We start from the raw sequence: 144,179 nt of genomic DNA, 5'->3' as shown, positions 1-144,179 counted from the left end.
CTGAAATGGCTGTGCAACCAAAATACATTTTGAATGATCTTGAAAACGTTGCTATGTACACTGAAGGGTAGAAAACAAGTTAGAAATATTTGAACATGTTTTGGTACCTTGTGAAATGATTTTATTTATCCATGTAAATGTGATACTTAAAACTTCATCAACTGATATCGACTTTGAGAAAAATAATGGACATTGCTATGGAGTTTTTAAAAGTATTATTGAATTTTCACAGGTTTGCAATGCTTCAAATTGCTGTATATATATATATATCGTTAACAACCCCATATATATGTCTCAAGTCGAAACATATATAGGGGAAACGGGCAATCGGTTTTTAGAACGCAGTTCGCAGTTCGCAATTGAATAGTGAACTGCGTTCTATAGAACGCAGTTCGCAATTCAAAATTTAGTGCGATTGAATAGTGAACTGCGTTCTATCTAGAACGCAGTTCGCAATTCAAAATTTAGAATTCATATTTGGGGCCCGCTTGCCTTATATGCAATTGAATAGTGAACTGCGTTCTATAGAACGCAGTTCGCAATTCAAAATTTAGTGCGATTGAATAGTGAACTGTGTTCTATCTAGAACGCAGTTCGCAATTCAAAATTTAGAATTCATATTTGGGGCCTGCTTGCCTTATATGCAATTGAATAGTGAACTGCGTTCTATAGAACGCAGTTCGCAATTCAAAATTTAGTGCGATTGAATAGTGAACTGCGTTCTATCTAGAACGCAGTTCGCAATTCAAAATTTAGAATTCATATTTGGGGCCTGCTTGCCTTATATGCAATTGAATAGTGAACTGCGTTCTATAGAACGCAGTTCGCAATTCAAAATTTAGTGCAATTGAATAGTGAACTGCGTTCTATCTAGAACGCAGTTCGCAATTCAAAATTTAGAATTCATATTTGGGGCCCGCTTGCCTTATATGCAATTGAATAGTGAACTGCGTTCTATAGAACGCAGTTCGCAATTCAAAATTTAGTGCGATTGAATAGTGAACTGCGTTCTATCTAGAACGCACTTCGCAATTCAAAATTTAGAATTCATATTTGGGGCCTGCTTGCCTTATATGCAATTGAATAGTGAACTGCGTTCTATCTAGAACGCAGTTCGCAATTCAAAATTTAGTGCGATTGAATAGTGAACTGCGTTCTATCTAGAACGCAGTTCGCAATTCAAAATTTAGAATTCATACTTGGGGCCCGCTTGCCTTATATGCAATTGAATAGTGAACTGCGTTCTATCTAGAACGCAGTTCGCAATTCAAAATTTAGAATTCATACTTGGGGCCCGCTTGCCTTATATGCAATTGAATAGTGAACTGCGTTCTATCTAGAACGCAGTTCGCAATTCAAAATTTAGAATTCATACTTGGGGCCCGCTTGCCTTATATGCAATTGAATAGAGAACGCAGTTCGCAATTCAAAATTTAGTGCGATTGAATAGTGAACTGCGTTCTATCTAGAACGCAGTTCGCAATTCAAAATTTAGAATTCATATTTGGGGCCCGCTTGCCTTATATGCAATTGAATAGTGAACTGCGTTCTATAGAACGCAGTTCGCAATTCAAAATTTAGTGCGATTGAATAGTGAACTGCGTTTTATCTAGAACGCAGTTCGCAATTCAAAATTTAGAATTCATATTTGGGCCCGCTTGCCTTATATGCAATTGAATAGGGAACTGCGTTCTATAGAACGCAGTTCGCAATTCAAAATTTAGAATTCATATTTGGGGCCCGCTTGCCTTATATGCAATTGAATAGTGAACTGCGTTCTATAGAACGCAGTTCGCAATTCAAAATTTAGAATTCATATTCGGGGCCCGCTTGCCTTATATGCAATTGAATAGTGAACTGCGTTCTATCTAGAACGCAGTTCGCAATTCAAAATTTAGAATTCATATTTGGGGCCCGATTGCCTTATATGCAATTGAATAGTGAACTGCGTTCTATCTAGAACGCAGTTCGCAATTCAAAATTTAGAATTCATATTTTGGGCCCGAAATTTTCAGGGGCATCTACTAGTGGTATTTCACTACCACTGTTAAAAAATGGTGATGCAGCTTTCTCTAGTTTTTAGCTCACCGAGACGAAGTCGGGGGGAGCTTATGCTATACCCCCGGCGTCGGCGTCCTGACCTGGTTAAAGTTTTTGTTGCAGGTCCTCTATCTATATAAGTTATTACTTGTCCTATCTTCACCAAACTTGCATGGATGATGCATCTGGACCTACTTGTGGACTTGAAAGACTTGGATGCTGAATCTGGATCCTAAATTTCAGATGCTGAAGGAGGTTAGGGTTTTTGGAGCAGGTTTAAGTTTTTGTTGCAGGTGCCCTTTGATAGCAATATCTAAGTTACTCCTGGTCCTAACTTGACCAAACTTGCATGGATGGTGTGTCTTTTGATACTGATCCACCAGGCAGACTTGAGTGCTGAATCTGAGCTATAGGTTTCGGATGCTGGAGGAGGTTAAGGTTTTAAGAGCTGGTTAAAGTTTTTGTTGCAGGTGCCCTTTGAGAGCAATATCTAAGTTACTGCTGGTCCGTACTTAACCAAAATTGCATGGATGGTGTGTCTTATGATACAGATGCACAAGACAAGCTTGAATGCTGAATCTGAGCTATAGGTTTCGGATGCTGGAGGTGGTTAAGGTTTTAAGAGCTGATTAAAGTTTTTGTTGCAGGTGCCCTCTGATGATAATATCTTATTTACTACTGGTCCTTACTTCACCAAACTTGTATGGTTGGTGCGTCTTATGATACTGATGCACCTGACAGGCTTGAATGCTGAATCTGAGCCATAGGTTTCGGATGCTGGAGGAGGTTAAGGTTTTTGGAGCTGGTTAAAGTTTTTTGAGTAGGTGCCCTCTAATGATTATATCTTAGCTACTCCTTGGTCCAAACTTCATCAAACTTGTGTGGATGGTGCGTCTTATTATACTGATGCACCTGAACGGCTTGAATGATGAATCTGAGCCATAGGTTTCGGATGCTGGAGGAGGTTAAGGTTTTAAGACCTGGTCAAAGTTTTTGAAACAGGTGCCCTTTGATGATGATATCTTAGTTATTACTTGTCCTAACTTCACCAGATGGTGCGTTTTATTATATTGATGCACCTGACAGGCTTGAATGCTGATTTTGATCCATAGGTTTCGGATGCTGGATAAGGTTAAGTTTTTTTTAACAGGTCACATGTTACATAGATATTAGTACTATTTCAAACTTTCATAGGTGATTAAACTGTAATATGAATGAATCGCAGAGGAAGCTTCGGATGCAGAGCTTGATCTCCATTATCAAGGATGATAAAAAAATATTTTAGTTATTACAGGTCCTTACTTCACCAAACTTGAATGGATGGTGTGTCTTATGATACAGATGCACATGATAGGCATGGATGCTGAATCTCAGCCATAGGTTGCGGATGCTGGAGGTGGTTAAGGTTTTAATTGGTGGTGCCCTCTGATGATGATATTTTAGTTATAACTGGTCCTAACTTCACCAAACTTGCATGGGTGATGCGTCTTATGATACTGATGCACCTGACAGGCTTGAATGCTAAATCTGAGCCATTGGTTACGGATGCAGGATGAGGTTTAGATTTTTGGAACAGGTCACATGTTTTATAGATGATAGCTTGCAAAGTTGATTTAACTATATTATAAATGAAACGCAGAGGTTGCTTCAGATGCAGAGCCTGATCTCCATTATCAAGGATGCTAAAGAAATCTCCTACCTCACTTAAACCTGCTTGATGTGGTTGTTGTTAAATGATATAACATGATTCCTATAATAAAGTATTGTATGATATGAAACACTATTGTTTAATATGATACAATATAATATCATATGTTATATTGTAAAAAGTTATATGATACGATTTGATATGTATCATTTTTTTTTATATTTTATGATATGATATTGTATCATGATACTGTTCTGTATAGTATTGTATATAATGATACAATATTATATGATATTATATTGTATCTATAATATTGTATCATATAATATAATATAATATGATATTGGTTTCTGTAATATACAATTATATCACATGAAATTGTATTATATGATATTGTTATATTATATTTTATCGTATCATACGATATTGTACAATATGATATTGGTTTATATGATATATAATTGTATCATATGATACAATATGTATTATATAAATAGTGCCTGTTTGGGAGGGTAACAGTTGAAATTGACACCCCTTCTAAAAACCATTGTCAACCGACGCGAAGCGAATTTCAACTGTTATCCTCCCAAACAGGCACTATTTATTTTGTTATACTGAATGTCTTAATTTTAAAGAAAACCTAACTGCTTTTACATAGGAATAACGTGAATTCTACGGCGACCCCTACACGCATAATTTTCGCGCATGTAACAATTTTTAATGTTACCCGTTGGTAAGTGCGTTGCTAACGCTGAGGGTAATAGAACGGATTATGAACTGCGTCTAAACCAATCAGATTTCAGTAATTAAAATGAAAGTATAACAAAATATAATATCATATGATATTTGCATATCCATTATTCTTCCCACTGAAAGCCCATACGGAGGAGTTTCATTCATTGCTCTATAATAGCAATTACTTTGTCTGTTTGCGCAATTGCCCCCTGAGACTTTCAGGTAGCAAATTCTCGACAAATAAGTTATGATTCTTAATCATATATATAGTGAATATTTCTGTGGTGGTTAATATAAATTATCTAAAGTTTAAAATAAAATACAAGGTATTTCACTTTTATTCATATTTCATTTTAATCAATTACAAAGGTTATTTTTTATTGTATAATAAAAATGTGCCTAAATAAAACGAAAGTGTTTGATTTTTATATTTAAATGTACAAAATTCAACGTATAAGGAAAGATAACTCTTCCTAACTATACCATGATTTATGTACCTTACTGTTGGCGTACTATGATGCCATAAAGGTGTGACGTCATATACTTTTAAATGACGTTATAGATTTAAACCACTATATAGATACATCGTGTGTTTTTCTCCCACTCCCTAAAATTGATGTATTTAAAACATGTCTTATATTAACATTTTAAAAGAATTACTGTTATAACATACCATTGATTTTGTTGACAAATCTATGTGAAGAAAAATAATACATTACAGTCTGAACGTTAATTTTTTATGCAATAGCTAGACTAGCGCATCATGGAAAATATGCCAGCAGAGCAGTTGCTATTCATAACGCCATGTTCACTAAATAATCGTTCTTTATTACTTATATTTGCATTTTACCACTCGCAAATACCCTGCATATGAATTCTAAATTTTGAATTGCGAACTGCGTTCTATAGAAAGCAGTTCACTATTCAATTGCATATAAGGCAAGCGGGCCCCAAATATGAATTCTAAATTTTGAATTGCGAACTGCGTTCTATAGAACGCAGTTCACTATTCAATCGCACTAAATTTTGAATTGCGAACTGTGTTCTATAGAACGCAGTTCACTATTCAATTGCATATAAGGCAAGCGGGCCCCAAATATAAATTCTAAATTTTGAATTGCGAACTGCGTTCTATAGAACGCAGTTCACTATTCAATTGCATATAAGGCAAGCGGGCCCCAAATATGAATTCTAAATTTTGAATTGCGAACTGCATTCTATAGAACGCAGTTCACTATTCAATTGCATATAAGGCAAGCGGGCCCCAAATAAGAATTCTAAATTTTGAATTGCGAACTGCGTTCTATAGAACGCAGTTCACTATTCAATTGCATATAAGGCAAGCGGGCCCCAAATATGAATTCTAAATTTTGAATTGCGAACTAGAACGCAGTTCACTATTCAATTGCATATAAGGCAAGCGGGCCCCAAATATGAATTCTAAATTTTGAATTGCGAACTGCGTTCTAGATAGAACGCAGTTCACTATTCAATCGCACAAAATTTTGAATTGCGAACTGCGTTCTATAGAACGCAGTTCACTATTCAATTGCGAACTGCGAACTGCGCTAAATTTTGAATTGCGAACTGCCTTCTAGATAGAACGCAGTTCACTATTCAATCGCACTAAATTTTGAAATGCGAACTGCGTTCTATAGAACGCAGTTCACTATTCAATTGCATATAAGGCAAGCGGGCCCCAAATATGAATTCTAAATTTTGAATTGCAAACTGCGTTCTAGATAGAACGCAGTTAACTATTCAATCGCACAAAATTTTGAATTGCGAATTGTGTTCTATAGAACGCAGTTCACTATTCAATTGCGAACTGCGAACTGCGAACTGCGTTCTAAAAACCGATTGCCGGGGAAACGAGCGTGAATATAAAATGCTGGTACTAGACAGATCATAATTAAAAAAACACACCTTGTTTGGATTCAGCTCTCCGATTCGTTCTGTCCTTAAGATCAAAATATATTAATTGATTTCAGAGTGTCTTTTTGGTGCAAGATCCATTATTTCTCCTTCTTAATGACTATAAAGGAATTATACTGAAAACAAAACATTTTCTTAACATTCTATTTGAAAAGTATTCCGGATATATACCTATGATCAATTTAATATCATTTTAAAGAAAATGTCAGGAATATTCTATATGCTGTTTAAAAAGACTGCAGGCATCCTGGATATATTTTATTTGCCAACAGCGGAAAAAAACAAACAAACAAACAAACAAACAAAATATTTGCAGCTGGTTTCCTTTTCATTTCATTGAAGAGGGCAGTTCAAAACACGACTTTTCACCGTGTTTATCTTAAAATTAAGACCCGGTACACCTTATAAAAGCAAGCTATTTGTTATGAAGTTTAACTAAAAGAATTTATATCTCAGATTTTTAAAACTTGTTGGCTTTCATTTACCAGATTTTGACTTTAACTGTTCTGCACTAAGGCCGATGAAGGGCTTAACGGCTACATATATATATATGAAACTCGGAGTCTCCAGTTTAATGGTTTAGACGTATCGAAAATTTAGTTAAGGTATTCGATGTATAATGACCACATTTTGTACCTTATAAATGAATGGTGCGATATTCTTAATCATGATATCATTTTAAAGGTGTTATCAAATAAAAATACTCCACCAAAGGAATTTTCAAAATAATAATTATGATCCAACTAATTACACCTTGAATTTTGTATTGAAGTCTATGGGCAACATATGTTTTAATAAGATATTGTAAAAAGTAACTTAGATTTCGTGAAATTCTCTCGGTTAATACATGCATAAACTTTCTCTTTATCAAAATATGAATTAAAATGAATCATTTACCGCAGATATTTTGACGAAATTAAAATTTTCTTTTTTTCAACGAGAGGAGATCAATCTTTAAAAAATTTAAGGTGCAAAATGACCGGCTTCTTATATGTTGTCAGTCATGTGAATTTGGTTCATTTCACTTTCATTGTTATCTAGCAATACATATTTAACTGGTTCAAAACGATTCAAAATTGTTCAATATCCCTTCATTATACATTGAATACCTTAAGTTTAGTTTCATGGTCATGTTGTAAAAATTGCATTTTCTGCCACCTGGTAAACTCAAAATCAACAAACAAAATGACAATATTATATTAATAATTTTCTTAAACATTGTTTTTGAAAATTTTAAAAATTAATATGTATAGTGTTGGTCAAAGCAAATGTACACAGAGATCCACGATGTTCGAGAGCGCTCTTTCAAGTGAACAAGTGAGTACATGAATGGGTATCTTAATCAAATAACACAACGGCACACAAACAACGGTTTGTATTAACTTTATTCATTTATTTGTCAACATCTAAATTTTTTCACCCTATTTGTAGTCGAATTGATGGCAAAGTATATGGTGGCATAGATCTGCCACCACTTGTCAGATAATTATGTCGACTTGTCAGATCTTGATGTCGACTTGTCAGATAATTATGTTTACTTGTCAGTTCTTTAAGTCGACTTGTCACTTATACACGTGTTTAAGAATTCAACACTTTAACCTTTCCACGCCCAATTTGTGCCATCCATTTGAAATAATATTTTCTGAGAAGTCGACATAAGGATCTGACAAGTCGACATAATCATCTTTTAAGTCGATACAATTATTTGACTTGTCGACATAATTTTTTGACAATACGACATAACATCTGACAAGTCAACATCATTATCTGACAAGTCGACTTACAATATGAATGATAATTTTCTTTAAACTAGTGGCCATATTATTTTTTCTGTCAGATAATTATGTTAACTTGTCAGATCATGATGTCGACTTGACAGATAATTATGTAAACTTGTCAGATATTTATGTCGACTTATATGATATTATGATGACAAGTAAATGGCAGTTAGTGGCACTAACACACTTTGACAACAAAATATTGAGTTTCTAGTCACTATGGTTATTTTCTGACAAGTCAACATAAAGATCTGACAAGTTGACATAAATATCTGACAAGTCGACATTATCATATGAGAATTTAACATAATTATCTGACAAGTGGTGGCAGATCTATGCCACCATAAAAGTAAGATAGTAAGGAAGGTTTATTACTACAACTATTCGGGAAGTTACATGCCGTTTTTTGCCGGACAGAAATGGATAAAAGCGTCGACGTAAGGTCACTGCCGTAGTTGACCTTGTTATACATCATTATCTTCATTTTCTGTTAGAAGAAGTAAATTTGCCTACACGAAATTTAAAAAGCATGTCATATGGATTCTTTTCGAATCGATTGAATGTGGATGAATATATAAATATGCTGTTAAAGGGTACGGCTAGGGTATTGGAAATAACACAATCTCTGATAACAAAGCTTTTAATCATTTCAAACTCTTTTACAAAAATAGGCATTTCTCTCTTAGATAATTACTTTGAAAATTGAAATAGCATGGGGCTACAACATGAGGCACATTTCTCTGTATCTAATAACATGTCCCACCTGTGTTAAATAGGGAAAGAAAACGCAAGAAAAAGCATAAAAAGACGACTTTACTAGAAATATATTACATGACATGTGGTATACTAGTTTCATATTGGAAATAAGCCATTCAGCTCCCAAAGGTTACCAATGAGTCGTAATAACGGAACGAAATCAAATTAATTGAACGTAACAAAATGTCCGACCACCAATACAAGGAAATCCGGACGTCATTGAGTGTATTCCCGTGACACGGGAGATTATTGAAGATAAGCATTTCCATCACAACACGATCTAACCAAGATATATACGGCATTCTAGCAAACCAATTATGTAGCCAGTACACACTCTCAACATGCACAGAGCAACCAAGGATCAAACATGTCTAAATGAGGCTATATAAGGGCCTTGCTCATCATCTAAAGCAATGACTTTGCAATACATAATATCATTGTTTGAGCTCGTTCGAAGACAGTTATTTGAACATTATTTGGTAGATCGTTACTCTGCACACAAATTCTCCACCATTCGTCCAGCGCCCCCTATCGGCAATCACCTAGCACTTAAAGTCACTATTGGAATGTTACCAAAATGAACGCGTTTTACGCCCTCCTTCTTAACAAGTGTATCGTAAATTGCCGTGTCAACTGTTTCTGAAAGAAATAGCAAACAAAGTCTAAATAACATATTTAATATGTAAATTTAATTCATGATGCAAAATCGGCATAAAATGCATTTTCTTTAATATGCATGTACACGTATCAATTACTTTTTCAAAGCGCAATAATACCGAGATGTAGCACACTTCACTTAGAGAGATAACATTTTATTATTGCCCTAGTCGATAATCAGTATTTCAAATCGCTATGCTCCATGATAAATATGTCTTCCAATTACATGTATACATACTTATATTTAATGTGACACTTAGTTATATTAAAATATAGTGCATCAAGCGCAAAATATATTCCAAAGGATGATATACATACATTTAGTTCAAATACGACTGATAATTTTCAGCGTGAAACACAAAGCACCAATACGAAACACACAGTTAATTGATGTGATTCACTGAATGAAAGCCAGTTGTACACGACAAAGTCAACATCTAAGTGTTATTTAGTGTGCCCTATGAGAGTTTGTCAATATCAACAGAGGAAACGACGTGGTCAGGAATCAACTGTACTACCACATCTAGTAGAGGTTTGCAGTGAAAGCATTCGGATACAAAAAGCTATAATTGTGGAAACAGTGAGAGACATAAAATGGAAGATGTTTAAAGCAGAACATTAGCAAAGCGTTCTGAAAGCTCACATCTAAACATATTTTCTAATCAGACTTGATTTAACGATACAAGTAATGTATTTACATGCACAAAGCATACGCGTTACAAACAGTGAAACTGAACAAGAGTCTATATATAGCGCTTACGTAATTTAGTTAGTTATACACAGTGAAACTGACCTATGGTTTTACCACAGGGGTCTCAAGTGCTGGGATTAGCTTGTGAATGGTACCAGATTGTAATCGTTCTTACAAGTACTTGAAAATCGCCACGTCTTGAAATCTGCGAGTATTAGAATTGCATTTTTTCATTTATAGATATAAAGGACGATTTCAAGCAAGGATTCCGTTAAAGAGGAATTTAAAAGCTGAGTTATTCATACTCCTAGTACACAAAAAACAATGAAAAAATCGTTTGCTGAGTACGCTGTACTCATAAATATTCAGCACTAGTTCTCCGCCCCTTCTTGTGATTGACAGGTGACGAGCTGGCGTCATCCACCGATTCGGTGGTCGTGTACTGGGAACACCCGTTTCCATGGTGTTTGTCTGTCAGTGCGTAAGTATTAGAGCTATTTCGGAATAATGTGACAGGAAGCCTACCAGGTTTGGATCTGTCCTTGAACTTTGCGCATAATCTGCAGGGACAGCAGCAAAACAGTTTGACAAATCCATGTCTGAACCTAAAAGTAGAGAATAAAAGACGAAACCATAAAATGCCCTAAGACTTGATATGGATATTACCATTTTCATCTTCCATATCAAGATCAAATGTGCACTTTATGACAAAAACTATTCAATTCACCTAAAAAAATAAAGTGGCTCGTACCTAGAATTCATCCAACAGTAGATGATCGGATTGTACATAGAGTTGCTCATAGCCATCCAGTAAATGACGTTATAAACATTCTGCATGTGTTTCCAGTTGTTGATCTCCGGTTTGGTAGCAGCCAACACAAAGTAGAGATGATACGGCAACCAGCAGACAGCAAACGTGACCACGACTACTATCATCATCTTGACTACCTGCTCGGAGTAAAACCAATTCATAGCTTACACATTACTGTGGTTTCATTTATATTAGTCAGCATTTATTTTCGTGGGTTTATTGACAATTTGTTTAAATGATACGTGAATTTGTGGCCAGTTTTTCTATCAATGAATGTGTTATTAGATATACATGTAGCACTATGTACAATGTACATGAACTTCGATGATCAACAACAAAATCCACGAAAAATTGGAATTCAACGAATTAACTACAATAGTTTGCCCAACATGTTCAGAGATATTATAATATTTTACCATATGATATACCGAGTATTTTACCCACTGAACATTATATTTTTCCCAGATTTTCGGGAAAAAAAACTTATTATCAGTTACGTTACTTTATCATTATTCACCAAAACATATCGCCTGTTTTAATCTATAAAAAGGTTCAAAGTTGATAATAGCAAAAGATCGTTTCATGAATTAGAACTTTGACCACTTCATATTCTAAAATTATTTCTTAATAGGCTTGGTTCAAGTATGTATAATTATAAATGTTCCTACATCAATAAAATAAGAAGATTAAATAAGAAATAACACTTGATTGATTGGTATCTGTATTCATTTTCAAACATCTATTGGTCATTAAAACCAATGAAGAACACACACACACACACACGCGCGCGCGCGCGCGCGCGCGTGTGTGCGTGTGCGTGTGCGTGTGTGTGTGTGTGTGTGTGTGTTCTTCATTGGTTTTAATTACCAATAGATGTTTGAAAATGAATACAGATACCAATCAATCAAGTGTTATTTCTTATTTAATCTTCTTATTTTATTGATGTAGGAACATATATATATATATATATATATATATATATATATATATATATATATATATATATATATATATATATATATATATATATATATATATATATATATACATATATATACATATATATATATATATATATATATATATATATATATATATATATATATATATATATATATATATATATATATACACACACACACACCCTAGCCAATGTCGCGAGTTAATTTACGTAACCTCTTCCTGGGTATGTGTAAGAGTCTTTTCCTGTAGGAATAAATAATTTTCATATAGGATATGTAGAGTTATCGGTACTTCCAACGGTAATTTATCTAGTGGGGTAAATTAAATTTCCTTCACAAAGGAAATCTACATTTTCTGCATTAACTTCCTGTAGAAATACTTTAACCTTATAAGATTTATATTTGCTATGAGATAGATAGAGAAAATATTCAACGATTTTTTATATATCCCACAGGAATATTTTTCTCCTTTAAGAATAATTATCTTGATTTCCATCGATTATTAATATTTAAAGGATAATATCTTTGTCAGGCGACACACACTAGATAAAAATGTTTATATATTCTCTAAACAATTATCTATCATTCGACATAGACGGATTTCTATGGAAAATGTGCCCTAAGCGAGTGCAAAAATGTCAATTCAATTATCCGGCTCAGTGATACCTGTATAAATTTATAACTCTAAACACACGAGAAACTACATGTCAAAAAACAATTACCCAAAAGTATGCGCGAATAAGTTGGACTGATGTAAAAAGAGCATCGAATCAATACGTATTTTCCCTATAATTTAAAAGCATCTTCATTGTCGTGAAGCCTGTCATTTTATCTGTAAAATTGCCCTGAATCCAACAAACACCAATTGCATTATCACAAGATCCGGTTTCATTAAATGAAAATACCGATGACTATTTAAAAAAGATGCCTGGCAACAAAATTGGTTAATGTTAAAGTGTACTTGGACTTGATTCAAATTACCTTCCTAGAACATTTGGTATTACAGAGAAAAGCGACACTGGGCCTACATGTCCGAGTAGAAAAGTTGAAAGTCTTGGATATTTTTGAAAATTGCGAATAATCTTTTATCACTTAATTTCTGTATAACGATTCGATACAGTTTGTTTGTTATCAGATCTAAAATTGAATTTTAAGATTTTAAGATGAGAAAAAAAAATATTATTCCCCTGTTCGCGACCATCCTTCATTTAGAAAGTGAAATTGTGTTCTGTAATCTGCTTTTTTAAAAATAGTAAATCCACGTATTAATCTGTGCAAGTTATTTCCGAGAGAGTGACACTGCTGCTTTAAGCCTTATCAGTCTCAGACGAACGTTAATCTTCTTTGTGGATACAATGCCGATACAGTGTCAGCCAAGAACAGGAAGCGGCCTGTCATCATGCGACACTAAACAGAAACACAACATCGGCGGTTAGAGCCCGGATGTCACCTAGATCGCTTCATTTGCATCATATTAAAGCACGGTTTCAGTGAGCGAATAAACAAGAGTTTTAGACAACAAAACAAAATAAGTAAGTCACTATCGAATCCTTACATGTATCGAATCCTGTGGTAGTGCCATATTAGTATCTGTTTATTCAAATGCTTTCTATACAGGTTATGCGGGAACAAAGACCGCAAACATCGCAGATATTAAATTGCTTTAGTTCTCTTCTGCATTTATTGTACATGTACCTTCATAGCACGTATTGTTTTTTATATTGGAATATATACTATTAAAAATATTTTATTATATCTCGAATATTCGTATAATGCCGTTGTTGCCATGCAGTACGTTACAAAAATAGAAGAGCCATTTTTCCTATATATGTATATAAAGATACATACGACAGCTTGACGTATGTCCGTGTGTTTCGTGTTTTGAATATAGGGAAAAGTTTCGATCAATATTACAAAATGTTCATCGCAAAGTAAACATTTAAGGTGGTATGGGAATAGATGTGCTCAATGAACTAACAAAACTCTGCTAAATATTACGTTTGAAGACATTATAAGAGGGTTTGAAGGTCAAGGCCATTTTAAGAAAGTGTAGACCTTCTTTAAAAAAAGAAGAAGCTAAAATATATAAATATGTAGAAAAATACCCAAATATGAATTTATCCTTTACTAAATAATTGTTCATAGCGAAACAAACCATATCTTAAAATTTTATGTAGATCTTATGGTTAATTTGTTGACCATCCGGCCTCCATAAACTGGTTTAAATTTTATATATATATATATATATATATATATATATATATATATATATATATATATATATATATATATATATATATATATATATATATATATATATATATTAATCTGAGAGCAGATACGTACATGACGTGCTGCGCATGTTAACGTTAATTAATTAAGCAATGAATATAAATATAAGCATTAAATGCTTATTTTTGTCTGTCGTAAGTCCTATAACACGACACGCAGTATGATGATTTGTCTGCACCGTTTGGTGTGTTACATATGAACGACGACACCCAAAAATAAGCATTCAATGCCTATATTTACATTCATACTGATTGTCAATTTTTATGAAATATTTGCATATCTTCCCTTTAAAGCCATTATATACGCGCTTAGTCAGGGATATGAAACATACATGTACATTGTACATGTAACAGCCATATTTACATGTTATTTAGTTCGCTTCCGCGACTAAAAATATAGTCGCAGAAACTTTTTCAAAAAGAAATCTTTTTTATTGACGAATAGATATGATTTACCGATTGTTCTCCATTCGTAAATATCAAATTGGTATGTGAGTTTTAATGTTTCATTTGATCCTTCAATAAAAAAAAATGTACTAAAAACGCGTGATGAGTTATTTTGTGCTTATTGATCATGAATTACTAAGTGTGTTCAAAAGAAATTGAACGTCGCAGATTTCCAATGCAAACATAATGGGAAATATACACTGAATGTTAATATTAATATAAATAATAATGTTTTTGATTAATAGCTTTTCATTTTATCGTCCTAAATAGTCTTAATGTGTTGACCTAAATATAAAATTAGAATCGTATGTTTAATTTTAGACGGGTTTATTCCAAACAATGGTATGTATTTCCTAGTCGTAAATAAATAAATGAGAAAGATTTACACAAATAATATTTGCATGAAGGTTATATCTTAACAAAGAGTAATTAAATTTGGAAAGTAGTTTTCAATTTTTATTAAATAAAGAATATCAATTATCAATCGTCATTCTTGATTTGGATTTCCTGTCCAATTATTACTAGTATCGAGATTTATTAAGTTGAAAATTGCATGCAAAATTAACTTAAAATAGTTTTGCCATGCCTATTCTAGATGATGATACAAAAGATTAAAAAGGGCGGATACCTCCGGTCGTTAAGACGAGTGCAACCAACCATTCAGAGGAGATTCACATTACTTTGCTTAAAAAATCTCAAGACTTTCAGGAAAAAACTATCAATTGAATTGAATTATTTATGCATTTTACTTGCACCATAAGAAAGTTTTAAATAGTTTAGATAAAACATCACAGCGGATGAGATTTGCGTTTGGTGGGTTATGAAGACATGAACACAAGTCTGTCTGATGAAAAACATTCACATTTTTCTTCTTGCATTTATTTGAAAATTGGCCATAAAAATAGAGAAAATATTTTTTTTCTTATCAGTTTTTTTATTCGCAAAAGACAAATAATGTTGATGAATTGGGGAAAATTGTCGAAATTACAGAGAATGAACTGTTGAATAAAAGCAAAAACTACATGACAATTTCAAGTTTAAAAAATTGCTTAATTTATTTAGAGTAAATTTAAACAACAGAACAGATCTGTTGAGAACATATCCCGCTCAAGTTACGTACAATTTCATTAACTTTGAAGATACGCCAATGAAATATAAAGAATCTTTTAACAAATTGCATTAGTAGTATCACACGTGGAATTTGTTTCATCACAGCAGACAGATAAGCCTTCCACTCTTGAAGAAAGATTTCTTTAACAGTTTAACAGTTGGGGGAACAGCGGACCCGTTGTCTCGTGTGGTGTTATGCAGGCGGCATTTCGCCTATATTTAGGATTTCATGTTCTAGTAAAATAGGAAATCACTGCAATGATTTCGACAAAATGAGATAAGATCTAAACATATTGAACATGATTTCAAGAACTTAATGGGCAAACATAAATGTTACCGTTTTACGCAATTGAGCGCCTTAATGTAATAGTATCTGTCGTTTCTCTATTGTAGATTCTCAAAATCAAATTTTTCTTAATCAATTTTGGTGCCAAATTCTTCCGCTGCTTGCACCAACTGATATTTGTCAATCTCTATTAAACGTTCGAAGAGGCTGTAAACAGAACTTCAAAGATAATTTTGTAAATCTGAGAGGGTAACTTCTTTTTAAATGATGGTATTGTAGAATGATTGTAATTTTTACATTCATTAGGTGAGCCACCATTACGTGAACACTCATTAAATGCAGACCCCAGCGTACGAGGAATCGATTTCTGGATTTTGGTTTCTTTCCAGTTCACCTAAGAAAATCATATTAAAAACAAATGTTGACATAGATAAAGTTTTCTCTGTTTTTATTTCAATGGTTTAGAAAGTGCTTATAGAAAACACATTAAGTTAGAATTTAGACTGAAGGAGAAAACGATAAGAGGGGATTGGATTCGTGTGATGAACATTGGTTCTAATCACACAGACCCACAAATCGCAACCTAACCGACCATATCTGATCAAAACTCGAGCATATCTTATGCAAAACGAATTCTCAAAAAAGTGAGGATATTAACAATACTGTGTTATCTTGGAAGCATCCTTGAATTCCTGAGCAGTGATATTCCGTCAGATATCCCGACAGATATCCCGTCAGATATTCCGTCAGATATCCCGACAGATTACGAGCTCTTCCTTATCAACTCTTCCTTTCCTATTTATACATGTACGTAAACTTTGTACATACCATATGCTTCCTTTACAAGTACATGACCTGCATATTGTTTCAACAAATACTTTAATTTGATTTGAAAAGAAATCTAGCATCTAACGTTATTTATGTATACATTTTCTGATTAAGACCGAGCGACTTCGCATACCGTTATAGCTATTTTCTTTCCGTCGGAAATCTAATCATGTTGGACCCAAGGCTGAGATACATTTATATGGAATTTCTATAGAGTCCGTGGTCAACTTAGAAGGCTTTTTCTCCTTTCAGTGCCATCAATCATTGTTTAGAAATGCCATAAATGTACAGATCGACTTTATTACACAAGCAAAATACGAAAAAGGCCTCACCCCGGGATAGTTTATGTCTTTTTATTGAAATCCATAATGGTTGCCCTTTTCATCTGTGAATATAAACATAGTCTTTGGGTATCTAAGAAGATGACGCGTCCTCTAGTTTTTAGAGACAGAAGAGTTAAGCTCTTAAGGGCGAGACTTGAACTTCATTAGTATTAAAGTACAAGGAAGGATAGAAGCCGCACGTATTATTTTATTTTCACTGCGGATTTTATTTTGTACATAATGCAATCTGCACCGGGACTGTTCTTGATGACCGAAGCAGAGAATCTCTTGAGACTTTTAGGTTTCATCAAAATAAACAAGATAAACTGTTAAAATTGAGCAAACGCTAAAACATAAGCAAGGCAAGTGCTTCAATGCAATTAATTTCTAAGCAGTCACCTCTGATGAAGGTTGTCTGAATCCTTGCTGAATTATCCACTTCTATTCTTCATTGTTTGTAAATAATCACTTTCCAAAGATTCTGCATTTCAAAGTAGAGAGAGAGAGAGAAAGAAAGAGAGAGAGAGAGAGAGAGAGAGAGAGAGAGAGAATCCTCCAACCGACTAGTCTACTAGTCTTCAAAGTTAAAACAAGATCAAAGCTTATAAACCTTACCAGATAAAGCCTCTTAAAAATATGAATGACTTAATATTGAGTTTCGTTTTTTTTTTTTTTTTACCTTGTCTTGTGATGTGTATTAGTAACAGACTTTTTCTCCTTAATGGACTATTGTTTGGGTATCAGAAACACAGCAATTGCTGTTTGATAGTTCCTCGAACGAATCGTGTGCCTCATGCATGTTTGGTGCGATTTAAACTTCTTGTATACAAAATAGAATCAAACAATCTGATTTAAGTGATCGATCAGACCAAACTTCAAAAAAACCTAAGAATATGACGCTCAAATAACTTCCGGCGGATGTATGTTGTAGACTTGCATCGGTATCTTTCGATTCCCTAAACTTCGGAACCTTAATTCTATCTATCAATGTCTATGAGGAAATGATGACGACTGATATCCAAAACACATATTACTTCGGTGTTTTAGTGTCTTTTTGGGTGGAAGTAGTAATGTTAGGAATAACAAGCTGATGCCCGTCCATTGCCACGTGACTTACCCGTCTTTTGGAGCGGATTCTTTCGTACTGGACAGGGGTGTTCTCCCCGATGGCCCGGCTCCCCCACAACTCGAACCCGACCCTGGCGTAAGTCACCGTTAAGGTCACCAAGGGCAACACGTACGTCACGATTAGAATCAGCAAGTTATACCTGAAGATAGAGGTCATGTAAAAGATTAGCAATCTCCATCAAAGAAAATAGTTCTTACCAACTCCACATATGATGTCTTGCAGCAGTAAGCTTTATCGAAAGAGTTTTAACTAAACGCTTTATAACGAAAACTAGAAGTTATCGCGGACAGATTGTTGGCACAATGTCGCGTTCCTTACACTTTTGCTCGAACTTTTTTCGGAATATGTACACTTCGTACCGCCAAACCATTCTTATCCACGAGAGTTTTATTTCCTTAAAAAGATAAAATTGTGTTACGAGTTTGAGCAGCTACTGTACATACCTAAGTTCTGTTCGTTAAGTTGTTAAGAGAATGCTTGAAACTAACCTGGAAGAGTTAGTTGCTGAATGACTTCTTATATATGACGTTAGTATCACATTTCTTTATGTTTTTGGTTTGATTGATTGTTTGTTTGATTGAAATCATTTCACTGTAAGTGTTCAATTTGTCGTTTGAATCGGTGACATCGTGACCGCCAATACACGCCTTGTATCATTGCACTCATACCAATAGCTAGCATACACCTTTGTGTAATATTGCACACCGTATATGCATTTAATATTGGCCCGGGGGTTACTCTTTGAACAAACCTTAAATCTACACCTTACATATAAGCTTTTATCTTAATGTTGGTGCGTTTGTTGTAGTGGTTATTTAAGTTGATATGAATGCACATTCGAGTTTTTCCCTGTTATTTCAGAGTTCAGTGGTAATGGTTCTCGGTTTCTATTGTTCCACTTATTGCTGAAAACATACTATAATAAGATGAGGGGACTTTCCACCCTTTACTGCATTTAAGTATTTCATTTACACAAACATATCAGTTCATAAACAAATTAAGACGCAAAGATTTCCTAAATAGAGTTTTGAAAAAAGATGCTGTTAAGGGATATCCAAGAAGACATCAACATACAGACTCAAATCCAGTCTCATAAAATATTTCAAAAATTTTCGTTCCAAAAACATTCCCTGTGCTGTAGAGTGACGACGTTGCACATAGCGTATTATGCAGTAGATCAAGCAAAACGAAGCAACTGTTAGGAGACCGATAATAATTACCACTTATTGGGATTTATTATCGCCTATTTGCCTTTCTTACAAGGGTCTACAATATGATGCAAACATTATGCACTCTATAGGAACTATAAACGTGTTCGATGTGCTCGTGAAGTATGGCAACCCTCTCTATGCAAAATAATTCGGATTATTTTGCAATTGAAAAAAAATATTTCACTGTTGAGTTTAGTTTCTTAATTCCTCCTTATAATATTTTTATAGTGCAGGTTTCAAGATTTGACTGCCACATGGGTATATACATATTCTACAAGTAGTCATATATACCCATATGGCAAATTGAGGACCGATCGATTTAGACATTCATATACTTTTATGAATTTATGTCAGCTATGAATTGAAATTTTAATACACCCATCATCATATTTTAAAGTGTTTTTATTTAAATTAAACTTCTTATGTCAGGGGCGTGACCCTTCTTTTGAAAACCATTGGAAGTCATTTATCCTGGAATGCTGTTTATTAAATGGTATACTAAGAAAAAGCTTTGAAGACAGCAATGAACATGAAAACATAACATCTTGAAAAATGTCGAAAACAACAGAACTTTAATTATGATCAGAAGGCAGAGTTAAGACTTTAATTTTATCATAAGAGCCCTTTGTATAAATTTTTCATACAGTATACACAACCATCTTGATTGACATTAATAAAAAAAAAATTTTTACATACTAGCACGCACATCAATGATTATTCGTCATTTTAAATACTACTGATTTATATGATAGAAATTGTTGTTATTTCATGTAAAAATAAAGACGATATCAAGAGCCAAGAAACGTATGGAAAATCGGGTTAAGTCACATTTTGGCTCTGGTTAATAAATCATGGATTCCGGAAATTCACCCCCATTAGAAACACCCAGATCAGAATTTTCATTTAAGAATTTTGTTTTTGAGTTGTATCATTATTTATTCTTTTTTGATTTTGTCTTTCAAAACGTGGGTGTCAAATTTGGTAGAGTCGCGGACGCTTTATTCCAAGTTCCGGGAAAATAAGGAAAATCATGATGTAAAAAAATTATTGTATGTCACAAAATAAATGATGATTCCAGTACATATTGGAAGAAATAACCCAATTACGTGCATGTTTAAGAAAGTCGGTAATTTTTTCTTCTGTTTAAAAACCCATCACAGATTTTTGTGTGTGCATAAAAACCTATCATATTACAACAACGTTTGAAATGAGATTCTGATGTTGTTAAATATTGATCCTCCATAACTGGTTACCGACCAGGAATCCTTAATTATTGTGTAAACAGATACGAAATGTGCAGCGCAAATAGAAAACTGCACGGCTTAGTTTTTTCTTCGAGATTTATTTCAAAGACTGTGGCACTAATTAGAGTTATTAGTAAACAGATTCCGGAATAATACGAGGAACAAGTTACGTTAACACGCACAGACCGTATTCTACAATCAAAGGAACCTGCAACGGTCATTAGGCAGAATTTTCTTCGGTTTCAAAGACTAAAATTCGACTTAATTCGGGTCCGTGGCGTGTTCGAAGACAATGAGGTAGTGCTAAGAAACAAGAACAAAAATGCTTCTTTGTGCACAGAACCTAATTAAAATCTTCCTGGAACGAGCCCGCTCAGATCTAAGAGGCGAAGAAAAACAGCAACAAAATGTTGACTTTCTTATCCGAACTATTATAAAGCCATTAACCGCCGATCAGATAACAAATGGCAAAGTGATAGTATAGAAATTTGGTGAGTGGATAATGGCATGGACTTAATAAGTAGACAGCTTCTAATCTCTCTAATATGAAGACTGCATGGGGGACACTTTCTATAACAAAATTCTATATTGTTTTATCTAAAACGAGTTTCAATGTTTTAATTCAATCACGTTCATTTGTATCGAATTTTACAAATACATGTTCAGACAAAGTTCTTGCAAAAGATACATTCCTCCTCTCAACATGGCAGAATAAATACAAAAGCTTCATTTTTTTTTTACGGCTATCAGCTTTAATAACTACAATAAAAGTAGTGTTTCTTGTGGTTCGATTCCGAAATTTGTATCATACTTTTTTAATATATTTTATAGATAACTCTAATATTTTGAAATTGATGGGTTTTAAAAATAACAGATGTAAAAATTTCCCTAGTCGCTTCAATTCAAAAGCCCATTTAGTTTGACGCATATCGCGGTATTTGAATTGATATCAATGTGGATAAATATCTATATCGTTCGTCATAACAAAAGTTCCAAATTTTGCGAAGATAATATGTGCCATATGTTGGAACGAGATCGGCCTGTAGTTTCTGTTATGTCACTCCGATATTTTATTCCTGAGAGTTAGGAAAACAGATAACTCTTACAAATTGGACAACCCATTAGACATTTAAAGGAATTAGACAACCCATTAGACATTTCAAGGAATTAAACAACCAATTAAACATTTTAAGGAATTAGTTCATGGTCTCCTTTCATTCAGGTTTGCCAGCTGTTTGTATCATCAGTTACAATTAAGATTTTCCCATTATTTTTTTTAGAAGTAGACGGTTTATTGTGAGCTCGATGATTGGACCTGATGGCGAACGATTAGCAACGGTAGCGAGCCGAGCGGATAATGTTTGGTCTCTTTACGATTCCCTGTTTTAGCAAATACTAAAAAACAAATACCCCAGAGCCAACGGCCAATATTGAAGACTTGTGTCTTCTGAATGTGTGTGACGCTTCTAATCTCGGGGCTTCAGCTTCCATTAGGGTGCGGAATTAGACGTTCTTCTCGCTAATCACGTTACGTCAATGAATATTCATAACGGTCATAAAGGGACGGAACTTTAAACTGTTTATGTATCTGATGTTTTGCAATTAGGAATATATAATCCTGGCATGTGTATATTTCTGAGATTGCTTGCATAATTGTTTATTTTCATTATGTTCGGAATGCAAATCATAAAGGAGCTAGCTAAAATTCCAGCCTCACAACAAAGAGGCTGATTACGGTTTATTATAAGTTTATGGTGCATATCTAAGACCATGTTATGGTTAATAAGCTGCTTTATTTACCAAAAACTATCTCCCAGATTTTGTTTGTTTTCGATTCTTCTGATGAACGCCGTCTCGGATCGACTTTAAGCCGTTCACCTTGAGGAGTCTTACTCAGAGCTGCTCAAATTGCTTTATCTACACATTGTACGTGATGAAAGTTTCATTAACTGACGCCTTTCTATTTTGATAAAATTTGAAAAAACAATCCTTAAAAAACATTCTCCAAGATTAGTAAAATGAACGAACCCGAAGTCTAACTCTTGAGACCAATCCAAGAGACAGATGACCCTGTCGTGGTATTTCTCAGTTTTTCCGTAGATGAGGTTTGGGATGGCCAGTACAATGGAGACCTGCCAGATTACAACAATGGCTAGAACCACGCGCACCGTCAGGCGCGGTCTCAGGGGGTGGATGATGGCCAGGTACCTGCAAGAAGAAAAACACACCTGTCTATTAGCTCAGATATCCATAAAATACTTTACATGTATATCTCAAGTTTTAAAATTATCATCAATCATTGATGATAATTTAAGATACTGTTCCATAAAAAGTTAACTTCTTTCTACAAATATGTTTTTTTCCCAATTTGTTGAAACTATAAAACAACAAGGATAATGAATATTTTTTCTCATTGTTCGTGAGCTTTTAAATTAGGTGCGGCAAACCATTTCCAGACTATTTAGAACTATATTATTGGTTGACCTTTGTTATGAATTATAAGAATGTGAGTACTTCCGAGATTACATAATTTGTCGGAAATGCAAAAAGTACATGCAATCTGACTGCCTCGAGACTTTGATGACGAAGGAACTGACGTCAGTTTTATTAAGTTCCACGAGTGTCCTTCAGGAGCAACTCAAGGTCGGGATTGTATGAGGAAACAACCTTATTGCCTGTTTTGCCAAGTATTGATTAATTTTAAAGCGTGAGATAATTTGAAATGATTGAAAATTTGTTCTTCTTATTCCGTGACGAAATCTTAATGCGTACTCGTACAGTGTATATGCAACAAATTGTATTGATAGATACTCAATATATCGTTGTTCAAATTCCTTTAAATGTACAAGAATAAGATATTTCTTTTCAGTCTTTAAGGACTTTATCGATATCAATTATTAACCTCTAAACAATCTATAGTTTTTGTACAATTGCACAATGTTCATTTATTATTCAATTATTAGTGAACTTTTCCTTCTTATTGTTCAGCTATTTAGAAAACATGCTTCGTCTAAATGATAAAAGAAAGTTAACTTATAAACTTATATATAATCCTATCAGTAGATTTTAATAACGTAATTATAATGAATGATGAATTAATTAAAGATTTACTGCTCCATGTTATTTATTTAAACAGCAAACAACTATACGGTGTTTTTATTAACAAACGATGTCAACAAAGATATCCTATATCCTTGTTTAAAATCCATTTTAATTCTTCTGTCTCTTAAATATCACTAAGAAGTGATTGTTTGTAAAACACATTTCCGTTCATTATAACAAGTTTTGTAACAATGACAGGTGCTTCTAATTACCAGTCTACTTCATGTTATACATTTAAGAGGAATAAATTTCTTCAAGGCAATTGATTGAAACTAGTTTAACAGCCTTTACTTTTTCCCGAAGAGATAAATTACTATGATAAAGTAGCTAACTAAAATACCGACTTTTGCCAACTGCTACGTGTAAATTTAACTCTTGTTTTAGCAAGGTTCTTTCGATCGCGGGATGATGAAACAATGTTTCTTCACTTCTCTCCCGTGAGGGGATTCGTTTTTCAGGGGCACGGTGAACTCACTTTTAGATAACAGATAAGATATTACATCTAAAATGAAATGCCAGATAGCCGTGTCGGAAATTTGAGGAAAAAAAAATTCTTATACCAAAGCCAGGCACGGAGAATCACATTAAAGATATCAGACGTCTTTGGAATGGCCTTCGTACGATTTTCACCATGCAACTGGCACCACATTTTCCTTCACATTTTGATTAAAATAAACTAAGGACAGAATAAAATCTCAATATTGTGTATAAAATAAGAGGGGAATGGTCGACCTTAATGGTGTGAGTAAATTGAGAAAAACGACCTGAAAAAGGTTCAAAACATCTCCATGCGTATATACATGTATCATGCATAGAAATTTAGTAGAGTAAATAAAGTCAGATGCCTCCTTTTGATTAATTTATTAGGATGCGACGCACTCTAAGAAACCACTAATAGGCCATAATATCTGTCCCCTTAACGACTGATCCACGTGTCGGCCTCCCCTACCGCCACTATTCACCGACCATTCCCCGCGCAAGGATCACAACACGTCCCTGGTCATGGAGTCATTAGTAAGCTGGAACTAATTCACTCTGTCCCGGTCAACGCTCGAGAGTGCATCCTCATGCATATGTAATGGTCTTTTATTTTGTGTCTAATAGAGCCGACACTCCTCTTTAGATGTCGTAGACCGATTAAAGGGGGGTAGTGCGGACAATGACGACACCGAGAGAACGCTGAAGCTGAGGGGGTCATTCTACGATTGATTGAGCGGCGAGAGTAAGAGAGATTCCTGTAGAGTGTTTACATCAGTGTGCAATTGCCATGCCATTCAACTTAACAGATACATTCAAAAAACTCCATCTTATTTACATCTACAAAAAGTTTCCGATTCTTTAAATTCTTAATAAAACATCCTGCATCTTATGCTCATGCATCTTATTTTCAAGAACAAAAGGTGTTTTTTGTTTTTTATTTACGATCTTGAAAATTTAAATTCATGACATTTTCAAATGTGTTTCAAATCTTTTATTCAAGTACCATCTTGATCAAGTATCGCAAAAATTGATATACAAATAAATGCAACAGTTTTTTAAAAAAAAAATTCAACCTAAAGAGTTATCAAAATATTTTTTTTTAATCTCCGACATCATCTCTCCATACACTTACCGAAAAATTCCAAGAACATTTATTTTGTATTGCTATGGTTCGTAGGTTTAATGAAATATAAGCTATTTAGTTAAAATTACGTACAATAGCTGTCCTAAAATTACAACTCATTGATGTTTCAAATTCCTGTTGCTTTACAAAGATGGATAAAAATTTGTTTATTTTCATAGCAACATCTCTATATTTAATACCAATGTTCAAATGTATAACGTCTACATTTGATTTCACAGCTATACTGCAGTAGTCAAATATTCAAACTCTCTCATATCTATGTTTCTAAACATGATAAACAGTTTTGGCTTCTTTCTTCAAACAGGAAATCGTGCTTTCCTTTTTGAAAAAGTAAAAATACATATGTACATAAATATTTTCAGATTTGTTTTAATTCTATAGAAAAAAAAAACTTTTGTTGAGATAAAAGGCTAAATGAAATTCGGGATAATAGTTCCAAGAAATCGCTCAGGCGACGCGTGCACTAATGAGACACGCGCCGCCACGTCAGGGCCTGGTAGCGAGGAAAAGGGCCCGGTGGCTCCCTGACTCAAACAAACCGTGAAGCGATCTAATTTCTGCAATTGTGTGCACTTTTTCGATAAACATGAGGTTTTCATCGCTTTCCTGATTTTTTGGGAGGGTGAAGGTTGCAGGAAGATTTCGGTTTACAAATTGTTTTACAATTTGTACAGACTTTTTGTTTCAATACACCGCGATTTAATTAATGCAATGATGTGCTGCATGTGCGGTTAAGCTGATGGTGCTGCTAACAATGGATGGGTGTATCCTGAAGCATATCAGACCAACACGTTTCTTCTGCAAAGACTTATGGCAACGCCGCCACCAACTTTCCTTATCTTATTGTCAGCCTCAAAGCTGAGGTTATACTTAAAAACTATGTCCTTGTCTTTTGGGGTATCAAGTTGTAAACAAAAGTTTTTCTAAAATTTAAACGTTATTTTTACGTTTATAATTATACCAACGTTTACATAAATATCATCAGCAATACTTCTGTTAAAATCTATTAATAACTTTTCAATCATTTTAATTTAAATCTCATATAAAACATCTAGCTAGGTCCGACGCAAAAACATTTCTTTTTCATTATTAAAGGATGACAGGTACCCGATAGGTCATAACAAATGGCGAACAAACCGTGACCATGTCTAGCAGAATATTTGAGGTTTAATTATTGAAAATTACCTCGCCATTTTTATTTTACCTAAAAACAAGCATATAATCCTAATGAAACAATATTGCATAGGTACCTTACCCATTGAAAAAAGTACATATGCATTTGTCCCTTAATACGTTATGAAATCTAAATCGTACACCATTTCTACACCGATATCATCCGAAACAACATAATACAGGCAATTATACTGCAACATTTGTAATTAAAACAAACTTTAGGGTTCCGACTTCTACTACATTATAAAAAAATCAAGTTTTGTCTGTCCAAATGATGCAATTCCATTAATTAACGATTACTTGCTAAAGCGTTATACATTTTCCATTTTAAACTAAACTTGAATCACTACAAATAAATAGATGTCATTAAATATATGTAAAAATGTATATAAGAAGTATCTATTTTCCATTTTAAACTACACTTGAATCATTACAAATAAATAGATGCCATTAAATATATGTAAAAATGTATATAAGAAGTATCCATATCTCGAAATCGGGTAAATATTTTTGGTGAGCTGGGCTTACAACTTAAACTGGCATCACTTATACTTTACCCTATTTTATTCTCAAAATTGACAAAAAAGACTTTTGACTGTTCTTGATTTCAGCGGTAAAATAAAGATTAGACATAAGAAATTATCGACATTTAATTAATGAGTGCATAGAGAACAAGGTGCTCTTTACATTAATTACTGACACAAGTGTAATTTTCTTATATTAATTCTCTACTATTGAAACCTGACAAGTAATCATAAGGCGCTCTTCGATATGATTTTGAACCGTCTGCTTAGAAATGTTTCTTTTGGCATTTTGCACCCACTGCTACAAGGTATTAAGAGAGAATTCCAAGAGAATGTAATTCCACAGAAAGCTGTTAATATCTATAGGTTGTAATGATATTCTTATGTTGTAGACGGCAACATGCATATCAGTATCTTCCAAACTTGAATATTTTTTTAGTTTTTTGTGCTAGTTGGTATGTTAGAGTCTCATGCTATGACGAGCTTTCAAAGATCCTATTTAGTTTCGCTTCTATTGTCTGTTAGGGTATTGACGATAATAATCATTATATCAGTAAATCCTGTATTCTCTGGAGTAATCAAGCAAACAAATATTAATAAGAATTAATATTAAGAATAAACTAGAAAAAGGTCTGATCTATAGAGAGATGGTATTATGGCATAATACCTTGCTTTATTTGAAATAATTAGCTCCGAATACCCATGATCAATGTTTCAAATCTATCAAAGGCAACTCTTACGACCACTGACCGAGTTAATTATTTTACACACAGATCAGAGGAACTCTTCAATCAAGAAACAATGTATCAAGAATGACATATGTTTCACCCAGAGCCCAAATTTGTGAATTCTTAATATATACGGGTTATACAAATTCAATAGAGCAGCGACATCTCTTCATCTTTTGAGCAATTAATGTCACAGTGATATGAATGCTTCCTTTTTGGCTTTGGGTGAAAGTGTTCGATTTGACGCGATCAATACAGAAAACTTTATGATAGAAACCTATAAAACTTCACAGATATAGTTCAGACAAACAACTTGTTAAACGCCTTGCTCTTTATTTCCATACAGTTCGACTCTATCTTTTTAGTGATTTGTTTATTTATTGTATGGTGGATCTACGAGCAGCCTTTTTATGTTGCGTTCTAAATAATTTCCATCATAGCCGTGATTTACGCTACTTAAACATACGGGAACCTCATCACTGCCACGGTTCTCTCATTGGTGCCGTGTACACGGAATTCTCAGACATCGCAAACCTCGTCATTAGCCGTATAATGTCCAGGATTTCATTCTCCTCTAACACAAATATATGAGTTTTTCCCAATGAATTATTATATAATAAAACGCTTGTATGATACCGAATCAAGAGCAATTTCTGTACAAATTGTCTGTATTTTTAGTATTTCAATTTTACGTTTTCTTAAATGTTTAGAAAAAGATATCAATATGCTAAAACTGGAATTTCAAAACATATGAAATGTCAGCAAAAAATAAACATAACCAAATAAAAAAAAAACGGGCGCGATCTCGATCTCTCCATATATTGATATATAGAATTGGTTGATCGATAAATATTTGATTATTTCGTCACTTTTTTGAGTTTATAGACATCAGTTAATGGCAAGTCTTCATCATCAGTACATGTAAATATATTCAGGGTTATTTTTTGTCTAGATGGTCATTGAATGACCCTTAAAACAAAGTACAGAGAGATTTCGAGTTCTACCCTGATGAGCGATGCTGAACAAGGATTTCCGTGCTTACATAAGAGTATTCAAATTATCCGATATCAGAGACAGCAACCTGTATAGGCGCCACTTTGCGGCGAATGGATGTTGATGTGCGAGAAAGCAACAGTTCCTGTCAGTAAACCAAATAACATCGACCATTGCTAATTAATTAGGTAATTAATATGGATTCATTGGGTGCCAAATTATTACTCAGATATGAATAGAGAAGGACAAAGATGTGCAAAATTACATAGAAAATCAGGTTCTCTCTTCGACGTTGATCATTAACAATGTCGAGGGCATTTCTATCAAAATGAAATCGTCAATTTTCTCCCATAGATGGAAATGGTAATATACTGTTATAGTGATTGGTCGCCTTGTGTTAGATTGGTTTCAATTCGAATTGAAATTGCTGAATTGAAGCATGGGCGTGCTAAATATTTTTGCTAGGTTACCAATGGTTTTTATTATGAATAATTTAAAGAGACGTTATTCCAATATTTACATGATTAAAAATGGAATAGTATCTTTAAAAGTGAAAACCAATGTACCAGATTTCTAAAGTCTCTCGAGGAATCTTATAAATTGGATATGGGATTTAAAGACATTATATATTCATAGCCGCAGCATTTGAAGTCATATTTTCTAATTGTACTTTACATTGAACAGGCTATTGCCATTTTTTTCAAACCAAATTAACTTGAGTTATATTAATCCCGGAAATATCATGGTGTCCTGTTTGAAGCACAATTCAGACAGTTTGATTAAAAAAACAACTTTGGGACGGGTTATTACATTAGCCAACTAATCGGTACGTAATCGCCATCTTTGGTGCACCAGCTGCTTATAGAACTAAATACGACATTGGTCAACCCCAGGGGATACAATTAGTATAGCAAAGCCAACGTAATTGTCCATACATTATAGCACCGGAAGATAACGTTCCGGAACGACTTCTACGAGTTTTTGACATCTATCGTTTTCATCTATTATATCAAAACCATTTTATCTATATGTCGTATATATTTAAATCAAACAAAAGCCTTATATGTATATTTCGACATTTTTCGTTTTGATCTATTATATCAAAACCATTTTATCTATATATCGTATTTATCAAATCAAACAAATGTCTTATTTGTATCTGATTTGTGTTAAGTTTTATTTCAAGGATTCAAACCTGCTTTAAAACTTTTTAAAAAGTGTAAAAGTATATAAAAGTCGAACGGGTGAAAAATAAATTGAATTTCTGTGGATCTAGCCAAACACTTTTTAAATTCTGAGAGTGCTGCAACTTATCTATATTTTATACTTAACTGCGATAGAATCTACCAGGATGCATACTTATCTTCAAAGTTGCATAATGTGTTTTTCCGATTCCTTTGAATCTGTGCGATTTCTATTTTATTGGCGGCATTTTAATGACTTTTCTAATTTCATAAATTTGATCATTTTGCTTGAATTTTTGTGTACTTATAAATCGAGATGTCTTTCACGGCTTACTTATTTTGATAAAATGTGAGCTAAGAGTTCGAATCCTGTTTTATGCTAGTTTTTAAAATAAAAATAATATGAATTTATTGCAAACCAAAATAGGAAAAGATGGAAAAGAACTCACCTGTCAATCGCTATGGACATAAAGGTCAGTACACTGGCTGCCAGAGTGCTAACATTAATAAAGTTGGAGAATTTACAGTAGATCTCGCCGTACCACCAGTCCTGATAGATCAGAAAAGTGGACACAAACGCCGTGTTAAACAGCGATATCAGCGTGTCCGCCACCGCCAGATTGACCAGGAAGTAGTTCGTGAATGTCCGCATCCGCTTGTGGGCCATGACAATCCATATCACCGCAAGGTTGCCACCGGCCGCCACCACAATCATCACCACATACATTGTGATAAACAATACTTGCTGCCACACTGGCATCGGAATAAACATTTCACTTGGTCCAGCTTTTGTTGAATTGTTCCCCTCCATTTTGAGAATTTTGTTTCTGAATGTTTCCCGTTCTTTCCAAATATGTTAAGGTTTACTTTTTAAGACAGTGACACAATGTTCTAGGAACATTAGAATCAACGACAACGTTTTCATTTTCAATCCGAGTACACACCAAAGTATACATCTTCAAAGCAGTTAACGGGGATTAAAGCGCCACAGGTTACATCTGTTATATCACCTCGTGCAAAAGATAGCTGTAAACGACGGCGCGTCCGTACTCCGACGATGAATGAGCAGCGCTTTTCTTCTCATTGGTTGATATTGAGGCTGACCGCGTGCGCAAACGGTTTCTGTATCAAACCTTTGTTAACGATCCATCGCAATCACTTAGAATCTTACGTTAATACATTCACAACAAAAAGACGTCTGATTAACCACGCAGAGGCCAAAGTGAAACCTTCACGACATTTGTATCGTAAGATTTACACACATCTGACAGTAGAGTTTATGAAATCGTGCTTATGTTTCGCTTACCTATCTCGGAACTGAAATGTTGCGTTTAAATCCTAATTGAAATTCGAATAATTCGAAAATGGTAAAAGGGACCATATTTGGTAGTTAAAGATCCAAATGTAAAGAAAGACATACCGGGTGAATTCATAAGTAGACTGCGTGTCATATATATATATATGCCTAATCCACTAAAAAGTCACTTTACTCGTCGTATTGGGTGAAAATACGCCCCTGTTCGTCAATCAATACACAACATGCTTTTTCCCCTATTGTTTGGATCCGTTAACAAGCATGCATGAACTTTTATGTTAACCTGCTGGTCTCGTTATGAACAACTACATGTAATACATCTTAATAAATATTCACATGACAATGTACCATCCCCCAGCGTATCACCAGAGCATGATTTATGATGCAAATTTTTTCCATCACTCGAAAACAGTTCATAGTTAGTTTGTGTGTCTATATTGTATGCTCTTTGGTACTTGCAATTTCAATACTGGTGCTAATATGTCGTCCTTCCCTCTTCCTTCCAATCTAAAGCATGAAATGATAAAGTAAGACAAAAAAGTGGAGGTCTGTGTTTTAATCTTTTTTTCTCTTTCTCATAGGCCTGTATAACAGAGCCTAATGAGATATAAACTAAGTGACACACGGCCGAGACGGGCACCTGTCGCTTGCTATATATTACTTTGGCTGAGATGTCGCCTAAACGCAGTTTATACAGAGACTAAAGGTTTTCCTGTACCAAGTATACAACTGATATATTTTACACCGTATGCATAAAAAAGCTTAAGAAAAATTTGTCTCAAGATAAAATGTAAAATGAGTAACAATTATATGTATGAATTAAATTGAAAGAAAATATATAGAGCTCTTTGCCTATAAACCCCCGTTGCAATATAGATCTCGCTAACTCTTTAAATTCCCTAATCGATACCAAATCATGTTTTATAGGCGGGGCGCATTGAACGCCAGAAACGTGCTCAAAACGATGTTTTAGAGCTCTCCGAAAAGGAGCATGAAATTAGATTAATCGTAATCAGCGAAAGGAATTCATCCACAAAGTTAACTTTTAAATTAATAGCATGCCATTGCGGTAATGGAGGATTATTATCAAGTATTCAGAACAGGAATGGTCAGACTTAAAACAAACTATTAGTCTTGAATTAGTATTTTTTTTTTGTCGAAACAATTTTCAAAGAACGCTTTATCCATACATGCAGTTCTGTTTGCGTGCAAAACAGAGTGTTTGACTGTATTTTAACTCTCAGATAAATTGCAATTTCCAAATAAACGGTTCGTTATGATTCATGTAAATTGCCTCATTTTACTATGATTACAATTTTTTTTGCCCAAAACCACTTTAATTAAAAAAATAACTTTATTTTTTTGGACAATTCTTGATATGATGATGTTATGAAAATTTTACGAAAAACAATTTCAGATCGGAAAACGGAGAAAACAAAGACACCGCAAAGGCACCGCTAAGCGGAGAATCCCCTCGCGACATGGATTTTTGTAGGAGGGAAAGTATGGAACGCCATAGCTGCCTTATGTGATCTTTTCATGAGATGATGGTGCTTAACTATATTGCAGGCACGTAGCATCAGAGGGCCACCTTTTTCTCGCAGCAACCATTTTTCTTCAATTTACATATAACAATTTGAATTATCATGGAGTTGCGCCCCCCCCCTCCCACTTTTTGGGGAGTATGTAAAAAATTGAAATGAAAATAAGGAAATTAAGAGAGAAATTGAAGTTTTAGATATACTACTTCCCCCGCTTTTTTATGTGATGGTGCTTTTTCATATGAAGGCGTTTTATTATATAATGGTGCTTTTTTATGTGATGGTGGTTTTTACATGAAGATGCTTTATTAAACCTTGATTTAAAATAAAATCTAAAAAATAATCAAGTTGTTGATTTGAACTGCATACGGTAGTGATTTACTTCAAGTCACACAAAAAATTACCGGAAATGTCTATTGTCAAGTCGAACATAGAATTTCTGTTTTTACGATGATTTAAAAATAAAAATATTTAATCTATTGACTTGACAATCAGAAGAGTTTGTCTGTTTTACCATGCCGCAGAAGTGTACAAAGTTTGATGAACATTAATGGGAGGGTTTTCTTCGAATTTTGCTAAAATACTGAAAGTGGACACACATACATAAAATGTACATACACATATATGCACATCAGCGATGTTATATCCACCACCCTCGCAACAAGTTGCACGTGGGGATGATAACTTCAATTGAAGTGTAACTTTCTATAATAATAATCGGAAAATGTTTCCATTCATTGAATATTCTGTAGTCCTTTTTCCGTGTTCTGTTGTCACTCATAGATAACACTTAACAGTGTCGCAACACTGCAATTGTCTGTCAATTCCGGGGGTAACACAACCGATTGAATGTCATTTGAAAAGATTGTTTCATAACGCTTCCTTGCATATAAATATAATATTCTTCCCTCGGCTTTTTAATTGATTTACTTGACATTCTACATGGTAAAAAAAATCATGCAGATATAATCATGTACTTCGGTGGAATGAATATCATCAAAAGATCAGAAGCGACGACGGATAGACGACAGTCACGTGGGCGGTGTCCCTCCGTTGGTAATGCAAGATATGTCATGGAAATGGTGAACTTCTCTACAACAACGCTATTGTCTTTCCTAGATAAGACGATAAAAAACCTACAATTGTTCATCTGAAATGCCGCGCCTAATAATCGTAGTATTTTGATACGACCATGCAGACAATTTTCAATTTCAATTTTTTCTGATTAATTTCAAATACCTGGCGTAGGGAACGGAACAACGTAAGAAATGACACGCTTTTAACGGCAAAGTCATACCATTGTTTCGATGTAGCATAATCCAACGGGTGTCTAACGTGAAGGATCAAGGTTTCACTTACAAAATTGCAAAGTCAAGAGAAAATATATGATGTCTTTATTTGCAAAAAAAAAAAAAAAACCCAAAGGCACATTAGAATTGCCCGCTTGAAGCTCATATACATGTAATTATTAAATATCGGTCATTTTCAAGTTTAAACACTGGCAATTTTATACTTTTTGTCTCAACATTTTTACCGACAATCATGAAGGTTAATTCTTGCTCATTCTCCGGTAAACTTTATTCAATTGCTTTATAAATTACGGCAAATTGCAAAAGAATACTCCTACAACATTTTTGATGAATGTAATTGGATCAAAATGTGTTGCTGAATAAAGGTTGTACACCTTCACAATCTAACAACCACAGATGATGAGAAATTTACGTATAAACAAAATCCATGTACTTTGAAATCTATAGAGCCTGCATCTTCCGCCAATTTGGTCTGTTTAATATCGACCGGAAGTTGTCACAGTTTGATTTATGCATATCCAAAGGTATTTTTATCTGAACATTAAAACTGGTTATCTAGGAATGTTTACTGTTTATCAAAATTCATTAAAATAAAAACTTCATTGTATCATTAAAAATAAACTGTTTCAAACTTTAATCACTTAATTCCTGTGTAGGAAGAATTTTGACCCGTGATGAAAATTTAAGTATAGGATTTTTTAAAGGATTGAGACCTAAGGTAGACTACATTAAGTCCGTTAAAAATTACGCTGCATCGGGGAATTTTTAACATGATATCCGTTACAAATTCAATACAAGTACACAATATATATGAATTACTATTTACAATTCTGGTCGATTTATTAATGCTACTATTTCATGTGTTTACTTTAGCTCAACATTTATGAATAGATGATTTTAATTTTCAAATTAACAGTCTGTGATAAAAAACTAGTTCGAGTTAAGGTTTATGGTTTGATAATAGTTTCATATCTGTTTGAAACCAGTTCGATGGTTTGAACGCTTAGCACTAAATGGAAAATTAGTTTAGAAAAATCATTGCACTCGCATACCTACTGGATTTGCTCTTGGAATTCGAAGAAGATAATCTTTGGACTCATCTGCATTTGCATGAATGTCTTTATTCTCTAGTAAACAGTGCAGACAATTTTTTTCTGGCAAATCTCACATATTAGGGTATTCTGCGAACTTATGGCACAATTGGCTTTTAACACCACATAAATATTGCTGCTATGAAAAACTATTAATATTCATTTTTCTACACGTATATCAATAGAGATCATTTGGTTCACTCAAAGGTTTGAAACAAGTTAAAAATGATACTGGTTTCAATTGAAATATGCACCAATTACGTGGTCTTAGCTCAAAAGCCAGACAAATCTTGTTGATTTCAAAGAGCCGTGGTTGAGTGGCCAGCAATGAAATAGACAGGCGATCTTATTACATGCATTACAATGTGTACTAAAATAAAATGTTAGGAGCAGATTTTTCAATGCATGAATTCTTTTTTTTTATCAACCACTTTAAAAAATTTTCCTTTGACTGTTGTAAATTGCAAAGGATATTTCTCAGTGTTAGTATTAATGGAATCGCTCCATCTCTTCCACATTATTATTTTGGTCAGTACTATATGTACTATCATAGATCCTTTGAGACACATATGTTTAACGTTAGGACGATACCCATTTGCTTTAATTGCTGAGTTCAACCTTTGACACATGTGCCACACCTGAGTATCAACAACTTAAAGCCAATAAATACAAAAACTAGTTTTAGTTTCAAACTAGTTCAAAACCAGTTTTGCAAATAAATGAAAAGTTTGCAAAACCAAATTAAAACCTAAACTAGTTTTTGATCAATGAATTCGCCCATGATTTATAGACCTCTTTTACCGGGTGTTGCTAAAACGCGGAACGGAAAACGGAACAGAAAGCGGAACGGAAAGGAAAACGGAAAATATCATGTCACGTTTATCGCTTTAAAAGGGTATAGACTGGCCAAGAACGATTTACTTTGTATCAATTATTCATATCTAATGATTGATTATCAAAATGTTGCTGCCTTATAGATATTCTAATGAATGTCGATCAAATATAGCATTGTATTCATTTGGCTTTAATTGAGTCCGAAACGAAAAAAAATCAAATTTATACGAATTGTGAAACATTATCATGATTGAAAGAGCAAAATAGCTATAACTTTTTACTTATTTTTCATATATGGTATTGCTGGCATATCAGCGTAACGTACGCAGTTAGTGAAAGAGTTTAATGAGTATTTTTATATTTATACTTACATCAATATTGATTTTTCGGTGCTCTATACGATCTTAAATCATACAGACGATACAGTATCATTGAGATGGAAAAAAACCCGAACGACTGACGACATTTAAAATACATTAAACATTAAAATACCCGGTACTTAGTGAAACTATCATTTTAGCAATGTAATTTTGTTTACGTTTGCATTTCTTGGCAGTTGTTTATTCCTGCAGCTATATACATATGATCCGAATAGAGAGCTCTAGACGTTGCCTGGTTTGATTTTCCGATTATAAATTGGGACTATAGTCTGTCGATCCCAAAATATTCATGCAGCACATTTGGACGATTTAAAAAAAAAACACACCTGTAAAAGATGCAATTGAAATAGATCAAACGGGAAATATCCAACAAAACTTCATTGACACATTATCATTTTTTTTAATTGGAAAAATTCACAGGATCGAAAACAGATTTCTTATACGGAGATTTATAATGGAAAATGTTGACATGTTTTCTTCATTTGTAAGTTACTCAGAAGACCTTGCACAATTTTTCAACGTTATCACCCGGGTCCGTTGAAATTCAAAACACCGTAGACTTCTTTATGTTCAGCCGTGTATTAAAATCAGCTGATAAGCTAGAAGAGGACGTTTTTAATCAAGAATAATGAGAATTGTGAATGCTTCTGAAAGAGAATCGCTTGAACCCTGAGGTATATATGAATATCGAGTGAAATAATTATTCTTGAATAAATAATCTAATATTGCTTAACTTAAAAAAAAAATTAAAAATTACATTAAGTATATCGTTTTAGCATGATTAACAAATCTATGAAGTAAGGAACATTAGATAAAATTTTCCGTTTTCCGTCCCATTCCGCTTTCCGTTCCGTTTTCCATTCCGCGTTTTAGCAACACTCCCTAATACCGACGTTGCCGTTGAATTGTATAATCTTCTGGTTTTGTTTCCTTTTAGAAATTCATGTCTTGATCTTTCAGTCCTGTGAGAAAAACCTTGATAATCTTTTAACTACAACTAACTGATAAAGGTCCATTTCCTGATCTTTCATGATAAACCTCAGCACCAGACAATCTTTTTATGAACTTTTAATGCGTCCTACCAATTCTCATCCAAATCATTTCCAATGCGATGACCACTCTACTTACGTTCATTAATTTGACTGACACGCCGACTTCAGGGTGATCACGGAAGATCGCAGAATGTCTAGAAACTCTTGTCTTTAATTAGTAATGTCGTGTTTATATCAAGATAGATGGAACTTTAGCAAATAAAAAGTATTTTTATTTTGCAGGAGCTTTTATCAACGACAGATTCGGGGGGGGGGGGGGGGGGGGGGGGGGCAAGCAAAAGATACATTGCAATGTTATCAATCTGAGAGTATTTTCCTATAACAACGAGTAAGCCCGATATGTTATGACGGAATTCTTATTCTATTTCCTTTAAATGTATCAATTTTTTAAATCTGAATCATATATGATGTAAGGACCTTTAAGGAGGAGTTCTTTGTATCTTATTTTAATGAATCGTTTATGTTAACTTTTCCCTTGCATGCAGGATCTAAGGGGGGGGGGGGGGGTGTCTGAACCTCAAACATCAAACCTGACCCCCCCCCCCCCCCAGGAAAATTCAATTCAAACATATTAAATTTCCACAGTAAAATTACCGAAAATAGTCTTCGGAACACCCCCTCTCTGTTGGCAAACGCAATTATCCCTAGGACCCCGCTACCCCCCCCCCCCCCACACCCCCGCGGTTAAATGTCTGGATCCGAGCATGCCTTATCAAAATAATTACAATTTAGACACATTTCTTCACTGTTTCTTCATGAAAAGGGTTGTCAAATATATTCATGTTAAAACGCATTTTATCACACTGGAATATCTTTTTTGTACTGCCTCAATACAAAATACTCTTAAATTTAAACCAATGCAAAAATGAATAAAAAACTTAAAACCGTCAGAGTTCTAGGGAAAAACAACAATGGTCTACAAATCAGAAGAAAACGTCATACTAATTTTGTAGATAAAAAAACAATTGCAAAGACTTTGCTAAAAATATTACAAGGAACTTCATTTGAGAATATACTGAATAATCATCAAGTATATACAGTTTCAAATTGGATATGACAGGCCAGAAAATGCACGTGATGTGAATGAAATTGTAAATCTAGTTTTGTAAGACAAGTCGAAAAGGAAATAATTTCCCTAATATGTTTTGAAATATTAAACGGAAGGACAGTGAAGCAATTAGAAGAGAAAAAAGGAATTGGGTTGACTGTGACGAGTCTTGACAAAAGGATTTTCAAAGAAACTAAATAGAGTTGAGAGGCGCAAATAATTATATTTGAACCAACAGAGCCCTTCACCAAAGAATGCTTTGTCGATTTTGATTGAGATAACCCATGTAAGATGTCAACAAATCTAGAAAGTCTATGGACTGTCAGAAGGTAGACAAAATTAGACAACATTTGCAACATTTGTTTTTAAAAAAGGGCCTTCCTTTCAACTCAGCTCAAGTGAGCTAAAATTTAACTCCGATAAAATCAGATTCTATATTTATACTGGTACTTTAAAATGTGGCTCAATAGAACCATTATAACAAAACCTTGGACTTTCGGTTGGTCGTAGCTATCTATTTCTTGCGTCAAAACAAGTTAAAAATGACGCGGTTTCAAGCGAAATATGCACCGTTTGCTTCGTCTTGGCTTAAAAGCCAGAAAAATCTTGTTGATTTCAAAGATCATTTACGTTCAATACGTCACATTGCTAATTGAAATAACTACCCTAAGTCCAAGCTCTTGTTAAAATGGTAAATGGTTCTATTTTGAATTGCGTTCCGTGAGTTACTTTCATTTATCACCAAAATGGTGTGAGCCAACTTAACTTAATCGTACATGTACAGTAATGCACAAAGAATAATGAACATAGATGTCAAGGGATGATCTGACGTTCATTGCAGACAATGGCGTTCTCATTCAGGGTAAACAGTTAACGGATACACTTGATTTTCCCTCTTGGGAAATACATACTGAATAAGCAAGCTGTGTTTCAAAATAACAGCCAGGAAACTAGCTGGCGATGAAATCATGACATATGTAACGTAATCACGATAGTGTTAATTAATCTGTACCCTGTATCATTCGAAATCAACAAGTGTTTCTGCTGATTTAGATATAACTAAAACCAAAGGATTGACATCATAAGTTGTTATATCATGTCTCCATTAAAATCTAAATATTAGAAATTTCTTGAATATTTTGATTTTTCACGTCAAACTATGATTTTACTCTGATTACTTCTGATTATCTGAAATATCAACGGATACAAAAGCAGAACTTCCTTGCAGAAACCAATAGGTGATGGTTCTTTTGGAATATTGACCCCTCGGTTGTACATTTTTATATATTTTTTAGCTCATTTGCTTCAACCTTCTCATGTGCAGACAATTTAGCAGTATTTATATGGACACACTTTATTCTGTCAAGATGAAGGTACTGGCGGCCGTTATCTCCTGAGGTCCTATAAAACGGCAATGAAGCTCAATAATGAAAAATAAAAAGCGAGGATTAGAGGCGCAACTACCGGCGTAATAAAGCCTACATGAATCAGTGTTAAAAAAAACGTTTTATGCAGCGACCCATTTTTGTGAAGGATTCATGTACCTTTATCATTACGGTTTGTCCGTTCGTCTGTTTGACAAGGAAACAATTTCTTATAGCACTTTACAGATACTTAAGCAAATACGTACATATATGACTGTGTTTTATCTTTATATTTATGTATTTAGAGAACAATTTAGTTATGTAGGTATATTGTTAAATGACGGAGCTACAACAAATCAGTATCAACCAAGCTGCTAAGTTATTTTGTTGTTGCAAAATTTTGCCATTTTTAGATCTTTGTTTATGATGTAGCAACGGAATATTATTTGAACGTCCACCTTTAGTTTTTTTTTTTTTTTTAAATATATTCACTATGCATTTATAAAAGTATTAAAATTGAATTCGTTCATAAATATGCATACATTATTTTCGTATATTAATTAAAGTGAGTTTTCATAATTTTGACACGTAATACAGCGCTAATGGCTGGATAGCTATAATAATATATAGTTTCTAACTGAAAGCAAAATTCATTTATGAATATTAGTTCAGGGGCAAGTGTATATCATATATAATGTGTACCATATATCTTTCACTTGTCAGATGTTGTGGTGTCTTTCTATAACGGATTCTTTCACCCTGTGTTAAGGACGTCCGGTAAGGAACAGTAAGTACAATAGACAGGCGCCTTAAGCTTGTGCTCAGGTGTTCGGAAACTCTCTGTCCTTATCTCCTTTTTGTGCCCAGTCTCGGATAAAATCCCAATTCCCCAGTAGCTATTCAGTGATACACTGATTATAAAGAAAGACATCGTGTCGAGGATAATTAATATACGAACCCGAACGTTTCCCGCACTCTCTCACCTCTTCAAGAAAAGAAAACCTACTTTAACCTTTTGGATTTCTGTTTCTACGGCCAGAAAATTAAGAATTAATGTAAAACATTGGCACAATTCTACGGAAGCTTTATTGGAGATTCACTCGTACTTTGATAGTTATTAATAGTTATGGAGCATATCAGCGTGATTTTGCAAACTTCTTCGTATTTACTGCGTGATTTATTTGTCTGCATCAAAGATGAGTAGGTATACCAATGTAATGTTCACAAGATAAGAAGCTTTTGTGTGTAGCTAGGTATTGATTCGGATTATTTCTCGCCGCGCTGGTTATAATTATACACGCATCCCCTAGTTAGAAGAAGAGCGTACTTTACACCTATTACGTCGGATGATGAAGGTCTTTTGCATTAGAATTACTTATACACATCCTATCGTGATTTTTCACTTCCTTTGTTTCTGCACTCTGATTTTGTGATCGCAAAGTGCTTCAATTATTTCCAAGAAGAATTCCATAAAATCAACTTTCTTCATTAAGTAAAGAGGAAGAGTAAATAGAACAGCCCATCACAACATGGTTCTAAATTAAAGAAGCCCAAACGTTTTGTCATAATTGATCTTGAGTGCCTTTACACTATTTTTTCTGGGTACAATCAAATTTAAACATTGGAGTCAGTGGTCCGTTACCCCCTCATCGAGTTATTCCTTCATGCCCTAGAGTTCAAGAAACTTTGAAAACTGAGTGCGTGTTAATCGCATAACAGGCAAGAATTTCTGTCAATGCGTGGGCGATGTGGTGTGATTACGTTGGGGCAAGGATAGTTAATTCCCCCTTCATCACTCCCCACCCCTAACCACCCCCCCTCAACTATACCTCTCTTGACAGCACTGCTTCACTTGTGAGCATTAAGGCCATATCCAATCAAGGAATCCTCTTCCCTTTGATCATTACAGATAAATAATGATAAATAAATTAAACGCATAATTGAAAACGGTTTACCAGGAACAAATGTTACAACAAGCTTGAAACCAGGCAAAACAAACGTGAACATAATCTACTTTTGTTTTCTTAGGAAATAAATTGCACTCTTTTAGATGCTTCAGGAGGGACCATTTCTGTAAATTACAAATCCTAACTCAAATTTTGATTCTTATAACAGTTTTTCTCACTATCCATATTAGAATTTTAGCTTCTCATTGATTTACTTCATAAAACCATAATTGAGGTCATTTTAGGCAGTTTCGGTTTTAGAGTGAATGTGAGTAAACTCTCCATTTTTTTTAAAATGTCTATAGTCTATGTGTTTTAAAGTTTAAACATATCCGTATTGCGTATCAGTTCGCCTATTCAAATGCAACTGATACAATCTGTGCAAATTCAGAATATACAATTGGCTTAAAGTCGTGCAAAACTTCGTTGATCTACTATTACAATGTATAATTAATAATTTAAAACTGAGAAATAGAATTTAATTTAAAACCAATGTCTTACATTGGACAATTGGACTGGGGTGTTTCCTAGTACCTAAAAAACATATATTCCTTTGTGTAGCACTTCAGCTCCCGTTCACCCCGTAACGGCTGAATAAAGAATTAAAGTAAAAAAAGTGCAAGATAATGGTACATAAATGACACAAGGAACTGCCAACTGGCGCCATGTAGCTTTCCCTTTATATAATCTTCGCAAATTGCTATTTCGAGATGCCAAAAACTTCCTAGATCTTGTGTTGAATGGGAACTCAGGCGATGAAATACATGTCACAGAGTGTCTGATTCAATTCCTTAACCCGGAAAGACAAATTTAAAAGAAAAAATAACACAAATTTACGAACAAGAATAAGCCCCGATCAGCCCTGGCTTATACGAATGATGGCTTTGAATTCATGATTAGGGATTTGCTGCTTTGTGGTGATGCTCAAAAATATAAAACATTTATCTTTTGGGGAGAACAAGTGTCTTATTCAGCAGCTAACAGGCGAGCAATATAGGCTGAGATTTTAGACCACAGTCCTTCACATAAAGGGCCACGTTTATATTTTTCTTCAGATATCATATAAGTTATATCCTAAAACCTAAGTAATAATTCATATAGGATTCACGGGCAGTTATAAAATGAAATGCATTACGAATTATTTTAATTGTTGCTCAATATTGTTTCTCAATTGGAATTTCATTTGGATTTTAATCTGATTGAAACAAGATTCACAGGAAAATGATATTTGTACTTCTAAGGTAGGAATTTATATCAGATAACTGAATTCCAAGAAAAAAAACTCATCTTGCTTCTAAGAATACTGACTTTATGTTGTCTAGTTAACCTACATAAAGGTTGTGTGATGAACATATGTTAGGTAATTTCAAATTATTCTGGCATGGTTATATATTTGTCCCATTAAATGAAGGTTAATTAAAAGTTCTGTCTATGTAGGCCTTTTTAACATATTCTTACTGGCGATTTCTAGATCTAGCCGAGAAGACGGAAGTATTTGAGAGATAGCAACCGTATTTATATTGCGGTAGCTACAATGGGTGCTAATTAGAAGAAGCACAGAACCTGCATACAAGTCATTAAGTGGATGCAAGGTGTGTATAATAAGACATAGCTATCTGTATAATTAAGTTCGCAACGAGCAAAAAGCAGCGGAACGTCTCTGCAACAGTTAAGATCTTATCAAGAAGTTCAATCGAACTCGACTTCGTAGCATCGTTTGATACGTACATCCCTTCAATATTGACGAAATGTTGTTGTAATTTGTAACCTAACAAACCTTACATCTTCTTGAATAAAGAAGCAGGTGCTTTTCATAATCACCCGTAGACAAGTGTAAACATACTGTTACCTCATACCGCGAATAACAGCTAACAATATTTAAGAATTCCCCGTCCAGCATATGGAACATAACACACACAACGGATTCATGCTTTGATAGTTTTAAATCTTCCTTCATCGAATGACACCGATCGCTCAGAGAGAATCATATTTCATCCATGAATTATGTTTCTGTAATTTTACAAATTGATGCTTAAGTATTTACAGAAACAGAAGGAATACTATGTTTGCTTGGTCTAGTTAGATACAGAGATTGCACGCCAGCAGCTTTTCGTTTTAAATGAAACGGCATCAACATTTATGGATAAATTTAATATGTTTTGAACTATTTAAAGATTGCACGAATAGTTCATAGAAAAATACATTAAACATTGTATGATATGTGTGTTGTTATACAAAACAAGACACAATACAGTTTTCACGACACCCTTCGTTTTATCATTCATTATTTCCTTACGATATACATGTACATGACATTAAAAAGCAAAGTTATAAACCTAAATCGTTGTACCCAATAAGTGAACTTTCTTCGCTGTAGGCTTGTATTCATAATAAGAGTTAACGCTATAATAGTGTTTTTCTGTATTGTACAACTGAATTTATTTTTTTAATCATCATCTATTTATATTTTTATTACATTATATTCGGACTCTTGATTATGTACAGAGTTAAATAAAATTTGAAGTCAAATTTAACACTCCGTTAATTAACAGTGATTAATTTTGATTTATAACTATTCGGTTTTTTTTTTAAATTGTCTTCTTCATCACCGAGCGGAGACAGGTAGCCGACATAACGGTCATCAAGAATGGTCCCACCACAAAAGTCTTCAGTTCGTCGTTTTTATTAACGCAAATTATTGCGGCGTTTATTTTATCATTTATGATTTTGCTATCTAAGTAACGAGTGGAAATCTTATGAGTTTGTCACTGAAGGCGTCAGTATTCTAACGCGTTAGTGTATTCTTGATTAAAGCACTTGTTGCACAAAGTTCTGTTTTTGTTGTTTTCGAACACACAGATGGTTCTGAAGAAGAGTAGGAGACTTTCATCTGAAGATACAGCTGTGCATGTATACTTTCTATGGCGGATAGAACCAATTTCTTTTAAATGAAATAGAGTAGACTTAAAAATCATATATCTAAAATGTATCCTTTAGCTGATTGTGGATTGAAATGGACCCCTTTGCCCAAAATCATGTATTTGTAAATTTCGTCATATCATATTTTTTCTTTCAAGAGTGCTGGCAAACATGTATTAAAGTATATTTTCTTGTCTTAACTACTTTTTGACTATTTTTGATCTGATAGGATACATTGTATCAGGTCATTCCGAATATTTGCGTTGTTGTTGAAAGTCCAAAAATAAACCACGTGACCAATTCAATGCGGGGGTTTATAAGAGGTTTTTAGGTGACGTCATTGATTTAATCATTTGGTACTTATACATAAATGTAAATTTTTTATATCTTTGAAACGTGATTAATTTCAATTGAGTAATTTGAAGAAAATTGATATCTTTTAATGTAAGTTAAGATCGAATTATCTTAATTAAGCCATACATATATCAACACCTTTAATCTTCAGGGCAAGAATTTATATTTGTTATCGAAGATAGTCAATATTCAGTGTGTCAGATTTTGTTCACATTGTAACTTAAGTTTGTTAATTGCATTTAGTGCTAATAAGAATGTAGTGATCTTGAGAAGATTTTGGGGAGATTCTCAGTCTATCATACAAACGAACCTTCTGTTTTGATTTTCAAGAGAGTCGAATTGACTCTCCAGAAGAAACTTGCTTGCTGAATTGAAATTCTTGAAGGTATTTGTTTGAAGTGAAACTATTTACGATAAAACATGACCAAATTATAGACAGTGTTCCACGCTTGAGGGACAACCATATGGAAATACATTAACGCATTGTAAGATTGGAGTCAGACTCCACACGACATCACAGAACAGATAGATTTGTTGATTCCTCGTGCTTATTAGAGTTCCTTTAGCGTTATTAAGCTTGGTCTTTGGAGATAACAACGGGTCACAGATATCCATCCTTCGGTTCGTTGTATTGTTAAGGAGAATTCTTACCAATGATAGCAGGTACTATTGTTGACTCCTGTTAAACGAAAACAAACTGGGATTGGCAATCGTCGGTTTGTTTTAAGCTAAAGAAATATCTGATCAGTATGAATAAAATAAAAAAAAATGTAATTGGCTTCTTCGTTCAAATAAAACAAAATGCAAAAAGTAGACGTTCTTGATTGAATTATGACTTTTTGTCACGATCAACAAAGCAGCAAGCGCAATTCCAATAAGCACCACTTAATTCAAATTGTTCTGATCAAAATCATTCGTCGTTTAAGGCTGATTATTGTGAATTTCTGTGTGTGATTGCATCCGATAGGAAGCCACAACACAATTCTGAAGGATCAATAGACGCGGGAGATTTACTGTAAGCTAGGGTACTACCAACGGCCAGCTCCGACAAAATCCGGCGAGGAATCGCGGAAGGATGGAGGAACCCGACCTCGAAAAAGAGCCATAAGCTACAAAAATGTAGCGCCGTGTCAAGCATTGTCATATCAAGTTCTAAGGGCAAGGAAGAGCGGAAACGTTCACATCAGCAGTAATGACAACTGGCATTGATGAAATGACCGGTAAACTGGTTCTCGGTCAGCCGGAATGTAGGTAACCTCATTCAACCCCTCTGCACGCGAGGTTTCCGCGTTATGTTTATTCTCCCTGAGGTCGTAAAATGTTAGAACGGCATGATCTGTAAACGCAATCACAATAAAGTATAATGCTTTTTATGCCTTTTCTATTCAATTTTTGATATATGTTAAATGGACATGAAACCACCGCACTTGGCGGCCATTAGCCAATTCGTCTTCAAGTTGGTCGAATACTAACTAAACTCAAATTTTACGGCTAATTAAGGACATTAAAAGGCAAACCTTTGACTAAATTAGTACACCAGCGTACAGAAATAATGTATTGTGAAAATTATTCTGTCAGAGAGTAAAAAGGGAATACTCTTAAATTATATGTTTTATGCATCTGTCATCCTGTTTTTAGAAAAAAATGTTTTGTTTATATAGCTAGATGTGATAAATGTTGGCATAATAGAATACTTATGTAACAAACAATTGACATTGCAGTCAGTATGCTACTGATATGTAATATTATTGATGGATATCGTATTGATCTTTATTTAAATATATTTCCCCAGAAATTAACCAAACAATAACACAGTACGATCTATGAAGCAACAATTCATAAATACGTTAAAACCATTTCTGGCCAAAGAGTGATTTACAAAGAATTTATTGATGAATCAAAGGGAGAAATCTACTTACGTTCAGAATCTAGAAACAGTTCCAATTAGGATTCAGGCATTTGTAAGATATTGGTGACACATTCTTCCGATATTGGCTGATAAATACATCTGGTCCCCTACAGACAATAGTGACAGTTATGTTCACTAAAACAGATACATGCTTCCTTAATATATTCTTGCTGCGACTGATCAAAGTTCCATGAGACTGATTGACAACATATTTTGACGTCTTTTGTTAAAAATAATGTTTTTGCTGCTTAATGAAATTTATAATCACTATCAACCAATATCAATTAAGTGAAAACTGAATTTATCTGAGACTACTGTAATAGTTATTCAGTAACATTTGATCAACGATACATAAACTAAAATATCTGAGATAACATAATTTTTTATTTAGAATCATATCTTAATTTCAATTTCAACTTTAGAAAATTTAATTCTGGATATGATGGGATTTTTCTCAGACAGCACAACTGATATGATACTGGATATAGGAATGCACCACCGGTGCGTTTTACCCGCTATCCGACAAATCTTCAGTTTGTTTCAAAATATTAAATAAGACTAGTGTCTAATACACGATATGAGAGACGACTACAAGTATGATTCTTGATATCAAAACATGATAACTGGTCTTGTTGCCAAGAGCATTAATTTAGCTTACGCAGAAAGGCAGTAAGGGGAATATGCGGCCATCTTGTACATTTGAGGATCATTTCTTGAACTGACTTGTTGCTGCCCAAAACTGTTGTCAAAAGATAAAAATATAACGGTCTTACTCTTTGTTTTGTACGCTAATACGCATACAAGAACATAACAATGCCTTTTTTAATCACTGAGAACTGTGCAGCTACAGACTTCAATTCAAACTTTAAAAATCTAAAAAAAAAGTAGGTCATTGTTTTCTACTCTACAACAATTTGTTGAGATAATGGTCTTAGCTTGCTTATTTAAGTTGTATCTTTCAACAGTTTTGGTCAGTTTGGGGCAGAAAGAAGCCAATTCAAGAAATGTTTACATTTTGATCATCAAATATACAAGATGGCCATACATCTCCCAAGAATATAGAAAATAGATGTCACCCAGTACAGTATAGTGTAATAGCTGAATGTTTCTGTAATAGCTGAATGATGCTGTTAGGAAAAAATGAAAAGCCTCTCTCAAGGAAGTAACGGTGATGATGCTAAATAATTAAATAAGAATCCTTATGCCTGACACTACCCATGTACAGATGTCAAGTACCAGTAAGCAGTTTTTCAGTTATCATTTTTTTGTGGTGCTAACGAATGATTTTTAGCCGGGCTCTGCTGAAAGCAGAGTCCTTAATCGCCAATGTTACTATAAATAGCACAAGTAAACAAAAAACCAAACAGCGTCAAGGTAAAGCTTCCGCTATACCAAATAGTTACACAAAGAGCCACGTTTTGTCAAAAGTGTTGGCATTTTGTTTCTTTTTTAAATTTTCGAATGAATTGTCTATCTTTTTTAGTTTTCTTATTAATAACGTGTTTTTAAAACATTACTATGCATTTTGGACACATACAATGCGCATGAATTTCCATGAACTACTTTGCTGCGCGATGAAGAAATGGGGATTGAATATATAATACTTGTTGCAAAATTCAAGGCAGCAACTGTTGAACTTTTTAACTTCTACTAGACAGACGTATTTTTTGTTTATAGCCGCTTACAAAATTTGGTTGCTCTCTGATGCTATGCCGACATTAAAAGCATGAGAGAGAGAGAGGTAGAGAGAGAGAGAGAGAGAGAGAGAGAGAGAGAGATTTTCAGTATTTACTACACATTATGCATAAAGACACACCAAAAGAGCCCGGCTTTCAGTACTTTAGTACTTTGATTATATTATAGTCAGTAGTGCAGTCTAAAGCCTTGTGTTGAATGAGTGATGTCTCAGATACCATATATTTCATCATTCATTATTACTAAAATATTTGTTTGATATCTCTTGTCATATCAGAAATGTCTGGTATCTATCATCACCACTGTTACGTTGTTCAATTTGGCAACAGTTGTACTGTTTTATGACTAGTATTACATCAGCGCACTGTCTCATGACTTACATCACATCAGTGGTGATATCTGATATCTAGTACTAAACTGCTAATGATAACTAATGTCTAGTATCACATCAATGGTGATATCTGATATCTAGTATTATAGTACATCAATGGTGATATTTAGTATCTAGTAGTGATTACTATATCTAGCATTACATCAATGGTTGTATCTAATATCTAGTATTTTGATGATTATATCTAGCATTACATACGATAAATCATCTCGTCCGCGCAGCTGTCTGATCTGTAGTATGATTATATGTTTAGTGGTTGATATCTGATATCATTTAGGCTGTCTGATATCTTGTATCACTTTTCAACATAGCAACAGGATATATTGAAAATATTGTAGGCATGATTACACTTACACTCGAGCCCGCGTTTGAAGCATGAAGAGTTATAAGCATTTCGTCACATGGCATCAAAATTCTAGAATTCTGTATTTACCAAAGGATAATATTTGATATCAGTATACATTACCACTTATGATAATACTTGGTATTAATATCACTACTTTAATTGATATTGATATATCAATATTGATATCATGTATATTTGATATCGTAAATATTACTACTCGTAATAAACTTGATAACATTGTAAACCACCACTGCATAAAAATGTTGGATATCAGCGGATATTACCTATTATGGTGCATAAACAGTAAACACTTCCTCAATCAAAGCTCTTTGACATTTGTGTTTTTTTATAAGTAGTCTTCGAGATTTGTTCTCATTAAGTATCAGGATTTGGCTTTCTTGGTTTGTCTAGTTTTAGTTTAGTCTTTAAAATTTTTATATTTTAGAGTGTGAATATGTATTTTCTCAGACTTTTGTTGTTCTAGTTCAGTCTTTAGTTTCGGAATTGAAGACTTAATTCTTTGAGATATGTGGACATATAGTTCAGCCTTTGAAAGCTGAATACTCTCTAATTCAGCCTTTGAGAAGTTTGGACAAATCGTCAAAACCTGTTTAGTTATCGTTAAGTGTTTGAGATTTGTATACATATAGTTCTAGATCCTTACAATTTCTTTGTTTACTTAGTTTTGGTTAAGTTTCTCGGGTTTGTGAAGTTTCACATTAATGACTGAATTTTTGCTTGGTTATTCTTCCTAGAATGAAATTTGTAAGGATGTACACTGATATTCAAACTTAGCTGTTTAAATCTATCAGCATCATCTCTTTATCAACGTGTGAGATCTAGGTTAAAGTGGCATTAGAAATTTAAAAAAAAACACCTCAGAAATTTTTACTAGAATTTTTTCTACTTTTAATTTTTTACAATTTCCAACTCTTAAAAATTTTGGTTTTATATACTCAATATCACATTAAGTTACTCAGGACTCTTTGCCACTTTGTAAGAAACCCTTGCAAATTTTAGACTCGTGAATCTATGATATTTTCTTAAAAGAAACTAAAGTGCATGTATCTTATCTTAACGTACATATTTTTTTTTAAATAAAAACCTAGCACTATTGCGCATTCAAAAAATCCATACACTTTTAACAGTTTGACATGCTTGTAAGTCGAAGTAACGAACAGCATTAGGTAAATGATGCAAGAAAGTATTCAAGCAAAATTTACTTCATTTATGAACTTTAAGTAAAACTGAGATATATGTAGCATTCTATGAATATAATCACACACTGGGATAGGAAATTCCTGTATACTGTTCCGATTTAAACTGCTCTCCAGGTGTATAGCTTAAGCAAGGGAATTAAAATCTACAATGATAGGAAAGTATTTTTACTCCTGCACAAATTGTGATTGCCGAAACATATCGCCATGCTGTTTCCTTCGTTTTTCTTTTTTACACATTAGTAACTATTCAGATAAACCATTCCATTAATTTGTAAAACCCAGATCATCTCCCTCGTTTAGATAAATGTTGTTTATTTTGTTATGCAAGATTCAATAAAGATTTTAACCAATGCGATCTGCGTTTCTCGCGGTAGATAAATGTAAGTTTCCGACAAAGAAGCAACGGTTGTTGTAAGATATAAGACGTGGCTTTGAAACATCCGGGTAATCGCCCCCTCACCCCCAGGGATCAAACCCCGAGTTGATTTGCGCACCTGTTTTTCTGATACCGAAATTTGTTTTTTTTATGAAAAATATGCACACCTAAAACATTACGCGAATAAATCATTCTAAGACACAGTTATTTTATCGACGTTTAAGCTTTTATTTATTCGATTTATAAAATAGGTTGCGGTATTGTATATTCAAGGTTTTGTTTTTTTCGCATACCTTTACCTCTAAAGTACACATTTTATTATTTTGTTTTGATTACGTATTTTCAATGATATCTTCATACAGATTAGCAAATAAACGATCAAATAGTTATTACAACAAAGACAATTTATATAGTATTTCAGAAAAGCAATTTGATGAATGCTATATGGTAAAGCCCAAATAAACCCAAACCATTCTGGTCACTCATATAAAAATGTGACGGTAACGTAAAAAAAAATGTTTTTTAAGGTTACGTAAAGAATAGAAGTGATATGACAGTTATGTAAATCATAGGATTGACTTGACATCAACGTAAAAGAAAGTTGTTTTTTGACAACTTATTAGTAATTTAGTAAAAAAAAAAAAAAAGAAAAAAAAGAAGAGGAATTTTAATTGGAAAGAATGGGGGGGGGGTCATCCAAGTTGAAGTTACATCTTTTACCAGAAGGAATGTTCTGGGCAGTGAATATTTCGAAAAACAGACCTTAATATAAACCAGTTGGTCTTTTCTAACCATGATAAAGAAGAACAAATGACGCATTTTGGAAGAGAGTAGTTTCAGTCCAAGTAAGATTAAAATATCATGCTTTGTTTTTTTTTAGAGACAAAGATATCAAATTTCTATTTTAGAAATTTTATGGAATGAGTTTTTTTTAATAACTTATTCGCAATACTTATCTTTCATTATCAAAATTCCTTTAATTTCAACGCCGAGTCTGCGTAGGTGTCGGGGAGTTTTGTGAGCATGCGTTTAATATCATTCCGCGCTGTTAATTTTATTTCTAAGAAGCAATATTGCTTGTATGGTTTTGGCGAAGATTTCCTCTTTCGATCTCAAATGCATTGATAATCAAGAATAACTAGGAATGATGTGGCAATAAACAAAGGTTTGCCGTGCCTAACACGAAGCATTAATGACGAATTGGCGCGCTTTTTTACCTCATAGAAAGCTTTGTCACACGGTTGTCGAATTCCGCGCCAATAAAAGTTTATAATAAATACCATAATGTATATTTTACTATTGATCTAAATTGGAATGATCGCTCTGCTAATTTCTTATGTTATTAAACATAGAGAATATTTCTATGTACCTTAAAAATGATTTGCTGACTTAATCATATTGTAAACTTTGAATTTACTAGGTGGGTGTACGTGCAAAATTGGCATCGGAAATAAAGTTACTTTATTGATAAATCGTCTGCTCAGCCACTTAAGGAGCACCTCCTACAAAAAGCAACAAGGAAGTCTACGCAATACAACTTTTGTACATCGCAAACCCAACTTTAAAGCAATATGAGCTGTATTTTTTAGAATTTTATTTTACTGCAAAAACCTGCTAGTATGATAAATCTTGCATGTAACTTGAACTCTTATGATAAATAAGATTAGAAAAAAATCATTTATTTTTGTCAGAAGAAAGATTTCTCTTCTAAGGAATATATGGCAGTTCAATTTTTGTACAGGACGACAATCATTCAATTTTGCTTCAATTAAGGCTTCTTAACGGCTTTTCCCACAGAAATAAAGCTAACAGAACTTAATAAACCATGATATTTTTGTTATTTTAGTAGAAAATAACATTTTTGTGAAGGAAAAAAATTCAGCATGAAAATTGCAGCTCATATTGCTTTAATTGAACAATTCTTATGGACCTAACGTAAATATGATACACGATGGCGCATTTACTAGATTTTCGGCAATCTCTCTCTCTCTCTCTCTCTCTCTCTCTCTCTCTCTCTCTCTCTCTCTCTCTCTCTCTCTCTCTCTCTCTCTCTCTCTGAGTAGAAACCTAAGTGCATTCTCTCTATTAACACTTTCGATGCGTACTTATATTGAAGCGTGTTTAGAAGAGTAAAACTTTATCTGGAAACGTTTGTTTCCATTTATCTTGGCAATTAGTAGTTTCGATAACGGCTGGGAAGCAAAGCTAGGTTTTTGCCAAATTCATATAGTGTAGACCAAATCAAACGTTGTATAGCCATGATTTACGGATATCGAAAACTCTAATTGATTAAATTAAAGAAACATATGTTGAGTAACAACCCTGCACTCTTGTCATACAGCGAGAATGACTTGACCGAAATCACGCATCTCTCGCTTAGAGCGTTTGTTAATTGAATTTATCATCTCTATATTTTATGACTATCTACTAACAAAAGTTCTTTATATGAAAACGGAGATTCATAAATCAATATTCAAACATTCGAAAATAAAGTGCAACATCAACTATAGATATTCATTTTTTGGTTACTAAGCAATGGAATTTTTATAAAACAGAAATTAGATTTTGTCCATTATGGCTACCGACGTACATAATTTTGCCTGTAAACAATTGTCAAAGATAACTTTTGAATTTGCAGATTTGTTTTGAATATCAGCTTTACCATAGACAGAATTAAATGTTGGTAATATGTTTAGCTGTTTTTCTATCTTACAATAAAAAGCACAATGCAATTTATAAATATATATTACACATACATGTATACAATGTAAATGTAATAAGACTATTCATTATTAGCAGTTATTTTAAATTTTAAAAAATAATAAAAACCGAATAACTTTTACTGGACATATGTGATCTAAAACACACATACCATTCACCAAATAGTCACCAAATGTCATTCTCAAAGCTGATTCAAGAATTTACCATTGTTTTTATTTCCTTTGACATAGCATTTGTATGGCAATACCTGTGCATTGCATGTTCAAACCATTAATAAATCTTGTCCCGGAGCCAACAAAGGATCTTGGACAGTTTGTCTTCAGGTATTTGAAGAACAATGTAGCTAAAATTCAATATCATTTTAAGTACATTACAAAATGTAAATCTACGCTAAACAAGCATTTCTATTTAATTCACTATTAATGATTCAAAATTTTTAAAGTCTAACTATGCATCATTATTCTGAGAACTGCAAATAATTTCACATAAACCCTTTTTTTGAATAAATCTCGGTGACCACACAGTAAAATGAAGGTAACAAAATCAGATCATCGAAATATTAGTTTACGCTCAAAACTGCAGCTCGCCAGCACACAAAGCGTTGCTAAAGTGAAGATTAAATGTGTTCGAAATTATCAGGAATGTGAATCAATGAATGTGAGGGTTTTTAAAGACCTGCGTCAGATTATCAGATGAAAACTGGGAGCACGTGGTAAATGGCAAGTTGATTTGCTATTAATCAGTCCAGAAAAACGATCAATCAGATAATGTTTACCCTCGTCTTCTGTTTGTGATCTCTTTTTCACAATTTTTTTTTTCAAAGAGAAACTGAAAGAAAGATTCTTTTCAGAATTTGGCACAAAAATTGAGGAAATAAAATCCAACTCACTTTAACATTGGTACCAGTTACATAGAGATGCGCGACCCCCCCCCCCCCCTTCCCCCCTTCCCGATATTCGTTGACCATTTTGATCCCGAATTTATTGCAGTCAAGTTCCGGGTACCTGAAAAACCCGGATATACTAGTATTCATTTTTTTTACTAGGTTGATCATGTTTACTTCGATTGGTCAACAGCATCAACTACATGTATATGTTGATGTACTCGTTTTTATATCATATATCATTGGCGGATCTAGAGGGGGGGGGGGTCAGGGGGTCGGAACCCCCCCCCCCCCCCCTCTTTGTCTGGGACATATGAACTTTTTTGAAAACGTTTAATGCCTATTTAAAGGTATTTTTTCCATTTATTAAGAAATGCTGTAATTATCTTAAAGAAATGCTTTTAAAATTGCTTATTTAAAGAATTTCGTATACTGCGTCCCATAATTTTGTTCTGATATGAAAAAACCCTATTGATTTTTTATCGAAATAAAGTATATTGTACTCCCCTTCAGCATCTGGTGTTTACTGAACTGAGTAAACATGTGGAAAATTAAAGAAAAAATACATAAAATTAGGCAGTATCGCTAAAAACACAGATTTGTAATAACATCTACAATGTATTTTCTACTCTATTTCTTAAAAAAAAATGATTATAGTTCAAACAGATTTGAACTGACAATTAAGCCATCGAGTAAAACGACGTTCAAGTACGAGTACACGCATTCGCTTTACTTTAAAAAGCCGCTTTCAAATATATCGTTTACTGAATTGATTAAAGTAATTATAATAGATGAGTTTTACTTCGTTCAATACGAAAAATGCATAGAAAATTTATGCGGGTTATGCTATTTTTCAGGAATGCTAGCTACTTTCATACCAATATGAAACACAAAAGAAAGCCTTTTTTGATTTGTTTCCGAGAATCGGATATTATGTTTCGAAAATACCATGTAAGGGGTTTATATGTAAACCATTATGAAAATGCACAACTTTTCAAAACTTTCTTGAATTTGATCGCATCTGTACTAGTGCCGGATGATGTAGCGCACCAATACAGAGGTCACATCAAGTTCCCTGGGACGACAATTGCTTTTACCATTGTATTACACACGTACAATGACCTATTCAGCAGATAAATTATCCCTATTCTTTTGTCATATCGGATCATTTAGACCGTTATTTAAGAAGGCAATCGATAGAAATCAAAATCGATAAATAGTTCATAATTTAAAAACATCAAAGTTTCAGTTTCAGTTTATTTCACTCAACACCATATAATGGTACAAGAGGTACATAAGAAGAACAAACATATTTACATATATAAAATATAGTTGTAAAGTTCAAGAAAGTAAGTGGGGTGAACGAACAGTATGATTAATTTTTGAAATAAAGAAACACAATTTTCTTAATGTGATATAATCGACTGAAGACATGATTTCATAGAACTTTTTAGTGTTAGGAGAAGAACAGTAATATGTATCTAAAAACTGACTTCGTAATTGACTTAATGCCTTGCATTCTAATATAACATGAAATTCATCACCAATTTTGTTACAATTACACAAATTACAATAACGTTTACTTCTTTCAACAATACCCCACCAACAGGAAGATGATGATTTGTAGTTCTAAACTTAACTAATATTTTTCTTAATTTACTGGGTAACAAGAGTAAGTAGCGTTCACATTCAAAATTTGTTTTAAAAATTTTATATATAACACCCTTAGTCGATTCCTGAATATCGTTATTCATCATCAAAAAAATTACCAAAAACATCCATTTTTATAATAGTTTGTCGTAATTAGTCTGAGTTATTTTTTGTTTTCTAGTGTTTCTTTTCTATCAAGCATAGACGTACTTTCTCATTGCTGGAGACTTGGGTTTCTTGAGGCTAGATATTATGCAAATCTTCCTTACCTAAACCAAAACGGCAAAACGCTCAATAATGCAGTGAACTCTGCTGTTGAAATAGACGTGAAATAGATAGTGATGAGATAAATGTTTATTAAATACAGTTGTATACGCACGGAAAACGTTCAAAAAGTCCTTGTTTATTGACAAATGATGAATTTTGCACATATTGGTTTTCATCAAATGGAAACCCCCCCCCCCCTTTCCGAATTGCTGGATCCGCCTCTGTATATCTAGTATATACTATGCAGGAATATATTCCTGCATACCAGTCTGAATTGTATCATTTATATTTCTATTTTTAAAACAAAAAACTCTATTGGCTACTGCAATGAAAACTGTTTAAACAGACAAAATGTCTTTCGCCGTTCATTTATTTTCATAAAATTCCCAAACATAGGGCTCGGGAGTGTTTGGAATTCCATACACTCCCATATGAACCATTTCAAAGAAGAGATTTCAGTGTTTTTACAAATACGGGGAAGATCCCACTGCTATCTGCATCTGTGTGTAAATGTCATGTGTATCATCAAAGTACTGAAGTACTGAAAGCCGGGCTCTTTTTGTGTGCCTTTATGCATATTGTGTAGTAAAGACTGAAAATCTCTCTCTCTCTCTCTCTCTCTCTCTCTCTCTCTCTCTCTCTCATGCTTTTAATGTCGGCAAAGCATCAGAGAGCGAACAAATTTTGTAAGCGGCTATAAACAAAAAATAAGTCTGTCTAGTAGAAGTTAAAAAGTTCAACAGTTGCTGCCTTGAATTTTGCAACAAGCATTATATATTCAATCCCCGTTTCTTCATCGTGCAGCAAAGTAGTTCATGGAAATTCATGCGCACTGTATGTGTCCAAAATGCATAGTAATGTTTTAAAAACACGTTATTAGTAAGAAAACTAAAAAAGATAGACAATTCATTCGAAATTTAAAGCTATACACGCTATAATTTGCGTCAATTTTGAATAAAGGGGAAAATGTATGTGTTTGATTACTAATAAAAGTTACCTTTATTCTGTTAATTATAATGCTCAATTCGATCACGTAACAAATATATCAAATATTAAACAATAAAAAATATTTATTTTCCTGCCAGGAAAGTAATGCCTCCTCGTGAATATCAATCTATCACGTGATATCGACAGCTAAATTTAGCCTATCATACCAAAACTGGTGAAGGGTCAACATCTTCATAATTGTGATAGTTTCACAAAGGAAAGGATATTTTCAGTAAAGCATAAATTTGTCCGATATACGAGTACAAACAAAAGAAAAAAATACAAGCCTGTGAGTAGATATGAATACTTCCTTTAAAAAAATGACGTAGACCTGTGTTTTTCCCCTATGTGCTATTTATAGATCCTATAAGTGTTAATGCAGAAGTAAGGGTATCGTGAATGACAAGCGTATTTTACTCATTATACATGTATGTATTTCAATTTAACAACTGTTAAGCATATTAAAAATCAAGTTGGATATTTAATTAGGCAAACAATAACGACCATCTAGTTCTCCGCGGACATGCGCAATCAGGTCGGTTTGCTCTTCCTTCATCATATATTTTCCTGGCAGGAAAAGAAACATCTTTGTAACGAGATGGAATTCACCCTTGTAATTTACAGATTAAGGATAACTTTTATAAGTAGACAAACACATGCGTTTTCACTGTCATTCAAAATTGACGCAAATTATAGCGTGTATAGCTTTAAAAAAAGAAACAAAATGCCAACACTTTTGACAAAACGTGGCTCTTTGTGTAACTATTTGGTATAGCGGAAGCTTTACCTTGACGCTGTTTGGTTTTTTGTTTATTTGTGCTATTTATAGTAACATTGGCGATTGGCCTGCCTATAGCCAGGACTCTGCTTTCAGCAGAGCCCGGCTAAAAAATCAAATCGACGGTGTTAAAAGTACAATGAAATTAATTTTGAAGCACTTGAAAAAATTCAAAAGATTTCCAGGCTTTTGCATCGGTTTATCTAGACATTTAGTCAAGTTTATCTTTGGTCTAGTTTTACCGCGAAATGGTTTAGTTAAAAAATCCTTTCAGAAGATATTTTATTGAGGAACGTTAAAATGTAATGAAGATACTTCCGAAATACAACATTTTGCATCCAAACAAACAGTCACAACAAATAATATGATACTTCCGAAATACAACATTTTGCATCCAAACAAATAGTCACAACAAATAATATACCGTGACAAATTATGTTTCTTTAAACGGTTTACGGTTTAGAGAGAGCAAATCAAAGCAAGGCTCGCTGTATTAAAAAAATATCCGGAAAGTCGAGAATTAGAAAATTAAAAACAAAAACATTCTTTCGAACACGGAAATTATAGATGAAATTTTCTTATTTTTAAGAGAAGCTGTGGGCTTTGTATTTATCATCTGCTTGATAAACAAGATTGTATATCGGAGTAGTACTGTCACTAATTACCGGGTTTCGGGTGATCATCTCTACAATCAGTGTTATACTCATCGTACCTTTCTCTGGCTAGAGGACAGAGATCTTCCGAGTAGATACGGGAAACTGAGTACATTTTTCTATAAATATATTGATAAAATTTACAATAGATAACCCACTGAGTGTTATCAGGTATTTCTGGTGAATAAAATGTTTTTGGTATTTATTCCTCTTAACCAATTTACATGAAAGATGCACTGATACACCACTTGAATTAGAACTATGATGTATAAATTCGCGCTTCCAAGTGTCAAAATCTTGGAGCAGATGTTACTTTTTAAAGTATATAGGAAGGTCTAGAAATGCATCAATATTTTACAATTCTAAAGACTTTCAACGGTTGATAGATGATTATTTAATTATCTGATTAAATAAGAGCTTTGGCACACCTGCATATGGCGGATTGATTATCTTGCGTATAAGATTTAATAAATTTCTTCTTCTCTTGAGACAATTACTAGCAATTCAGTTTTTCAATTGACTATATGTAAACTAAAACAATTACTCAAAATCAATATAGAATAGAAAATAACATGTAATTTTAAAGTGCGTCTAAATATGAATAGAAAAAAAACTTTTTAAAACTTTGAGAAATATATCGCATGAAAGTGTGTATTTTGAGTGAGCTCAGTTTCAACATACAATGTAGCGTGTGGGCATTTCAATGCAAAATAAAAAAAATTCAAAGAAAAAGGACAAATAAATGAAAATTCTGTTTATTTACTTAAAAAGGGGAAAATTGCTTTAAATTGTCATAAAAAATATTTGAAGAGGTTTGGTTAAAAAAGTGGTCAAAATGAAACAAAATCAAAAGTGGTTTGTTATCATATCATCGTTTGTAGCCTTTCCTTGTATAGTAGCTTTTATCATTTACACATTGATTGATACTGCTTTCAAATGAGTCCGCCCCTATTAAATATAGTTAGAGAAAAAATACTGGTTACGACATTTTTACAGTATGTGCCAGCTTAATATGCTCGTCGTCTTTTCAAAGTCGTAAAAACGGGGACCTTGTCGCGACTTTTTTGCGATAGCACTCATCACGGTAAATCGTCAGCGCTCCTACTGCAGTCAAATAAAGGAGTCTATACTTTAGGGATATATTTATACTCTGATTACACGGAGAACACAAATTTCAATCGCATTACTAAGACTTCAGTATGTCATGTGAAAGAGTAATTCAATAGTTGGTCCCGGCTTTTCTTCATCTGATGCAACTTTTGAGATAAACTCTTATTACTGAGTCAGTCTGCGAAAATACCATCATGAAAACCAAATTATTGGGGATGAATGGTATTCTTTCCATCCTGCCGGCTAGTTAGTGTTACCAGATTATGCAAAGCGTCATCCATCATCGTCCAATTGACCGTGAAAACCGGCCTTAGAGGTTCCAGTCTCCTTCATTTTCAGGAGCAACCATCAGCTCTTTATCCATTTGCATTCATTGTTCTATTATCAACAGGACTGGTCCATTTGTTACTTCTTAATGATTAATATTTGCTGTAACAGCAGGTTCAAAGTGTTCATATTCTTCCGGAAAGAGAAATAATCAAATTAACGCTTTTCTTATTTCTTTTTTTTTTTTTTTTTTAGATTTCAAGACGTTTATCTTAGGTGCCACTGAAAGAACAGCCGTACATACCCAACTACAGCTACATGTGTATCTTGGTGGATCTCGCAGGATTCGAGCGTGTGCATAGTTTAGAAGCAGTCGCCCAATACGCTTATAGCGTTCTGAGAGAACGCTTATACCTAGGAACAATGATCTATTCGTGTGAAGTGAATTGTTCTAGAACAGTTTTGATAAAAACTGCAATACTAAGAATTGACGCGTAAATAGTGTTATTGTTAATTTAGAACCTCAACGCCTTGTCTTTTATAGAGTGGGTCTGTGCTCCGTATTTTTGTCATAGTCTGAATAAGGTATAATAGAAACAAACTGAATTCAATTAACAAACGTTGAGAGATGACCCACTTTACATTAAAAATATCATTTTGTATCCCAGTAATTGAACGTTTTAGAAAAAAAGTACAAGTCCTTACATTCGTGGCCAAAGTCGCAAATATGGCATTTAATTAAACAGCGCACTTTGTTGTGACTGCAATGGCTCAGTGGTTAGAACACCAGGCATTAGGTTACCTTATAGAACTAAGCTATAAGAACTAAGGTTGTTGTTCGATACCACCAAAACTTATGGCAATATATTTTTATTCTTATCGTTTGTTAAAATATTCAAAATTAAAAATAATTAGAAACTATGCTTTTGCAAACTTCTATTATAACATTATCAAATAGATTTAATTGGGAAAAAAATAAATTTGAAATTGTATTTGTTACATTAAAAGTTTAAAATCGAAGATTTCTAAACTTAGATTGTTATAGATAAGTTTAGAAATCTTCGATTTTAAACTTTTAATTTAACATATTTTACGACTAAACCAAATGGGCACATGCGCAATCTTATTACCCATCTTATTTCGTTTTAAATCCAATAAAAACTATAGCTAGGCGCTTTCCAGTTCTTCGGTACTTTGATTATTGGAGAATATTATTGGAAAACCCTCAGATTTAAGATCGATTGTGGAATAACGAAATATTTCAAATTCACATCATGTCTCAGGTTTACGTTGGCGTGATAAGACATTGCCCAGTGGATTTTCAAGTGCAGATTTTAAGAAAACAAGAGGCCCATGGGGCCACATCGCTCACCTGAGCAACAATGGCTTTATATGGGTGTACAAAGGAAATTGTGCCATATGGGCCCTTGGTAGAAAAAAAATACCATAAAATAAACTGTATCCAAATTTTACACTTATTTTCCTACACTTAATCTTTGACATTGTACCCTTATGAAATACCATTTTTCCCAAAAATAAGATCCTATGCAAGATATTAATCTTTTGGTACACTGTTAACTCCAATTCCCTTTATTTTAGTTCTGTCCCCTCACTCTATAAAAAGATAAAATTATATATGAGCATATGCATATATATAGGTACATATTCATCTTCAACTACATTGTACTAGCTAGTTATTGTATTTTATTTAAAAAATTCCTACATGTGAAAGAAGAAATTGTACCTCAAGGCGCTCAAATTAAGAACATTCAAATATTTGATTGGTCTTCCGCATTATAAACGATTGTTGTTTACTAGGCGTGAACTCGTGCGACGTTTAATAACTTTACTCACTTGACCGATGAATACACTCGAATTAAAAATGTTATCATGTGAAATGTTAAAGAGCTACATGTATTACATGTATAATTAATGCATAGGCGTCGGAACTGGGTGAAGGGGGGGGGGGGGTCCCCCCCCCTTTTTTTGGGCAAAGTCAGACTTAGTCGTATTCAAAATTTTTTTCTTTTTTGCTTGTCAAGATTTCTGATAAGGTCTAGCCCCCCCCCCCCCTCTCAATGAGCCTCAGACTGCAATGTACATGTATTGACAGGTATATTGCTCTATTTTACTAAGGCCTTATTTTCATCTTTATACAAAATCAACATTAACAAATGGCTACACATCAAGTTGATTTTCCGCTGTAATTTTTTTCTTAAGAATAGCGATAATACATTTATCCCTGTAACAGTAATGTTTTAAACTGTTTTAAAGAGGTCGTTTTTATTTAAATGTGTTTGAAAAACCAACAAAGTCGGTGTAGATTCATCATATAAGGAGGGGCCCCAAGAAGTTGTTACAGCATATTATCCTTTTAATTTTTCTGTACAAGTATTTAACGTTTGGTGAGACATTTCTAGTGATAAATCGAAATTTCAGCGTCAATCGCAGAATTATAAGCAATATACAGAACTCACAATTCTGCTTGGTTTGAGTCAGTTTTTTTGTTCACAAGAGTTATTTACATTCAACTTAAGATTTTTAAACTTAGTATTTCCTATTCAGAATGAACAAAAGCATGGCCTCAGTTCTGTGAGCAAAGTTCTGTTTCTTGCTTATAATTCGAAACTTGACACAGCTGAATATGGTTTGTAAAGAGAAAATTGTAAACAATTAAAACAGAAGAAACCTGCACTAAAACAAAGAAAGAGCACAATTTATTTTTCATAATATAAATATACCTCTATATTTCTTGCAGCCAAAGCAATCTCCGTTTGGATTATAATCAACCATAATTACGTAGAGATCGTATCGAATTACCGATAAAATGTATAGTATTTATGATATAATATGTTGTTAGTGCACCAGATTTTGCTCATTTTGCGCAGGTAAACAATTAATTAACTGTCTGATTTACTGGTCTATATTTGATTCGATACGTAAAAATTGCAAAATACAGGCGATATTTTACCTCAAGTTAAAAAGCATAAACGAATTTCAAATTCAAAACAACGTAAAACCACGGCCATCAGTGAAAATGTCAACGCGTTGAAAGATTTAACCTTAATTCACTTCACAAAATCGGCACAAATATGTTAAGCATGTTTCAAGTTTTCCTTCGCACGTAAACTGTTGCACAACAAGCAAATTCATCTTTGTCAGTTTGACCCGTTTGTCATGCGTCAACATGCAAACATGGCTGCTTCAAACAAAGAAATTTCGTTTTCGATATGGAATACCGAACCCGAAGTTATAAACTGATTGACCGCGAATATCTCTATTTTTATTTTCGTAAATTACTCAAATTTGAAACAGAATTCTCCGATAATTTTTGCAATTTATATTTTCCTTTCCATGAGGATTATTTATGCAAAATTACGTTGAATTTGACTCAGTAGTTCTTGAGAAGAAGATTTTTTAAATGCACCTCCCTTTTTCTACAGTTTCGAGGTTTTCTCCGTTTTAAATAATGATCAGTCTTTCATTTCTGCAATTTATAATCACCTTTATATAGGGATGCTTTGTGCCACATTTGGTTAAAATTGGCCTAGTGGTTTTAGACTAGAAGTTCAAAATGTGAAAAGTTTACAGAAGGACAGACAGACGGACAGACGGACGACGGACAAAATGTGATCAGAATAGCTCACTTGAGCTTTCAGCTCAGGTGAGCTAAAAAAAGGATAACTAAAACTCTATGCACAATTAAATAAGTCAAGTGATTTGAACCTAGTTGTTTCTCCTTCACGTAAACTGAAAAAAAAAATTACAAAGCAGTTTTGGAGATGTACATCTACTGAATGAAAGAATGGGGTCAATGAAAACGCTTGTAGAATTAACCGTTTAATGGGCTGTGTTCATGGACAGTCTGCCTCTTTTCCGTTAAATCATGTTAAAAATTCTAGTTTCACCTGCCTATGAGCTCATTAGCAATACGTTAAAAGTTAGAAACATGTACCGCAAAATCAAAAACAAGTTTTGAACGGTGTATCTTATTATTTCAAATTTTGATGATCAAATTAATGATGTATAAAAAATTTATCAAATTAAACAAATTCTTATTCTTCAGACAAAAAGCATCAAATGATTCCAAACCTTGTTCAAAATCAGATCGTAAATCGTAGTGTTCGCCTTCAAGCAATTTGTCTTGTAAAACGGCACTATCAATGTCAAAGATATCAGTTATGTTGTCATTAGATTTACTTCCTTTGGTTTTTATAATTTGCCTTTGTCAGCAACAAAATTTACATACCTGTATACAGATTAGTTTTATGTCTCTGCGCGGGGAGATTCGGTAAAATAAGATACCACTTGGCTTTGTTGCGAAAATTCAAATTTATAACAAGAGAATCAAACATCTAAAAAAAGGAATGAAATAATATCAACATTACTGAAAAGAAAAAAAAACGAAAAAATAAATTGCACAGGGTGTGTCAAGTTATTTCATTACTTCCATGAAGTCTCCAGAAGTGAATATGCAATAAAGATGCAAAGTTCGAGGTTTCCTCGCTTTATGTGTTTGGGATAAAATGGATAGTAGAAGTTTGTACATGGATACACAATTTGGACGCCAAGAAAACCGGTCCCTAGGTATTATGGCAATATCGGGCATGTAATGATGTTGTCCGACACAAGTCACTGACCCCGCGAACAAGGATGGTGTCACCCCTTGACGCCCGGACTCAGGGCTGTCAAGATTGTATCAGAAATGAGTGGCTGAAAAAAAGAGTAATCTAGTATAACAGATGAACAGATGACTGCTTGGTAGCACTTCTATATTGAAAACTGATGAATGCATGTCATAGAAAGTTACTCTATCATTAAGAACATGGAGGAGAAAATAAGCCGATAAATGGAGTCTGAAGAGTACATCGTAGCTGTCCAATCAATGCAAACACAAAACATCCACTGGTTTACATCAATAAGAATTACTTAATGCATGGCCAATTGTTGTTGCAGATCAACATTCTAAGTTTAGGTGACTAAGACAAAAGGGGCATGTTGGGGTTTTTTTAACTAACCACATGGTAGTAAATAACAATAGCAAAAATAATAGTATGACGAATGTTTTACATCTTGTAATTTTTGTATTTATCAACACCCGGTTAATTTAAAAACTAACAACACGATGAAAAATCAATCGGAACTGCTCGGATGTAACGCACACTAACCAATCACTGTTGCGTTTCCGAGACGTCCGAGGAGTTCCCGTGGATTAAAAATTTATACCCGGTATAAATCTTGGTTAAAGCTGCTTGGTCCGATTTTATATCAAATTTTATGCACGCTTTTAAACGATGGCTATGCTTAATATATGTATAATAATAGACATTGCAGTAGTTTTACCCGTCAATTATGCCAAATTTCAATGAAGAAAAATACGTACAAAATTTGCTAACAAAACAAACGACATTAAAAGGTACCGCGTTATTTCGCCTCATGTTAAATTTCACCCCTGGCGACGAGACGGGAATGGTTGTATTACGACTTTGACATCGCTCTAAATAAAGGTCGAAATGATCAGACAAATTACAAATAAACATGTGTACGTTTTGTTCGCTAATATTTCCAAAGTCTGCTTTCTTTACAATCGATGCATAGCATGCGGGTTGAATAACCCCAATCATTCGGGGGACGAAACCAAGCGGTTTCCTTTTCTAAACATTCCCGTGATGCATTTTGGTTTGTTTTTTCGTTTGCCCAAAGAGAAATTATTTTTATTTACTTTGAATATTTCTAACTTTGAAAGGAGACTGATTCTGCTGGTGTAAATAGGAGAAAGTCCATAACTTTCTGAGATAAATGATTTGTATGGAACAAATTTTGATATTGTAATTACAAAATAAATCGGACCAAGCAGCTTTAAACAAATGCTTACATTTCTCGTCCTCATTTAGAGGAATTTCAACCATCTCCCCCGGGTTGGCCTGATGACTTGAGCGGGGAGTCCGCCTCTCGGGATCCACCGGTAAATCGGTCACGCTGTCGATATTGCGGACCTTGACCGGGACGGAGTAGATGTCAGTGACGGTTTCGTCTCCCTCCCCATCCTCCATTCCAAAGATAAAATCACCGCTCGTCTGTGGGGAGGTCAAAATGAGTTGTTAAAATCATAACGTTACATTCTTGACAAGTGAAACTTTAATTGACACACAAAAAGTCGCATGCACCAGTTTATTTTTTAATAGATTAAAATTCTTTATTAGATGTTTTTAAAATAACCCTGTAGAAACTTTTTAGCTCGATGTCAATTTGAACATCAACAAGTTCAATTACAATGTGGAGTTTTGTTTGATCATTGAATTCTTAAAAATCTCAAGAAAAATTGAATTTTAATATCGTTGAAATAGAAAATAGGCTATGTGAAAGATACAGAATTGAACAAGTGTTGTCACAGACCTTCTGTATAATGAAAAAAAGTCTTAAACATGCACTTATAACCCAGGAAAAAGTACCATAAAATGAAAATCACCTCAACTTACATGAGTGGGTAATATTCTTGCAAATTAGGTTTTCAAATATTTTATCTTTGTCTTGTTTTAAGTTCAGAGTGCTTTAATTGATTAAGACATAACATTTTTTTCAATTTTACATCAGATATTAGGTCTATGCTGTTAACTACCCAAAAATACCCTAAAATCAGTGTGAAGTGTATAAAGGATCTCATTGTTTGGCCAGAGTTTGTTTTACAGACCATATACAGATATGAATTTCTAACGATATTTTATGGCACAACAGAAACAATATTTCCTGCCTCTAACCCTCGCGGGCACCCATGAACGTAGGCTCCGAAACCGAATTGCATATCTGCATGACACTACTAATATGATTTGGCTGTTTGATGGAAAAGTTCTTGATAAATTCAGATTGGTAAAAATTTGTCTTCTTGCCACTAATAGGTCATATTTGTAAGCATCCAATATTTTACTGCACTTCATCAGGACACGGCCAGTCATAGATCAACAGGGATTTGACTAAAGGCGCATACCAGCGGACGTAGATGGCGTTATATTGTACAGTAACACGTCAAAGAGCGACAGAACGTTAACCGACAGGGCACTGCTCGTGTAATAGTCGGGTGTATACATAAGGCCCCCCACCTCTCTCTCTCTCTCTCTCTCTCTCTCTCTCTCTCTCTGAGTGCATTAACTCTAATTACACATTTCATTACGTACTTTATAAGGAAGCATTTACCTATTTAACGATATAACTGTTTGACTACTGTACTCATTGTCAGACATGTGATGTATTCTAGTGATCTGGGCTGCGTTTTACAAAAGAACTTACGACTTACGACCAAATTATTGAATGCTAATTCATCACCAACTAATCAATGATTTATTCTTGTGGCTCGAATATTCAATTATGGGAATTGAAATATCTTTAAACAAATGGTTTTATGTCAATTTTGCTTACTAAAGATCATTTTAAGAGGCTGTCAATATTTACGACTTTGTCGTAAGTTCTTTTGTAAAATGCCGCCCAGAACTTACCGTAAATGTTGGATTCACCATGGATAATTCACTGAAACAAACATTATAAAGAGGTTTAAATCACCAAACTGTACCGTTGCTATCAAAAATCAAATCCTTTAATATAGCATGATATTATGATTTTCTAATGTTCTTACCCATTTTGTTGTTTTTGTGGAGACGGTTGGTTAAGTTGTCCATCACCCGCTGTGCATGTTCAAAACACAAAGCACATTATATGAGAGAAAGAGAGATAACCACATTTAAAACTAACATTTATTATACTTGCTTTAAATATCATGCAAATGCTGTTGTGGACAATAAAGCAATTCGACTTTAGACTTAATTCGTTGACTAAACTGGGGTCGAGAAAATAAGCTGTCACTGACATCACCAGGCTCTCGTGCCATAAAACTTCATATAACTTTTGATCTCATTCTCACTTTTTCACTACATTTCGAATAAAGATGACACTCAGAACAAATGTGAGCTTGTTTGAGTTTTATGGCCATAAGGCCAAGAATCAAGTCTTATATGTACATGTGTACATGTGTAGTTGACTGATACCCACCCCTCCAAGTGTTGGGCAGCTTGGGTCTGAGTCTCTGCTGAGCCTGGATCTGTAACTCTAGGTCCTGTTGTCTGGACAGAGTAGCTTTGGCACTGCGGGTCCGCCTCCTAATATACTCCACCCGAGGCAATTTGGTAATTCCACGTTTTCTATAATACCGCCTCAAGAAATTGGCCCTGGTAAAACAACAGTTATTCTATGAGTACTGTTTTTTGCAAAAAGAAAGGACGAGATATATCGGCTTTTCAAATGAGGAAACAGAGACTCACTTTCGATATTAATATATACCTAGGCCAAAAATATTTCAGTCGTAACGAATACGTATTACCGGTATGATTCAAAGTGCGACATAAGTACATGTACTATAAACACTAATGGAGTCAGATGCGTATAAGTGACAAACTGGAAATTATTCAAGTTATCGGATTTTACGTTTTCAACCCCCCCCCCCCCAAAAAAAAACCCCATTAACTCTTCTATTGCAGGTAAAGAATGAATGTTGCATATTTTGTTTGCTTTTACATGTACGAACGCAATATGAGAATTGATTGTGAATCTTGATGAGTAGAAGTCAAAGGGTTAACTGGTGATGAAGATGGATTATTTCTGTTTATAGAATATTTTCTCTCTATACAATTTACATGTTACCACACTCCGAATATACGTCATTAAGTTGACGGATGGTCATAAGTACATAAAGGTGTCGTCACGGTGATTACTAACCACACTGAAAAGAACACAGAAACGATGACGATGGCGATGAAGAATGTCACTGCGCATGCGGAGGAAACCACTAGCCCTGTAACAGTGTAATTGTCACATTGGCAACCTGAAAAGAGAAATGGAAAATTATAACGTTTTCCAAAGACAGCCACAGTCAAATGAAATCTAAGCATCTTACTTTTCGAGAAAAGTTTTTAATTTCTAAAAAATGAAGTAAAATGTTTAACTTGATTACTTGCAAATTAGTAGAATAAAAGTTGAGCTTTGTTTATTTTGCAGTTTCAAACCTCCTTGAAGTCATGCAAACAGTTAATCACGTCTTATTTCTAGTGGACTCATGAATGTGGAACAAATGTATCAATGTGGAACAATGTATCTAAGTGGAACAAATGTATCAATGTTGAACAAATGTATCAAGTTGCTCACTATAGTAAATGGCGTCCACCGAGGCAAGGGTAGAACTACCCACTACACACTCAGTGAAGCAGTTTATTGAGACTTCGCTTCAAGCAGTAAGATAAGCCTTTGACGAAGGTTTGTGTGTCTGATTACATTAGACTTGTGGTTTATTCAGACAAGTTTAATGAGAAAACATGTGATCTTTTTTCACTGTCCCGGGTCATGAGAAAACCTTGTCAACGTATGTAATACAATACTAGTATCACACACAGAACGCATTACAATTGTGTGCAGAAAGAAGAAACGATTTTTTGGCAGTATTATATTCGTCAAGTTATTTTGTTCATTTAGATAAAAAAGATTTAATTCCCTTATTTCCGTGTATTTGTTTTCATGTTCCTCCGTAGTGTGTCGTGTTTTATCTCAGGATGAGTCAATGAACAGTGAATAACCATTAAGGGACAAAGCAATGACAAGTTGAAGGAAAACTTTATAAATGTCTAACAAAAACATATCCAAACTATTTAAAGCAAGATACTCTGGTTTGAATGCCAAAATTGATTGTGAAACAGCTGATCGTAATAAGATATTCAGATAATATTTTGGATCAATACAAACTGTGTATAATCGCTAATTTCTTAAAATTTAAATATAGTTATATTAGGTAACTTCAGGAAATTTTAAGTATGTATTCTCTTTTTGATGAATTAGCTTTGCAGTAACTTATCTTTTAGTCAATCCCTAACACTTCCTACTTCAGTTTAAAGGCGTGGTCTTTGGTATGTATGTTACCGTTTAATAACTTTAAACTTTAGAGACAAAGAAGGCGTATTCTTACCTTTAAATAGAGACAAAAGTACCAACAGAATAGAGAAACCACGGCCCGTCATATCGATGGGGTCAACAAGTGAAGATCACAGCTCCCCGGGGACAACTGTCGGGTACTATACTAGAGCCGGGTACGGTCAACACTGGGACTTAATTTAACATCCTGTATCCCCTCTGAAAACTGACACTAAAACGATACATGAGACCACGGCCCACAGACGACGCGTGCTAGGTTGGAAGTTTCGTCACAGTTATGCATGAATGCATTATTAATATACAATTAACTCATTAATACAGTAAAGGCATTGGGGAAGATAAGGACATCGTTAAGTCTAGACCTAAACAACCCAAACAAAACGAAAAGAAAACAAGGACAGTTCAGTTTTAGAAACTTTGTAGATTTGTCGGAGTGATAGTCAAGGACACAACGTTGCCCTATAACTCCCCTTAACCCCGACAGTGTCAGTTCTCTCAGGCTAAGCCAGTACGGACGTCGCTTTTATTGCTTTTAAAATTCAATTTATACAGCTCGTCCATGATTTTATACGTATTCAAGCAGAACTCTCTCCACATTTAAGAAATCTCTCATCAGTTTCGGACTCTATCTAGTATGACTTCTGTATAGATTACCTCCTATAGCTTTTGTATGACTAATTGTTGCGTTTTTTTAAATATTTAAAAATTGGTGTAAAGTCCTGGGATTTAAATTTTTAAAAAATCAATAAAAATTGACTTCAAGACGGATTTATTTTATCAAGTGGGCAAATACTAAACATCAATGAAAAAAGATAAATATTGATTTGCCAAGAGTTTATTCATTTTTAACTTTTTATCAATTTTTAAAATGGAATTTTGTTTTCGTTTTTTGTTTTTAGTTTCTGTAGGTTAATTTAAAAAATAAGGTAGGATCTGTGATTTCATTTCAAAGTAAAAAGCAATCTGTATTTCAGGGTGATATGTTTTATTGTTATACTTTCATGTTAAATACTGAAATCTGATTGGTTAAGACGCAGTTAATAATATTTATTGTTATACTTTCATGTTAAATACTGAAATCTGATTGGTTAAGACGCAGTTAATAATATTTACTATTACCCTCAGCGTTAGCAACGCACTTGGCAACGGGTAACATTAAAAAATGTTACATGCGCGAAAATTATGCGCGTACGGTTAGCTGTAGAATTCACGTTATTCCTATATAAAAGCAGTAAAATTTTCTTAAAAATTTTAAAAAAGACATTCAGTATAACAAAATAAATAGTGCCTGTTTGGGAGGATAACAGTTGAAATTGACACCCCTCGAAAACCATTGTCAACCTCCGCTTCGCGTCGGTTGACAATGGTTTTCTCGGGGTGTCAATTTCAACTGTTACCCTCCCAAACAGGCACTATTTATATACTATTACCCTCAGCGTTAGCAACGCACTTGGCAACGGGTAACATTAAAAAATGTTACATGCGCGAAAATTATGCGCGTACGGTTAGCTGTAGAATTCACGTTATTCCTATATAAAAGCAGTAAAATTTTCTTAAAAATTTTAAAAAAGACATTCAGTATAACAAAATAAATAGTGCCTGTTTGGGAGGATAACAGTTGAAATTGACACCCCTCGAAAACCATTGTCAACCTCCGCTTCGCGTCGGTTGACAATGGTTTTCTCGGGGTGTCAATTTCAACTGTTACCCTCCCAAACAGGCACTATTTATATACTATTACCCTCAGCGTTAGCAACGCACTTGGCAACGGGTAACATTAAAAAATGTTACATGCGCGAAAATTATGCGCGTACGGTTCGCTGTAGAATTCACGTTATTCCTATATAAAAGCAGTAAAATTTTCTTAAAAATTTTTAAAAAAGACATTCAGTATAACAAAATAAATAGTGCCTGTTTGGGAGGATAACAGTTGAAATTGACACCCCTCGAAAACCATTGTCAACCTCCGCTTCGCGTCGGTTGACAATGGTTTTCTCGGGGTGTCAATTTCAACTGTTACCCTCCCAAACAGGCACTATTTATATATTGTTTCGGGTTCGGGCAACGTTTACAATACTACAATAACATTCGAGTTGCTTTAATTATGTTTATAATGCGGTTAATTTCATAAAATTTGAATCAATCCACCACTTTTAAAAATCAAAAATTTACAAACTGATCCTATGTATATATTTATGTAATGTCCGTAAGTGGATCATACAATATTAATCAGTCAGCATAGATAAATAACATCCGCAAATGGTTATACACTGTAACGATGTGTACGTAATGCCATACTTTGATCTCTATTTTGTCGTTATTAATTTCGAATATTAAAATGTCAAAGAGAAAAAATAACCTAGTTGTTTGATTCTCTAGCTGAAACGGATAAGATTTGAATCTAACACTCTTATGTTTGATAAAATATTTCCTGTATCGAATCCTCAATTTCCTTGTACAAAACAATTCCTTGTGTTATTTGAATTAAAAATTATTTCATCAATGCCTGTTTAATGCTGTGTTCGTTTCTATGATCTGGGTATTCTCAGATCTTCTTTATGCACAGTTTATGACAATCATAAATGAAAAGTTGTTTTACTATTAACTCGATTTTACAGCTTTCTATGGGACACTATACATAGAATAATAAATATAAATCAAACATCAACAATTACACATAAGCACTATTATCCGTGTTATAGAGAGCGACTCGAGATCACATGCACTCCATTTGAGAACGACTCTCCTGGTAGCTACACACATCAGCTACGTAACTTAAGGTATGCTATAAAGTAAGACAGTCGTCAGTGAGGTAATAATTAAGTTGGACTGTCGTCTGCTTAAAGTCTCTGATGGAGTTGTTGACATCGAAGTTGGCCGAGTATTTAGACTGTCTTGAGATGTTGATACTGGAGTTGGCTGGGTATTTAGACTGTCGTCTGCTTGAAGTCTTGAATGAAGGTGTTGATACTGGAGTTGGCTGAGTATTTAGACTGTCGTCTGCTTGAAGTCTTGAATGAAGATGTTGGTGTTGAGGTCGGTGGGGTCTACTTTAGCCGTGTTTATTTCCTCCTCCCCCGTGTCCCCCGCCGTCTCGTGGACCACTACTTCGTCAGATATAGTCACACGTTTTGGAGTCCGCGCGCCGCTTCCTGATGCCTCCCCATCGTCTTCTTCTTGAATATCGGCTGGAAGGTCCTGCATTTGTTGGTACTGGTTCTTCTTAGCAATGAGCAGAGAGAGGCGAGGTGGTTGGTGGGTGTGAACTTTCACGTTCGTTTTGCCATTTGTTGGATTATTCACCTCGGGTGTGTTATTGGGTTCTCTGGATGTATTAGCCGCTGGTTGTTCCAGAATATTGAAATTGGACGCCACACAAGGACTCACATATTTGTCCAGGCTTTTTACTGAGGACTGGCGGACCATTCCTGGGGTGGTATCACAGTCGGGAAGGTCCTCCTTGTCATCAGAATAAAAACAAGAACAGTGAAGACACTTGTAGCATATATGGTGTCTTAAACATCGATCACAAATAAAATCAAAACACGGCAAGCAGCAGAGACAGGAGGAGATCCGCCTACAGCAATGCTCACAACCGCTTGCGAGCCGCTCGCTCCTGGAACTATCCGTCTGAAAGTCGTGTTGGCCGTAGCCAAAGCACCGCGTATAGCACCACTCCCAGCAGTTCTCTAGGGCTGATCCTCGGCTCTCCTCCATGTTGGTACTGAAATAGCATGGATTAAGCTGGATTAATGACTTATCGACTCCCGATACAAGTCAACAAAAAGTGAAACTTGGAGTGAAATTACGTACCAAGAGACCAACTTTCATCTTCCGCCATGACAGGACGAGTACAGCTATATTAACTTTAGGCGAGAATTTCCGTTGTGTATCAGTACGATTTCCTTTATATTAGTAACAGGACGCAACGTCATCCGATGTGTATTGCCTTTCCAGACTGAAGCGACCACAGGCTTTCATGTAGTACCGTATAACTACTTACGAGATCAGTCTCTTTGGTGGGAAATACTTATATAAAAATTAGATAGTGAGGAAAACGTCAAGGATGCAAATGTCTCCTGTGGTACATGTATTTATACGTGACAGGTGGACGGAATCAATTTCTGCGTTATGATATTTTGTGTGTTTGCTGAGTTTGATTTGTATAATGAACGAGATGTTTGTGAATCACTTATACTCCCTCCCTTGGAGACCTCTGCGAAGAAAATAACCGGAAAATTGCAAATAATAAAAGCAAACTTTTTTAAGTCCAAGGGGCATAACTCTGCCGAAAATTGCTTGATCGTACCACAGGGACATCTGCTCTCTATGATAGATAGATAGATAGATATATATAGATAGATATATATAGATATATATAGATATATATAGATATATATATATATATATATATAACACGCTTATTTCTATATATGTCAAAGGGAGTAAAGGGGATAAGATGCCCTTGTGTAGTGTAGGTTAGCTATATATATGAATGTCCAGCTCCATCACACCGGATAACGGTGACGGATAACAGACGTTCAGCGGGTGGTGAGATACCGACTGGTTGTCATTGATGAAAGTTATTAACCGTTGTTAGATGTCCCATACTACTACTGATCGCCTACAGTATCTTTGTCAAAAACTAGAATTCATAATTGTCGTCTACAGTAAAACAACGTTAAAGCGAAACACCGTGTACAAACGATTTTGATTAATTAAAACCGTACGTCGGATTATCCGATTATATAGTTTGTAATCGTAAGGGAATGAAGCTGATTTTGCTGAAAGCGTGAATTCGTAATAACTGTGTTTTGTGTTCATTTCTGTAGACGGCGAAATAAGAGACATGACGCTGTTTTAAATGCAGCAAGACAGGAGAAAGTAATGCCACTCGTTGCCATCAAAAACAAATTGAAATGAAAATGGCAAATATTTAATATAGCCTTTAAGTTATATACAATTCATTTAAAAGACGAAAGTCAGCAGATGCCAACAACCAAAATATTTTATCTCAGACGATGCAATTGTACAAATTATGTTTTCTGGTGACAGCTACTTTTCAGTGACTTTTGAGAATTTTTAATGTTCAAATAGATAACAAAGAACCAACTAACAAATATACTGTTGCGTTCGAAATATGCTTAGCATAAAGTTTACCTAAAGTTCCTTACTTTTGAAAACTCCACTACAATGGCCGTTCTCGTTGCTTAAACTAAGAAAATGAAAGATGTCTAATGACTTCTAGTTTTAATTCATTTAAGAATGAAAGTACATGAAGCGAGCATTAAAAAGACAGGTATATTGTGTACAAACTGTGAACATAATACCACAGGAGTGGTCGCAAAGTTCAGGCAAGATTTATGGTCAGTCCAGCAAAAATGTCAAAAAGTTGATGCAGGTTAAGCAGATACTAGATTTGATGTAAACACAAGCGTTATGTAATTTCTTTTAGTTTTAAGAGGGACAATGATCATTCCCTCTCAGTGCAACAATGTCCTTTTGATTATGAACAACATAAAAAATAATAACCTACACGAAAGGAAAGTTTAACAATTAAAAAAAAAATGCACATTGAATCAATTCATTGTTCTTCACCAACAAAGTGTTTTTTTGAAACTTATTGACTGTGTGAAACAACAAACATTTGATTGATATATTTTCAATACTTATTTTGGCATTTGGAAGGACAAATATAAATATCCATTTATGCAACAATAGAAGTATCGATGTGTATCATCACTGCATACAGTTTTCAATATGTATTGATCAATCAACTTGACAATTCAGGTACCTATGTGTATCCTTCCAAACAATAATTCATATATGAACATGTTTACATCAATACATGGATCTTCCATACAATAATTCATACTAGTATCTGATTATGTATAAATTAACCCAACAACTCAAGTATCAATATGCATCAATACAGGTAATCATTAGTATCAAACCATACAAAAATACAAGTTTCAGTATGATTTAATTTATACAGTAACACAAGTAACTACATGTAAATGAATCATGCATTTCATACAAGAATTCAAGAATCACCCTTACAAGTATCAACATATGCATCATTCAATGTAAACAATCAAATATCACAGCTAATATCTCTAACTGTTATCATATAATTACATGTAAGTCATCAACTCATGTTTGATTGACAATTACAAACACCATTTCAATTTACACTAATACAAATGTACAAGAATCATTGATACTATGAAGAGCATTAAAAAGCAAGTTATACCGATACTCTATCTTGTTGAAGCATAATAACACAGAAGCTAATACAGAATGTAAAAAATTGTGTATGAAAACATTTGGCTTTTTCAGTGAACACTGATTGAAATATTTTAGTATACTACAACTTCGTAAAGCTTTTATCACCAGATGGATTTCTAAAGAGCAGTAATCAAAATCATCATCCTTAGCTAACAACTGCTAAAAGACTAGCAAAACTATAATGCTGGGAGACAACTTTTGAGTCTTTATCTGTCTATAAGATACTTGTCTGACCAGGTCACATTGGGGGAAAATTATATACCTTTATCAATTAATACAAAAAATAAACTCGGAAATGCAGTAAGCATGGAAGAGATATAAAATACATATTAAAAACATGAGGATTTCCATTGAACACATCTGTCCTAAACTTTTGTGTCATCGATTGGACCAGGATTTCTTGAGTGAGGGGTGAAGTTTTTGGCACTAAGAAGTTCCAGGGATTTCAGCACTTTGTCTGGAAAATGGTCAGATATCATCTCCGGACAAACCAGAATCTCAGTAAAATCTTTGGGGTCCTTCCACTCAGCGAAATATGCAGGATCTTCAAAGCAACCTCTAAAATAAACACAATGTAAAGAGTTGTCTTTAATTAGTCTGTCTCTGAATACTTTTTTTGTAAACTAGATTTGTTTTCCAGAAATTTCATATGTTGACTTTCTTAACCTACCTGTCAGATTATTGCTTATTTTACCTATTTGTGTATTGTATAATCTACCTGTCTGCGCATTGTATACTTTCTTTATTCCTGTCTAGTATGTATATTGTGAATACCTGTATGTGTATTCTACTTGTCTGTGTGTTTCTTATATTACCTATTTGTGTATAGGATCTTTCACCTGTCTGAGTGTGGTATATGTTCTAACAATCTGTACAATTTTGTATATACAGTAAAACATGGTTATAGCGAACGAGCTTACAATGAATTGACGCTTACAGCAAAGCAATTTTCCTTCCCCATTACTTAGTTACATGTTGTAAACTTGACGCATATAACAAATTACGCTTATAGCGAAAGAAATCTCCATTCCCTGGCACTTCGTTATGAGTCTGTTTTACTGTACCTGTCTGTGAATTGAATATACAGCCTGTGTACAGTGTATTGTATATTTTACCTATCTGTACATTGTATATACCTTTTTGGATCTTGTATATTCTACTTGTCTATCTTCTGTATATTTTACCTGTCTGTGTCCACTTCCTGTATGTGGAGGATCTGACCGGGGGGATACAGTGGGGTGTGTCTGTGTTCTGTACATTTTTACCTGTCTGTGTCCACTTCCTGTATGTGGAGGATCTGACCGGGGGGATACAGTGGGGTGTGAGTAATCTTGTATATTTTACCTGTCTGTGTCCACTTCCTGTATGTGGAGGATCTGACCAGGGGATACAGTGGGGTGTGAGTAATCTTGTATATTTTACCTGTCTGTGTCCACTTCCTGTATGTGGAGGATCTGACCGGGGGGATACAGTGGGGTGTGAGTAATCTTGTATATTTTACCTGTCTGTGTCCACTTCCTGTATGTGGAGGATCTGACCGGGGGGATACAGTGGGGTGTGAGTAATCTTGTATATTTTACCTGTCTGTGTCCACTTCCTGTATGTGGAGGATCTGACCGGGGGGATACAGTGGGGTGTGAGTAATCTTGTATATTTTACCTGTCTGTGTCCACTTCCTGTATGTGGAGGATCTGACCAGGGGATACAGTGGGGTGTGAGTAATCTTGTATATTTTACTTGGACACCGGGGGATACAGTGGGGTGTGAGTAATCTTGTATATTTTACTTGTCTGTGTCCACTTCCTGTATGTGAAGGAGCTGACCGAGGAGATACAGTGGGGTGTGAGTAATCTTGTATATTTTACCTGTCTGTGTCCACTTCCTGTATGTGGAGGATCTGACCGGGGGGGAATACAGTGGGGTGTGAGTAATCTTGTATATTTTACTTGTCTGTGTCCCACTTCCTGTATGTGGAGGATCTGACAGGGGGGATACAGTGGAGTGTGTCTGTGTTCTGTATATTTTACCTGTCTGTGTCAACTTCCTGTATGTGGAGGATCTGACTGGGGGGATACAGTGGGGTGTGAGTAATCTTGTATATTTTACCTGTCTGTGTCGTCTTCCTGTATGTGATGGATCTGACCGGGGGGATACAGTGGGGTGTGTCTGTGTTCTGTATATTTTTACATGTCTGTGTCCACTTCCTGTATGTGGAGGATCTGACCGGGGGAATACAGTGGGGTGTGAGTAATCTTGTATATTTTACTTGTCTGTGTCCACTTCCTGTATGTGAAGGATCTGACCGGGGGGGGATACAGTGGGGTGTGAGTAATCTTGTATATTTTACTTGTCTGTGTCCACTTCCTGTATGTGAAGGATCTGACCGGGGAGATACAGTGGGGTGTGTGTAATCTTGTATATTTTACCTGTCTGTGTCATCTTTCTGTATGTGATGGATCTGACTGGGGGGATACAGTGGGGTGTGAGTAATCTTGTATATTTTACCTGTCTGTGTCGTCTTCCTGTATGTGATGGATCTGACCGGGGGGATACAGTGGGGTGTGTCTGTGTTCTGTATATTTTTACATGTCTGTGTCCACTTCCTGTATGTGGAGGATCTGACCGGGGGATACAGTGGGGTGTGAGTAATCTGGTATATTTTACCTGTCTGTGTCCACTTCCTGTATGTGAAGGATCTGACCGGGGAGATACAGTGGGGTGTGAGTAATCTTGTATATTTTACTTGTCTGTGTCCACTTCCTGTATGTGAAGGATCTGACCGGGGGGATAAAGTGAAGTGTGTCTGTGTTTTGTATATTTTACCTGTCTGTGTCGTCTTCCTGTATGTGGAGGATCTGACTGGGGGGATACAGTGGGGTGTGTCTGTGTTCTGTATATTTTACCTGTCTGTGTCCACTTCCTGTATGTGGAGGATCTGACCGGGGGGATACAGTGGGGTGTGTCTGTGTTCTGTATATTTTTACCTGTCTGTGTCCACTTCCTGTATGTGGAGGATCTGACCGGGGGGATACAGTGGAGTGTGAGTAATCTAGTATATTTTACTTGTCTGTGTCCACTTCCTGTATGTGAAGGATCTGACTGGGGGGATACAGTGGGGTGTGAGTAATCTTGTATATTTTACTTGTCTGTGTCCACTTCCTGTATGTGAAGGATCTGACCGGGGGGATACAGTGGGGTGTGAATAATCTTGTATATTTTACCTGTCTGTGTCCACTTCCTGTATGTGGAGGATCTGACCGGGGGGATACAGTGGGGTGTGAGTAATCTTGTATATTTTACTTGTCTGTGTCCACTTCCTGTATGTGGAGGATCTGACCGGGGGGATAAAGTGAAGTGTGTCTGTGTTTTGTATATTTTACCTGTCTGTGTCGTCTTCCTGTATGTGGAGGATCTGACCGGGGGGATACAGTGGGGTGTGTCTGTGTTCTGTATATTTTACCTGTCTGTGTCCACTTCCTGTATGTGGAGGATCTGACCGGGGGGATACAGTGGAGTGTGTCTGTGTTCTGTACATTTTTACCTGTCTGTGTTCACTTCCTGTATGTGATGGATCTGACCAGGGGGGATACAGTGGAGTGTGTCTGTGTTCTGTATATTTTACCTGTCTGTGTCAACTTCCTGTATATGGAGGATCTGACTGGGGGGATACAGTGGAGTGTGTCTGTGTTCTGTATATTTTACCTGTCTGTGTCAACTTCCTGTATGAGATGGATCTGACTGGGGGGATACAGTGGGATGTGTCTATGTTCTGTACATTTTTACCTGTCTGTGTCCACTTCCTGTAAGTGGAGGATCTGACCGGGGGGATACAGTTTGATGTGTCTGTGTTCTGTATATTTTACCTGTCTGTGTCCACTTCCTGTATGTGGAGGATCTGACCAGGGGGATACAGTGGGATGTGTCTATGTTCTGTACATTTTTACCTGTCTGTGTCCACTTCCTGTATGTGATGGATCTGACTGGGGGGATACAGTGGGGTGTGAGTTATTTTGTATATTTTACCTGTCTGTGTCAACTTCCTGTATGTGGAGGATCTGACCGGGGGGATACAGTGGAGTGTGTCTGTGTTCTGTACATTTTTACCTGTCTGTGTCCACTTCCTGTATGTGGAGGATCTGACCGGGGGGATACAGTGGGGTGTGTCTGTGTTCTGTACATTTTTACCTGTCTGTGTCCACTTCCTGTATGTGGAGGATCTGACCGGGGGGATACAGTGGGGTGTGAGTTATTTTGTATATTTTACCTGTCTGTGTCAACTTCCCGTATGTGGAGGATCTGACCGGGGGGATACAGTGGAGTGTGTCTGTGTTCTGTACATTTACCTGTCTGTGTCAACTTCCTGTATGTGGAGGATCTGACCGGGGGGATACAGTGGGGTGTGTCTGTGTTCTGTACATTTTACCTGTCTGTGTCAACTTCCTGTATGTGGAGGATCTGACCGGGGGGATACAGTGGGGTGTGAGTTATCTTGTACTGCTCACGTGCATGGATAGTGTTCTGAATAGCATTCTGTAAATAAAAAACATCCAATCATATGAGTTCTATACCTCACCTGTATCAAAACAGTCTTACCTATTTGGGGCCACCTTTCTTTTTAATGCTTGCTTTGAATAAACATAAATGAAACATCACCCCAACCCTTATTTCAACTAGATTGATGATTTTAATCCAAAACTCCAACTGTGTTTAGTGTAAAGGACACACTATTAAAGTTCACTGCATGAATGTCCACTGCATTTCAGTGTAGATCAATTAATTATGAAAAAGAGGCACAAAAAAGCACACAAACATTGATCTAACTCTAGATATTTACCCACTCCAGTAGAGTAGAAGACAACTCTTTCCTAGGAGTGGACAATGTTGTAGAGTCAGTTATAGGACATTCCTACTATGACAATTTACTCTGTAGATTGCTCAATTGGTATACCAGAGGTTCAGGCTTCAAACCCAAGCAGAGGCAGTATTTGTCTCTGTTACATATGAATTATAATTCAGGATATATACGGTATGTATATCTTTTAGCATGTGCGAATTTCAAATGAGTTGAAAAGCTTATCATGGGCCTCTTTATTCATGTATTAAGATCAGGTAGCAGCTAGATGAAGAGATTTCAGTGCATCTTAAATTGAGTTAAATATAGATCATATAGAACAAATCAGATAATTTACACCCATATGATTATCGGGTATGTACGGTATATATATAAAATCATAAACCCTGAAAAACTCAAATGAAAAGGAGAAAAAAAAGGCTCAGTAATCTCTCCTTCCTACTTAAAAACAAATGAACATGTGGGCATAAACTACTGGTTAGTGAGAGATTGGTAATAGATAGGAGTATGTTATCCCCGTTCAGCTGGGAAAGGTTATACCATCAGTACTATCAGATTTCTAAAGCATAATATGTATCAGGATTAAAAACTGGCTATAAATTGAAAATAAACTTCTATAGTCAAAATGTGGTTATTTTCCACCAATTTAAGGCTAGTGTATTATTGGTCACACATCACAATGGTACCTGAAGCTTCCTACCATACACAGAAGTTTGGTATTGCAGAATTGAGATATTTCTCTGAAAAGAGGAAACCTAACTACTGTTTACATGCAAGAAAATTTTGCCCCATCTTTAATTAAGCTTTATAGACAGTCTGTAACAAGTCCAATTCAAATATACCAATTCAAAAAGGTAAATAATATCTCTTTAAAATCAGCTTTACAGGAAGGCCGATCTTAAACATACAACTCTGTTAAGGTGAATTTAATTCTAGGTGAAATCTTTTAAAAGCATGATTTGTCAAAATTAACATGGTGTAAAAGTAACCGTATTTTATATTTACATGTAGGGATATTGTTCTCTCTGATCTTTCCAATTTTTTTTTAAATTATATGTTATCCAGTCAAAGCCTGTATACCTGTAAAGTTTGCTGTGAGTGGTTGCTTTCCTCATTATCCACCAGGATGCTTTTGTCATTCTCTGTTATCAAGTTTTCATCCTTACAGCTGCAGAAGAGCTGCCATATCCCTCTCATTAGAATCCTGTACTGTAAACACCATGCAATAAAATCAGAATTACTGTACTGTAAATAGCATGTAATAGCAAGAGAATTACTGTACTGTAAACACCATGCAATAGCATCAGAATTACTGTACTGTAAACACCATGTAATAGCAAGAGAATTACTGTACTGTAAACACCATGCAATAAGATCAGAATTACTGTACTGTAAACACCATGAAATAGCATCAAAATTACTGTTAACACCATGAAATAGCATAAGAATAACTGTACTGTAAACGCCATGTAATAGCATAAGAATTACTGTACTGTAAACACCATGTAATAGCATCAGAATTACTGTACCGTAAAATCCATGTAATAGCATCAGAATTACTGTACTGTAAACACCATGTAATAGCATCAGAATTACTGTACCGTAAAATCCATGTAATAGCATCAGAATTACTGTACTGTAAACACCATGTAATAGCATCAGAATTACTGTACTGTAGACACCATGTAATAGCATCAGAGTTACTGTACCGTAAAATCCACGTAATAGAAAGAGAATTATACTGTTATGTAAACACCATGCAATAGCAAGAGAATTACTGTACTGTACACACCATGCAATTGCAGCAGAATTACTCTTCTGTAAACACATGTAAAAGCATCAGAATACTGTACTGTAAACTCAAAGTAACAGCATCAGAACCTGTACTGTAGACACAAAGTAATTGCATTAGAATACTGTTTTTTTTTTAACAAACAAGAGGCCCATAAGCCTTGATGGCCACCTGAGTACCATAGCCCTTACATTGACCTGTCAGAATCTCGTCATCTCAGATTATTTATACCCTAACAAAAATTGTATGAAAAAAGAGTCCCCCAGGCTTTTAATGGTTAAACTTTTAAAATATTCACAAATTCATTTATAATGCACACATCATGCTTACAATTTATTTCTACAAGCTAACATACAATGCATAGGAAATCAAAGTAGTTTTCCTAAAAAAAGAACAAATATTTAATTCAATATTGCCAGGTGACAATTTTTATTCTAGTTTTCAAGATGAAGTTTAAATTGTTAATTGATGACAAAACAGCAATTACCCTAAGAAAAATACATGTTCCTGCTTCTGTACTCCCATACATTATTGAGAAAACTATAAATGCACGTTTATGATGTCCATGAAGCCCTAAACCCAAATTTTGAAAATTAAGGCCCCTGGGTCAGGAGCTCATAAGTGTTCAACATACAGACCTATGTCTAACTGTAAAACAAATACCGGTATTGTAGATTCCTGATGAAACAAGAGGAATTAATATCCACATGAAATCAAGAGAAGCAACTCTCGCAAATTTTAAAAGCTTGCTTTCATCTTTCAAACAGCTTTGAACTTATAACAAAAAATGATGCTCACGATTTTATATTCTTGTGATTTTATACAAAACAGTGGAATCGCATAATTAAGTATTTGAGTAAAATAAAAAATTTACAGTATACCCTACATCTGACTATGCAATTCAATTTCAACATCTACTACCGGTATTAGCATTTTTTAACAACAAAAAATTTACTAAACAAGTTTTGTGACTAACAATTAATTAATGTGATCTAATTGTAACAATTCTAATCCATCTACATACTGCTAAACCCCACTACTGTAATAATAATAGTGATATAGAAATACATGTAATTGATTTATAAATATTCTTTTCCCATATACATTTGTATTTTCAAGAAGAGATATGATTTACATATAAGACAACTACTAAGCACTTCACTCTAAATTTAGAAACAGACATACTACTATTAAATTGCAAATCTTTTGACATATAGAGTAAATTCTCTCTATATGGCCATCAAAAATTAATTATATGTTTAACGTCATTTCAAAATACCAAACATAAGAGGGAGGGCAATAACATTGAAACATACAGAATTTTCAAACTAGTGATTTTTATTCAATACATGTAACATTAATACAAATACAGTTAGTATTCAAACTACATACATGTATATAGAATATCACTTTTATAGTGATCTTTCCTGATAATCCTATTGAGTATCTGATTTATAGCCCACAATGTACTCTAAACATGAAGAATTTCTACAGATTGAAGTATTTTTGTATAATAAAACTTGGAAAAATCAAATTATTATAGGGATTTGTTTGTTTTCTCCAAAACCCAATTTCTCCTAAACCTACGCATGCGGACAACGTTAAACGTAAAATTAACTTTGAACAGCCTATAGCATACCCATTAACTCCTCAATACTCTAAAATGTTCAGTACAAATGTTATACAATGATGTTAGAGAAGTATTATAATCCTGCAATCATACTAATGTATTCTAACATTCATGTTATATGTAAATGTGTTTCTATTCTTTCATGAAGAAGTGAACCAGACATATTACCATCATTTGGAGTGAATACTGTTAAGATATAACATTTATAAATGAATTTTCCTACCTTGGGAGTTTTGGAATTGGCTATGCATTGTAATGTTTTTGCTTTTAAGTCCTCCATTGATACCAGACCAAGCCTGGGGATGAAGTCTTTCCCTAGTATCACTGAACACACAAAGTCTCTACAGAACACGCTGGCATTGTAACTGAAAAAATAGGATACAGACTGTCCGAATCATCGCATATTATTGATACCTTAATACATAAAGGATTATACCAAGCTATAATTCTATTTGCTTATCTGGTAACTCTAAAACGCTGGATCGAATAACGTTTTATTGTAATCAAAGAAACTTGAGGCAAAATCAGAAGTTCAATGTCCGAAATCAACTTAATTCACACTAATTTTAATTTCTTATCGCAATTTAATGTTAATATCCATGTTGAAAAACAAAGAATAATATTGACTTTTCTACAACTGTCTCAGTAAAAAGTGTAAATGATAGCTAAGGCCACTTCCATATAATTTCTTTTTAGTCAGACCCCACTTGCTCCTACTTAAATAAAACTAAACAAATAATATTATTAATTTCCCGCATCCAGGAAATTCAGCACTGTTTTTTGTGTTATTTCTGCTCTATTTTTCACATTTTAAACAGTTTTGATTTATAAATCAGAAACAAGTACCCGCTAGAAGAAATATAACCTACCGCTAATATTTATTTATGTACCGCCTAAAACTTTTGGCTGCAAAAAATAATAACTTCATTATTTAATTGCTTGGCCACTTGTACCCTTTTTCACTGAATGTCCAACGAACAAGAAATTATATTGGTGTGGCCTAAAGATAAACCTCATTTTTGGGAGTTGATTTTAATCAACTCTGCTATGCAGTTACTCTGGCAAACCGAAAGTGAAACAGTGTTTGGACCTAAGCACAAATCATCACCGCTGACAAGATTTAGTTCTTGAAAATAATCGATAATTTCGATGTAATGTATCTTGAAGCATTGGATTTTAAGAAACTTATTCATGAATACCTTGAAAATAGTCAGATGTTAATTAAATAGTACGAACAATTTAGATATTTTTTGCAGTCGTATGTAATCATAAGCCAGAGTTCAATAAAGTCACGTTCAACCAATGGCTGTCTCCGTAAATCTCCGACAAACAGAGAGTCATTCTATATTTAGAGGTCGCGTCATCAAGCTATCACGTGACCTGGTGTACACATTCTCTTGTTTGTTGGAGATTAACAGAGACAGCCGAGCATCTGGTTGAATGAGACTAGAGTTCATTATTGCTTGGATCCATACAATTTTTTGAACATTTCGATTGCTTATCGTAGTTTGATGGAATCAATTCTATCTTTAATCATTACACAACACGATTCATATGGGTTTTTCTCAAAATTCTTGTCGGAAAAGTCCGAGAATTCATATTATAAAAATGTGCGTAATTCAAAGACAGATTATAAACTACTTTCCAAGCAAAGTAACATATCGTTGATTTTAAAATGAATAATAATCGATAAAATCAACTCCCGTCAGTACTTCAGTATTTTGATTACTACTGTAATGTAAATGTATAAAAAAAATGTCAATTTAAATCTTGCCTCATGAGACCACCAGGTGGGGAGTAGGCGAAGCATCGGACGTCAGGATACTCTGACTTCAGTAGCAAGGCCAGTAAAGCTGCTGCCCCGGCACCTAAACTATGCCCACATATCACAAGCCCAGCCCCCTGTCAAAATGATAACACAAAAAGTCAGGCTTAGGCCTAACAAAAAAATATGTTTGTTTACGGTTTCCCGACCGACCCTATATTTAATCGCCGACCCTAATTGTTTTTATCCATCGTTAGAAATCCGGAAGTCACACGTGGGTACGTTTAACTTTTATATTCATCTTAATCGGTCAAGCGTTTGAAATCGAAATCGAAAGTGAAAAAAAACATGGTGACAATATCTACGTCCACATGTTCTCTGCAGTTTGAAGAATGCGCACACATAAAGCAAATGCAATTAATATCGGCATTGCCGAATAACGTGACATTTATCCAGGTGTTCGATCGATAACATGGGGGAAATGAAAAGGTTCCCGATTTTGAAGTACGAGGCAAACAACATGGAGGCAGGATAGTTTTGACCACAGGAGTCGGCGATTTTATCAATTTCTTGAAAATAAAAGAGAAACTGGCAAAATCCTACCAGTGAGCTTCGTGAGCGTAGCAAGCGAAGCGACAGGATGGCAACGAGTTTTCTAGATTTTCTTTATTTCGATATCCAACCGAAATAATACAACAGACATCCGTGGTGTTATCTTATCAATTTCTTGAATTTATTTCCCTAAAATTATCCTCAAAAATCATTTTAAATCCATTTTTGAACATCTCTATCATGGCCATGTTTGATGCTTGTGATGTGCAATATCATGTTTTTTTTTTTAAAAATAATGGGTGTCTGTTTTGTATAAAAGCTTAGCATATCGAGCCATTTTCAAGGAACATTCTGCATAAAAATATATAGTCTGTTGCTCTATTGATACTATTACTAGGTCAGGCGCAAATCGAAAATTAATCCCCAGGGGAGATCTCTACTAAGCATGTTAATTGTTGCAACAGCAGACATAAACTAGTTTTTTGTATTGTCTTATTTATTTCTAAAACACATTTTATCCACCAATTAATGAAGATAAAGTTTAAAATCAATAAACCTCTAGATTTTATATTTGATTACAAGTACCTAGATTCTATAAAATAGACTATAAATACGAGGCACGATTTTTACTACGAAACTGAAAGGGTCAAATAAAACCACGTGGTCTAAAATTTAAATGACAGTAACATTCACAGGGGTGCATGTAGCAAACAAAAGTATAAGCATGACACAATGGCAAATCAGTTTGCGAGGGTTGTTCGGAAATTATTGAGACATTTACTCTTATTCTTTTAGGAAAAGAGATAAACCTTTGAAATTTCACCAAAATGTAAACCAGAATAAAGTTTATCAATGTATAAAGTTTCTTTTCCATGGCATGAATAGATCAATTTTGGTAAGTGGATCAATGTACCTGCGTCCGGTGACCCAACACAACCGCAAACTTTTCGCAACGTCATTTTAACGCTTCTCATTGCTCCTGTGTTTAAACACCTTACAAACGACCGGAAATGAGAATTATTTTTTATTTCTCATCTTTTGTTTTGATTTCAAGATGTCATCATTTACATTTTCTCTCATTCTTGATTTTTATTTTGAGTTCTGTTTACCCTAAAATCAAATTACTGTGAATGTCTCCTGCAGTCATTTTGTTTTTATTTTAGAACTGTTGACAACAGTTAGTGTGTAAACAGTACTGGATATTTAGTCTATTTGTCTTAATTCTAGTCAAACAATCAGTGAAAAAAAAATGATGAACTGAAGCTCTGTATCCCTGGTTATCGTATAGTTTTGGTTTAAGGAATTGCGTGGCCTTAAAGGTCTTCTTCTGAGATTTCCACAAGTTTGATGTATATTCCATGTGCCGTCTTGAAGTCAAAATTCAATGTAATGTCGTTGTCATATTTTCTATTGCTTGGTAAATATGTTTGTAACAGTCCACATTTCACCTCGAAAATTAGTTAAACGTAATCAAAAGTTAGTCGCAAAATATAGCAAAACATATTTAACATGAACATATTTAATTTGATTTCTTTTATCATTAACTGTAATTCTACGGACACTTTGAAATGGGATGTTCAAGTTTTTTAGTCTCCGAGATTATGCCTGCGCCAGGTACCCCGTTTTTCTACCGTCGTAAGCAAAATATTTAATTAACTTTCAATATTACTTATTATTACTGTTTAATTATTTGTTTGGGATTCCTCAATGTTTATGCCAATTTTCGTAAAAATTTGTCACTTAGAAAGGGATATATTCAAGTTGTCTCAAAAATTTCATGTATGTGACGTTTCTGAAGTTGTGTAAAAAAAAAATAATAATAAAATAAAAAAATAATCCTACCTACCGACCCTATTTTTTTTCAGCATGTAACAGTAAACAAACATATTTTTTTGTTTGGCCTTAACTAAATGAGTACAGTTTGGATGCTTGCTTTCCTGTACATATAACACAGTTACACTTGAAAATTCAAACTACAGTAACTCTCTTTCAAGCTACGTATACAAATGTGTTCTAGCTCTACAGTCCCAACTTTAAACACTCAGTTTTTTAAGGTTTCTATTGCTGAGCTAGAATAGTGACTCCCTGATTTACCTGTGCCTGTTGAAATGCAGCCTCTAGGATCCCTCTACCCAGGAGTTGGTCCTTGATATATTTAGCTGCCTGTAGAATGCCCCTGTGTCCTACAGCGTTCTCCACCATCTCTAGCGCTTCACTCTCTGCAGACATGTCCGTCACTGCATCCTGCCATCAGACCACAACCATATCAATAGTAAATTCAGAATTAGAAAAGGTAAATGACTAGCATTCTAGGATGAATATTATACATGTATTACATGGCTTCGAGGGCAACTTTTTAATGCCCATTCCAAATGTATTAATGAACTTAATAATAAAAGTCCAGCGTTTACCTTCAGTGAGAGGGTCCCCCTGACTGATACCACTACTGTCTGCTGGCCTCTGTCTATGGCCACATAGAAGGGGATCTGGTAAATCTACAGAGCACAAGACAATGTTAATTTATCAATGATATCTTCAAGAGTTACACATTCCTCCAATATGTTAAACATTTTTTAGAGCAATGATCAACTGACATACTTCAAATCATTTAAAAAATCCCTTCAAAATGGAAAATTTAAGTGGCATTTACAATAGCAGAGAAGACACGTTTAGTTGTAATTTTCAGTTGCAATAATGTCCAGAAATGGCCATTGGCAACACTGAGTTTATATTCACCTTATTGTGGAAGCTGACATACACCAGGTCTGTATCAGAGATTCTTGTCTGTCGTCTAATGGCTGCTGTGTGACACTGGCAACAGTTGTCATCTATCACCTCCCCTCCAGTGAAACACGCCTGACACCTGTCACAAAAAATGTTTAATATCACAGTAACAATATGGTTTCATCAATTGATTAATCAATAGATGTTAAACAAATATTTCTGTTCTTCCACATTTCTATTTTCAGCTACTGGAGCATCTTGCCTTCACAGAAATAGGACTTTGATATGACTACCTGTTTTCCCCTCTACACAAATAGGTAAAAATCATTCTTACCTACACGCCCCACAAAGTCGACAGAGCCCTGTTGCTAGGTGACTGAACATAAACATTGGCCATCCATAGCTGCCCACCGCATAGTTCATGTAGTGATGCATGTTTTTGGAGGTCATCCAATTGGCGGGTCCCAAGGGAACATCACTGGGGCTGCTGACGGGCTGCTTCACACTGAATAAAACGTACATGTGTATTGGACCAAACATGAATTATGCATTATTTTGAGTGCATTATACATTATACATGAAGGACAACCAACCATGGTTTTATTACCCTGATATTTTTTCTTGTTTTATTCAAGAAATGTGACAGTTAATCTTATATACCATTACAAGTTCAAACCAACAGTATTATATATACAGAGTAATAATGGAACAATCAATTTGAACTTATTAGTTATGCAAAGAGCTACACATAATTATTATTGACACTGTATCGATATACATTTTCCTACATCATACAGATACCATTTATATTTCTGATATGAAGTACATGTATATGAATTGATAAGTAATGTAAATGAAAATATACTGAACTCTTTTTGTTCATGCAATAATCCCATTAAATTATGACTGATGAATGAATAAACAATCAAAACAGGAAGAAGTTTAAAGCTGTGTGTCTACTTGTCATTACATTCACATCACCTCTGAAAGCTTTTTAAAAAACAAGGACAATCTTGTTGAGAGTCCTTGTTGAAAGCTCCGTACAGATTTACTTTCTACATAGACCTGTACCTCATTGAGAGCTCTAGCATGACCCCCCTATGATCTTTATAATTTAGGGCATTACCTAATTGACAGCTCTATAGAAACTGAGGTACAATGAATTAACTACCCGTTATATTACAGTGGCCCTTTTCACAAAAAATCATACGACTAAAGACAATATTTTCCATTTCTTCAAAAAGTATCTACGCTGTAAAATATCACAAAAACTCTTATTTACTTTTACTTTTGACAATATTGTAAATATAAATATTTTAGAAATAAATGAATATCTCTATTAAAGGAAAACTTACAGGTTTGTGCAATTTTTATCTTAGTCGTAAGATTTTTTGTGAAAAGGGTCACAGCTCTGTAAATACTGAGGCATTAAGCATCCCTGTTCAGACTGAGGCACTGTGTTTTTGACAGCTCTACAGTGACTGAGGTTAAACCTTTTTGACTGCCACCATGTTGCTAATTCTCTGCAAATATATGGGCGTAAAAAAAAATGTTCACAACTCTCTACAGACTGAGAGGTCAAACCTTGTTTTTGCCTCTGTTTACATGGAGATTAATGAGTTTTGTTTACAGCTATCTTTAAACTGAGGTTTACTTTAGTTTATAGCTCTGTTCAAACTGGGGTTTAATTTTGTTTACAACTCTGTTCAGCTTTTTACAGCCAATTTAAGACTGATGATTACTTTGCATATGCTAGAAGCTCAGTTCAAACTGAGATTTTACCTTGTTTATTGCTCTGTTCAAACTGAGGTTTAATTTTGTTTACAGCTCCATATAAAATGAGGTCTAGCTCTGTTCAGACTGAGGTTATACTTTGTTTCCAGCTCTGTTCAAACTGAAATCTGACTTTGTTTACAGCTTAATTTTGACTGGTGTTTTATCTTGTTTACAGCTTTTTAAAGACTAAAACATTACTTTTTTCAGCTCTGGACTGATTGAGGCATTACCTTGTAGATAGTTCTGTAAACGTGTTGTAGGAACGGCCACAGCCAGCACTGATTTTGTCTTGGTCCTTCTGTACCAGTATGAGACCAGCAGCAATGTCTGTGGGAACCAAGTCTAGGTCCTAATAAAACAGAAACAAAACATTAGATCATTTATTTTTGTTTTGGAATATCATTCAAGTTTTTTTTACATTCATGGTCATATATTTATATTGATAAAAGATCACAAAAAAATTCATGCTGAACACGTGCCATAAAAAAAACCTTATAAATAATAACAAAACATGATTTATGCAAAAAGAAAAACATTATATATAATTACAAATTAACTTTATGTTTGCAATATTTGTAACATAAGAGCAAACTGTGTACTATACAATACAACCTTTGTTAACATGGTTTAGAGCAAGGAATCTCTTTATATAGGGAAATTATTCAAGGTATTTTCCTTTTGTAGCATTTATTATTCACATTTTTATAAGGAAGCTGCAGTAATTGTGATATACATGTTAAAAAAATATATCTATGGAATATAAGAATCATTTTACACACCTGGAAGAAATCTGCTAATAGATTACTGATTTCATCAAAAGCATCCTTGCTCTGTTCATCCCCCAGTATACAGCAACATAAAAGTCTGCACCTAAAAACAGAGTTCTTTATTGTATAAGTTTATATTATTAGCTTTTTTGCTTGAAGTACGTGTTACTTTGAATTTCAAAAACATGCATCCATAAATATAATATTAGAAATAAAATCAAAATGTACTACATAATTATAATATGTGCACTAAACTTGTTAGTACAGAGACATTTTAACAAGAGCTTGGACTTTGGGCAGTGCATGTCAAATTCCAGTTTTAAGAAGGTTGGAGTCTTATCATTGTTAACTGGCCAGTAATTGACTACAAATAGGAATACATTGAAGACAACAACACTTTCCCAGCTATCTCCAGGGCTGTTTATAATTCAATTTCACACAATTCATATGAAATTCTAGACCTTCAGATTTTGACAGTCTATGAACTTGAAGCAAATTAGAAAGAATGTACCATTACTCAAAATTTGACAGCTTGTTTTGATGAGCAAACTAGATAGTTACCACCCACCGAAAGTCCAAGCTCATGTTAAAATAGATAATTCAAAAATAAATATCAAGATTTTGAGCCATTCTGCAGATTGACAATGTTTGATAGTAAACTCTCATAACCACACCTTTTTTCCCATGCCTGTTTGGCAGCAGTCATAGCACCTTCTAAGATCTGAGATTTTTCATCACTCTGTAAATCGCTGCAAGAACTGTCATGTTTTTTATGGACTTTCCCTAATGGATCAAACACAATGGCTATTCCTATCATAACAATAACTCCCAGAACCCATCCAGTGATAACTGCTCCTTGCACTGTCCGTACCACAAATTCCTGACAGTTACTGGATTGCAGGAATGACCAGTATGTCCCAAGAATATTCCATACAATCTCTGGTAAAGTGATAATAATTTTTAAGTACAGTAGCTTGGAGAGTTTTTTCCGAGGGGAGGTGATCATTATTGTGCCCTGCATACTGACATACACTATGCTGGCACATAGTAACGCTGTCACACTCAACAGGACCAGAACACCGATGTAGTAGGCCTTCAGCAGACGTCCATCTTTACACTCAAAGATAGCATCACTATGTACACTGTACACGATGGATATGGCAGTTATCCTGTAACAAAAATGATTGACAATTGTTATTAATATAGATATGTACTTTTTCTTAATTCAATGTATCAAAATACAGCAGGTCATATTCACTGATATATCTCTTGATATCTTTAAATACATAATTTATCAAAAAATATATTTTATTACATTTGGATAACTTTCTCAATAAATAATTCTATCAAAAAATATAATGCACTTGCAAATATAATATCATATAAGACATTCCATATATGTCTAGTATGTTGTTTATTATAAATCTAACTTTAACTTCTGCAAGTTATTAGTTTATTGCCACCTGAATTTGAAGTACGTATTACTTTGAATATGCCAGCAAAGTGAAACTAGATATTTTGGAATAAACTTTCTTAGTTTGTACTTTTGTGTTAATTTTATGTATATTCTGTCATAAACAAAATAAAATTCCCTTTAAGTTACTAATCTCAGCTTCTGGGATTTTAACAATCAAGAATGCATGTCTCCTTCATTAAATTGTCTTTTATTTATATGTTTCTAGGGATTGAGACTGACCCGGTGACGCACCTATACATGTGTACGCACCTACACGAACACAAGAAATGGTTGTTTTAAAAAGTTTACCAAACTAAGCGCAAAAATAACTCCAGCAAGGCAGGAAAAACGAAATCGTCCGATCCTATGCCCCATCTCCTCCTAAAGGCTATCAGGCCCGGCATCGTTTAATTCCACATTAGAATGCCTTTACGTATTACACTCGACACTTTCGTCGTTCCTGCTTGGTTGACACTCATATGACAACAACAAAGAAGTTCTCTCCCTTTTCACCGGAAGCACGTGCGGATTGCTGGAAGGATAACGAAGGATCGTAAACAGATTTATTCTACAGAGCGGGGAACGTCATACCGAAGAACGTTCAACTCCAAGCGTTAGTAGATCAAATGTGAGGAAGTAAATCACTGTATGAGAGAGGAATATGTTTAAATTATCAAATTAACTTTAATGCAAAGGGTGAATTCATTGATCATTAGGATGTCAGATGCATACAGTAAAACCCAATTGTAACGAAGTCCTGTTTACCCTTACGCGTTCGTAATATACGCTTACCCAGCTGGATGAAGAGATAATATATAATATATGCAAGTTTAATTACTGTTATATAGATCCAACAGTGGGGGTTAAGGAATTAAAATATAAAATAATTTTGTACAGCTCTATCATTTTGTAATAAATGCATGGAAAGAAAATTTTAATATAGAAGTTGCAGATGTTGAAACATATGAATGGGAGTCAAGCTTTTAAATAGGAATTGGTAATCACTGTAGATTCCTAATTTAAATGTGAGGAATTAACTTCTGCGTAAAATTGCAAGAAGCACTTCTTGGGGATTTCTATTTTTTCGGACAGATGTAATAAAACTATTTGGAATTTTAAAAAAAATTTGGCATTCGCAATTTTATATTCTCGCGATTTGATGCATAACAGTGAAATTGCGGAATTAAGTTCTGACGTAAAATAAGGAATCTACTGTAAACATGCACCTAACAAGTGGGAGGGCCCATGCAATTTAAGCTGAAAACAGCATATACACAAAAGCGAACAAATTTTTAAAGCAAAATTTATGAAACAGGTGAAGTTTTTTTAAATTAAAACTCTGATATTATCAAATAGGAACAAAAGAGAAATGATACAGTCAGACAAGATGGGGCATGTCTATGAGATTTAGCTGACAATGATGCAAGATATGTTCATGTACGTTCCTCCTACCTATGCTTGCCCAAACATACTCACCATAAAACATCATAATACAAAACCCTAGGCTTATCTGGAACCCACAATTATTGGATTAAAAGATTTATGTGGAAAAAGAAACTATAAAACTTTTTAAAAAGAATATTGATAACTTTTTTTTTAGGTGAAAACAATATACATTGTTTTATTATTATTCTTCACCTCTACAGGACTCGGCACCAATTCACTTTATCTGTAAATTTGTTTTATTTGATATGTTTATTATGAACCTCTCATGAAATCATGAAGAATTTTGCAGGGGAGTGGCAAGAACCCTACAAAACTTGTAGATTTACTGTATTTATATGTATTTTTAATCATTACACTATAATAGCATTTCAAAGAGTGTGTATGCTTGACATCATCATATATAAACTGTTTGATAACTTAATGAAATATATGAGGTTTAATTAAAACAGAATGATTCCAACCAATGGCTAAGATTACCGGGGACCAGTGGACGAAGCTAAAGAGCTTGCTACGGCTGAGGGGCTTTGTCACTGAAAAGTCAGCGGACCGGAGGGGATGTATATACAAGTTTGGTCCAGCGGGAACCCTACTGAAGAACAACATACGACGGACATGGCAAGTTGATTTACTCTATATTACTTTCAGGATTATCTATATATATCTAGAAATTTGATAATTAAAAATCAACTTAAAATTAAAGTTTCTACAATTAAATTTTAGTTAAAATAAATCAACCAAATGAGACGTGAACAAATTTTTCACACTGAAGTTTTACATCTGAAGAGAAGACTTATATTTTTAATATCAGTAATGAATAATAATCTTGAAAAAACCTGTTACAAACTTTAAAAACCTATTACAGTAAACCTCGGTTATAGTGAAGTTCTAGGAACCAATGGATTTACTTCGTTATATCCGTAATTCGTTATATCCTTATAACGAATCGGTAATAATAACTATTGCGAATTCACTATATACATTTTTTCTTTCACCATACTACTTTTTTTTATACCCCCGCTCCGAAGGAGAGGGGGTATACTGTTTTACCCTTGTGTGTCTGTCTGTCCATCCGTCTGTCTGTCCGTCCGTCTGTCTGTCCGTCCGTAACAAAAATTTCTGTCGCATTTATCTCAGCAACTATTTATCGCAGATGCTTGAAATTTTAACACAGTGTTTGTTAAGGCATGCCATATCGTGGGATATATTTTTGTACCAATCAGACGTCAACTTTCTGTTAAATGACGACTTTGCTTATTTTTCATCCAAAATTTTCAAACAAATTTTCGTCAAAGATTTCTCAGCAACTGTTTATCGCAGATGCTTGAAATTTTTACACAGTATTTGTATAGGCATGCTATATCGTGGGATATATTTTTGTACCAATCAGACGTCAACTTCCTGTTAAATGACGACTTTGTTTATTTTTAGCAAAACTTTTCAAACAAATTTCCGTCAAAGAATTCTCAGCAACTGTTTACCGCAGATGCTTGAAATTTTTACACAGTATTTGTATAGGCATGCTATATCGTGGGATGTATTTTTGTATTAATCAGACGTCAACTTCCTGTTAAATGACGACTTTGTTTATTTTTAGCAAAACTTTTCAAACAAATTTCCGTCAAAGAATTCTCAGCAACTGTTTACCGCAGATGCTTGAAATTTTTACACAGTATTTGTATAGGCATGCTATATCGTGGGATATATTTTTGTACCAATCAGACGTCAACTTCCTGTTAAATGACGACTTTGTTTATTTTTAGCAAAACTTTTCAAACAAATTTCTGTCAAAGAATTCTCAGCAACTGTTTATCGCAGATGCTTGAAATTTTTACACAGTATTTGTATAGGCATGCTATATCATGGGATGTATTTTTGTACCAATCGGACGTCAACTTCCTGTTAAATGATGACTTTGTTTATTTTTAGCCAAAATTTTCAAACAAATTTTCATCAAAGATTTCTCAGCAGCTATTTTTGGAGATGCTTGAAATTTTTACACAGTGTTTGTTTAGGCATGCCATATTGTGGGATATATTTTTGTATCAATCAGATGTCAACTTCCTGTTAAATAATGACTTTGTTTATTTTTAGCCAAAATATTCAAACAAATTTTCGTCAAAGATTTCTCAGCAGCTATTTATCGGATATGCTTGAAATTTTTACACAGTGTTTGTTAAGGCATGCCATATTGTGGGATATATTTTTTTACCAATCGGACGTCATCTTCCTGTTAAATGAGTACTTTGTTTATTTTAGCCAAAATTTTCAAACAAATTTTCCTCAAAGATTTCTCAGCAGCTATTTATCGCAGATGCTTGAAATTTTAACACACTATTTGTTTAGGCATGCCATATTGTGGGATATATTTCTGTACCAATCGGATGCCAGCTTTCTGTTAAATGTCGACTTTGCTTATTTTGCATATTCACATCAGAGCGGGGGTATCACTAGTGAGCATTGGCTCACAGATATCTTGTTTTTCCTGATTGAGGCATAAAATAAAAATACATTACATTGATACCTTTAATACATGTTATTGGATTGTGAATTGAAAAATTTATTTGAAAATAAATTTAATCAAACTTTTATGTTAAATGGCAGTGCAATTTTTTTTTAATTTTTAAAGAGATTCGTAATAAAAGTGTTAAATTTCGTTATTATTCATCTCTACAAGACTCAAAACCAGTTCGCTATATCCATAAATTTGTTATTTCCGAATTCATTATAAACATAAAATTTTGCAAAGATTTGATAAGAATTTTACAGAGGAAATAAAAAAGACTTCGCTATATCCGAGAATTCACTATATCCGTGTTCGTACTAAACGAGTTTTACTGTACTCTTTATTATTAACACTTAGGTGTGTTGATTGGGTTTTTACAGAGATGAAGATATATAAGAATGAAACATCAAAATTTTTTTTTCAGGATTTCTTCAGTATGATCGAAAGAAATTAAGATAATGAATTACATCAAATAATGAACCTCAATGAATATATGGATATGGCAATATAAAAAATCCTGAAGGTTTCAAATGCACTCATAACATGTAAACATTGTACACATGTAATTCCAGGTGGGACTGGGTGGTGGTGAAACAAGACTGGAAGGTGTTCCCAGTGGAGGGAGAAATCCTCAAGTAAGATTTGTCTCCCTTACTGCAATTCCGTTCACGCTCACATAAACTGTAATAGAATAACATCATTTTACATCAGTGTATCATTTGTTGTGTTTTAAATAACTTTGTTAGAACAGTTTCATTTGCATTATTAGGTCAGATGATGCTTTGAGAAAAGACTTTAAAGAGGGTAAGGTTGGACACTATGTACATATGTATTAATGGCTTTTTTTCCAATGTTGCAAATATTTATTCACATGGTGCCATGTATTCAGAATATTGAATGCTGTTATTTGACAGAATGCTTGGATCACTTTGGAGACATTCACAAGATGTTCAACACAACTCTTCCATTTTCTTTGGTACATACTGGTGAATGTTTCAAACAGACTGCTAACAAACCACATCATTTCCTGTTTGAGTGAGTTTGATTGATTTAGCAAATTAATAATTGCAATTGTCTGACTAAAATAGGATATTTTTTTTCAAATTGAAAAAATTGATAATACTCTGATTATTATTGGGTACTATTCTGTTTGATATTTATATGTTGTTCGTATCTTTACATTCAGCTCCAGAGAAATTTGATTATTATTGGGTACTATTCTGTTTGATATTTATATGTTGTTCGTATCTTTACATTATTACTGGGTACTATTCTGTTTGATATTTATATGTTGTTCGTATCTATACATTCAGCTCCAGAGAAATTTGATTATTATTGGGTAATATTCTGTTTGATATTTATATGTTTTTCGTATCTTTAAATTATTACTGGGTACTATTCTGTTTGATATTTATATGTTGTTCGTATCTATACATTCAGCTCCAGAGAAATTTGATTATTATTGGGTAATATTCTGTTTGATATTTATATGTTTTTCGTATCTTTAAATTATTACTGGGTACTATTCTGTTTGATATTTATAATTATGTTGTTCGTATCTTTACATTCAGCTCCAGAGAAATGACCAATCTTGTGTCATTCAATTTCTGCAGATCGCAACTATCAGTTCAGAAGTTTGATCAGCTGGTGACATCACGTTTAATGTGGTGGCGCAAGGTGGGTTTATGAAACAAAAGCTTTCAAATAGTCTCACTAAATAGCAAAAGATCTCAGAAGAAGTTACAAAGATTCTTCAGATAGTGCATGTAGCAAAAAAAAAAAAGATTCCCTAAAAAAGAATTGAGATTTTATTTAAAATCATGTCTATAAATGTATAAATTAAATATTGAATAGATAAAAACCTTCAAACCATATAAATAGAGTTTTAATTTGTTCGGCAATATGCACATTTAATTTAGTCCCGATACTACCCTGTACTACAAGGGGGACATGTTAACAAAAGCAAGGGAAAAAAAGTACTGGTAATCAGTTTCCAAGTTCTATGTCATTCTTAACGCACATAAAATAAAGCTTGATCGAAAAACCTTCTCTGGAACTTGAAGTATTTCATTTTTTCTTCTGTAGTTTGCAGAAAACCCCTCCAGTTTTTTAGAGAGTGAATCAAAGGAAGAGGAAAATGTCATCAATATACTGTACGAGTTTCCATGGGGACAGGATTCGGTGGAGGTGATCAGGAATCATGGGAGCCAATTTCTGGAATCTTCAAGCCCTGCTGTCTTGGAGTTAATGTCGTCCAATCAAAACTCCAAGGTACAATATCTGATATGTTTATTGATAAGATGTCACTCATCAGATTTGTGTTATAAGTATTTTCTGTAAATATTGCATGAAAAATATACCTTGGCAGTAAATTGTTTTAGAACACAATTGTTTTTAATTTTATACAACTCATTGTAAATTTGTGATAGTAATTTAATTATTTTTTTTATGGGTACATGTACACATACATCTATTTATATATATACAATAGACATGTAGTTTTATACATGTAAATGTATGTAAACATGTAAGATGTTGCCCCATATTGAGTCGCCCTTAAAAAAAAGTTCTGTTTAAAAATCACGCTCTTTTAATATGCCAATTGATATGCTCACTGACAATGAAAAGAAATGACAGAAAATAAAACGAGAATTTTTTTCCAGTGTTCAGACAATATTATCTCACATTGTCCATGCAACTTTTGACAACCATGATACAGTTTGTGAAGTCCTTAGTTATTTTCAAAAAATATACACCTCAATTTATTTTCTACCACCCGCATTTTTCTTTACAGAACTCGGTTGAAAATTCTCATTCTCTTCCGTCAGTGATCGAGTGTAATATGTTCTTGGAGGGAGGCATGCTGGCATACCTAATAGATGCCTACACGGAGAAAAGGACATTCTCATTGAACAGTGATTCTGAGGATAAAGGCAAAATAGCAAGAACAGTACGATAAAAATCCCTTCAACTTATGTTTATCCCTCAAGACATCCTCACAGATTATTTACAGTTATTTATTTTTGACAAAGTTTATGAGCATCAAGTAGAGTTAACTTAAAAGTATGGCTTCTCCAGATGAAGCATGTATTATTTCATGAGACAACATAAAAAAACCTGCTTGACCAACTGCTTAAATGGCTTTCTCATTACCAAGAGACCCTTCATGAGTTATTGACATATATTTTTTCTAGATACCCTTTAATAAATAATAACAAAACTACAGTAAAACTTGTTAAGTACAAACACAGATATAGCAAATTCTCAGATATAGCGAGGTGTTTTTGAGTCCCCAGTAAAATACTTAACAAACCTTTGCAAAATTTTATGGTTATAACGAATTCGGATATAACAAATTTACGGATATAGCGAACTGATTTTGAGTCCAGTAGAAGTGAATAATAACGAAATTTAACACTTTTTAATATAACAAATTACTTTACAGTTTAAAAAAGTTTTCACTACTATTTAACATAATATTTTGAATGAATTTATTTTCATATAAATTTTTTGACTCACAATCCGATCATTTAATAAAAGGTATCAAAATTATGCATATTTATTGTAAGCTTCAATTAGTAAAAATTATAGTCTGGTGAAAGAAAACATGACGTATATAGTGAATTTGCTATAGTTAAAACTACGAATTCGTTATGCTGATATAACAAATTACGGATATAACGAAGTAAATCCATTGGTCCTTAGAACTTCGCTATAACCTAGGTTACTGTATACACTAGAATAGTTTCAATTAGCAAGTTGATAGGGACAGAAACAGGTTATTAACTGAAACTTACTTCCCCTAAAATTACCACCAAAATTTTTTTGGTTACATAAAACAGTTAAAACAATTTTACCCAAGTTTCTGTTTGAATATGGACTCTGAAGTACATAATTGAGCCTGCAGTACCTTACTTGTGGGTGTTGCTAAAACGCGGAACGGAAAACGGAACGGAAAGAGGAACGGAAGGGAAAACGGAAAATCTTATCTAATGTTTTTACCTCATAGATCATGCTAAAACTTTATGTACCTTTTTAATTTTTTTTGAAAGATTAGCAATATTAGATTATTCATTCAAGAATATTTATTTCATCAAAATTAACAGTACATGCATTGACCACTATATTCTGTTCCAAAATATCCTCGATTCACTTTTAGCTGTATATTTATATATACCTCAGGGTTCAAGCGATTCTCTTTTAGAAGCATTAAACATTCTCATTATTCTTTCTTTAGAACGTCCTCCCTAGCTTATCAGCTGGTATAAATAGACGGCTAGAAATAAAGAAGTCTACGGGGTTTTGCATTTCAACAGACCCGGATGATAGTGTTGAAAAATTGTGCAAGGTCTTCTGAGTGACTCATGTAGAATGTAGAAAAGATGTCAACATTTTCCATTATAAATCGTCCACATGTGCTGCATGAATATTTTGGGATCAACAGACTATAGTCCAAATATATAATCGGAAAATCAAACCAGGCAATGTCGAGAGCTCTCTATTCGGATCATATGTATATAGCTGCTGGAATAAACAACTGCTTAGTAATGCAAACGTAAACAAAATTGCATTGCTAAAATACTAGTTTCACAAATTACTAGTTTCACAAATTACCGGGTATTTTAATGTTTACTGTATTTTAATTTTTAATGTCATCAGTCCTACGTTTTTTTTTCTTCCATCTCAATGATACTGTATCGTCTGTATGATAAAAGGTCGTCTAGAACACCGAAAATTCAATTTTGATGTAAGTATATACACATGTACATGTACATCATATTTGAAATATAAAAATACTCAAAACACGCATAAAACGCTTTCACTAACTGCGTACGTTACGCTGATATGCCAGCAATACCATATAAGAAAAATAAGTAAAAAGTTATAGCTAATTTGCTCGTTTAATCATGTTAATGTTTCACAATTCGTATACATTTGATTTTTCCGTTTCGTACTCAACTAAAGCCGAATGAATACAATGCTATAATTGATAGACATTAATATGAATATTAATAAGATAGCAACATGTTGATAATCATTCATTAGATATAAATAAAAGATACAAAGTAAATCATTTCTGGCCAGTCTATACCCTTTTTAAGCGATAAACGTGATATTTTCCATTCCGTTCCGCTTTCCGTTCCGTTTTCCGTTCCGCGTTTTAGTAACACCCCTTGTAACCTTGTTGATACACACTGTCTCTCCAGGTTCTACAACTGCATCCTGCCTTTGCCCCTTACAATGTGTCCATAGCTGTGACAGAGGGTATGAACCCCACCCTCCAGCGGGTCATCAAACACGTCAGTAAGGAGATTCACCAGTCCAACATCTTGTCTTTAGATGTCAGCTCCAACAGTGACTCCCTGGAGAATCAGTTTATCAGGCTAGTCACTGTACTCGTATATTATCAAGGTTTTGAAAATGTACTGTGTATTAGGATAAAGTGGTGTTGAAAGTTTTAACAAATTTCATTTAAAATCTTTATAATTGGGAAATTCAGCAGATCCTATTTTTCTGCCCTTCTCCTAGTACTAGTAATGATAGACTTTTGATCATTATGTCTGTATGCTTTCTTAACAGGAATGATGAGCTGGGAATCCCCTTCAGTGTTGTAATAGATGAAGACACGATTGACATGGCCTCTATTGGGGTGAGACACCGAGACAGCACCCTGAAGGTGAGGGAGAATATCATACAATTAATTGATTGACAGGGCTCGATGGTCGCGGGGTTTTTGTGGTTGTTTAAATGAATTTAAATACTCTTGTAGTCAATCAGTTGATTTGGATATATGTAAAAATGTAAGTTAAACATATTGGACATTGATGATATATTTCTAATTTTCATTCGACTTTGCTTAATACTTATTTTAATTCAGGTTTCAGAGAGACATTTTGAGGTTATATATATTCCTTACATTGTTGTATTGCAATTATTTTGTAGGAGAAAATTCACATTACAGAAATAAAGGACTTTATACAGAGACAAATCCAGTTCATCTAGGAGCAATGGAATATTCATTTCTTTTCCAAAAAACTGAAAATGACAGTCAAAGGAATTGCTGATGAAATATGATTTATACACTTGCACTGTACATATAAGTATACATCCAACCAAATGCATGTCTATAGTTATTACACTGAATAATTATATATCGGTACATGTTGCATATATTAAAACAGTAACATGCTTTCTTTGGTGATTCATGTGGGTATAGTTATCTAGCCTTGCAGAATGATACATAGCTTGCGTTAGCAGGCTGTGTAAATTCTTCTGCAATGCTTGATATATACCTTCATGGCCCCCCGTAGATCACAAAAAAAATCATTTTACTGTTTATATTTACATCTATCTCTGAATCATAAAATCATTATTTGTAATAAGTATGTGAAATATTATTATTACCAATAGAATTACACAAAATGAACAACAAATTAACCTTACATATGAAGGTTACTACAACAACTACTACCTCTTGGAGGTCTGAGGTCGGACGTGGGAGTCCATAGTCTCCTTCAAATGGCTCTATCTAGTGTACTCAGGAATTCAGTAATTTGTGAAACAAGAAAAATTGGCATTTTTGTCATTCAGCACGGTTTTGTTTCAGCAAGTTCTTACTTCTGTAAAATTTCGCAAATTTAATAAAATTGTCGCTTATAAGGTTTAATAATTGCCAGTGACTCAGTAGTTAGAATACTGACCCACATGTCACATGTCTTTGGGTTGAACCTTTGTAAAGTTAAGAGTTTATTTTAACTATATTTAAATATACCCAAAGATATTCTTGTTATGATCCGCTCCTCCTCTCGTTAAAGAGAAACAAAAAATGACGAGCGGATTGTTGAAGATATTTTGAAAAATGATATCGTGTATGGAGTCGGCCGAGATTTTTCTTGCACAAAAGTCCAAGAATAAACTATGTGGCTGTGCTATTTGAAAGGAAGAACAGGGGCGTACAAGGCGTTGCATATCCCCCACTCGGAGCAATGAAGACGAACGAATTTCAATTCAAGTTAGGATATTAATTTTTGACTTGTATGGATTGTTTTCACTATAAATTTCACGCTGGAAGTCAATATTGTACTTTCATTCTATATAAACACGACAGGTATTGGTTTCCAAATTCAGATGCACATCGTTTTTAGCTCACCTGAGCTGAAAGCTCAAGTGAGCTTTTCTGATCAAAATTTGTCCGTTGTCTGTCGTCGGCGTTGCCGTTGAAAACTTATCACATTTTATTATTCCTCTAGAACCACTGGGCAGATTTCAACCAAATTTGGCACAAAGCATCACTGGGTGAAGGGGATTCAAGTTTGTTCAAATGAAGGGCAACGCCCTCTTTAAAGGGGAGATAATTGAGAATTATTGAAAATTTGTTAGTATTTTTCAAAAATCTTCTTCTCAAAAACTTTTTGGCCAGAAAAGCCTAAACTTGTGTGGAGGCATCCTCAATAAGTGTAGATTCAAGTTTGTTCAAATCATAGTCCCTGGGGGTAGGGTGGGGCCATAATAGGGGGATAAAGTTTTACATAGGAATATATAGAGAATATCTTTAAAAATCTTCTTCTCAAAAACTATTTGGCCAGAAAAGCTAAAATTAAAGTGAAAGCATCCTGAGGTAGTGTGAATTCAAGTTTCTTCAAATCATAGTCCCTTGGGGTGTGGCGGGGCTACAATGGGGGAATGAATTTTTACATAGGAATATATAGAGAATTTCTTTAAAAATCTTCTTCTCAAAAACTATTAGGCCAGGAAAGCTCAAATATGAGTGGAAGCATCCTCAGGTAGTAAAAGTTCAAGTTTGTTCAAATCATGGTCCCCAGGGGTATGGCGGGGCCACAATGGGGGAATGGATTTTTATATAGGAATATATAGAGAAAATCTTTAAAAATCATTTTCTCAAAAACTATTAGGCCAGAAAAGCTCAAATTTGACCGGAAGCATCCTCAGATAATGTAGATTCAAGTTTGCTCAAATCATGGTCAGCGGGGGAAGGGTGGGGCCACAATTGGGGTATGAATTTTTATACAGGAATATATAGAGAGAATCTTTAAATTTGTTTTTTAAACTATTACCCTAGGAAAGCTTAAATTGGCGTTTAAGCATCCTTAGATAGTGTAGATTCAAGTTTGTTCAAATCATAGTCCCTGGGGGTAGGGTGGGGCCACAATGGGGGATAAATTTTTATATATAGAGAAAATCTTTAAAAATCTTCGTCTGAAAACTATTAGGCCAGGAAAGCCCAAATTTGAGTGGAAGCATCCCCAGGTCGTATAGATTCAAGTTTGTTTAAATCATAGTCCCAGGGTACAGTGAGGCCACAATGGGGGATGAATTTTTACATAGGAATGTATACAGAAAATCTTTAAGAATCTTCTTTTTAAAAACTATTTGGTCAGAAAAGCTTAAACTTGTGTAGAGGCATCCTCGGGTAGTGTATAAATTCAAGTTTGCAAAATCATTGTCCTTTGTTGGATGTTGCCACACGTAATGGCCTTTTTACAGTAGTATCATTACAGGAGAGGGTCTAGTTCCAATATTTCGGGGCTTGCATTCTGGTTGCCACTGCTTCACCATGGATAGTTGTCAAATTGATTTTAATGTGAATGGATTAGTAAGTAACGTGGACGTACCAACTGACAGAGGATAACAGGAAAATAATAATCCATAAACTGTCCGTTTTTTTCGGCAAATAACTAGAAACCAAAATTATTATCATAGAATACAACATAGTATCTAACATAATTGAATATCAGTACTTCCTTTTAAAACTATTTTTATCTACCAATATCTTTTGCGTATACATTGTAAATGAATGAATAACAAACATTTTATTTACATGTTTCTGTTTGCCAAGGTATTCAAATAAAAGTCAAAGATGTAAAAAAAATTTCTAACCATCTCTGTAATAAGAAAACACTGACGATAGTCAGATAGGGAAATTGCATGCATTCAACTCCATAGCAAACAAATCTATGAGTATAATGAACTTAATTCTAAGATTAGCAAAACTAAATAGCAATACATTTTCAAGTTCTTTAAGTGCCTTAGACAACGCGCTATTTTGTTGGTAATTTTTGTTTGCTTTGTTCATTCTTATTTTTACAGTATTCATATATATCCCTAATATTTTTCAAAATACTAAAGTTTAAGATTGTAATCTGACATTTTGGTACTGCTTTTACAACATGTATGAATAGGAATGTTATTAAGCATGCCATTCTGAAAATTTTATATTCGTTTTAAGAAGGTTCGATGCCTGTGGTAATTTTAATAGTATCTTATCTCCATGAGACCTTAAGAAGACCTGAAGCTCTTAAAAAAAGTATAGGGAATCATTTAAATTTTAAACTCAACATATTTGGATTATTTCTTAACAAAATAACAGTTTATGGGTTAAAATGTATATTATTTTCAAAAAATTCGACATATCTAATGGATAATTTACTTTGACTTAACGGTTAAATAAAATTCAATAAGTGGTATTAGAAAAAAAACGATGGCTAATACCACGTGGTGGCACAAGTCATCTGGCCCATTAGGAAAGGAACAAAAATTATATCTGACAAATATGATTTTTCCATTCTTTGATTTCCGCTTAAAATAATGAATCGTGTACATACCTGAATTTTCCAAAGAGGATTAATGCAATTACAAGAAGTAATTTGAATAATGCGTATCCATTGATGTGGATGTACGTAATTATCTGTAAATTTGTTTTCCAAAATAAAATAAAAAAGTTTAATGATACATGAAGAAAAAAGTCAAATTAAAGTGAAAGATTATAGGGACATGGTCCAGAAATTTGTCAAAATTTGTTTTTCCGTTTTTGATGTTTACAATGCGTAAATAAAGCATTTCTCATAGTCAACCAAAATTTGAGTGTCAATCGTCTTGTTATAAGCGAGATACAGAGCTCACAGTTCTTTGGTGCGTAAACAAAACTCGTCTTTTTGTTTACATTCTGAAAGTTGACAACAAAATTTCAAGTTGAGATCTAAAAGCCATGTGACCACTTCAGGAACTATTTCCTTATGTTTAAGGGGTATGTGTGACCATCTTGTACATATGAGGATAAGAATGTGAACATTTTTTGAAGGGGCTTGTTTCTGTCCAAAACTGGCCAAAAATGTCACCAAAAGATATAAAAGCAATAAATATGAAGTCCTACATGTATTTTGTTTGAAAAGTATTCAAAAACAGGACAATGCCTTTTTAATCATTCATAACGGCTGTCGAACTCCACAGCTACAGGCTTATTTTGGTGATTTAAAAATCTGTTGTTGTATGCATAATTTGAAGCATTGTACACATTTAAATCGAATAAATAATTTTTGACCGAAATCGTGACCATGCCCCTTTCAGAAATGAAATACTTTAGCATTGTAAGCAATAAAAATAGAAATATCAAACTTGACCAAAATTGTGACCATGCCCTTTAAACTACTCCCCCGTACTTTTGTTACTCTTGTATTTTACACATGAAAGAGAATTTGAATAAACTGATATTAAATCGATTTCTTCATTTTATTTAGGTTTTAAGTTATAAAAAACAGTATTATTTATAAAATTAAAACGTTTAAAACAAATTATTTTAAAAATCTAAGATAATTAAAATTATCAAAATTATTAAAAAGTCTAATATATGATATCAAATTTAAATGCAAATCAACTGAATATATGTAAAATATAATCACGTGTCCTTGAAATAGGTTTGACATGCATCACTTTCATTTTGTTTTTGGTACTTTGGAAAACACAAGGGACGTAACTCTATTTGGTGAATAAATGAGTTCCAGTTTTGCTATTGTTCCACTACTGACCATTAATTTCACATTTTCTAAAGGAAAAACTTAGAATACAAGTCATGGTTTATTTGGATACTATTTTCGGACGAGTTTCTGGGTTTTTCAGTAGCTTAGATATTAGATTGTCTTATTTAGTAGTTTTCTGTAATATATTTTATTAAGAAGCTCCAAATATTTGCGTGTCATTCAGTAATTTTCTCGAAGACCTTTTTGCTCACCTTTCGGATTAGTAAAGAAATAAAACTATAGATGGTTCTGTGTACAGCCCCAATGGCTGTATTTTCTGGTAGATTGTAATTCGAATACTGTGCGCTGTTGTATAATCGACCTTAGTGTGTAGAACAGTCCATTGTCAGTGTATGAAAGTATTATGTATTATACTAGTTAATTATTCGTTTCATTGATTACTGTGTTAAATACTGGAACATGTATTTACAAAATATTTATTTTGATTTTAGTTTGGTAAGATGTTTTATCAAACGAGATCCTCTGTCCAGATGGTAAACAGAGGTCCGTTTCGGTGCTGGCCAAATGAATGCTTATCTTGCAGTCATTGAACTTTTGAATTCGCACGAGACAAACAGAAAAGCCCACATTTTCAAATGAGCATTATTAAATTCACTTTGGTCTTAATTATTGAGTATCAAATATTTTCGAGTCAAAACTAGCCTGTATTTTAACTTTTGATAAACCAATAGAACCGTGCAAGAATGAAATAATTATGAACCGATAAAATTTGGTTTCTGTTGATGTTTAATGTCTGTTTAATCTGTTGTTCTTACTACGTATGAATAAAATAAAGTGAATTGTATGCAGATTGAATTCATTTCCCAGACGTAAAGCAGTAGAACAAGAACCATTAGTCTTTACCGACTTACGAAACTATCATCTGTTTATTTTATATATGGTGTGATATGAAATAAAACTTATTTACAACCTAGATGAAAGATTATAACATCCATGGTTCTTGATCGTGGAGCAATTACCGGAACAAATTTGATCTGAATAAATTATAACAGTAGCATGAGTTTTTAAAGCAGGGTTTTGAATATTATAGTACAATTAAGTGGCTGAGAAATAGAATAAATTAAGTGGCTGAGAAATTGAATATTCTCTGTGTACTGTTATTAAAAATTAAACGCTCTACACGGATGACATATGTCGGCATTCTCAAGACGTTTAAAATCGTTGTAATAAAATAATGCCCGATAAGATGATCGCATCTGACATTTCAAACGTCCTAAAGACACTGGTTGTGTTTTCATCAGCGTTCCAGAAATAAGAGATTTTTTTTCTTTTTTCTACCGAAGAATTATAGTGTTTGTAAATTATTCCAATGAAACCTCCCTCTAATCAATACCCACAGCCAATTTTACATACGCCCTTTGAATAAACCCTTTTAAATTTCATCAGTTTCTTTTTTCATATATATTTCCCACAATGTGAGGTAACTGAAGTTTTATTACCACCAACTAAAACTTATTTGGTTTAGTTAAACACTAACAGCGGAGGACGGGGGATTCCACAAATGAAATGTGGCAAAACTGAACCGCGTGCGAGTGAAATTAATTATTGATAGCAGTGTGTCGCAATTTTATTTTTACAGGAAAAAATGACACCAGTGATTTCCAATGAACCATTGGGGAGGACGATAACGACCCTGAAGTTGAAATAATGACATAGCCATATTTTTATATGGGTACCTGAACTTGATAATCGATTCATTTAAAATGAGCAAACGTGCGAAAATATTTCATAATATTTCAGTAAACGTAATTTTAATGAAATTTTAAACATTATTGTTTTATTGATTTATCGATAAGCATTGAAAACGAAATTTTTTTTTACACCAAGACTCTCTCTCTCTCTCTCTCTCTCTCTCTCTCTCTCTCGTAAGTAGGACTTTCAGAAAAGTTACAGTCTTCCATAATCTGCCTCTGATTTTCCGCATAAATTTATTAGAAAGAATGATAAGGTCCTTATTTTAGAGTGTTCCAAACAATGCTTTCTGACTGAACAAGAAAATTTATACTATTCTCTTTAGATTTAATTAAGAAATCAAATACAATAGTTAATAAGTTCATCAGGATATTGACTTGGTTGATAAAGTGATTCTTAAAATATTTTTAATAATGATTTTTCCCTTAAAATATAAACGCTTAAGAATGTTAAATTGTTCAGAATGGTTAACATTGCATTGTTTTTATGTTTAAAAATGAAACTGCAACCACTATAATCGTTAGAACGTCAGAAATACGACCTTTTTACCCGATAAAAAGTTTACACAGAAACGAACGTTCTTGCTTTGCTGTGGGTTCGTATGTGGCAAATACTGTCATAATATATTAACCGATCAAAATACATAATTAGGCTTGTCATTACAATATCGTGAACAATGATTTCACTTGTTCAATCTGGGATTCTGTGCTGTCTATTTTTCAAGCTAACGAATAGGCACTTGCTAACGCAAATATCTTAGATATGGTGTAGTACAACAAATCAACAAACCAGTCAGAAGGCAACATGCCAATGATAGATATCAAATTGTCGGAGTGGATTTTCTGAATCAATACCCGTTGTGTTACATTTTTTTTCAACTAGATTATTTTCCAAAAGTAAAGCAGTAATTATATAAAATTTTTGAAATCGTTGTTTTTTTTTAAGTGTGAAAAGTCTTGATAAGAGTTAATTAACCTTGTTTTTATCAAGTTTAACCATGTAAGAACGATAATCAAATAATATCATTATACCGCTACTTTTGTTTGTTTTTGCAATTCAACCTAGATAACACAGTATCAAAGTCCTTTAATGAAATGGATAATGTCCTGTTGACATTTATTTTGAAACCATTAACCAAAGACCTCTTATCATTAAGGTTACGTCATCATCATTTAGAACTCCACACAATCACACTAAATTAGGATAGTTATGCTTATATATTTAAGACGGAAAGAAAGAAAGGCTTAATCAATACCTTTGTGATTTCATTCCCTGAGGTCTGAGGTCTAATGATTATCTTGTATGAGTCCAAGTTACGGTTCCTTTGGCGATTCTACTGTTGAGCATTTTTTATCAAATGCAACGTCGAATGAAAAGCCTTATTTATGTATTAATTAACCGATGGCTCGCCAGGACACCATTAGACCAAGAAATAAAGTACTTGCAGATGAGTGTCTGCAAACTTCAATTTATGTCAATTATTATTAAGTACTGTGCTAAGTGTAGTGTTTAAGCCGAGATTAAGATATTGATAATGGCTTCAAGGACAAATAATTGTTAAAAATCAAGAGTCGGAAGTATTGTATGTTCTTTACCTTCTGTCTTGTGTTTCCTGTTCAGGTCACTTGACGGGCTGACTACATGTGTATGTGATTTATTCTATAAGTGATAATTAATGAAACCTATTTGCTAGAATAAAAATATACCGCTTGATCTTATCAAATTTACGCAACACAGTCATAAAGGACAACATTTTCTTATTTCCAATCTACTAATCCATTTAGTCATAACAGTTTGACATCTGTTCCTTTCAAAGTTCCAAACGTGAATACGAGGATTTGTGTTTTTGTTGTGTTTTTTAATTGAGGTACAAGAAAATGTTGTAACTAAGACATCGGTATTATTTTATAAATGGAACTTCGACAAGCTTTTTTCACAGCAAAACTGAATCAGAGAACTATTTGATCAATTTCTTGCTTGATGACAAATAACAGAACAGTTTCTTCCTTTTCAGAGCACAAGCCTCTGAATTTCTATCAATAATATAAGCCGTTAAATGTAGGGGAAAAGAAAGATATATACCCTATCTATATCTATATATCTATATCTATATATATATATATATATATATATATATATATATATAAATACACGTATTTATATATAGTTATGGTATATGGTCTCCCCCTACATTTAACGGCTTATTGATAGAAAGAGGCCTGTGTTTAGAGTAACAATTCCATTAACTTTTTACATTTTTCACAAAAATTAAACAAAACTTACATAAAGAAGACTATTCAAATGATCTAAATGATAAAAATTATCGGACAACACAATGTGCCAAAAACAATATGCAATTGCTATTTAAAAAAAAAATTATGTCTTTTTGCAAAAAAGTAAAAACCGTTTTTGATTTGTTCATCATGAAACAACTTTATCTGTTGTTATTATTATTGTCTGAATATGAAATGTGGTGAGAGAGTTCCACAAAATCCAAAGTCCAAAGGAAAAATACAAAACGGGAGCAGAGCAAACACGGACCATTACAAAAACTAGAGGTATGATCAGGTGCCATGGAGGAGTGGACATCTTCTGCTGACCGGTCACACCCGCCGTGTGTACTTTGTCGTAATTGAGGGAAAACGTAAAATAATCCGTAGACAATACGGTGATTAATAATGACTTAACCATAAGTAACGTCAGTCAGCACGCGACTCAGTGGAAGATTGCATTTGCTGACAAGGTCGTTGTATCGACCACAGAACTTATGAAAGGATGACTTCGGTTGAGACCGTTGATAGTCCTGTTTTATCAACTTGTTTGTCAGTAGCTTGCCTCGCCTTAGAAATTGTTCATACAAAGAGCATGCCCTTGTGTATCGAATTAACTGAGAGAATAAAACTCCATATGCAGGCGATGAAGGTATATTTCTACATAAGTAAGGAAAATTGAACTCATCATGTTTATCATAAAGTTATGTTGTTATGTTACCAACAATGTCCCTTTCCAGTAAAATATCCAAATATGAAACAGATAATGCAGACTCTGTGATATCTTTTATTTCAAGTTCACTGTGGTATATCGAGTCGATGCAAGTATGGAAGTAACAAGATTATTGTTAATTGATATACATTTGTACGTAATACGTCGTCGATATAATTTAAATTTGAGTTGAAAGCCACAGCGAGTGATTTTTATTTCACGTACAAGTTTTTGAATAAATTCTGCTTCATATGAATACAAAAACAGGTCTGCTAATTAAAGGCGCAATTGGTACCTCTTGGAATACCAGCAGATTGTTGAAAGACCTAATTCAAAAAACTACATAGGTGTTGCATGTCTATCAAATAAAAAAATAAGAAACATTGTATCTTCTTAATCTTTTTTATCTGTTGCGAAAAAGCAATTCAAATTAACAAAATAATGGTGTCAGGTAGGAATAATTTTCACATAAAAAAACACTTGACGAATTTATAACTCTACAATAACTTGCAATACAAATGTATTGTAAACAAATGTTGTAGATTATAATGAATTGAAATAACTGAAGTTAACGAAAAGGAAAATCAAATAGATATAGAAGACCCTGTGACGTTTCCTCGTATACTTGAAACTGGAATGCAACATCATCCTCTCTAAAACTTTATGTTTAATTCATCTCCCATATATTTTTTCAACACACATGCAAACTTATTAAAAATTAAATGTTCCACGAAACGCACTTTGATTTTGGTTAAATGAATATGTCTGGTTTTATCCAATGTATCTTCAAATGAATATTTTTTAAACGAAATTGATAAAACATCGTTTACAAAGACATTTACCACCAAACACATTTTTGGTTTTTGTGGTCCCATAATTTTGCCCAAATAAAGAGAAACAAGAATTTATTTAAAATTGAATCCCCAGTAAGCTAACAATAAATCTTTCCAGTATTCTCCGGGGATGACATTATCAATTGATATGTTTGCTTGTGGCGTGATTTTTTTTTTTAGAAAGTCTCGCTTTCAAAGGTTTAAAAAAAATAAGTTCAATAATTAATGCAAGAATAAAATGATGTTGTGCATGTTTGGTCCAGGTGTATGAAAATCGATATCGACAGCTATTATTCGGTATATTTCTTTAAATTTTTATTCATTGATAGTTTTACTTTTTCCCTTTCCTCTGTACAAACTATTGCAATATTTGATATAAACAATATCTTATCATACGTACTAGATATTAGAAGCACAAACTCAGACAACTTAATTTATTCTTACCCTGATAGTGGCTTTAACAAAAATAATTTAGAAACAAGCATGTATAGTAACAATTATACCGTAATAAAGGTAATAAAATTTATGTATCTAGATTGCACAAAACAATTACCTGTATATGACTTCAGAATCAAATGATTTCAGTGGCAAATAAACAATGACATTCAATATCAGCATCCATCGTTAAATAATATTTTTTCTCTGTTGATGCATCAGAAGGTTATGCACCATGTTAATCTTATGGAAATAATTTCAAGTGTCTTGTAGTCGTTTTGACATTGATGACTAACAAAAAGTGTGTTCCTGTATGAATTGTTGTAATTGAAATTCTTTTCATTAGACTCTTTTAATACGAAAACACGTGAATAATGGAGCATAGAAACTATAAAAATAACAAGTTATTAAAGAACAAATCCCAGTAGAAAATAAAAAGCACAGCCGTTGGAGGTTAAGGTCAGTGATAAAGTAAAATGTTGACCCCCCCCCCCCCCCCCGATTTTCTAATGGAAATTGAAGCAGAAGTATGAGCCTTGGCGATTACAAAATTTACTCTAGATTAAATTCCATAAATTATTAATTTATGCAAATGGAAAAAAAAAGTCCCCATAAGCAGAATGAAGTTAGGTAAAATGTTTGTAATAGCTATAATAATTGATAGTTCTCATCCGATTCATATGTGTTTAGCACAAAAAATCGAGTCAATAACATTTATACCATAAATACATGTAGATCATGAACTTTTGATTGTTAAAATAAAATCCGTCAAGTAGGTATTGATATTTACCGTTTGATTCCATGTGCTAGTTTCTGTGTCATGCTGTATGGTTTTTAGCTCACCTGAGCTGAAAGCTCAAGTGAGCTATTCTGATCACATTTTGACTGTCGTCCGTCTGTCTGTCCGTCTGTCCATCTGTCTGTAAACTTTTAACATTTTCAACATCTTCTCAAGAACCACAGGGCCAATTTCAACCAAACTTGGCACAAAGCATCCTTAGCCTAAGGGGATTTAAAGTTGTGAAAATTAAGGACCACCCCCTTTTGCAAAGGGAGATAATTAGGAATTTATGAAAATTTCCGAGAAATTTTCAAAAATCTGCTTCTCATGAACCATAAGACCAGGAAAGCTGAAACTTGTGTGGAAGCATACTCAGGTAGTGTAGATTCTAATTTGTGAAAATCATGACCTCCGGGGATAGGGTGGGGCCACAATTGGGGGTCGAAGTTTTACATAGGAATATACAGAGTAAATCTTTAAAAATCTTCTTCTCATGAACCATAAGACCAGGAAAGCTGAAACTTGTGTGGAAGCATCCTCAGGTAGTGTAGATTCTAATTTGTGAAAATCATGACCCCCGGGGATAGGGTGGGGCCACAATGGGGGGTCGAAATTTAACATAGGAATATATAGAGTAAATCTTTAAAAATCTTCTTTTCAGAAACTAATCAGCCAGATGATTCTTTGGCCCCAGGACAATTCTTTGGCCTCACAAGAAGGTTCAGAGTTTGATGTACGTTTATATCCCATATATAAACAATTGTTAAGGATCTTTTTGAGAACTGCAATACTCAACACATGATATGACTATAAAATCACCCTCTTAGAAAAGGGACTAATGATTATAAACATAAGAATATCCAGGGGAAAAATGGATTTTATTTATACAGGATCTACATGTATTATTGTACATTGTCCAGATAGTTTGTATTATGACTCCATTAAGCTGATTTTATCATACCTATTGTTCCTCAGGTGAGCGATGTGCCCCATGGGCCTCTTTTTGTAATTTGTATTCAAATTAAAGGGCATGCATGGTCACGATTTTCACAATTTCTATTTTTCTGTTTTAATTATTTAGAATGCTTTAGGAATGCATTTACTATGACCTAATGGAATTTGAAAGGCAGTAGTAAAGTAACAAGATATAAGGATCACAATTCATGTAAACAAGGCTCGCGCCCTATTTGTTTACATAAGTTCAATATACCAGTAAACGTTCTTTATCAAACTGATTTGTCCTTCTTATTCATTTAAGGCATATATACACAGATCCTAACGTTTACCACATTCATTTAAGGTCTGAGAGCTGGATTTTTCACTTCAACGTTCAAAATGTAAACAAAAACTTTATATAACAAAGAATTGTAATCTCTTTAACACTGACTTTTAAACATGTCTCTCAGAAGCATTGTAAACATCAAAATTTAAAAAACAAACTTGACCAAAATCGTTACCATGTCCTTTTAATGTCCTTGGAATCATCGACCTCGCTATTTTGAAAGTTATTAATTAACATTGACGTAACATAAATTGATTTCATGTGTACACTTTCTTACTAACGATTGACTTATATTCCTTTAATACAGTCATATGATTGGTGAAGATAGCATCCAAATGCAAAATTAAGGAGCATGATGCGCTTCTCTGAAACATGTATGTACAAGTATCACAAACCTCAACTCCAAAAATACCCCAACAACTGGATTTGATTTCACAATCAAAAGAGTAACATAACCACCCCGCGCCCCCCCCCCCCCCTCGTTACAAACCACGAATAATGTATTTGATCCTCTCTCATCTGTGCGGACTCTAAGTTGATTGACTTAAAACAGAATAAACATCCCTCTTGTAAAACACGACTTTATTTACAAAAAGAGTATACAATTTTTAATATAAAATACAATTATACAATAATAAAGTAATAAGCATAATTATAAATTTTACGACGACGTCTCATGTTTCTGAGCCCCTCATGTTTTTAAACCATTAAAATTTTTTTAACCATTTAAAAAAAACATACATCTTATTTTATTTGAAAAACAATAAAATAATAATTAACATACATATACTTTACTAGGTACTAGTATGTATTTTTTCTAATATGTTAAAGTACATTGAAATAGAAACATTGCGTCCATGAATTAAAAAAAGAAACACATGCACAGTTCTAAAGTTCCTATACAAGCGCTTTCTTGATTTAAACATCCGTCTTCAGGTGAACATACATACTATATATACACAAGTAAAGGAGGGAGGATTTTCGTGCATCGTTCTACCTTTTTTTAGGATTCATGAGAGATGATATTCGCTAGCCATGCCATGATGGATGACGACCTGCTGCTATTCGAAAAAGAACGGAAAAAATGGAAGCGGATAGACGGATGTCAATATTACAGCAGAAAATAGTTATATCTTGGACAGCAGATGTTTTTCTTGAACAAATTTCCAGCAAAAAACTGTGGCTATTTGCTGTTCGTAGGGACCTTGGTTGGGTAAGAGGTGACAACATGTCTTTACAGGAGAGGGTCTGGTTCCAGTTTTTCGGCGCTAGGATTCTGATTGCTACTACTCCTTCTCATGTTGAACAAAATGGAAACTTTATCTGATCCCCTCGACAAACTTGCAGAAAGTCTTCTCCAAGTGGTAAATCTTTTGTTCATAGCGCTTAAAACCTACAAAATCAATGTCTATCATAAGTAAGATGGTGTAGGCGTGTATGTTTCCAGACTAAGGACTACGGAAATCATTTCATAAATTTTAAGGTTCCGTTTTCCTGAGCAAGGTAGGAAAAAATCTGACATTTATTTGTGGATATCATAGAATTCTTCTTATGAAATGAGTGTTTATATTTTGTGATAGTCATCATCAATGGCAATGGCAATTATTAAAATGAACCCATTGTGACGTGTGACAGGGCTGGGTGGTTGTCGCCATTTTTAGACTATATTTATCTCCCATTGAAGAATAATTCCGTATTAAGATAAGTAAAACAATAGAATTTTAAACCTAAAATGTATGCAATATTTCCTCACTTATTAATATTTTATAGCTAAAATAGTAATACATGTACATAGAGATTTCTCATTGGTAATATGTTTGTACAATTTGCGATGATATTTTTAGTATATGCAAGCATGAAGTCTGTTAAGAATTATTCATAAGATTTCTAATCCTTAAGATAATTTTGTAAAACGGAAGTTATCTACATATGATTGTTATAAGTCAGATCTTGGGACCATCTTAAGATAAAGTTCTATGATTAATTTTACGAAAGTTTTTATAAACCAAGTTCAGTTTAAGATTTTATAAGGCAAGCAGACTCTATTGATTTTGGTTAACCATGTTCTATAGAATCAATAGAGTCTGCTTGACTTATAACATCTTAAATGGAACTTGGTTTAAAAAAAACCATTTAAATTCTTATTTTGGGCGATATACTACAATCTGGTCAATAAAATCATGCATTAGCCAAATAAGAAGATGTAAATTAATATACTTAATATTTACCAAAAGGTTGTGAAAAGGTTTTATTGACGTCATATGTTGTGTTCAATCATTTAAAGGAAATATTTGAGATTAATTAAACGCAATATTTTGCATTCAAATGAACGATGAGATATTCAAATGTTGCAGTTAAAAACAACAATTTTTTTTTTCATTTTAAATAGCCTCAATAAGTTTTCGTATTAAGATACACATTGCAATATCTATTATAAGAGAAAAATACACTTATATATTGTGAAAAGTTGAATGAGTTAAAAGGATTCTATATTTGTAATGCGTTGATAGCAATGTACAATTTACCTCTCTGTTCAGGAAACAGAACAAAACAGCAACAACAGCTCCCTAAAACAGATAGCAAAGAAAAACTGTTGTTTTCATAAATAATAAAACAGATACAAAACAGGATGTGTTGTTAAAGGAAACATTTTGTTCATTAAATTCGTTTTAAAAAACTATTTTATAAACAGCACAACTGTTATTAAAAACAAATAAATCTTTGTGACATGCATTTACCAAATTTTGTTTACGTATGTAAATACTAAACAAGATACATATACCAGTGTTAATCATATTATTTTAAAAGATATCTTCTATTTTAAAAGACAGACCTGGTAAGACGATATGACTGCAGCAAAGTATCTAAAATAGACCGAGTCAATCTTCACTGCCTTTGTGAGGTTTTGCAACCCCAGGAGAGGTATCAGTATTAGTATGGCGCGGACAATTTTTCTAACAAATAAAAAAAACACCGGGAAAGCAAGTAAACGGAACGTCCAAACAAACAATAAAACCAGTTTAGATATACAAATGCACTTGATTATGCAAAAGTATTTGAATAATTTGAAAACTGTGATAAATGTTTAATCCAATTCTTACCTGTATAGCAATAAGTTTCTATTGTCCTCTCTTTGTACTTGAGATCGCAGTATTCTTATGATGTTGATTAGAAATATTATGTTTAACTGCAATGTGTAAACAACATTGATACTCAACAAAGTCTGATAACAAATAAAAAAAATATACATAAATTTCAAACAAGAGGCCCAGGGGCCACATTGCTCACCTGAGAAACAATAGCCATGATTGATCAGAAAAAATTTCAACTATCTTTAAAGTGTAACAATTAAAATATCTTCAAAACTTAGTAGAGAATATAGTGTTGAAATGATTTTTTTTTAAATTGAGAACCCCTCCCCCTTCCATTTTGGCCAAACCCTTTCCCCATTGACTATGATGTGTCTGAAAAAAAACCTAGAATCTATATCATATGAGGATACTTCTACACAAATTTAAACTTCCCTGGCTAAGTGGATTTTGAGAAAAAGATTATTTAAAAAAATTCTCCTATCCCGAGAGGTTGTAAAAATTTGCAATCACCATTCCCGCCCCCTCTAGTTGTCCCACCATCCTTGGGATCACAATGTGAACAAACTTAAATCTACACTACTACTAAGATATAGAATATTTTTAAAGATTTTTCTCCATATAATCCTATGTAAAAATTTGACCCCCATTGTAGCCCACCCTACCCACAGGGATCATGATTTAAATAAATTTGAATCTACACTACCTGAGGATGGTTTCATACAAGTAACAGCTTCCTGGGCAATTGTTTTTTTAAGCTGATATTTAAGGAGTATTTTCTCTTTAAAAGTCTATGAAAAAATTTGAGCCACCCTCTGATTGTACTCCAACTCTATCCCCGGGGATCACGATTTTGACAAACTTGAATTTACACTAACTGAATGAAGATGATTTTACACATGTTTTAGCTTTTCTGGCCAAAAGGTATTTGAGAAGAAGATTTGTGAAAACAATTTTTCAAAAATTCGAATTAATCTTCCCTCTTAATGGAACCTGGCCTTTCATTTCAGCAAACCTGAAAACACTTCAACCAAAAGATGATTTACGCCAAATTTGGTTGAAATTGGCTCAGTGGTTCTGGAGAGGAAGATGAAAATGTGAAAAGTTTATGACGCCAACAACAACATTGACGACGACAGACAATGGACAAATTTTGACCAGAAAATCTCACTTGCGTCTTCAGCTCAGGTGAGCTAAAACACAATTGTTTTAATATCAAATATATCAATAAACAATAATATATATTAGTTCTCTCCTGTTTACCATCTCATCACTACAAACGAGGCAACAGTGAAGTTTGAGTTTGAAGAAAGAGCAGCAGATTGTGTTGCTTCATACCTTCGACGTCAATTTTAAAATAGAGGAGATCGACGCGTATTTATGGACGGAGATCAAAGAATTTCACAATATACTCTATAACAAGGCAAACTACCCCCTTTTTTTCATAATTGTATCTTATTTTTCATTCAAAAATATATGTATGCTCTTTGGTTTCAGTAAATCCAAAGGTAGTTTTCTGTAACAAATAGGAATAATATGCTCTGAATTTCGCCAGTTCCTCTTTGTATAAGGGCATTACCAATTTCCATGTCCTTAGATATTCTTTTAATGAAAAAAGGCAAGTTTAATATCATCTATGAAATTAATTTAAAAGAGCTTTTTACATTCTTTTTGTCTCGATATCAATGCAACTGCTCAGACAACATCTACATTTGATGGCGCATTAGTCAAGTATACAAAACATAGGACGGGTTACCCCTACAAAGTTTGTAAACAAAATAACATTTTAGGGAAAGCATATTGATTTTACCGTATATTGATAAAGTAAAAACGTGGACGTACCAACTGAGAAAGGATGATAGGGACATATATTATCCATAGATAGTCCATATTTTTCGGCAAATACCTAGAAACAAAAAATAGGTTGGAACCTTTTCTGTCAAAATCTAACACAAATAACAGTTCTTCTTTTCGAAGCCATTTTTCTACCAATATCTGTTACGTATAGATGAATAAACAACCCCTTTTAAACATGTTTCTGTTTGCCAAGATTTAAATAACAGTTAAAGATAAAATAAATCCTTGACTATGAAAAATTATATGAGCGATATTTTGTTTAAATTTAAAATTACTTGAAATTTGATCCTTCTTCTTCCATCAACACTGCATATGTTCCCGTTGAAATGGCAGGACAAACTGAAATACAAGGTAATAGAATTTTAAAAATTGAAAAAAAGTGTTTAATATTATAAAAGCCGTAAAAGCTAATTTTAAATAAATCTTCTCTACCTGTACATTTAGCAACTAATAAGGTATTTGTATTAAAGGTACTATAAGAAAAACATTTTCATTAAGATTAAGAGAGAACTTCACTTTTAAATTTTTTTTAATTTTGTGCTACAAAGACGACAACCAAAAGAGTATGCGCTTCATGGCCCAGACAAAACAAAAAAGTGTTTATCAGATTTTAAAATGACTTTTCATTTTAGTAAGCTAATGTAAAATATTATAGGTAAAGGTGATGTTTTCGAATTGGGGTATGAGGACCCTAATCCTTGCCATAGCTGAGGTTAACTCCTTGAAAGTATTATGCATAATTATGCATTAACGAGCATAAACTTTCTCTTTGTTTATTTACCGTGATTGGTCTGGGTATTAGTACGATGCAATTACAAAGAAAGGCCTTCTTTTAAACACGTGACTTATTACTATTTTGCTGACAATGACTCAGACTCAACTTTTCTGCAACAGTGAGCGTTCAAATGATATACTCTCAAACCAATCAGTTTCTTTCGTTTCTCTTTTTTTTTTTACGGAGTAGGGACATTGCTATGGAGTTGAATACACATACTTACCCCACCCGACGATGCAACAAACAATCACCAGAGTTTTCTTATTAGAAAAAGCGTTCGCCAAACAGAAGTGCAAGAATGTTCCCTCGGCCAGCATCCACCCGTAACAGCATGTCAGGGTGTACAATCCAAGGAAAGCCAAAGCATTCTGGGAAAAGAGTTTGATTTAAGTACAAAAATGTCCAAATGACATGTGGATAGGAAAACTATTCTATGCATATTTGTGTATCAGATGTGAGTCGATGCAAAAACAGTCACATATTTACCAATAAGCATGTATAATCCGTCGGAATTTTGAAAACTGCAATCCATACAAATCCATTCAAAATGTATGCTAAGAACAAATTGGAATGAATAAAGACACGTTTGCACCAGAGTTGTCTGAAAATATATCAGGTTGTTTTATGTTATGAACAAGAGAATCCACGGACACAAACATATCTGTCTAAGCTACATGTTCAGTTGACAAAATGTAAATGGATGAGAACTCTCTATCATTAACGATACTTTAGAAAGTTGCTACACTGTACAAAAGAAACAATAAAAAAATCACTTTAGAAATCGTATCTAATGATGTCATCAATAGCATGCTACAACCTTCTCAAGAATATATAAACGTTTCAATTTACAATTCTCAAATGATCTTGATATTTTTCAATATACTGAAGTAATATGTTGTGGATATAGAGTCGATGGCAAGGACTTTACATATATGCATGTAGCTATTGATCTAGTTACAGTAGCTTTATGTTTTTCATCGAGTCGAAAAAAGTGGATCGTTTTCAGTCATCATGAATCACACAATAGCTTTAACAGTTAGATAAAGTTCAATCAGTGGTTGTAGAAAAAAAGATTTTCAAATGACAGTAACCAAAACGACGGCCAACCCCACGTGATAGCATAAAATCACGTTGCCTATTGGGCCAGGTGAGAAAGTTATGTTTGACATATCAGTCTTTTCTAGTCATGATAAATTTACTAGTATACAAACCTGAATATTCCAAAGATAATCAATGCAATTACGAGAAGCAATATTGACAATGCGTATCCACTGATGTAGATATATATTATTATCGGTACGTGCGTGCTCTAAAATTGAAATATAAAACACGTCATCATTGTTGTGTTAATATAGGTATCAAAGAAACCTGAAATACTCCAATCGATTTCTCCAATTAATACAATTTTTTAAAAATGTTTTATTTATTATTGTGTTTAAATTTATCCTAGTTATGTTAAATTACCCAATATTATATTACTTTATCTAAACTATTAATTAGAGCTAAACTAATTATTAATTATCATATATATTGTTTGTCCTTTCAAAGTTATAAAACAATATTTTCCGTATTTCAACCTCAAATCAAATAAATTGATAGTTGATGTAAAGTATGCATAAAAAAATCCAATTCTGTTTAAAGGTTTCGCATACCACACTTGGATATCCTTTTATGGAATCAGGAGAAAGACAGGTGGTATAATTCGGTTTGTGCCACTGACCGTTCGTTTCACATTTTCTGTTGGAATAACCTGTAAACAATAAAATAGTTCATGCTTAAGTTCATTTGGACCGTTTCTAGAGCTTTTGTTATCATGGCTTTAAAAAACCGTGTACTTCTTGGACTGATTGGACACCGTGTGTATTTTCTAAATTAGCACGAAATCTTCATGTCTCATTAAGTAATGCTCTGTAAGGTGAATTTCCTTACCTTCCGGATCATCAAAAAATATAGAAAATTGATGGTTCTCTGGACACGCCCCACGGGCAGTTGTTCCCGCTAGAGTGTAGTTCCAACACTGCACGTCAAAGGTGGCATTGCAATATAATTCACCTAGTAAGTATGTAGAGCACTCCATTGTGAGTGTATATTATGAAATTTATGTATTCATTTTGTCAGTACTGTGTTACATGTATTTAGGTTGGATTGTTTGTCACTATCTAAATAGGAACATTTATTTTCATAGGAACTCGCAGTCAAACTTTCTCATTCTGTATTCTTACAGGACACGCATACGATCACACATTCTCAAATAAGTTTAATTCAAGATTCTCTTTGTCTCTTAGTTATTACTGATTTGCTTAAAAATTCAAGCTTGATGAACCAATCAAATCGTGAAATTATTTAAAATATTAATGATCCAATTACGTTTCGTTTTCTGTTCACGTTTATAGTTTGTTAAATCTGTTGGAATAAAAATTTATGAATAAAATATAAGCTGTATGCTAATTGGATTCATTTCCCATACGTACACGTAAAACAAGAAACATTCATATAATATTACCAGCTGTCGAACTAATCATGTTGCCTGTTTATATTTGGAGTGATCTGATATAACAAATATATGAGGATATGAAGGGGGTGCTACTTTTTAACAATAAAGACAATATTTACATGAAACCTTATTTGGTACTTGATCACCGTGCAGCTACCATTACAAACCGATCTAAATAAATTATAATTATTCATCGTAACATTTTAAACTATGACTACACAATTAAGGTCGTTCGAAATGAAAATTTCTGTGTAATAATGAACATCTACTTAACTCGAATAACATTTCATTAATATTCTTCGAATATGCAGAAAGCCACGACCAGTTTCAAATATGCGCTTAATAATCGTTCGCATACTCTATTCAATTTTCATCAGATTCATACATAATCATTGTCCACAAAGGGATATTCATTACACGCCAACAAAATCTGATTTGATTTAGTAAATACATGGCAATGTCTTAATATGTTCACTCAGCAAAAAGAACACATTTTATGTAAATTGTTTGATATAAACTACGGGGGAAAAACACAAACACAACCCCGACACCTGATTTCAGTTGATTGATTTATGATAAATTGTTCAAACATATTTTGTTTCACAAATGAATTGTGAAACCGAACCCAATGCGAGTGAAATTCATTATTTATAGCAATTAGAGTGTCTAGAAATTGATGTTATTAGAAAATAATGACATCAATTTATTGCACTGAACCATTTGGGAGAACTATGATTACCTTGAAGTTAAAAAAAAAGAAAAAAAAAGGGAATGGTAATTTTTTTGCATAAGGTGCCTGAAGTTGTTAATTTATATTGATCTAAAAAAATATCCACAAAAAAGCAATATTTCAATATGATGTTTCGGTTTCTGTTAATGTCATTTTTACTTTTTCGAATCTTGAAAACTATTAAAAATGGTTACCATAGTAAAACTCGTGAAATTTTTACTCTTGAAAATTGAATTGCTCTCTCTCTCTCTCTCTCTCTCTCTCTCTCTCTCTCTCTCTCTCTCTCTCTTACCGTCCGTAGGATAAGGGAGAAAGTTACATTCTTCCATAATCTGCCTCTGATTCCACGCTCTGGGTTCTGCTTGCTAAAAGTGTATTTTCTCTTATGGTTTATGGCAATTCGCTTTGGTACCTCTGGTCCTGATGATGTTATCGAACTAACGCTCTCTAATTAGACAAGAAGATTTATACTACTCTTGCTTGCTTTAAATATTGATAAATACTGCATCATCATATCACATTTTACTATTAAGATACATAATTCATGATCGTTACTTAAAAATGATTTCAGTTGTTCGTCGAGGAGTCTTTATTTTTTGTGATTCATCGTTCTGAATAAATGTTCCTTAGCACCAATATTTGAGAAATAAAAATATAAATAAATAAACCATTTAGAACACGACGTTTTGTTTATCGATAACAAAATTGATGGAAGGAATTTTGTGAATTAATTTAAGTATATTGACAATATTGTTAAACCTATTTTATTTTTATCGTGAAGTTTAAAAAAAAAATGGCAACCTTTTGAGATTTAACTTTTAAAATCGGGGGGTTTATTTCAATTTCAAAATATGGAAACCCTTGATAAGAGTTAGTTCTGTTTTTTATTTAAGTTAATCTTTGCATAAACATGTTATTTTGGTGGCATTGAACCCACAACATAAAAATCCCAGTTGTTTAAGGTAAGCTTAAGTATGGTGCTTTGACCACTGAGCCATTTCAGACACAACAAATTAGGTTTTCTGTTTTAATACTATGTGTGACTTTGGCCACGAATTTACTTAATTTTTTCAAAACATTCAATTTTTTGGATACAAAATGATATTTTAACGTATAGAGGGTCATCTCTCAACGTTTTTTGTTGATTAAAATCAGTTTGTTTTCCATAAGGTCTGAAGCTAATTTAGACTATGAGAAAAATATAGAAAGGTTCTAAAAAAGAATGACACTCTTTGGAGATTTTGATACGTATCGGCTTGCCTGAGTCAACATATTTTATATATTGAACATATTTAAAGGTTAAAAATCGATGATATGTTAGATATATTTTGTTTTGAATACTTTTTTTTAAATTATAAATTTAAATATACATTATTTAAACTGGCGAGGGAACCAGTTCAGGGGATTACCAAATAATTGCACGGGATGTTGTGAATCTAATGTGCAGGGCTTATATACAGCATTGCAGTTGGTGCAACGTAGTAATGAGGAAATATAGAAGCTGAAATGTAGAAAAATCAAATCGATTTTTTCCAAATTAGTTTGCACAAAGTAAATGTTTTTAGAACCAAGCTAGGTTAAGGCCCTGTCACCCCAAGTTGCGTTCCCACGGCGTTGCGTTCAGAACGTTGTAAAATTCATTAAATCGCCGTAGGATTGCAAGGAAAATTCAGAAAAAAATGTACAATTTTATTTGAAAATTTTACAAATGGAGATTTCACGGCGTCCAAACGCAACCAAGGCGTTCTTCCGAAGTTCCCACGGCGTGTAACTGTTTTTTCCCAGAGTCCTACTTGACGATTGACTGCGCTGTCCCTGAGTGTCCGCCGAGCGCTCGTGACGTGCTAGGAGTTTTTACCACGTGTCCACGGCGTGCTTTGCTCGCTGACTGCGTCCACAAGACGTTCTTGGTAGATTAATGTTAATTTGTTCAATTGTATGGGAAACATACATGAGTTTACAACTAGTAAATAAATGATAAAAAAAATTGTTTTGATGAATAATTGAAACGTAACTACTTTCTAAATAATTTGTGAAAGACTATGACTTGGACAAAACTCCTAGTAGTCAAGTCTTCAAAAAAATCCGTTATTAGTTGTTAGAAAACATAGAAAAGATGTGAAACAAATGACATGAATTTAATCTATGTCCTTTGATATGTCCTGGATTATTTGCAAATGATACTTTTTACATAGTCATCCACATCCAGTTTGATAATTACTATATTGTGTGCTATTGTACATGTATGACAGGCCATTGTTCGAAATGTCGTAGTCTTGATGACAACGCACTAGAGACGATGTGAGAGCGCGCTACAAACGCTAATAAACGCAGAAGAAACGTGAAGAGAGTGCAATGACCACAGCATTAGCTCTTTGGTGTCGCTGTGTAAACGCAACCAAATGAAAAACAACTTGTTAAAACGCTGTGGATGCGCATTGAGAGCACAATAGAGACGCAGTGAGATCCCAAATGACCCCGACAGGTCTCCGTGCAAGCGCAATTGCATGACTTATCACTGCGTCTACACTGCGATTAGCTGCGTTCCTTGAGCGCGCGAACGGAGCTGTCGTGGCGCTGTTGGAGATCTTACGGCGTTGTCACTGCGACCTCACTACGCTTCTACGGCGTGTTTATCAGAACGCAGAACTCAGAACGCATAACTCTGTGCATGTTCAAAATGCGCGCCGTCGCATGGCGTTCTAGGCGATCCCACCGCGACGAACGAAGATGGCGCTGCGTTGTTACGGCGCAGTAGGAGATTCTACTGTGCTTACCTTGGCGTTTTAAATTATTTAAGGACGCAGCTCCGGTGTGGCAGGGGTTTAAGGGCTTTTCAGTACTATCAGTACTCTTATTGTCTTTGAAATTCAAGTTAGATGATACAGTATCAAAGTCCCATTGTAAAATGGATACTTTCCTATTGAGTTTTAATTTCCTAATAACTTCTTATTGTCAAGGTCCTGTGATAGCGATTCAGAACTGCATACAATCACAAAAAATTAAGAGTTTTGCATATAAATTTTTTTATACATGTATCTAAATGAATTGAAATGAAAGCAATATAATGGTAGCCGATCAAATGCTTTGCAGTAATTTTCTTTTATTATCTTTAAAAGCACAAACAGATATACAGGGAAATGAAACAATGTGAATTGATTTGAATGTCAGCAAAGTTTACTATTTACCACGAAGTCTTAGTATCTTATTCTCTTCATTGGTCCATTCTTCTCATTGCCATCTTAAATGTAGGTTCTACGTAGCTTCATATTGACTTTTAAATTTATATGATCGAAATAACTTATTTATATTTCAGAACAACAAAGTTATAAACAAGGGACCCTCTCCATCAAAATAAAAGACTCTCAGAAAGGAGGTCACTTGCAGATAATTGTCTACAAACTTAAATTCAGGTCAATATTTATTAAGTACTCTGCATATTGTAGCATTTACATCAAAGTTTTGATGACGAAACTCCATCGAAAAATGACTGTTACGGTTAAGAGTCAGAAGTAGTTTCTGTTCTTTGCGTACTTTATTGTATTTCCTGTTTTTACCCTGTTCTGATTAATTAACCTGATAAGTTTCATCCTGACGACCATATGTATGTGAAATATTTAAACCCTTAAGAAGATAAGGGAATAAGATGGCGCAACTGCCCAATTGCTTTTAGTCTTAAAATACAATTTCAAAATTAACATTTTTTTCAATTAAATATATTTGATTTTTTATACTTCAAATTTACAAAAGGGTTATTTCTAACAATGATCAGTATGAAATATTTCAAAAAAGACAAGAAAAAATAATAAATCTCTAAGTTTTGGTGGTATCGAACCCACAACCTAAAAACCCAAGTTCTATAAAGTTACCTGTTTGTGGTGCTCAAACCACTGTGCCATTTCATTAACAACAAAGTGCGTTGTTTAAATGCTATATGAGACAATGGCTACGAATTTACGGACTTATATTATTTTTCTAAAACGTTCAATTGTTGGGCTACAAAATGACATTTTTAAAGTAAAGTGGGTCATCTCTCCACATTTTTGTTGATTAAAATCGGTTAAAATTCGATTGAACTGCATTTACACTTACAAAAATAAGGCGGACACAGGAGCCAGTAAGGTAGGTCTGAAATCACAGGAGCTCAGACCCACTCTATAACAAAAGGCTTTGAAGTTAAAAAAGAAATGACACTATTTGGAGGTTTTGACTCGCATACGCCTGTTTAAATTAACCTATTACAAGTATGCAAAATATTTAACGGTTACAAACCGATGTTACGTCAAATATATACTGTTTTTAATTATTTTTTTTAATTATCAGATTTAATGATATTTTAATATTGCAGTATCTGATCATTCCTCATAAGGGCATTTTTCACGCCTTCTTCACCCATCTTCAAATTTGTTTCATGACAAAAATATCGTTTTTCTAAGAGTTATAATTTTTTTATTTTTCATATTTCGGAAAATTATTTAAAAATGATTTCTATATAATAGTCTATTCAAATGGTCTGAATAATACATATCATTTGCTTTATCATTTGCAAATGATTTTCATCGCGTCTCTTTGCAGAAAAAAAACCTTTTGATATGTTTATCTTGAAATGGTGAGTTTGTTTTAATTGTTGTATTAAATCATTGAATTCTATCACAAAGACAGATCAAGTAATTGGATGAATGATTACTCTCAAAATATCTAAACTACTACCAGAACGTACACATAGACCGATAAGAACAATCACCAACCAAATGATCGTTTCTACTAGATCAATAAAGACTTTTAAGTCGCATGATCATTTTTAAAATTTGAGAATTCCAATGTCAGTAGCAAGCTACTCTACGCACGTTATATCAAATAAATTGAACCACAGGATACAGGTATATGTCTGAATTGTCACCTTGGGTTTAACAAGATCTGATTAAATGAAAAATCTAAAAAACACTTACTTGTATCAAGGAGAGCTCTTCTCTTGGCCTCAGTTCTCTGCAAAGCGATCCTATCAGGCCGTCAATATGACAACGATTGAGTGTTGAAAAAAGCGCATGTGATGTTGTTTTATTGAGTATCCCGATGACGTTCGAGAGTACTTGGAATTTTGTGGTGTTGGGTGTATTGTTTTTTAAATCTGTAACAGTTTTGTAATGTAATCAGCAAGTTTGAGTAGCAATCTGCTAAGGGAGCAAACACGTCAGTCATTCTCTATGTATTCATCACTAATAGCAAACTTGTTCACTAATACGTTGTATAGCTTATATATATATATATATATATATATATATATATATATATATATATATATATATATATATATATATATATATATATATATATATATTATATATATAATCAAAAAAGAAGAAGAAAGTGAACAGTTCCAAAGTTTCTATTCATAAACTTTGGAACTGTTCATTTTCTTTTTCTTTTTTAACTTTGGAACTGTTCATTTTCTTTTTCTTTTTTGATTATTTATACTGTGTGATATCACCTTTCACTCATTTTGGATTATATATATATATATATATATATATATATATATATATATATATATATATATATATATATATATCCGAGGGTTGTTAGAAAAGTTCGCGGACAATTTCGATTGTAAACTGACTACTCGCACATGATACCTGCGAAACTTTTCATATTAATCTTGACGTATTTTCTTATTAGATTTGCTTATTTTGAATGTACTTTAAAAATATAAATGTACAGATTAATTATTTTGATAAGATATGCTTCACGATGCATGTCAGTTTTCCACTGTTTTATATTTTGTACGCATTTTTCCTTTTTGAGAAAATGTACAGTTTAAGCGCATATAATATAAACGATATTTCATATGATTTCACAATGAGTTATGAAGGTCATTTTGTGAACAGTTTCAATTAAATTGAAGAATTTCTGACCGTTTATTATCAAATATGGACGACCAACGGTAGAAAAATGAACGTAATTGGACACCTTGGAGCAACAGGTCGTCATTAAATTTTGTGAGCACGCAGAAAAATTTCCGATGGAGACCAAAAGGTTCTTAGATGCTATTTTTATAGCACAAAGGTTTACAGTTGAAACCACAATTGGAATTAAAGGTTTGAAATTGGAAATACTGATGGGTTCTTTCAGCACCCCAACCCCCATACATCCCGGTTCTTGCACCTGTGGATTTCGCTTTGTTTACTTATCTGAAGTCGAGACTGTGTGGACAAATTTTCGGACGTAAATGATCTACGATATGACACAAAAGACATTATACAAAAATTTGACAAATGATGTTGTGAACATACGTTTTATAAATGGGTTAATGGCATGAAAAGTGTGTGTGAACTAAAAGGTTTTTACTTTGAAAAATAGTGACAGGTTTAAATTGCCTTACAGCAGTTTGGCGTTACCTGGCGTCGTGGAAATATACAATGGTGCTACGTAAATAAAATTAATGCAAAATAAATATCGCTGTATCTTATATAAACAACTTCAAAATATTATGATTTTTGCATACTTATTTTCAGTTGGTAGTCAATTAATAAAACATAAGTCATCCTACAAAGTACCAGTAAATTTGCCGTAAATCACTTTCTCTCCTTTTCTAACAACCCACCCACCCACCCACACACACACACACACACACACACACACACACACACACACATATATATATATATATATATATATATATATATATATATATATATATATATATATATATATATATAATCCAAAATGAGTAAAGTTAATCCACACAAGTATTAAATAATAAAAAATAACAGAAAGCCGATTCAAAACTCTTTTGAATCGGCTTTCTGTTATTTTTTATTATATATATTTGTTTTCCCTCAGACTGAAATGTCACATTTCCATTGGATTAAACATGGCACGTGATTGCCTCATATATCTCTATGTAGGTTCTTTGAGGATTAATATTAGGCAATATGGCCGTCATTGGCCGCCGCCTCACCTACTCATCTCGATATTTCATATCATTTAACACAGACATTGTGTTCAGTAAGTCCTTAAAGTATTTAGAGTAGTTGCCCTTTGGAATTATTTTTAAATTAGAGTAGTTGCCCTTTGAATATTGACGTCACATTGTTGTGTCTGGAGCAGAACAAAATGGCAGCGTCGAAATTTGCTCAAATCTCTGCAGAGGTTTAAAATTGAATAGCAACAAAACATTGTAAGTAATATGAGTGAAACGAAGATTTTTAAAGCGTATTTGAACGGTAGTATTGATAATTTTGAAGAGTTTAAATGAGTTTAATTGGACGAGATGTAAGGCATCTTGTACATGGCTTTGCGTAGATCACTGCTATTTGTGAATGAATATGTCGCTTGATAGTCCTCGGGAAAACAAAACACTTATAAGGTTAGTTACTGACTCACTACGGAAATATATTGGGTTGATCAATCTCATAGACGGCTCGGCTTCACCTCGCCATCTATGAGATTGATCAACCCAATATATTTCCGTAGTGAGTCAGTAACTAACCTAATAAGTAATAATATATATATATATATATATATATATATATATATATATATATATATATATATATATATATATATATATATATATATATATATATATAATGATTATCTCTATCTTATTTTCCAAAATTCAAATAAATCTCACTTATTATTACTGTTTTACTAAAGAATTCTATCATGTTGAGCTTAAGCTACATTACAGCAGTGTTATCAAGAATCTAGAGTAGTAGTAACAAACCCCTAATCAACCAATCAGTAAATAAATTTAACAATTCGTTCACAGTCCCATCATTAAACTCATCAACATCTCATAATGATGAAGATAACGTAATGTTGCTATAGAATATCAGAGTACACGGTAACGATGCATAATTGATAACAGTGTAGATGGGGGAGCATAATGGAGTTTATATCGACATTAGGACATTTTGCTGAATCAGCAGGTATTACACCTTGTTTAAGTAATGATAAACATAGTACTAGAGAAATATGAGACACAAGCAATGGACCAGATAAAAATTCAATACAAAAAATGTTCAAGCATTAAACCATCACTGAATTCACTGGTACCGGTATTAGCTTTGGAAACAATGTTTCATAGACATTTTCAGAAAAAAGAACGCAACCGTGATAAGCATTTTATTCAAACACGTAGGTATGGGAAATTCATGAACATTCAAAAATTAATTAAAAATTCAGTACGATAGGATTATTTCTTCAATAAAAATTAGATGTATTGTAAAAATTGCTCTAGATTATAATAATTGTTAGGGAAACTGATTTCTTGGACACTGTCTCATTTCTCAATAAACTTAAACTGAAATGCAGCAAATTTCTCTCTACAATTTTAAGTTTTAATTCGTCTAATATAAATTTGTTAATATGCACACAAAATTATTAATAATTTAATAATGATCAATAAAAAAGCACGTTGATTTCGGTCACATGAGCATACCTTGTTTCATCAAAGGAACTTTAAAGTGAATATTTTCTAACGAAATTGATGACTCATTGTTTATAAGGACATTTGTATTTCAATAAACGTTTTGATTTTTGTGGTCTCATGGGTTTTCTCAAAAAACAAGATAGAAACAAAGAAAGTTTATTTATGTTTTTGACCTCTTAAATTGAATCAACAATAGCGATAAATCTTTTGCAGTATTCCCAGGAGGTAACAATGGAGGTTGCTGCTCGCGTGTGAACATTCCAAAAAGTCAATAAAAAATCTTTTTCAAAAAGTTTGGTTTTATTAAGGTCTTCCGTTTCCAACGGAAGACCTTATAGTTACCGTAATGTTTCTTATTAAGGTCTTCCGTTTCCAACGGAAGACCTTATAGTGATTGTAGTGTTTCTTATTATTAAGGTCTTCCGTTTCCAACGGAAGACCTTATCGTGATTGTATTGTTTTTGTTTCTTTCTTATAATTTTCTCCTTTTTTTGTCGGCAGAATTTCTCAGAGATGTCATGATAGATTTCACTGAAATTTTCAGGGATGATTGAGAATGATAATATCTCGAGGCGTTTTTTTTTTCTTCATTTTTTCAAAAATCAGTTCCGGTCGTCCGTTTCCTGTCCCGGATCAAAAAACCTTGTTCCTTCGAGATCTTTTATAGCTTTAGTCACTTCGATAAATAATAATGTACAAAAGGCAAGTAAACAAGAAATAATATATTTAATTTTGATTGAGCACTATTGTTTGTCCGTTTCCTGTCCCGAGACAAAAAACCTTATTTCGCCGAGATCTCAAAAACAGTAACGACTTTAACAACTAAACTTCGTTGGATGATGTTAGACTTATGTTAGTACGTGTGTTTACATTGTTTTGTTTTATTCGGCGTAACTTCCGGTCGTCACGGGAAGTTCACCAAAATTTGACATCTTAAAAATATTTTTATTATTTAGCATGGAAGTAACATTTTAGAAATAGAAATACAAAAGGTCATCTACTCATGGTTTAATAAACGAAAAAATCTACTTCCGGTTAGACATCTAAAACATCTCAGGTAGCTTTCTTTCTTCAAAATTTTGTACCCGCGAGATCTCAAAAACTGTACGAGATTAAGACATAAAAGTTATATGGATGATAGACATTTGATTCAACATGTGTTTAACGGGTTTTATTTGGTCGTAAGTCACTTCTGGTTCTCACTCAAAGCGTTCAAGGAAAAGTAGTTTTTTAAAAGTTGATATTTTTTTAACAGTTCACTCAGTGTGATCAACAGTAACGTATCGTAAGTAGATGTCCACAAGACTTCTCAGAGATAACTAAAATTTTCAATTCTGAGAGAGAGTGATAATATTCCGGGGATTTTTTTTTTCATTTTTTCAGAAATAAGTTCCGGTCGTCCGTTTCCTGTCCCGCGTCAAAAAACCTTGTTTCCTCGAGGTCTTAGAATCTGCAAACACTTGAACTTCTATAGTTTGTGGGATGATAGACCTATATTTGTTGATGTGTTTTAACTATTTTGTTTTGTTCGTCGTAACTTTCGGTTGTCACTGGAAGCACTTTAAAAATAATTATTTTTACGCATTAATTTTTTTCCCCATAGAATAAATATATAAGTAAAAATCTATACGACGGTTTTATATACGATGTTATATCAACAAAAATATTCTACTTCCGGTGAGATAACTCAATTATCTCAGGTAGCTTTTTTAAAACACATTTTGTACCCACGAGATCTCAGAAACTGTAAGTGACCAAAGCACGAAACTTTTATTGATGATAAACATTTGATTGAAAATGTGTTTTAACCGGTTCATTTTGTCTTCCGTCACTTCTGGCCCACACAGGAAGAGTTCAAAGAAATCGAGCTGTTTATTAGTTTAACATTTTTCCTTCGATATTTGTAGTAAGCCCGATGAAGAATAATGTAAAAAAGGCAAGTATACAAGAAATAATAATACAATTTACATTGAGCACTTCTGTTTGTCCGTTTCCTGTACAGAAACAAAAAACCTTATTTCGACGAGATCTCTAAAATGGTGTTGACTTGAACAACCAAACGTTGTGGGATGATAGACCTATGTATGTACATGTGTTTACAATATTTTGTTTAATCCGGCGTAACTTCCGGTCGTCACAGGAAGTACATCCAATTTCATTTTTTTAAAAATAATTTGGTTATTTAGCATGGAAGTAACCTTTTAGACAAAGAAATACAAAAGACCATCTACACATGGTTAAAAAAGCAAAAAGTGTTTTAAGGGTTTCACTTGGTCGTACGTCACTTCCGGTTCTCACTCGAAGCATTCAACCAATAGAATTTTTTTTTAACTTAGGATTTTTTAAAAACATTTTACTCAACGTGATGAACAGTAAAGTACCGTAGGTAAATGTACTAAAATATCTACTTTCAATTTCTTAAATCACTTACGTTTGTTCGTTTCCGGTCCCGAGACAAAAACTTTTTCTCAACGAGATATTATAACAAAAACTTAAACATCCGAACTTTGAGGAAAGACAAAACAATGTATGAAGTTATCTTTACTATGTTCTATATGATACGGCGTAACTTCCGGTCGTCACAGAAAGTACTCAAAAATTTTCATTTTGTCTTTTTGTTTTGTTCAACTTAGAAATAATTTCTTGGGAATTCCTTTACAGTATATATCATATCCCTTTTCTTTTCACAAAAGAAATGGATTTTTATGTGCAGATTGATACATGAAGAACAGAAGACCTTTTTGTTGCTGTAGCAACAAGAGTCTAGTTTTAATTACGATTTCAATGATTCGCGCAAGAATAATAAAATCGTTGAGTTCGTATCGTCCAGGAATATGAAAACTAATATTTTGCCACAGTTAGTCATCCGTTTAATTTTTCTATATATAATTTAGTATAAAAAGAGTATTATTCTTTGAGAGTCTTCTCGTTTACATAACATTGCACTTTATTTTTGGTTTATTTCGTAAGGACATATTAATACGTAAGTGTTGTACAAACTTATGTGTTGTGCAAACTTAAATACAAACCCAAAGAATATTATGCATGAAGACTCTCAGGTCGTGGCCATATAAGACTATATTAATATCTTAAGAAAAACAGCTCTATATAAAAATACAGGTAAACATTGAAATTTTAAAGCGAAAACATTTGATTATTTTCTTTACTGAAAAGACACTTAAAACGTATCTAAATTTTAAAACAAATATTCAATCATGCAACGATTTTGACACGATATTAAACAACAATAATATATACAATACTTTAGCGGTTCAAATCCGAGAGACTCTATATTTTCGAAGCATCTACCGTTTGATAATGATTTATCTCCGCTGCAAGCAGTCCAACGGTGAATCAAGTTAAATTTCTTTCGAAGTTCGTATAATAATTGAGTAGTCTTTGTTATAGTCGATTCGATATTAATGAGTAACAGAGCGAGTGTTCCTATAGGAACCGTTGTAATTGAAATTCCTTTTATTGGATTCTTTTAATACAAAACCACGTCAATAATGGAACATTGACACTTTAAACAGAGCAAGTTCTTAAGGGATAAATCCCAGTAGATTGACACCACGAGTTCTAGTATAAACAATGAAAAGCAGAACTTGTGACTGAAATGCCTTTTTCTTTTTTACAAAGTTCAACTAGTTTTTAAAAGTAACTCTTACATAATTTTCATTATACTTGTGAAAACTACAGCGCATCTAATTTCACACATTTTATTTTTTATGCACAGCACAAAGAAAGGGCATGACACTTCTTATTGATATTTCTTTATATGCGAGTATAGTATCTATCACAACAGCCTGCCACTAAATAAAAGAAAATGCGCCAACCGAATTACTTTTCCTGTTGATCCATGAACAGCGTCATTGACGCCCCCTACTAGTATATCACAGCTTCATTTACTGAAATGTCACTTCGAATTCCCCTCTCTTTCTCCAAAATATTCAAATTCATTGTTTTTACCAACAATTGCTCACTAAATTTACTTTGACTTAGAAGAAACGCTTCTACATCTAAATCTGATGGATGTTTTAAAAAAGATGTCTACGGAATCCGTAAATTTTTACACTTTTCATTCGCGTGCTTTTTATGCTTACTGGTCACGACCAAAGAAACGGTTAGTCGGGTCAATGGACTGGATTGTCAACAAATTATCATCCCATCTAATTCAATATTTTAAAATATATTTATCAAAGACGAAATACAGAAAACAAAACAAGTTTGGGGAATCGCCCAATGAAAGACAACTACACAGTATTTTATTTTAAGTTTTATTTGGCGGTGATTGGCCATGGCTGCTTAAAAATGTGGGAGCCAGGCATCAATTCTTGCCTTATAGGACATCCCTAACAAACAAGCAAAGCAAAAGCTTGAGCCCTGGGAACAGATGCTCAACTGCTTGCTCACCTAGTCCATAATATATATACAAATGCAAATAACTGTCAATTAATATTGTTGACATAAGCACTACTGGTAAGCCAGAATGCCGCCACGAGACTATGCACAGTATAGTCTGCGCCACCAGTAGAGCTACACCGGGCCATGAACGAGGGCTATAGGTTGAGATTAATCATTATATACCATTAAGCTATTACAAATTTTAAAAGCGAGATCAAAGCACGAGGGCAGGGAATATTAATGCCCAAAGGCATAAAAGTATAAGACAACTTATTGTTATGGGAGTAAAAAAGTGCCCTTGATTGAAATGATAGAGTAACAACAATGCTGTTCATTAATAGTTATATGGTCTGCAAATTGACCGAGTAAGAAAAAACACAATTTTTTTTTTCTCAAGTCATCATGACTGAGACCGAGTGGACTAGGTGAAATAACAACAACATAAAGTCACCGTCAAGTGTGACTTACTATGACCCAATTAGTCATAGCGCAGCCATGGCCCCTCTTCCCCTACTCTAGGCGACGCAAACACAGTGGGGTCAGACAAGAATGTTTGTAGTGCTTGTTGCAAGCGGTACAGAAATAAATCATTGCCCAGGCCAGAAAGATGTACCTTGTCTGTGGCAAACAAACCAGGGCTATCAATGCGCTGCTCTGGATATTATATTTTCCACCCAATCTTTTAAGTGCAGATGCAACAGCCCTATTTGTTCGCTTCCTAACCTCTTCTAAAGCTACTGGGTTCCTCCCACCCCTCCATACACCCCTGGGCAGAATCTGGGACCAAACTAAAGTGGTGGATGGCATCAGTCTTGAAAGTTTTTCCAAGGTTTTGATAATACTAAATCGCAGTTCAATTGATTTAGCCTCGTTTTGCATAGGGATATTATTGCCTCCGCAATGTATGACCAAAATCTGAGGTGGATCTTCTACCTTAAGCAATGTCTTAATCTTAGAGTAAAGTTGACCCCACCTCATTCCCCCTTTGCCCTGCCAGAAAATAAATGCCTTGTGTCTATCAAGCTGTAAATCAGTGCCCCGGTGTAACGAAGAAAATTGACCCGGGTTGAAAATTGACCCAGGGGTCATTTTTCAACGTTGAATATTGACCCGGGGGGTCATGTTTCAACGTTGAAAATTGAGACCAAAATCGTGAAATTTATACCCGGGGTCATTTTTCAACGGTAAGAGAAAGATTTTTCTAAACTCTGATGACATCGATACGTTGAAAATTGATCCTGTTGAGAATTGACCCCAACCTCAGTGTTTTGATCTGAACTGGAACTTACTCTACACAGTTTAAATGTACAATCATGCACATATTTTTAGTTTCACAATGTTCATACTGTCCGATACATATGTGGACGGGCTAATTTCTTTTAGGTTGATAGGTCCAATTAGTCATTTAATTTTGAGACTAAAAATATGATATCCCATAGGCGTCGGAACCGGGGGGGCTAAGCCCCCCCCCCCCCACTTTTTTTGCAAATGTAGACCTATCCATTAGGCACATAGCATTATAGAGGGTTTAGCCCCCCCACTTTTTATCGCCGGAAGTATAGTTGTTCCTAAATTAACTGTGAAAGATTGATAAGGTTGGCGTAATAGGCCTACTCCCCCCCCCCCCCCCCCCCCCCCCCCCACGGATTAGGAATTTCATGATTTTGGGGAGAAAAAAAATTTGGGTAGGAAAATTTTTTTTGGATAGGCATACTACTACTCCCCCCCCCCCCCCCCCCCCCCTACGGATTAGGAATTTCATGATTTTGGGAAATATTTCTGAGGATTTTTCTAGCCCCCCCCACTTTCAATTTGCTTCCGACGCCAGTGTATCCATTTATTATTACTATACTATGTAAATAAAGCTAAGAAGATGACCGTTTGCTTCGGAATGGAACAATAATTAATCATTAACAATAATTTTTCATAAACTTGTCGGATTAACTTTATTGAAGCACCATCCAATTTTCTGCATATGCAGAGTCATAATTCTTTTAAAAAATTGCAATTTATTTCTATCATTATGAGTTTTCAGTTCCATTAATTACCAGTAAATTAGAAACACGGGCAACTGACGTAATATATTTCCTCAAAATTAAAAACATATAGCATACAGCAAAAATGTTATTAATTTTTTTTAAAAGTAGGTTTGCATCTAAATTTACAGTCGGAGGATGGTTAATCTAATTATATTAATGTTATACATGAAAAGGCATGCAAAAAGTTGAATATATTAAGATTACTCAAGCATACAATTGATAGATAAACACTTGTGAACATTCGGCTTTTATCAGACCTAGACTGGAATGTGGTGATGTTGTTTGGAGCAGCTGTATCAAGGAAAATCCGAATTGCTTAAACATGTACAAATTGAAGCAACCAGGACAGAGACAGGGATCAGAGTTAATTCTTCTAAAATCATTTTATATTGTGAGCTTAATTTGGAAACCTTACAATCTCGAAGGGTTAAACATAAACTAAATATATTCTCCAAGATTATAAATGGTTTAATTAGCACCACAAGATATGTTAGATTGAATTCAATCATATTTTCTAACTGAACATACATATAATCTTAGGTCGATTGAGCATTTTTATTACATGTATCTACCACTATATACTTATTACAATAGCTTTGCTCCGTCTACATGTTAATTATGGAATAATCTTCATGCAGGAAAGACAATTTCATCAACTTTATCTTTCTTTAAGTCAAAACTTACGGAATAAAGCTAGTAAAGCTCACTTTAAGGATTTTTTAAACTGATGGGAGTCGATGTTTATAGTGTAGGTCTGAATCTGAAGGAAATGTGATTTTTTACCCCTGGATATCCAAGATATATTCAACAAAGAAACGAACTTTTTAAACAACTTATTAACATTAGTGTACCTTTTTATATGAACTATATACTTTATGGTAGTTCTGATTTTTCATATAGATAAAATTGTAAAATTGTTTCCCATGTTTATATTTATATTAGAGCTCCAAAGCGTTTTTGATTCTCTTAGGTTACACGGTTTAAACCTATTCAAGCATTATACATGTATATTTACTTAATATATAGTCCCCTTTTATTTACTGTTCTTTTCAAATGGACTGGATCATGAAAATGTCATTCTTATGTTTGTATCCCTGCAAGTATAAATGAAGGTGATAGGTTTGTTAATGTAGGTGTGAGTCAACATGTCTACCAACAATATGTCATACAATCATATTTGATAAATATTCAGATAATTATTTAATATTCAAGTATCCCCTGTCTTATATGCACATAATATCAATAATATTCTGTAAACTTGTAATACTATATTCTTATGACTTTAGATAATTTCTTCTTGACTTTGTATGTTTGAAAGGGTAAGGGTTTACATAGGCTATGACTCTTATCAAATCCATTCAATAATTTGAACATTCCGTTCAACAAAACACGTTTAAATTGAATTAATAATGTAGGTGGCTGTGATAGGAAGGTCAACCATCTACTCCAACGCTGCTGTATGATCTTCTTCTACATATTTCTATTCAAAAATGCAATTTACCTATTTATTGACGAAAACAATTACTGTTAGTATTTATGATAAATTTTTGTAATCAAAGCAATTTAGAAACTTTTAAAGCAAAATTATTTTATTGTCATCCTGTACATAAATTAGGTTGCTAACTTGCTACAGATTCCATGAAGCAGAATTGTTTATGCCTAAAAAAAATGAGCTATTTGATGATATTTAGTTACCCTAGTAGCTACGTAACAAATAATTTTTTTTTTTAAAAATGGCTTTCAAGATAAAGTTACTACAGCATTGTTCATGAAAGAGTACATTTAGCATATCATCATTTTGCACACTGTTATTGGCTGGATAGGTGTGAATACAACATTCAGATAATCACAGTTTTAACAAACTGAGTGGATGCGAGCACAAAAATATCAATATGACATACTCTAAATTTTGTATTTGCACACACCCAAAAAATCTACAATGAACAATATTAAAGTTTCAATTTACTGGGTGAACGTAAAACCAAAATTAAACAATATGATGTATTGTAATTTTTAAAATATTTACATTTGTACACTTCTCCAGCGAATTTAAAAAATGGAGTTTAACTGCATTGAATATTTCAACGTGTAATTATGTATATGTCAAGGGGTAGCTGACATATAATATTCTGGGCTACATTTGGGAACAATTAAGAATCCAAGGCCTTTTGTGGAAATGACGCTGAATATTTATTGTTGTATTTGTATATCGAATAAATGGTTTCCTCAAGTACAGCTAGGTGATCTATAATCATATACAATTATAATATTACTAAAACACTCTCATTCTCTACATTTACTCAGTAAATTCATCTTTTGTTAAATAATATTTAAATTACACATATTTGATTTAAATAACTCACCAAGTATAACAGCAATATGAACTAAGATAATAGTCGGGTTGACAAGCTATGAAGCTTAATAATTCAACCGTCTGTCTTGGGTGGCGTCGTGATATTAAATCAAAGTTCGTGCTAAAAATTCGATGATGCAAACGAACATGCGCACTCAATCACTTAAACCCGAAAACCCAGTCTAACACACCCATTCATTCACTGATCCACCCGCCAAACGTAACCACGTGTCCTCTCGTACTACTATCATACTATGAATGATTGTATGAATGAATGAAGCGATGTGAATGTAAACAAATGAACAATGGGAAATGAAAACATGAAATGTTGAAATAAGTGAACGCAAATATGAATAATAATTAACTAAAATAATTAATCCTGTGACATATACAAATATTCTTAAAAAACATATATTTTTTAAAGAAATATATAGATATCACACAAAACAGCAATTATACGCGAAAAGTTTATTATGAATAAAATAGTTATTACATATTTAAAGGAATAATATGTAAATTAAAACATATTCATTTATAAAGTCTCATTTTTACCCCCCCCCCTCCCCCCCCCCCCCCCGTTGAAACATATAAATATAAAGAATAAATATGTATAAACTGATAATTTTTACTTTTATAAACTCAAGTTATCAATATTGATTCGTTATTTTGTGCTTCTTTGCTGTTGAATTTTGAACCGGTTTCATGATCAAAATTCCACGATGCGGGTCAATTTTCAACGGATTAGGGTCTTTATTCAACAACTTTCGTCTCATTATTCAACGTGGAAAAATGACCCCCAGGTCAATTTTCAACCCGGGTCAAATTTCTTCGTTACACCGGCAAGACTTTCTTGCATGACAAAAAGCATGTTTAATGATGGATGACCCAACAATCCAGATTCTTGTATGATCTAAAAAAATTTTAAATACATGTAAATAAAACATGAGAGAAGGTTGTCACCTTCAATACCTTAACATTTTTGAGAGGAGCTACTGTCTGATATAATTAAGCAAGCAAGAAGATTTCCATC

At 33.7% G+C, this 144,179-nt stretch overlaps 6 protein-coding genes and 1 pseudogene across 13 annotated transcripts; 1 reads left to right on the top strand and 6 right to left on the bottom strand.

Moving 5' to 3' along the window:
- Positions 1-8,931: 8,931 nt before the first annotated feature.
- On the bottom strand, positions 8,932-31,570 carry LOC128167563 (tachykinin-like peptides receptor 99D). 5 transcript variants are annotated; one of them, XM_052833351.1, is made up of 7 exons: positions 30,660-31,570; positions 22,911-23,090; positions 18,416-18,566; positions 10,992-11,188; positions 10,766-10,845; positions 10,343-10,445; positions 8,932-9,531 (listed from the first exon to the last, which is right to left on the bottom strand). In XM_052833351.1, exons 1-6 carry the CDS (start codon positions 31,019-31,021, stop codon positions 10,378-10,380), a joined length of 1,038 nt encoding a protein of 345 aa, XP_052689311.1. In that variant the 5' UTR covers positions 31,022-31,570; the 3' UTR covers positions 8,932-9,531; positions 10,343-10,377. The 5 variants fall into 5 exon arrangements, 4 of the variants coding, with proteins under 4 accessions (XP_052689311.1, XP_052689310.1, XP_052689309.1 ...); XM_052833350.1 differs by having other exon boundaries at positions 8,932-10,445; positions 30,660-31,569; XM_052833349.1 differs by lacking the exon at positions 10,343-10,445 and having other exon boundaries at positions 30,660-31,561.
- A 33,016-nt stretch (positions 31,571-64,586) lies between these two features.
- Positions 64,587-70,969, bottom strand: LOC128166135 (uncharacterized). The gene is made up of 7 exons (XM_052831090.1): positions 70,618-70,969; positions 69,381-69,486; positions 68,658-68,833; positions 68,245-68,293; positions 68,108-68,138; positions 66,493-66,694; positions 64,587-65,330 (listed from the first exon to the last, which is right to left on the bottom strand). Exons 1-7 carry the CDS (start codon positions 70,667-70,669, stop codon positions 65,317-65,319), a joined length of 630 nt encoding a protein of 209 aa, XP_052687050.1. The 5' UTR covers positions 70,670-70,969; the 3' UTR covers positions 64,587-65,316.
- A 1,707-nt stretch (positions 70,970-72,676) lies between these two features.
- On the bottom strand, positions 72,677-74,553 carry LOC128166133 (uncharacterized). 2 transcript variants are annotated; one of them, XR_008241121.1, is made up of 3 exons: positions 74,397-74,553; positions 73,521-74,307; positions 72,677-73,478 (listed from the first exon to the last, which is right to left on the bottom strand). XR_008241121.1 is itself a non-coding variant. In XM_052831089.1 (2 exons), the coding sequence occupies exon 2, from the start codon at positions 74,298-74,300 to the stop codon at positions 73,572-73,574; it is 729 nt and encodes a 242-aa protein (XP_052687049.1). In that variant the 5' UTR covers positions 74,301-74,307; positions 74,397-74,553; the 3' UTR covers positions 72,677-73,571. The 2 variants fall into 2 exon arrangements, 1 of the variants encoding a protein (XP_052687049.1); XM_052831089.1 differs by having other exon boundaries at positions 72,677-74,307.
- Positions 74,554-75,816: 1,263 nt separating this feature from the next.
- On the bottom strand, positions 75,817-94,633 carry LOC128165767 (diacylglycerol lipase-beta-like). Of its 2 annotated transcripts, XM_052830591.1 has the most exons (14): positions 94,495-94,633; positions 93,404-93,898; positions 92,742-92,832; positions 92,193-92,311; positions 90,521-90,691; positions 90,199-90,325; positions 89,874-89,957; positions 89,557-89,706; positions 86,920-87,047; positions 85,369-85,510; positions 82,804-82,932; positions 82,410-82,463; positions 81,295-81,401; positions 75,817-77,429 (listed from the first exon to the last, which is right to left on the bottom strand). In XM_052830591.1, the coding sequence occupies exons 1-14, from the start codon at positions 94,587-94,589 to the stop codon at positions 77,237-77,239; spliced, it is 2,085 nt and encodes a 694-aa protein (XP_052686551.1). In that variant the 5' UTR covers positions 94,590-94,633; the 3' UTR covers positions 75,817-77,236. The 2 variants fall into 2 exon arrangements, with proteins under 2 accessions (XP_052686551.1, XP_052686552.1); XM_052830592.1 differs by lacking the exon at positions 82,410-82,463.
- A 39-nt stretch (positions 94,634-94,672) lies between these two features.
- Positions 94,673-104,518, top strand: LOC128165768 (DNA polymerase subunit gamma-2, mitochondrial-like). Of its 2 annotated transcripts, none has more exons than XM_052830594.1 (11): positions 94,673-94,798; positions 96,081-96,246; positions 98,707-98,769; positions 98,904-98,938; positions 99,049-99,169; positions 99,706-99,811; positions 100,220-100,405; positions 100,929-101,084; positions 103,342-103,517; positions 103,715-103,811; positions 104,078-104,518. In XM_052830594.1, the coding sequence occupies exons 2-11, from the start codon at positions 96,095-96,097 to the stop codon at positions 104,135-104,137; spliced, it is 1,152 nt and encodes a 383-aa protein (XP_052686554.1). In that variant the 5' UTR covers positions 94,673-94,798; positions 96,081-96,094; the 3' UTR covers positions 104,138-104,518. The 2 variants fall into 2 exon arrangements, with proteins under 2 accessions (XP_052686554.1, XP_052686553.1); XM_052830593.1 differs by having other exon boundaries at positions 94,676-94,813.
- Positions 104,519-117,555: 13,037 nt separating this feature from the next.
- On the bottom strand, positions 117,556-130,943 carry LOC128165345 (calcitonin gene-related peptide type 1 receptor-like). The gene is made up of 13 exons (XM_052829758.1): positions 130,869-130,943; positions 126,212-126,366; positions 124,625-124,747; positions 124,348-124,445; positions 123,907-124,004; positions 123,182-123,296; positions 122,919-123,063; positions 122,196-122,259; positions 121,906-121,969; positions 120,076-120,161; positions 119,808-119,928; positions 119,500-119,541; positions 117,556-118,367 (listed from the first exon to the last, which is right to left on the bottom strand). The coding sequence occupies exons 2-13, from the start codon at positions 126,246-126,248 to the stop codon at positions 118,209-118,211; spliced, it is 1,152 nt and encodes a 383-aa protein (XP_052685718.1). The 5' UTR covers positions 126,249-126,366; positions 130,869-130,943; the 3' UTR covers positions 117,556-118,208.
- Positions 130,944-144,041: 13,098 nt separating this feature from the next.
- The window catches only part of LOC128165346 (uncharacterized), a 3,483-nt pseudogene continuing 3,345 nt past the window's right edge, over positions 144,042-144,179 (bottom strand).

This window comes from Crassostrea angulata, chromosome 10, assembly GCF_025612915.1.
Source record: "Crassostrea angulata isolate pt1a10 chromosome 10, ASM2561291v2, whole genome shotgun sequence".
Taxonomy (NCBI): domain Eukaryota; kingdom Metazoa; phylum Mollusca; class Bivalvia; order Ostreida; family Ostreidae; genus Magallana; species Magallana angulata.
Note: the sequence above shows the minus strand (reverse complement) of the source record. Positions and strands in the feature narration are given on the sequence as shown.

Bases quoted from the DNA above. Each gene is read 5' to 3' on its own strand.
- LOC128167563 (XM_052833348.1), bottom strand. From the start codon at position 31,021: ATGGAGGGGAACAATTCAACAAAAGCTGGACCAAGTGAAATGTTTATT. The intron at 23,091-30,659 runs GTGAGTTCTTTT...TTCTTCTTGCAG, and splicing joins ATGTCCATAGCGATTGACAG to GTACCTGGCCATCATCCACC. The intron at 18,567-22,910 runs GTTCGTTCATTT...CTCTATCTTCAG, and splicing joins TCTCAAGAGTTAGACTTCGG to GTATAACTTGCTGATTCTAA.
- LOC128166135 (XM_052831090.1), bottom strand. From the start codon at position 70,669: ATGACGGGCCGTGGTTTCTCTATTCTGTTGGTACTTTTGTCTCTATTT. The intron at 68,834-69,380 runs GTTAGTAATCAC...TTGTTTTACCAG, and splicing joins TCTGTGTTCTTTTCAGTGTG to GGCCAATTTCTTGAGGCGGT. The intron at 66,695-68,107 runs GTAAGTTCTGGG...ACCTCCCCACAG, and splicing joins TGGTGAATCCAACATTTACG to ACGAGCGGTGATTTTATCTT.
- LOC128166133 (XM_052831089.1), bottom strand. From the start codon at position 74,300: ATGGAGGAGAGCCGAGGATCAGCCCTAGAGAACTGCTGGGAGTGGTGC.
- LOC128165767 (XM_052830591.1), bottom strand. From the start codon at position 94,589: ATGCCGGGCCTGATAGCCTTTAGGAGGAGATGGGGCATAGGATCGGAC. The intron at 92,312-92,741 runs GTGTGTAAAATG...CTGTTTTATTAG, and splicing joins TATTAGCAGATTTCTTCCAG to GACCTAGACTTGGTTCCCAC. The intron at 90,326-90,520 runs GTAAGAATGATT...TTTTTGTGACAG, and splicing joins CGACTTTGTGGGGCGTGTAG to GTGTCAGGCGTGTTTCACTG.
- LOC128165768 (XM_052830594.1), top strand. From the start codon at position 96,095: ATGGCTAAGATTACCGGGGACCAGTGGACGAAGCTAAAGAGCTTGCTA. The intron at 101,085-103,341 runs GTACGATAAAAA...CTGTCTCTCCAG, and splicing joins AAGGCAAAATAGCAAGAACA to GTTCTACAACTGCATCCTGC. The intron at 103,518-103,714 runs GCTAGTCACTGT...CTTTCTTAACAG, and splicing joins CTGGAGAATCAGTTTATCAG to GAATGATGAGCTGGGAATCC.
- LOC128165345 (XM_052829758.1), bottom strand. From the start codon at position 126,248: ATGGAAGAATGTAACTTTCTCCCTTATCCTACGGACG. The intron at 121,970-122,195 runs GTAATTTTAAAT...TTTTGTTTCTAG, and splicing joins GAAGAAGGATCAAATTTCAA to GTATTTGCCGAAAAATATGG. The intron at 120,162-121,905 runs GTACGTCCACGT...TACACATTGCAG, and splicing joins CTATCATCCTTTCTCAGTTG to TTAAACATAATATTTCTAAT.